The sequence below is a fragment of the Rutilus rutilus genome (genome assembly GCF_951802725.1).
Source record: "Rutilus rutilus genome assembly, chromosome: 8".
NCBI classification, from domain to species: Eukaryota; Metazoa; Chordata; class Actinopteri; order Cypriniformes; family Leuciscidae; genus Rutilus; species Rutilus rutilus.
Window position 1 is genome coordinate 4,204,220 of NC_140222.1, and position 139,748 is coordinate 4,343,967.

The following is a 139,748-nucleotide window of genomic DNA, read 5'->3' on the forward strand; positions in this document are numbered from 1 at the left end:
GTGTTTACTATTTTGATTGAGTAGCTTATTAAATACTTTTTTAATATAACTTTATTACATACCGTCTTATAAACTAACATGTTCAGCTTTATATAGTAACAAACTTTCGGGTGGAATAGCTTATAGAGTAAATAAAATAAGCATGGAAAATAAGTTTATTCAAGTGTTCTATTAGTATACTTCTTTTCAACTAAAAAGAAGAAAGCATACTTTCAGTCTACATTTTATATACTTCTCAAAAATATACTTAATTACACTTAAGTGTACTTGACTTATACTGAGAGAAAAGTCCAAGTATATTTGGCCTATACTTGTACTCAGTCTTTTGATCGAGATATACTTAAAAGTTTAATTATTCAAAGTATACTTGGCTTGTAGTTGTGTTAACTCTTTTGATCGAGTAGCCTATTAAATATACTTTTTTTACATCGGTTTTCATATACAGTCTTATGAAACTTTGTTTGAAAATATTGATTAAAATGTTGATATAAAACAGATATGTTTCTAATTCTGCGTATCTGAATTTTTGTGTAGGCTAGTCCACTGGTAGTGTACATATTTACTTTAATTAAACTTTTCCCCGCCATTGACTGAATTTTCCAGCTATCCATGTTTTCACTGTTATACGATAGAGGGCGCTATGACACATCTTCTAGTACAGAATCTCTGGATCAAAACACAGGAGAAGAAGAAGCTGAAACGTGTGATAGAAGATTGCCCACTCAAATGTAAAATAATGTGATATCAAATATTAAACAGCTTGTAAATCAAAACTGCTTAATGTTTCCAAATGAAATGAAGCGTAGGCCTAACCCATGAAGAGAAAACGACTGTGAAGCTTTGGGGGTGTTGGACAGACTCGATCTACTCCATCTGTGTTTTGATCATCGTTCTGGATCTGATCAAGGCATAGTCTTTGACAAAAATGTGATTTTCTCAACTATTTTCTCAACATTTTAACAAAATGTTGCCTTTCTTTATGAAACTTACTGACATTCGAGTGTTGATAAAAAAGGATGCATGAAGCTAATAAAATGTTTTTAAAATTAAAGTAGAGTTAAAGGTATTTTTCAAGTATAAAAAATAACATTTGAACATAGTAGTATACTGTAGGCCTACTGCAACTGCAAAAATTGTATATAAATAGTAAACTATAAGTATAATGTTAAGTTCACTTAAAGGTGCAGTGTGTGATTTTTAGCGGCATCTAGTGGTGAGATTTGCGAATTGCAACCGGTCTATAATTCGCGGCCTTTCCTTGAAATTTCAAACTCGAATGAGAGGCTACGGTGGCCGACGTAGGAAGCCGCGTCTTTTTCTGCTGCTTCTCATTCAAGTTAGTGATGAAACGCGCTCTGTAGCGCTGTCTGTTCGCTGTCGGCTACGGTAGAAACATGACGTCACGATATGGCGACCTTCATAGAAGGGGTGGCCGCGGTTATGTACATATAAATGACTCATTCTAAGGTAATAAAAACATAACGGTTCATTAAGTAAGGTCTTTATACACCACTGAAAACATAGTTATGGATCTTATATTGCATTTCTGTCAATAGATCCTCAGAAATATCACACATTGCACCTTTAAAGAAAACTTGTAGAATAAAACTACTAAACTATTAGTTTACTGAGAGTACACTAAAAGAGTAAAAATAATATATAAATGGTAAACTATAAGTATGATGTTAAGTTCACTTAAAGAAAACTACTAGTTTAGTAGTTTTATACTGTACTACAAGTTTTCTTTTAATGTACTCTCAGTAAACTACTAGTTTAGTAGTTTTATTCTACAAGTTTTCTTTAAGTGAACTTAACATCATGCTTATAGTTTACCATTTATATATTATTTTTACTCTTTTAGTGTACTCTCGGTAAACTACTAGTTTAGTAGTTTTATACTACAAGTTTAATTTAAGTGAACTTAACATCATACTTATAGTTTACCATTTATATATTATTTTTACTCTTTTAGTGTACTCTCAGTAAACTTGTAGTATAAAACTACTAAACTAGTAGTTTACTGAGAGTACACTAAAAGAGTAAAAATAATATATAAATGGTAAACTATAAGCATGATGTTAAGTTCACTTAAAGAAAACTTGTAGTATAAAACTACTAAACTAGTAGTTTACAGAGAGTACATTAAAAGAAAACTTGTAGTATAAAACTACTAAACTAGTAGTTTACAGAGAGTACATTAAAAGAAAACTTGTAGTATAAAACTACTAAACTAGTAGTTTACTGAGAGTATACTTCAAAGTTGCTACAAGTATTAAAATAGTAAACTACTAGTATACTCATAAGTTCACTTGCAGTACAAATGAGAATCATAATTATGAACTAGTTGTGCACTTAAAGTTTACTACTGTTACACTTATAGTACACTTAAACATATACTTTTATATACTTCAAGTGGGCCAATTTAGTCCCAAGCGGTATTAAAATAGTACACTTACAAGTTTACTACTAGTACATATTGACATTAGTATACTTACTACATAAAGTATACTTAAAAATATACTTGAACATTACTCAAGTATACTTCATAAAATGAACTTGAAGTATACTTTTTTTTCGTAAGGGCAGGGGTGACAGCAGCAATTTTAAGTGCTGCTGGCACAACACCGATGCACAGAGAATTATTGATAATTCTCAAAACAACAGGAGAGAGGGAATCAAAGCATGATTTAAAAAGACAAGATGGTATGGGATCAACTCTGGAAGTTGAGGCTTTCAGTTTTGAAACCATATTACATAGAGACTGGGGGTCATGAATTGCAAAATTAGAGAGAGAGATACCAGAAAATGCAGAAATATTTAAGGAGGAAGCAGCAATAGTATGAGAGGTAACAATGTGGTTACGTATATTATCAATTTTGGTGCTAAAAAACTCCAAAAACATATTACAAAGGTGAGTTGAAGCAGGAACATTAGAGAGGCTGTGATTTTTAAGCAGCTTGTTGATTGAGTGAAACAGTTGTTTAGGGTTTCTCTGATTGCTGACAATTATCTGAGAAAAATAAACAGATCTAGCTGACACAATGTCAGCCTTATACTCAAGTAAGCTGTCTTTCCAGGCCTGGTGATGAACAGTTAAACCTGATATGCGCCATCTACGCTCCATCTTGCGACACAAAGCCTTCATAGCACGCAGATCATCATTGTACCAAGGAGCGGAGCGTGCAAAAGAAACAGATCGTGATTTCAAGGGAGCCAGCGTGTCAAGGCCAGACAACAGCACAGAATTCATAATACATAAACGTTATCATCCAGATCATCAGATAGAGAATCACAACTTAAAAAAGTGTCAATTAAATCTGAAAAGTCAGTGGGCTCAATCGATCTCCAATTGCGATAATTAATGATGCGAGAAGAGGAAGTGTTCATGACAGGTAATTCCATAGTAAAGAAGACAGCCCGGTGATCAGACAGACCCAAATCAGAGGTTGACAATTGAGACACAAATGAACCATTAGTAATCACAAGGTCTAAGGTGTGGCCTTTGTCATGCGTAGGACAGTCCACGAGTTGGTCTAATTCAAAGCACTCCAATATGGACAAAAAGTCTTTTGTTATTGCATTGTCTTTTATATCCATATGGATGTTGAAATCCCCCAGGAGAAGAATTCTTTCAAATCTGAGGCAGAGAAAAGACAACATATCTGATAATTCAGACAGAAAGTCTTTATTTGTCTTAGGAGGCCTGTAGACTGTAGCCACTGCAGTAGAGAGGGGCGCAGAAACACTCAGAACAATACATTCAAATGAGTCAGATTTGGGAACAGCCACGGGACACATGTTGAACTGATGACTATGCAACACAATGATACCCCCACCTCTACCAGAAGAACGCGGGAGATCAAATAATCCATAGCCAGCAGGAGTCAGTTCATTAAAAAGAAGACCGTCAGATTCTTTGTGCCATGTTTCAGTTAAACAGATAAGGTCCAACTTTTGCTCTAAAATAATGTCAGATAAAATAACGGCTTTATTGTTGACAGATCGCGCGTTAAACAGTGCTGATTTCAGCAGACGCGGGGGAGTAGATGAATCCGATGCAACCTCCACACGCCTGAGTGCTGATAAGTTATTAAAATTAACCCCTGGAGGTCTAAACAGCAGTCTATGGGGTTTGCGCAGAAATCTCGGATAAGCGACAGGTTTAGATGTTGAACATAAAAAACTACGCCTTGAAGAGCGATGTAAGTAACGCTTAGGTCGCAGTATTCCAACATGACTGCAGAGAGCACGTATGTCCTTCGCCGTATCTAAATGTCCGTTCAGGTTCAACAACTGGCGTGCAGTGTACCTGAGAGCCATTTGGGGAAAGTCCACACCAACAGCAGCCTCACAGCGGTGTAAGCAGTGTACGTCCTGGGCCAGGCAACAGAAGAGTAAATTCCAGTAAACAGCACTCAGAGATAGAAGCAGTAGTCCAGCATGCGAAGCGTGATTCCACATCACGGTAGAATAACCAAGACAGATAGTCTTCACTGGCTTCACTGGCTCATAGCCAAATAAACTACTAAGAATAAATTAAATAAAAATAAACGGGAGAGAGGAGCGGCAGCCAAAAGCGCCAGCGTGCCCTTTCAAACCGGAAGTGACGACCGGAAGACCTTGCATTTTCCAACATGACAATGCCAGACCACATACTGCATCAATTACAATATCATGGCTGAGTAGAAGAAGGATCCGGGTACTGAAATGGCCAGCCTGCAGTCCAGATCTTTCACCCATAGAAACATTTGGTGCATCATAAAGAGGAAGATTCAACAAAGAAGACCTAAGACAGTTGAGCAACTAGAAGCCTGTATTAGACAAGAATGGGACAACATTCCTATTCCTAAACTTGAGCAACTTGTCTCCTCAGTCCCCAGACGTTTGCAGACTGTTATAAAAAGAAGAGGGGATGCCACACAGTGGTAAACATGGCCTTGTCCCAACTCTTTTGAGATGTGTTGATGCCATGAAATTTAAAATCAACTTATTTTTCCCTTAAAATTATACATTTTCTCAGTTTAAACATTTGATATTTCATCTATGTTGTATTTTGAATAAAATATGTGGCTTTAGCTGCAGTGTATTTCTATATTGCTCCAGTGCCAACTTCAATTTTATTTTCATGAAGATGTGTCATAAAAAAACATTTCTAATAACTTTACAAAACTTTGAAGCTATTTCTAAATATTTGTTTTCATTTTGACAATAATTAATTCTACATTTACAATAAACTGCCATCTGTCAGCTTTCAAATGAGATCATACTTGTGCTTTTAGTACAAAGGTTTCATGAACTGTATCTGTTTCAGTTTGGGTATGCCATTTCTGGGGATTTTTCAAAAGTGGGGTTGCAGTTTAACAGGTTAAAGGAACACTCCACCGTTTTTTTAAATAGGGCTTATTCACTTTCTTTCCTACATTTAGATAGGTGGGCAAATGCATTTTTGTCTCAGTGCATGCATTGTTTTAGTTTGACAGGGTCGGCGCTAGCTTAGCTTAGCATAATGAATGGAATCCTTTGTTGCCAGCTAGCATGTCCTGAGTAAAAGTGATAAAAAAATATAAAAAAACACGTAATTACTTCTTGTGGCCTGCGTATTCACAACGAGTACAAATAGCGATGCAGATTAACACTAGGCGATTTCCTAGGCAGTTTCATAACGCTGTTTATTTCAATAATCTGGATTTAAAAATGTTTCATATAAAATATGATAAACAGAAACAAAATAAGTGAAACTCAATTGTTGCTTTTATTTGTATCTTGCAAATCTGTAAATTAAAATTTTTTATAAGTTTTATTCTTTCATCTTTATTCTGTATATACATTTGGTGTCTGTTAATTGTTATACTCATAATATTTTATAAAATGCTTTGCCAATATGTTAATGAGAGGTAAGATAAATGTAGAAATAAAGTATGTGGTTGACACTTTTCCATTAATTTACTTAAAAGTTACTTCTCTAGATAGATAGATATGTGACCATAAATAATTAAAATGTGTGAATTAGAATAAAAACAAACTCAGTAAGTGATTTCTTCTTGATTTTGTCAGATCTGCTCCTCCTCCAGTGAAGCTCCTCCTCCTTCAGGTAAGCCCCTCCTCCTTCAGTGAAGCTCCTCCCACTGCAATTCACCAATAAATGCTGGAATATTCCCATCAGCTACAAGTGAAGACGAGCATCAAACCATCAGGAAGAGCTGAAATCTGCAAAGACAGAGTTTATTGAAGGACAGTGAGAACATGAGAGATCCAGAACACTGCAGAATGAAACACACTGAAGAACAAAGAGGTTGGTGTTTATTCCTGATTCTTCATTAGTGAGGCTGAAGAACATTAAGGTTATAAAGCAGTTCATCAGATTTAGCTCTGTTATAGTAGGACAAATCTAGTTGTGAATTAGAATTAAAGCAGCAAATAATATGAACCGGGTGCAATTATTTATTTTTTTAAGGATGTTTGTTATCTGTGAGTCAATATTAGTATTATCTGAGCATTGGCAAATTTGTTTCTGTTTATTTTACATCTGGTTCACAATTACTGCAACCATGTTACCAAAAGTATGGATATGTCTTAATACAGTTTTTGCTCATTCCAAAATATTGTTATTATCTTGCTAAAACACCAACATTTAAAAACAATGATCAAATAAATAGACTTTGCTACACGTGGTTTAGTTTGTGTAAAAACAGGAAGTGTTAAAATTATAGCATTATTGCGTATTTTTAAAATGTTAATATTTTAGGTAGTTGCATAGTTTATCAAATATTTAATAGTTCTCACTACAAAAATGTGATTTATTCAGAGCTCCTAAAGGGACATGGTGATGGAAAAACTATATTTCATTGTGTTTGCGTTCTTTAGGGTTGCAAATGAACAAAGACGTTTGCTTTCCTGCTCCAACCCCCTCTTTCTTACCACAAGGGCCATTAGTGATCCGTAAAGAAGTGCTGATAGTGATAAAGGTCTGTCGGCCAAGATGTGTGTGTACATCTGAGGTTTGCTAAATGTCACACCTTCAGTACGATGTGGGAAAGCTGTAATCTGCTGATTGGTCAGTTTAAATGTCTCACATTTGGTTTCAATCACATGTTCAAAAGGATTAAAGAAGATTGTGAGGCTTTGTCTACAGCTGGTGTTAAGATGCGTTTTGGTCAGTTGGATCACAAGTATACAAGGGCCCAATCCGGGCCTATACCGTACGGTTCGGGATGGATACATGTACCGTTGCTCCCCTAAAATATAGTCACAAACTTGCAATGCTCTCCCACATATCTTTTACTATATTTACTGTCCGTGGTTGGTAGCGATGGGTGGTAATAGATGAGAAATATACAGTTTTACACCAGCATGCTGATAATGTTTCTTTATTCGACAATCCTAAAGCCTGAACCACTGCCTGAGGACGCCCTTACATCTCCCTCGCAAAAGCGTTTGCATTCCCACGTGTAATTTTGCTTTTGCTCACAAATATCTCTAATGTTTTTGCGAGTATCAAAAAGTGTCTTGCGGGAACACAAAAGCATTGAAATATTATTCTTTCTCCCATCATAATATCCAATTATTAGGGGCTCTATAGATCTGTGACTCTAATGAATAAATAAAAAATAATGTCTAGTACATTAATGCACTCCTTTCATGGAAAATTCCAGGGACATAATGGATCAAAATCATCATAATCTTGTATAACAGATGTTTGAACAAGAGCATTTTTTTGATTTACTGAGCACTTTTTTAACTTTAATTTCAGGCCCGATGGATGAGAATGAAGAAGTGAATGAAGTGGAGAAACATCAAAGAAGATCTCAGAAATCTTTCACTTGCACTCAGTGTGGAAAGAGTTTCACATACAAACAGAGTCTCAAGGTTCACATGAGGATCCACACTGGAGAGAAACCGTTCACATGCACTCAGTGTGGAAAGAGTTTTACACAACAGGGACACCTTCAGAAACACATGAACATCCACACTGGAGAGAAACTGCATGAATGTGATCAATGTGGTAAAACATTTTTGTGGGCTTCAAACCTGAAGAGACACATGACAGTTCATTCACAGGAGAAACCACATTCATGTTCTTTGTGTGGAAAGAGTTTTTCACGTCTGCAGGATTTACAAGGACATCAGAAAATACACACTGGTGTAAGAAATCACATGTGCTTTGAGTGTGGAAAGACTTTTATCACAGTTTCAGATTTGAAAAAGCACCAGAGAATTCACACTGGAGAGAAACCTTACAAGTGTTCACACTGCGACAAGAGATTCAGTGAGTCAGGAACCCTGAAAAAACACGAGAGGATCCACACTGGAGAGAAACCGTATCACTGCACTGCATGTGGGAAGAGCTTCACTCGTTCATCTGCTCTACACAGTCACACAAAAACTCACATTAAGTAGCTTATCTTCAGTTCCAGCACTTTCGAGTGCGATGCCACCTCTCTTTCCTATTAGTTTGTCTTAACCAGCCTCAACCACGGCTGTAGCCAGTTATGAAGTCACAGAGGTCCAGACTTCAGTATATTTCCGAGGTGTATATAATAAAGGATGTGAAACAGTTGCCTAATATAGTATTAACTCTACTTTAGTGCTGCAAGGATATTGCACAGCTCCAAGATCTTCTCGTCTGAGCTCTGCGGTCTGTCGCCGCTCATCAACATCAGAATATTGAGATGACCAATCAAATTAAAGTAGACAGGCTTTATGTTCACAGAAGCTGCTGAGCGCATATTCCAGCGCTTCAGTTAACGGTCATGAAGTGTGAGATCAAATATAGCTAAACTAAACATTTCATATTTGACAGCTATTTTAGGATAGAAATGTTAAACAACAGACAAAATAATCAGGAAAACTGATGTATATGAATATCAGTTGAGCCTATGTTTACTTTCTTCACTGACACAGACAAAAATAAAAAAAATATCAGAGAAAGCTCAGCCTTAGGAGAGGAAGAGACAGACCATAGTAGAGAGAATGAGAGAAAAAGAAAGAGTGATGGAGATTTTAGCCTTCATATGTCTTGAAATCCACATATGTATTTTTCTCAGGGGAGCATGACCCCGAACCCCCTGAACTACCTCATATCTGGGACACCGGCGATTCTAGAACTCTACAGCCCTGGCCACAACCATCGACAGTATAAAAGAAACATTGTCAACATTTGTCACATTAAATAGTTTATATTTAACTGTGAGATTCACATCAACTCAAAGATAAAGTTCCTTCCCAAAGAGCAATATCGCATATATCATTTTGCTTTATATAATCTATATGTTTAAAAGTACAAGTGTTTTTTATTTTTTTACTAACTGTTCTTGCTCAGGAAGCTGAAGAAGAGGCTGATTGAGATGCAGATCTTTTGGACTATACAGATTTTATACATTCTAAAGCCGTGATTCTTTTCCTAGACTTTTATAAAGCTTTTGACAATTACCCCTGAGCATGAATTTATTTTGCAGACTCTCAAGTTATTTGGTTTTGGTGACATTTTTGTTAATATTATTGAATTTTTTTATAAAGATATTAGCAGCTCTGTCTTAATTAGCTTTAATACTTCTAAGAGATTTTTCATTACCCGCGGTGTCAGACAGGGCTGTCCAATTTCCCCCTTTTTGTTTATTTTAGTTACAGAACTTTTATCATTAAGTATTATCCATGAACAAAGCTTGTACAAAGGTATATCCATCTTTGATAGAGAAATTAAAATCTCCCAGTTGGCTGATGACACAACTCTCTTTTTAAAAGATAAGAGTCAATTAACCAAGGCTATAACTGTAATTGAGCAGTTTTCATGTGCTTCTGGATTGAAACTGAATATGTCCAAGTGTGAGATAATGACGCTCTATAAAAGTGACGATTCTTCAATCAATGGTATCTCTGTAAAAGACACCGTAAAGGTATCTTGGTATTTATTTAACAAAAAATGTAGCAGCTCGACAACAGCTACATTTTTCTGGACGGGTCAAGAAAACCAAAAACATCTTTAATCTTTGGCTCCAAAGAGACCTTTCCCTTTATGGGAGGGTTCTTTTGTCCAAAGCAGAAGGAATATCTCGTTTTGTATATCCTTCTCTTTCTCTTTTTGTCAATGACTCTACTGCTGAAGAAATTAACAACATTTTTCTAGACTTCATATGGAAAAACAAACCTCACAAGCTCAAAAAAACAGTCCTTTCAAATTGTCAAAAAAAAGGGTGGACTTGAAGTGTTAGATTTTAGTGATACAGTGAACACCTTTCGGATAAATTGGATCAAAAAATGCTTAACAAATTCTAATTCTATATGTTTTTTTTTTTATACCGAATCATATCTTTGCCAACATTGGTGGCCTCCCCTTTATATTGAAATGTAACTACTTGCCGAACAGATTGCCAGTTGCACTTTCTAAATTTCATCAGCAGGCCCTTCTTGCTTGGAAGTTATGCTACACCCACAATTTTTCACCTCATAAAACCTTCCTATGGAACAACTCTAATATAAGGATTGGGAATAAATCTGTTTTTCTCTCTACATGGTTTAACAGGAATATAATTGGAATTCTCTCAATTTTTGATAAATCTGGTAATTTTTTATCTTATAAAGAATTTATGTCTGTTCATAATTTCCCTTTACCATTTAAAGAATATAATGCAGTGCTTAAAGCAATTCCTTCCGGTCTAAGTCAACTTGAACTTATAGACTGGAAGGAAGCCTGGTTGTTACCTCATAAGTACTGTATTTCAAATAAGACTAAGGAAGTTCATTTTAAGATCTTACATATACCCAGTGAATGATACTGTTGCAAAATATATGGATGTTGACAGTTCTTGCTCATTCTGTGGGAATAAGGATGAAACTAAAAACTTCTGGAATAGGTTATATCTTCATATTGGCAAGCACCCTGATTATTCCAAATCCTTTAAATTAAAGGATATAATCTGTTACTATAAAGAAGATGAAGCTAGTACTTCAATTCATTACATTGTAAAAAAAAAAAAAAATTGTTTGGAAATTTTTTTATTCACAAGCAAAAATTCTCTAAATCTCAGCCTACTTTTCCGGATTTCTTAAATTGAAATTGATACATTTCTGAAGTCTCTAAGGTTGATTAAAACCAAGAAAAGTGACAGATTCTTGAAATATTATAATGATATTTTTGACAATACCACTGATGCATAATGTTTGCTCTGTGTCTTTTATTTTATTTGTATTGATTTATATATATATATATGTGTGTGTGTGTGTGTGTGTGTGTGTGTGTGTGTGTGTGTGTGTGTGTGTGTGAAGCTTTACATATACTTGATATAATTTAATTCCTGTAGAAGTTCTATTTGTTATATACTTTGTATCTGCTTGTTATCTGATACATATATAAAAAAAAAAAAAAAATACAATTTCGTCTCGCGGTGATGACCTCACCACTTTCACCGTTGCGCGTCTCCTGAGTCTTTTGAGGTAAACAGTTCACACGTTAAATCTCGTAACTGCACTATAAAGTTTACGCAACATATTACGGGGTCTTTTCAGAAAGGTTTTCATCGTTTCTTTTCACATACAAAACGGTAAGATGTTAGCGAACTACTTTGTTGTTATGAAGTTATTAGGGAATCGGATTCATGTGGACAAATTACAAGGGTTGATAATGTCATCAGCGGCTGTCTTTATATTTACATTTATATTACTGTTGTTATATTTTACTGTATCATTCTTGTACTCTACATTCTTGTTGAATGAGTATTGATAGTCTATGGCTCATCACTATTATCAGAGCAGCTGAAAAGCCTCTTTATTTCATGTCAATAGATCCTGTTTTCTCCTCATTCATTATGCTGATGTCTTCAGATCTGTAAATTCACACATTAAGCTCATTTTATTGTCAACAGATTTGAGGAAACGACACGATCAGCTATTGTGACATCTACAAGATATAGGTAAGTTTTATAATGGCTTTTATTTCAATAATCTGTGAAAAACCATGTTTCATATGCAACACAATAAACAAAAACAAGTTGAGTTTAACTGTATTGGTGCGCCATTTCTTTCTTGCAAATCTGTAAATATATTTTTATGTTTTAATCTTTTTTTTTTTATTCTTAATTTTTTTTATAATGTGACCATAAATACTTAAAGGGACAATGTGTTACTTTTTAGGTATTTTATTATCTAAAATGAATATTTTTATTCATAAATATGTCCTCAATGGTGTACAAATACCTCTGCTAATTATCTGACTTATCCTTGTAAACGAAGAATTTATTATCTTTATATACATGGGACGGGTAGGTCCACGGCAGGGGGTCAATCCAGCGCTCGAATTCCGTACCACCCCCGGGAGCCGCCATTGGCTAACAAGCCTGTCAGACAGGCTGCTCACGTCACATCCACGTCGTCAAGCTCAGTTTGAGTCCGCGCAGTACGCTCAGCCATCAGGAAGTGAGTGCTTCTAATTTGCTTCACTTTTCTCCGTTGAAACCTATGGGGTCGCTGTGTCCAGTTTATATACTGTCTATGGTCCACGGAGGCTTCCATGTAGTTCCGCCATCTTGAAAAACTATTATAGCAGAGAGGGACAAAAAGTACTAGGCCAACACGTTTCCACAACGCATTTTCGTTCAGAGCCAGCGTCACGTGACAAATAGACCGTAAAAGGAAACGTGACCGGAGATTACAAAAACAAGGGTTAATGTCGGGATAGCTTTTTCCAGGTGCAAAGAGCTAATGCAGGAGAAAGCTTTCAAAAGAGCCGCTGAAGTTGACTGCTTTCTTCTCTACAGGCAAGTCAATGTTACATTCTTAATTACAAGCTTATTTTCATTGCTTGTTTGTAAAATTCATTCTGTAACATTCGTTTGTTCGTTGTGTCAAGCTGCAGTTTGTTTGAAATAACAAACCTGTTCACCCGAAGGAAAACTCGAAGTGCTATTAGAACATCCTATCATAGCTTTTTGGTACATAACGGCTACCGTAGATGCAACACGCATTTGAAAAAGCGAGGCGCTGGAGAGCACAATTTTTTTTTAATGCAAAATACAATATCACCACTAGATGGGAGAAATGTCCCTTTAAAGTGGGTGGGCTATTTTTTTTTACTCAATAAGTGATTTCTTCTTGATTTTGTCAGATCTGCTCCTCCTCCTCCTTCAGGTAAGCCCCTCCTCCTTCTGTGAAGCTCCTCCCACTGCAATTCACCAATAAATGCTGGAATATTCCCATCAGCTACAAGTGAAGACGAGCATCAAACCATCAGGAAGAGCTGAAATCTGCAAAGACAGAGTTTATTGAAGGACAGTGAGAACATGAGAGATCCAGAACACTGCAGAATGAAACACACTGAAGAACAAAGAGGTTGGTGTTTATTCCTGATTCTTCATTAGTGAGGCTGAAGAACATTAAGGTTATAAAGCAGTTCATCAGATTTAGCTCTGTTATAGTAGGACAAATCTAGTTGTGAATTATAATTAAAGCAGCAAATAATAAGAACCGGGTGCAGTTTTATTTTAAACAAGGATGTTTGTTATCTTTAAGTCAATATTAGTATTATCTGAGCATTTTACATCTGGTTCACAATTACTGCAACCATGTTACCAAAATTATGGATATGTCTTAATACAGTTTTTGCTCATTCCAAAATATTGTTATTATCTTGCTAAAACACCAACATTTAAAAACAATTATCAAATAAATAGACTTTGCTACACATGGTTTAGTTTGTGTAAAAACAGGGAGTGTTAAAATTATAGCATTATTGCGTATTTTAAAAATGGTAATATTTTCGGTAGTTGCATAGTTTATCAAATATTTAATAGTTCTCACTTCAAAAATGTGATTTACTCAGAGCCCCTAAAGGGACATGGTGATGGAAAACCTGTATTTCATTGTGTTTGCGTTCTTTAGGGTTGCAAATGAACAAAGACGTTTGCTTTCCTGCTCCAACCCCCTCTTTCTTACCACAAGGGCCATTAGTGATCCGTAAAGAAGTGCTGATAGTGATAAAGGTCTGTCGGCCAAGATGTGTGTGTACATCTGAGGTTTGCTAAATGTCACACCTTCAGTACGATGTGGGAAAGCTGTAATCTGCTGATTGGTCAGTTTAAATGTCTCACATTTGGTTTCAATCACATGTTCAAAAGGATTAAAGAAGATTGTGAGGCTTTGTCTACAGCTGGTGTTAAGATGCGTTTTGGTCAGTTGGATCACAAGTATACAAGGGCCCAATCCCGTTTACACCTGGTGCTTCAAATCCATCTCTATTGTCCACTTTTGTTCTGTTTCTTTGAGGGGACGGTCTATGGGCAGGTAAATGTACGAGCTTTCAATATAATGGGTGAAATAAGCTCATGCAATTTGCATGTGAGCATGACCAGAGATGGACAGAAAAATAGACGCAGAGTTTTGTTTCTGCTCTTAAAGCTGCAAGTCCACGTCAAACACAGAGTTTTCCTTCTTCAAACCAAACTTGGGTCTTCAGCCAACAAAGTTTAAATGCCGTCTGGCTACAGCGCTTCCCATAATGTTTACGCATTTGTGTCTGTTTGAACACACTCGCCCACATGAGCGTCTACCTCTGGAAGTGGTCAAAAGTGGACAAGCTCAAATTGTTTTAGACCCTGTTTACACCAGTGTTTAGCACGTCCACTTGTGGTCGATTTTTTTTTGTACAACATAATTTTTCTTTTATTGATTTACTGAGCTTTTTTTTTACTTTAATTTCAGGCCCGATGGATGAGAATGAAGAAGTGAATGAAGTGGAGAAACATCAAAGAAGATCTCAGAAATCTTTCACTTGCACTCAGTGTGGAAAGAGTTTTAGACGTCAAGGACACCTTCAGAGACACATGCTCATCCACACTGGAGAGAAACTGCATGAATGTGATCAATGTGGCAAAACATTTTTGAGGGCTTCAAACCTGAAGAGCCACATGTCAGTTCATTCACAGGAGAAACCACATTCATGTTCTTTGTGTGGAAAGAGTTTTTCACGTCCGCAGAATTTAAAAGCACATCAGAAAATACACACTGGTGTAAGAAATCATATGTGCTTTGAGTGTGAGAAGACTTTTACTACAGCTGAAGATTTGAAACGGCACCAGAGAATTCACACTGGAGAGAAACCTTACAAGTGTTCACACTGCGACAAGACATTCAATCATTCAGGAACCCTGAAAACACACGAGAGGATCCACACTGGAGAGAAACCGTATCACTGCACTGCATGTGGGAAGAGCTTCAGCCAATCATCTGCTCTACACAGACATACAAAAACTCACATTAAGTAGCTTATCTTCAGTTCCAGCACTTTCGAGTGTGATGCCGCCTCTCTTTCCTATTAGTTTGTCTAACCAGCCTCAACCACGGCTGTAGCCAGTTATGAAGTCACAGAGGTCCAGACTTCAGTATATTTCCGAGGTGTATATAATAAAGGATGTGAAACAATTGCCTAAAATAGTATTAACTCTACTTTAGTGCTGCAAGGATATTGCACAGCTCCAAGATCTTCTCGTCTGAGCTCTGCGGTCTGTCGCCGCTCATCAACATCAGAATATTGAGATGACCAATCAAATTAAAGTAGACAGGCTTAATGTTCACAGAAGCTGCTGAGCGCATGTTCTAGCGCTTCAGTTAACGGTCATGAAGTGTGAGATCAAATATAGCTAAACTAAACATTCATATTTGACAGCTGTTTTAGGATAGAAATGTTAAACAACTGACAAAAATAATCAGAAAAACTGATGTACTGTAAAACTTCAAATAATAGCCGAGTTCCAAATAGACGCCTGTCTCTTTTACACGCCTGGTGTGGATACAGGTTTGGATAAATAAAGGCCGGTCTCTAATAGAGGCCCGGTCTGTTTTTTAGTTTCGGGTTGTATTTAATCTTCTAAAACCCGTCAGATCGTTGGTTTAAGCCAGTTCTATGGTGCAGATTGCGCACGCAAGAGAGCCCTGCGCATCTGGGCGGGAGCTGTAAGCGCAAGCAAGGCAGGCAGAGAGAGTTAGCGCCGCGTCGCGTCTATGACAACTCGAGGTACACCGGACTAGAAGCGCCGCGTCGCGTCCATGACAACTCGAGGTATCACACACCGGACGAGAAGCGCCGCGTCGTGTCCATGACAACTCGAGGTATCGCACCGGACGAGAAGCGCCGCGTCGTGTCCATGACAACCCGAGGTATCGCACCGGACGAGAAGCGCCGCGTCGCGTCCATGACAACTCGAGGTATCACACACCGGACGAGAAGCGCCGCGTCGTGTCCATGACAACCCGAGGTATCGCACCGGACGAGAAGCGCCGCGTCGTGTCCATGACAACTCGAGGTATCGCACACCGGACGAGAAGCGCTGTGCCGCGCCTCGTCTATGACTATTCGAGGTATCGCACCGGACGAGAAGCGCCGCGTCGTGTCCATGACAACCCGAGGTATCGCACACAAGCGCCGCGTCGCATTCATGACCACTCGAGGTATCGCACACCGGACGCGCACTTTGTCATTTTATGGCCAGCAATATAGTTATGTTTAAGGACATTATGGAATTAAGATCATGTCTGTACTTGATTGTACTGTACAAATACAATCGTTGCTAAGTCTGCAGTCTGAATTCAATTTACCTCAGAGCGTCCGTTTACTGAATGATTTTAGAATATCACCTGAAAATCCGATAACATCAGCAGTTTCCATTCAACCAGCTGATTTCTGTAAATGAATGTAAAACTAAATGTATATTGCAGCACAGGGTGAAGTCTCAACACACACTAAATTAAAGGCCTGTCTCATATAGACGCCTGTCTCAAATACAAGCCGGTGCAGTTCGGCGATTTGGGAACATAAAAGCCCGGGCTATTATTTGAAGTTTTACGGTATATAAATATCAGTTGACCCTATGTTAACTTTCTTCACTGACAAAAGAATATCAGAGAAAGCTCAGCTTCAGGAGGGGAAGAGACAGACCACAGTAGGGAGACTGCGAGAAAAAGAAAGAGTGATGGAGATTTTAGCCTTCATATGTCTTGAAATGCACATATGTATTTTCTCAGGGGAGCATGACCCCGAACCCCCTGAACTACCTCATATCTGGGACACCGGCGATTCTAGAACTCTACAGCCCTGGCCACAACCATCGACAGTATAAAAGAAACATTGTCAACATTTGTCACATTAAATAGTTTATCTTTAAGAACAGCAGTTTTAATTGTGAGATTCACATCAACTCAAAGATGAAGTTTGAGTTCACTTTGAACACTTTCCCAAAGAGCAATATCGCATATATAATTTTGCTTAATATAATCTATATGTTTAAAAATACAAGTGGTTTTTTTTAAACATTTTTTACTAACTGTTCTTGCTCAGGAAGCTGAAGAAGAGGCTGATTGAGATGCTTTATTATCTTGTTAGTCAATAAAGAGAGAGATCTGTCTTATTTGCTTCCAGTTTTACTTTCTTTTTGTATTTTCTGCACCAAGTATTAAACATTTATTGTCCATTTTTATTGTCTGCTTCTTCTTCTTGCATCAAGAATAAATTAATTTTATAATTTTATTTTAGTTACATCTAAAAGTCATGCTGAGTAGAAATACATAATTATGTTTCTCTTGGTCCCTTCAAAATTGCGTTGGATTTTCTCCTTGAAAAGAGGTTTCTCTTTTCGTAAAGGTTAAGAGGCCCATCTATCACTGTTTTCCATGTTTGTAGAGTTAGTTTCAAGAGTAAATATATAGGCTTTAATCTGTGTGTTTACACAGCCATTTTTTTTTAAATGGCGGATGCTGGTGTTTCACGTGCGTTCGGCCAATCAGCGAAGACTAACGCCACGGATAGTTCCTATAGTGCTGGTTTAGACCGGCTTTGTTTACAACTGGTGTTAAGAAGCATTTTGGTCAATTGGATCACAAGTATACCAAGGGCCCATTCACGTTCACTCCTGGTGTTTTAATCTGTCTCTTTTGTCTACTTTCAACCACTTCTGTCCAGATGTCTTCGAGGGAGTGTCTCTGGGCCAGTTAATATATGGGATTTCTCAGTTCTTTTATCTATTGGATGAAATAAGCTCACACAATTTGTATGTGAATGCAACTGGAGAAAAACATACAGATCTGCTCTTAAAGCTGCAAGTCCACGTCAAACACAGAGTTCCCTTTCGTTCAGTCACAGCGAGTTACGTCAGTGAATGACGTGATGGGGGTATCGCTTAGAAACCTATCACCTTCGAGTTCTAGAAAAACGAGCAACTGGCAAGGGAAATGCCATGGGTCTGCGAAATTTGCGTAGCGCAACTCTGCCACTACGAGACAGTCGGCTCTCCAGTGTGTTGGTGCAACAACGCTTTCCAGTAAGACTTCCTAAAGGGGGACCAGAAGACTAAATCCTCCTCGCTCTCCTCTTATACCCTCTTGGGACCTCGCAGTGGTCTTATCAGCCCTGCAGAGAGCTCCCTTTGAGCCATTGCGATCAGTGGAGCTTAAGTTCCTGTCTATGAAGACAGCGCTCTTGGTCGCTTTGGCCTCCATCAAGAGGGTAGGGGACCTGCAGGCATTTTCGGTTGACAAAGCGTGCCTGGAATTCGGCCGGATAACTCTCACGTTATCTTGAGACCCCGGCCTGGATACATGCCTAAGGTTCCTACCACTCTATGGCGTTATTTTTTAGTCAAATGTCATGAGCGTGTAAGACATGCTCACGAGCACATTATGTTATTTCACACGCGCAAAAATGAACCTTCAGCTGGCATGATAAAAGTACTCGCGCACAAATTCAACAACCGAGAGGTGTACAAGTAGCTGCGAGCGAGCGCCTGGCATACTCTCATAGGTTAACTCTGCTTGTACACTGGAATCCTGCTCGCGCGCAGCGGGCTTCTGCTCGCGGAGTGCTGTTTTGCTCGCGCAGTGGATTTCTGCTCGCTCAGCTGATTTCTGCTCGCTCGAGTCTACATGACTTTTGACAATTTGGGGGCGGAAACCCAGGAGGGCACTGACCCTCTTATGATTGGTCACTTTCATCATGGAAAATCTTGGGAAATCCTAACCCCGCCCACCTTCTGACGCAGCGCGCGTCACTCAGCTCGCTCTGCTACTCCGGCTATCTCTGTATATTTTAGACAACGAAATATGTGATAAAACACCATACTAACTCTTTTCGTTTTCATTTAAAGAAATCTTAAACATGATAGCCACACAAATGTGGTTCAGGCAACGCGTATTGATTATATTCACTGCACATTGCCTATTTATAAAAAAAAATATATATATAAAACACAAACCTGCCTCTTTTCGTTTTAAATGTAGTGGGTCAGGTGGTGAGTTTGGGAAGTGTACCTTTAAGGTTTGCTGATTATTGGGATCAGGTGGCGTAAGTGACGTGTCCCTTTAAATGTGGGGAGATATGAACAGGAAAAACATGCGGTGTGAGTTGAAGGGTGAGTCTTATTGTGTATCAGTTGTGCAAACGGGAGGAGCTCGGTCTGACAGCTGCTTTTATGGTGTTCAGTAAATGGAACCAGCAGTGACTATCTTATAGAGACTTGCTTTCACAATAGCAAGTGATTGGACGCAGGTGTTGCAGCAATGTAAGTAACGCAAGTCTTGCTGGAAGTTCATGCCGGTTTGTTGTTGATATTTAATTCATTGAGCCGCTTAACACAGCTCTTTGTTTGTTTTGTAGCTCGGGCTGGTGTCTGCATTTATGGTGTCCAGTAAATGGTACCAGCAGTAGAGCACGTACAGAAACTTGCTGTCATCATAGTAAGGAGTGATCTTACACAGGTGTTGCGCTCAACGTAAGTGGCGCAAGTCTTTGTGGAAGTTCACGCCAGTTCGTTGCGTGATATTAAAGTCATTGAGCCGCTTACCACAGCTCATTGTTTGTTTGTTTTGTAGCTCGGTCTGGGGTCTGTGTTTATGGTGTCCAGTAAATGGTACCAGCAGTAAAGAGCTTACAGAACTAGCGTAGTGATCTTACGCAGGTGTTGCAGCAACGTAAGTAACGCTGACCTTTTTTTTAACTTTTAGATAAAATGTATAATTGTTAGTGCTGATTGTTTCCTGTTTTGTTAATATGTATGAATAGAAGCAACAATAGAGAGTGTGCACAGCTTTCAGTCATCCACATCGTTTAACCCTCTGATGGTTTATGGGGTCTTTTGGGACCCCAAATGACTTTAACTCAAATTAAAAAAAAATTTCCCTTTGTCCAAATGGTATGAAACCTTCTATGGCTCTCAACACTTTCTAGATCTACAAAAAAAAAATTAAATTGGAATGATATCTGTTTTTATGTTAGTGTCACGGTGTGACAAATGAGGGCGGAACTAAAGTTCGCCGCAATTGTGTCCCCTCCGGTACAATAATAAGGAAACACTACCCCCCCGTGTAAGTGTATATCTGTTGCCCTGCCAACCGGGATGAGGAAATTGACACCAGGTGTGAGCAATTAATTTGGAGCCATGACAAAGCCATGTGGGCATTGGGAAGGATATAAAAAGCCAGTGAAGAGAGACTGTAGTGTGGTTCTCTCCCGTGAGAAGTCGTTCTATTTGAGTGTTGCAGAGAGGAATTGCGGGGTGCAAAGGGAAGTGCTGCTGGAGGGGACTTGAGGAGTGTGGAAGAGTTGTGAAAACACACCGTTTGCCTGGAAGGGAGAGAGATAAGTAATCGACCATCGTATCTCGTACCTGCATGTTTCAACACTGAATTTGAGGTGGATTGGAGTGCTTTGATTGTGCTACCTAAACGTCACTGAGTGAATTATACTGATTCATGTTCGATCTCTTGCCCTCTTCCCCCGTGTTGGAACGGTGATGTGAATCCGTCTATGTTTGTGGAGGAAAACCCTGAAACATCTTTTCCCCAACATTGGAGCTCGTTGCTAGTGGCACGGAGACCCCTGGGTGAGTGCTGGCCTTATCTGCACTTATTGAAGTGGATTGCAGTGCTTAAATTGACGTTTCCCCCCTCACGTTGCATGTTTGGAGTGAAATTGCCGTGTGTGTGTGGAAGATTTATTTTCTCTTGCCATGCACTCCCCACGTGCCATGCTGGTCTACTGTCAGTAATTGGAGCTTAATAATTCGATCGGTCCCATCTGTTGAGGACTAGAAGGAATAGCATCTGTGAGTCAAACTAACCTCTCTGTTTTGAAGTAGTGATTCTGACTGTCTTAGAAGAAGCTCTGTCCAGCCTGTTGACTTAAGTTCGCTACTTGCCTGTCAACCCACCTGTATGGTGAGAAGGTTTGCCCCCTTGCAACACACGTGAGACTGCACACTCTATCTGCAATCGTGATTTTGTCTGTCTTAGCAGGAGCTCCGCTCAGCCTGTTGACTTTGAGTCTGCTGCAGCCCTAAGCCCACCTGTACGGTGTGAAGTTATCTGTCCCCTGCAACACACGTGAGAACTGTATACTGCTGTTGAAGTTGATTCTGTCTGTCCTAGAGAAGCTCACCTCAGCCTGCGACTGGAGTCTGCTACAACCCCAAGTCCATTCTGCATGGTGCGAAGTCATCTGTCCCCTGCAACACACGTGAGAATTGTATACTGCTGTTGAAGTTGATTCTGTCTGTTCTAGAGAAGCTCCACTCAGCCCGCGACTTGAACCTGCTACAACCCCAAGTCCATCTGCATGGTGTGAAGTTATCTGTCCCCTGCAACACACGTGAGAACTGTATACTGCTGTTGAAGTTGATTCTGTCTGTCCTAGAGAAGTTCACCTCAGCCTGCGACTTGAGTCTGCTACAACCCCAAGTCCATCTGTATGGTGTGAAGTTATCTGTCCCCTGCAACACACGTGAGAACTGTATACTGCTGTTGAAGTTGATTCTGTCTGTCCTAGAGAAGTTCACCTCAGCCTGCGACTTGAGTCTGCTACAACCCCAAGTCCATTCTGCATGGTGTGAAGTCATCTGTCCCCTGCAACACACGTGAGAATTGTATACTGTGGTGAAGTTGATTTTGTCTGTCTTAGAGCAGCCCTGCTCAGCTGCGACTTTGAGTCTGTTACAATCCCAAGTCCATCTGCATGGTGCGAAGTTAGCGGTCCCCCGCAACACACGTGAGAGTGGTATATTGCTGTTGAAGTTGATTCTGTCTGTCCAGGAGAAGCTCCGCTCGGCCTGCACTTTGAGTCTGCTATAGCCCCCGGCCCATCTGCATGGTGTGGAGCCACCTGTCCCCGGCAACACACGTGAGGCCTATATACTGCTGTTGAAGCTGGCTCTGTCTGTTCTAACTGTCTGCCCTAGAGAAGCTCCGTTCAGCCTGTTGACTCGAGTCTGCTGTAGCCCTAGAGTTCCAACTGTCTACTCACCTGTGGAAACTCACCTGTCTGTCGTCGGTCCCTGTGAACCCTGCATCAGTGTGGGAAGAGGAACAGCCCGACCGTCTACTCACCTGTGGAAACTCACCTGTCTGTCGTCGGTCCCTGTGAACCCTGCATCAGTGTGGGAAGAGGAACAGCCCGACCGTCTACTCACCTGTGGAAACTCACCTGTCTGTCGTCGGTCCCTGTGAACCCTGCATCAGTGTGGGAAGAGGAACAGCCCGACCGTCTACTCACCTGTGGAAACTCACCTGTCTGTCGTCGGTCCCTGTGAACCCTGCATCAGTGTGGGAAGAGGAACAGCCCGACCGTCTACTCACCTGTGGAAACTCACCTGTCTGTCGTCGGTCCCTGTGAACCCTGCATCAGTGTGGGAAGAGGAACAGCCCGACCGTCTACTCACCTGTGGAAACTCACCTGTCTGTCGTCGGTCCCTGTGAACCCTGCATCAGTGTGGGAAGAGGAACAGCCCGACCGTCTGCTCACCTGTGGAAACTCACCTGTCTGTCGTAGGTCCCTGCGGACCCCGCATCAGTGCGGGAAGAGGAACAGCCCCGACCGCATACACACCCGTGGAAATCCATCGATCCATCTCAGGCCATTGCGAACCTTGTATCGGCGTGGGAGTGGGCCCCGGAGACTGCTGCATTGCCTCGATTCCGGGGGAGAAGAGGAAAGGAAGATTTTAGCTTAGGTTATTCAAATTACTTTTAACTTTAATAAAAAGAACTGTGATTCCCTTGAATTCTGTTTCCGTCTCGTCTCTGACACGCTCCTCAGGGTGGTCCTGGTTCAGGGGTGGGCGCAGTCCGGCTTGGCCCATCCCGACCTGTGACATTAGCGTGACAAAAATTGTGACACTCGTGGTCTTTGGGGTCTCTGGAGACCCTGCAATCAAAATAGACAAAATTCATCATCAAAATCAGAAACAACGCAGAACACATCGACAGAAATGGCACAAATTAAGTGGCACACTTCCACCAATGCAAAAAACATCCACAATGCTAAATTATATTGCTCACAACACGTGTGTACACACACACACACACACACACACACATATAGAGGAATACATTTTTGAGACTATAAAAACTGTTCTCTTATCATTTGTAAAATAAAATCATCCAAATTGCAGTACCACCACAAAAATAAATTGGTGACACTGACACATTGAAAATGTGTACACACACACACACACACACACACACACACACACACACACACACACACACACACACATTTGTAAGGCTATAATTTGTCAAATAAAATCATCCAAAATGCAGAACCAACACAAATATAAAGTGGTGACACTGACACCGACAATGTATATACACACACACACACACACACACACACACACACACACACATTTGTAAGGCTATAATTTGTCAAATAAAATTATCCAAAATGCAGTACCACCACAAAAATAAATTGGTGACACTGACACATTGAAAATGTAAACACACACACACAGGAACATTTGTAAGGCTATAATTTGTCAAATAAAATCATCCAGAATGCAGAACCACTACAAATATAAAGTGGTGTGGTGACACTGGCACATCGACAATGTGTACTCACACACTCTCTCTCTCTCTTTATCTCTCAGACACACACACACACACACACACACACACACACACACACAATTGTGTGTGTGTCTAGAATCTAGAATTAGATTAAAAATAAATGATTGAAATAAATGATAAAATCTTAAGACTCCAACATTTCTCTTTGTAACATTTTGTTCAGGTTTGGTTCTAATCATAATGTAACATTATTGAAAAACTGGGTTTTTTTGGTACAAAAAAATGCTAAACTTTGACAAAAATATTTTATTTTTGTTATAATTGTGATTTTATAATATTTAGATATGAATCCAACTGAATCCAACTTGTGAAAAGATATATTTCAGGTAGTCTAATAGCAAATAGCATATACTGGAGCTCTATAGCCATATAGTGGTTAAAATTATTATTTTTATTTTAAAACTGCATTTTCCAAAAAATGGGCAAAAATGTTACATTAAACCATTTAAAATTATCCATGTTATACCCATGAATGAAAGTTAGAAATCTGGGTCTTTTATAAAGTGAATTTTACATCAAATGCTGTTTTTTTGTAAAAAGGCTATTTAAATATTTAAATATTTATTTATTTATCTATTTATAGAAATTTAAAAAATATCATAAATTCTCCAAAAACTGCACAAATGTTGAGTAAAAACATTAACAAACAGAATAAAATTACATTTGTAAAAAAAAAAAAACTATTATCTTGTTACAAAATTAAATGTTATTGTCAGGGGTCTCTAGAGACCCCAAAAACCTCAAGTGTAGACATAAATAAAGACCATCAGAGGGTTAATTAAATTGCTATGGGGCATACGACTTTGATGCAAAGAAAAATGTAAGTTTTATCCAGCTTTTTGCCTTAATTTTCTAATCAGTTATTTTAAATTGTTATAGCATCATAAACCATCTTTACTTGTGATTTATAGGAGGATTGCCCACGTTGGTCACTAGCCACTGTTTTTCCTGAGCTTAATCATTGTTTTATTTTATTTTTTTGTGTGTGCATGTGTGCGTCCTGAGGAGCGGCTACTACCAGTGATGACTTGGATCTAGTTGGGCTTAAGCCATTCTAACATTCGGCCTATGGGCATTGTGCAATATTCCACTTGGAAACAGTATCCATTTTGTAATGTAATGTTCACTAGTGAAGTGTGAAATGCTGTGTTGTGTGTGTCTGTATGGTAGTATTGGTTTGGAGTATTTCTTGCAGTGTTTGAGTGTTTTGGGAGCAGTACTTATTTAGTAGACTTTATGCACTGTAGATTTGATATTGTTAGACTTTATATCTTGTATCCATGCACTATGATGCTTTAACTCACTGTGATCTATTTATTGTAAAGTTGCTTACTGTTACCTGGAGGGAATATTTGTCTATTTTTACTCCCAATTATTATATTGATTGTTTAATAAATTTATAATTGAGTACATCAGTCCCATGTCCTTTCCTTCATTGGATACCACCTTCCTCAATATCTAAGAAGGGAGCGTGGGTTTTTGGGGTTTCTAGTCTACCTTTACAAATTTCGGTGTGAGCAAGAAATCTTAGTAATCTAGGGGTTACATAAATATAATATAAAAACATTAAACATTTTAATATGGTCCAGGCAATATGTGCATTTGTACTAAACAACAGATTTTGCAGTAAACAACATTACAGTTTTTAAATTTTTTACATACAATTATTACAATTTAAAATGACAAAACTCAACCCAGTCTCTTTTTGTTAAATTTCAGTTTTTATCAATATTAGCCATTATAAAAGTATCCACCTTTTTCTGCTCAGTCTAAACAATGCGCGCTGCCATGACGACGATTCCGGTTGCCTACTTCCGGTTCGTAGCTTGACCTGTACTAGCAGCGAGAGAATGAGTTCAAGCTCCTCATGTGCAGTTGTTGGTTGTTTTAACAATTCAAAGAAGATTTCAAACTTTTTAGAAACTGAGTGTTTCGAGCTTGATAAGAAGGAGATAAGAATTTATTTTCTAAAGAGCCGTGAGTCAAAAGAACCGGCTCTTTTCAGTGAGCTGAGTCAAACGAGCCAAAATGTTTTTCACATCTGTCATGTTAACATGGACAAAAGACAATCTCACAACAACATCACATCCTTTTAAAAATAAAAACAGTAGCCTACAGTATACAGTAGTCATAACTTAGAATTTTATTATAATTGTATTTCATATAATATACAATAATGTAATTTTTACTTGTCCATAACAACCCGAAAACTTGCCTGCTTGCCTTGCACATCTAATTAATGGGCAAAGTTTTCCGACTTTTTTTCTTATGCTTCAGTTTTAACGCTAACCACTCTAAACGTTTACTTTATTGAATGTATCTGATACGGAACCGGACATGGGCATTATCTCCTTCTTATCTTATGCTCGAAACACTCAGTTTCTAAAAAGTTTGAAATCTTCTTTGAATTGTTAAAACAACCAACAACTGCACATGAGGAGCTTGAACTCATTCTCTCGCTGCTAGTACAGGTCAAGCGCTACGAACCAGAAGTAGGCAACCGGAGTCGTCGTCATGGCAGCGCGCATTGTTTAGACTGAGCAGAAAAAGGTGGATACTTTTATAATGGCTAATATTGATAAAAACTGAAATTTAACAAAAAGAGACTGGGTTGAGTTTTGTCATTTTAAATTGTAATAATTGTATGTAAAATTTTTAAAAACTGTAATGTTGTTTACTGCAAAATCTGTTGTTTAGTACAAATGCACATATTGCCTGGACCATATTAAAATGTTTAATGTTTTTATATTATATTTAAAACGAAAAGAGGCAGGTTTGTGTTTTATATATATATTTTTTTATATAAATAGGCAATGTGCAGTGAATATAATCAATACGCGTTGCCTGAACCACATTTGTGTGGCTATCATGTTTAAGATTTCTTTAAATGAAAACGAAAATGGTGTTTTATCACATATTTCGTTGTCTAAAATATACACAGAGATAGCCGGAGTAGCAGAGCGAGCTGAGTGACGCGCGCTGCGTCAGAAGGTGGGCGGGGTTAGGATTTCCCAAGATTTTCCATGATGAAAGTGACCAATCATAAGAGGGTCAGTGCCCTCCTTGGTTTCCGCCCCCAAATTGTCAAAAGTCATATAGACTCGAGCGAGCAGAAATCAGCTGAGCGAGCAGAAATCCACTGCGCGAGCAAAACAGCACTCCGCGAGCAGAAGCCCGCTGCGCGCGAGCAGGATTCCACTGTACAAGCAGAGTTAACCTATGAGAGTATGCCAGGCGCTCGCTCGCAGCTACTTGTACACCTCTCGGTTGTTGAATTTGTGCGCGAGTACTTTTATCATGCCAGCTGAAGGTTCATTTTTGCGCGTGTGAAATAACATAATGTGCTCGTGAGCATGTCTTACACGCTCATGACTTTTGACTAAAAAATAACGCCATACCACTCCTTTCAGGGATCAGGTGGTAAACCTGCAAGCGCTGCCCTCGGAGGAGGCAGACCCAGCCTTGGCACTGCTCTGTCCAGTACGGCGTGCCCTCCGTGCTTACGTAGACAGAACGCAGTGTTTCAGGACCTCAGACCAGCTCTTTGTCTGTTATGGTGGGAAACTGAAGGGAAAGGCTCTCTCCAAGCAAAGGTTGTCTCACTGGATAGTGGACGCCATTTTATTGGCTTACCAGACGCAGGGTCGTCCATGCCCCCTAGGGGTTAAGACACACTCCTCTAGGAGTGTGGTTTCCACCTGGACTCTAGCGCATGGCGCCTCGCTAACAGACATCTGCAGAGCTGCAGGCTGAGTGACACCCAACACTTTCGCAAGATTCTATAATCTCCGGGTAGAGCTAGTGTCCTCTCATGCCCGCTCGGTCAGCACTTGTGATTGGCTAGGTGCCTTCATGTGCATGGTTCCCCCGTTGGGCAACCCCCACATGTGTATTTCCACTGTAAGTCTCCACTGAGGACGTGTCTTTCCCGTGACTCGAGGTTGAAACATTCCACCATGCGGGCTGGATACCTCTGAGGTTTCCATATGCATCCCACTCTCGGGTCATATGTGTATTTTAAGTCCTCCCTACGGGTAGGCGCTGTGTTACATCATCCACCTGGGATATGCCACCCAGTGTACCTTGGTTTTCCTGCATTAAGCCTAGCCCTTCATCCGTGCTAGCCTCACGACAGGGAGCTCAGTCTTGCACAGGGCACTGGAAGACAGCCGCCGTGGCGTGATTAAATTGGGACCCCCATTTCTTCATTCACTGAAATACCTTGCAGTGACTGAACAAAAGGGAATGTCTTGGTTACATAGATAATTCTCGTTCCCTGAGGAGGGAACGGAGACCTTACATCCCTCTGCCACAACCGCTGTACCACTGGAACGGCCGAGAGTTCAGTGTCCTTTTATAGCTATGCGGTGGCAAGGCAAGGCAAGGCAAGGCAAATGCAAATTCTGCAGACCCATGGCATTTCCCTTGCCATTGGCTCATTTTGTAGAACTCGAAGGTAATAGGCTTCTAAGCGAAATCTCCGTTTCTTCATTCACTGATGTAACATTGCCGTTTCCCTCCTCAGGGAACGAGGGTTACATACTACGTTTTTTGTCTTCAAATCAAACTTGGGTCTTCAGAAATGTTGTAGAGAGAGAATTAAAAGATTTGCTGCAAGTTATAAATTATTGGTAATGCCTTTTTTTCTTCCTTTAAACTGATCAAGGATGATGTAATATGCTAATAAGACAAATGAGTATGAATATAATTCATACTCCTAATCTGCAGAAATCAACAAAAAAAAAGACGTTTGTTTCCAATTTTACCTTTTGTATTTGCTGCACCAAGTATTAACCCAGCTAACAAAAAAAGGTCCCCAGACCGTCCAGCGGCCATTCGGCACTTTTAGGGGACATACTGTACACTTGAATGAATTATATTCATACTCATTTGTCTTATTAGCATATTACATCATCCTTGATCAGTTTAAAGGAAGAAAAAAAGGCATTACCAATAATTTATAACTTGCAGCAAATCTTTTAATTAAATGCATTCAGCTAGAGCAGGAATGTCTAACAGTAATGCACAAAGCTTGAATGTTCGTGTGTTTAATCTTGTCTGTGTGTTGCTCACTGCACTGTCCAAAATATAAAACAATTTAATGGGGAACATGGATGTAACTGGTGTTATAAGAAGGGAGAAGTTGTTGCCAAGGGGAATGGTTCCACTAAGTGACTTAATTTTAACTGTTTATTGAACTGTTGTATGAAATCAATGTTATATTTTGTTGAATAATGTCGTCATTTTGTTTTTGTTTTTGTGCACAAAAGGTATTCTCATCGCTTCATAATATTAAGATTGCACCACTGTAGTTACATGGATTACATAAACGATGTTTTGACCACCTTTCTGGGCCTTGAAAGTTGCAAAGACATTATTGTCTATGGGTGGTTCAGAAACCTCTCAGATTTCATCAAAAATATCTTCATTTGTGTTCTGAAGATGAACGAAGGTCTTACAGGTTTGGAACGACATGAGGATGAGTAATTAATGACAGAATTTTCACTAATCCTTCAACTGAAAACAACTTGACATATCTTAAAATATGTGACTGCCACTGTTTTGTCTCAAGATGGACACCAGTAATGCTTTTTTATTTTTTATTAGACATTTTTATAAAAGCTGCTTAAATACCCTAATTTTATTAAGGCCTAGACCTGGCTTAAGCTAAGCCCAGTATGGAAACCATGGCCATATTGTTTATACCAGTACCCAGCTTAATAAATACTGTCAAGACAAGTCACAATTCAGTCTAATATTTATATGAATGGCAAATATGCTAATGACTAACCTCTGAACAAACTCAAGGTGCTGCCTCTTCCTGGTACTGCAAGCTGAACTCATAGGAGGAGGCAAACAGCGCTGCCAGGCCAGTGATGAAGAGGCTGTGATCCTTCACACACACCTTGACCTTCCAAACGTAATATCCAGCACTGGTCGCTTAGAGATTGACCTGTTATAAAAAAAAAAAAAAAAAAAATTAATAAATAATATTAATAATTAAAATAACTATTGTGGGTTTCACTGTGTTTCGATGTAGTTGTCTATTCATAGTTCTATGAATAAAATTTTTCACCTAAACATTAAAATTGATTAGGGTTAGAACGCTAAAACGCACTGGCATATTATTTTGCTTGTTTTAAGCATAAACTCACTTAATTTTGACTTATTCTTTCAGAAAACAAGACAATTTTTACTTGTCTATTAAATGCTTCTTCATGTAAGAATTTTAGATATCTGGACTGGAAACAAGAAAAAAACACTAATTAAGAAAAACATATTTTGCAGTGGGGTGAGTAAATGATGGCTTTTCATTTTAGGTTAAAACTACCCAATGTTTACATACCAAGCAATATAAAGTGTGGACTCTCTGGCAAATGTAGATTGCTGGACATCAGCGTTGCAAATTCCTGAAACAATTTTTAAAAAGGACAGCACAACCATGATCAACAGAGCCAAAACATAAAACATATTACAGATTAATGAGATTTGTTGAATAATCTCTACTTACCTGCTTTAAGGATAACACCGTCTAACTTCTCTTTGAATTGTGGGAGTAGTTGTAGGACCATGGCATGGCAATCAGGAATACTACATTTGTGCTAGCAAAATTCTGACAACAATTCAAAAGCAGATCACAGAACTGACAGCATTTTTTATTTATTTTTTTTCACATAGATAGACAATGGGCCCTATCTTGCACCCAGCGCAATTGACTTTGTACACCGACGCATGTTTCATTCCTATTTTGCACCCGCGCAAAGCTCACTTTTCCCTCCACAGAAGCACGTCGCTAAACTAGGGAATGAACTTGCACTCCCTGGGCGGTTCAGCGCAAAAAAGGAGGCATGTTCCGGCGCAAACGTTCCCTGGTGCTATTTTACTGTTCCATAAAACAATTGCGCCACTGGCCAGAAAAAACCTAGTCTAAAGTCAGTGGCGCTGTAACGGTCACCAGCTGGAGTGCCCTTGAGAGCCACCAGAGGGCACTCCACATAAGACTATTATCACTCACAAACTACATTTCCCATAACTCACTGCCCGGACTCATCATCACTGATTACATTCACCTGTACCTCATTCACTGATTGCATTCACCTGTCTCATCATCCTGTTAGTCTGTCTATTTATACCATGTTTATTCACTCACTCACCGCGAAGTCTTGTTGTACTGTTAGTCTGCAATTCTGAGCATTTTCCCTGGTTTCGTGTCTCTTGGTTTTTGGATTTCTTGCCTGTTCCCTGGATTTCTCTTTTGCCTCTGACCCCTGCCTGTTTTGATTGTTTGTTTATTTGTTTGTTTGGACTGCTTACCTGTGTTTCGAACATTGCCTGTTTATTGGATTTCGTCTTTGGATTACCCCTCATTAAAGTTGCATTTGGATCCTCTATTCTTGTGTCTTGGAGCAGTTTCATAACAGAAGACTTCGCCGCACCCAGATCCAGCAGCTATGACCTCCAGAAATCCAGCAGTACGGATCTCGCCTGATCTGCCCAGCATGAGCCGGGAGTTCGCTGGACAGATCGCGGCCTTGGCCCTGGATAGCCTCGATCTGTTCCAGTACACCTGTGGGTTTGTTCCTCTCGCTGCCTCTTGCTCTCTGGGTGATGAAGCAATTAAGTTGTGTTACCGGCTAGGGGCTAAGGAGGTCGACCCGAGGGAGCTCCCCGATCTCTCCGGTCTGGATTGGAGAGAGGCACTCTCCAGATGTCTGGAGAGCTTCCTTCCGTGGCACGCCATGTCACCGTCTGCACTTCACGCCAGTCCAGCTGAGCCTGCACTTCACGCCAGTCCAGCCGAGCCCGCACTTCACGCCAAATCTGCCGATGCCAAGGCAGTATGCGTCATGCCCGCCGCCCCTGAGACTGAGAGCGTCATGCCCGCCGCGCCTGAGACAACAAGCGACATGCCCGCCAAGCTAGAGCCCTCTTCACCGCTGGTCTCGTCCAGCACAGAGCCCTCTTCACCGCTGGTCTCGTCCAGCACAGAGCCCTCTTCACCGCTGGTCCCGTCCAGCACAGAGCCCTCTTCACTGCTGGTCTCGTCCAGCACAGAGCCTTCTTCATTGCCGCTGGTCCTGTCCAGCTCAGAGCCCTCTTCGCCGCTGGTCCTGTCCAGCTCAGAGCCCTCTTCGCCGCTGGTCCTGTCCAGCTCAGAGCCCTCTTCGCCGCTGGTCCTGCCCAGTTCAGAGTCCTCTTCGCCGCTGGTCCCGTCAAGCTCAGAGCGCGCTGATCCTGATCCAGAGACTGAGCTTCACGTCACTTCTGCCGATCCAGAGACTGAGCTTCACGTCACTTCTGCCGATCCAGAGACTGAGCTTCACGTCACTTCTGCCGATCCAGAGACTGAGCTTCACGTCACGTCAGCCGATCCAGAGACTGAGCTTCACGTCACTTCTGCCGATCCAGAGACTGAGCTTCACGTCACGTCAGCCGATCCAGAGACTGAGCTTCACGTCACGTCCGCCCGTCAAGAGTCTCGTCCCGCCGAGACTGAATCTGATCCTGATACTGAATCTGTTCCTCTTTCTGCGCCTGTGTCTTCGGACAAGATGGCCGACTCCACGCCTGTGTCTTCGGACAAGATGGCCGACTCCACGCCTGTGTCTTCGGACAAGATGGCCGACTCCACGCCTGTGTCTTCGGACAAGATGGCCGAAACCACGCCTGTGTCTTCGGACAAGATGGCCACTGCCGAGCCAGTGTCTCCGGACAAGATGGCCTCCGTCGAGCCAGTGTCTCAGGACAAGATGGTCGCCGCTGAGCCAGTGTCTCCGGATAAGATGGTCGCCGAACCAGTGTCTTCGGACAAGATGGTCTCCGCTGAGCCAGTGTCTCCGGACAAGATGGTCGCCGCCGAGCCAGTGTCTCAGGACAAGATGGTCTCCGCCAAGCCAGTGTCTTCGGACAAGATGGCCACCCCTGAGCTGGTGTCTGTTCCTGTCCCTGAGCCGGTGTCTGTTCCTGTCCCTGTGTCTGTTCCTGTTCCTGAGCCGGTGTCTGTTCCTGTGCCCTGGCCGCCTGAAGGGTCGTCTCCTCCCTGGCCGCCTGAAGGGTCGTCTCCTCCCTGGCCGCCTGAAGGGTCGTCTCCACCCTGGCCGCCTGAAGGGTCATCTCCTCCCTGGTTTCCTGCACTGCCTGCTCCGCCCTGGCCGCCTGCACAGCCTGCTCCGCCCTGGCCGCCTGCACAGCCTGCTCCGCCCTGGCCGCCTGCACAGCCTGCTCCGCCCTGGTCGCCTGCACAGCCGGATCCGCCCTGGTCGCCTGCACAGCCGGATCCGCCCTGGTCGCCTGCACAGCCGGATCCGCCCTGGCCTTCCGCCCTGCCGCAGTCTTCAGGTCCTCTTCCGCTGCACGGGCCTGGCCCTCCATCCCGCCCCCGGCTCCACCTCCCTCCTGGACAGTTTTAGGAGCGTCTGGAATCCGCTCCTTAAAGGGGGGGCTATGTAACGGTCACCAGCTGGAGTGCCCTTGAGAGCCACCAGAGGGCACTCCACATAAGACTATTATCACTCACAAACTACATTTCCCATAACTCACTGCCCGGACTCATCATCACTGATTACATTCACCTGTACCTCATTCACTGATTGCATTCACCTGTCTCATCATCCTGTTAGTCTGTCTATTTATACCATGTTTATTCACTCACTCACCGCGAAGTCTTGTTGTACTGTTAGTCTGCAATTCTGAGCATTTTCCCTGGTTTCGTGTCTCTTGGTTTTTGGATTTCTTGCCTGTTCCCTGGATTTCTCTTTTGCCTCTGACCCCTGCCTGTTTTGATTGTTTGTTTATTTGTTTGTTTGGACTGCTTACCTGTGTTTCGAACATTGCCTGTTTATTGGATTTCGTCTTTGGATTACCCCTCATTAAAGTTGCATTTGGATCCTCTATTCTTGTGTCTTGGAGCAGTTTCATAACAGGCGCATTGCGCGTTGTTCATTATGCTATTTTAAGGGCGCATGCTTGACCATAATGTATAGCGTGCACAACGCGCATACACTTTGATTCTCTAATCTACACAGAAGCAGCAGTTTTCATTTTTGCAAATCATATTATTACAAACGATAGATAGATAGATAGATAGATAGATAGGCAATTTATTATAAATATAATAATTTATTATAAAAGCATACATCTAGCTTACACATTTACCCACATTATTATATACCCGTTTAACTGAAGCTAATTTGGGTGTGTTTCTCATCAAGTATTAAACTTTTATTGTCCATTTTTATTGTCTGCTCCTTCTTGCATCAAGAAAAAATAATTAGTTCATTCTAATGTTTTCCTGTTGTTAGTTTGATTGCTTCTATTGCTCTCCTCATTTGTAAGTCATTTTAGATAAAAAGCATCTGCTAAATGATCAAATGGAAATGTATTTAACATATTTTATAAGGAAGCAGATTGATGGAGGTAAAATGTGTGCAATGGTACTCTTGGATCTCCAAAAAGCTTTTGACAGTGAATCATTCAGTACTGTAAGATAAATTAAGTGTCATGTGTTTTTCAAAGTATGCTGATAGTCTGGTTGAACTTTTATTAAACTGGGAGAATTCAAAGTGTAGAAATTGATGGGTTTCTCTCTGAATAAACAATTATTAATAATGGAGTTCCCCAGGGAAGTGTCTTAGGCCCCCTTTTATTCCTCCTATACATAAATGATATGCAAGCAGTTTGTGACTGTAATTTGTTCTCTGCTTTACTGGTTTCAGACAAGGATGTCAGTAAAATACAAGTGATATGAGGAGTTATGTAAAGTAAGAGACTGGCTCTCTGAAAATAAACTCTTATTGCATTTAGGTAAAAAACGGGATCATGTTATGCGAGTCTAAAAGTAAACTGAACAAGGTTCCTAACCTGTCTGTCAAGGTAGGGGATTGTGTAATATCAAACAGAAATAGTGTTAATTATCTTGGCTGTGTCCTTGACAATGATTTAAGTGGTGCAAGTATGGCTATGAAAACTTTAGGTAAGGTTAATGCTAGAACAAAACTTCATGCTAGATATGTTAGTTTTCTGGGTAAACAAAATGTAAAACTACTTGCATCATGTTTAGTGCAATGTCATTTTGAGTAAGCATGCATTTCTTGGATGTCTGATCTGTTTTGTGTATGGTTGGATAAGTTACAGAAATCTCTAAATAAATTGATACGATTTTGGGTTTAAGTAGTTTTTCACATGTTGATGATCCCATTTTAGACATCTAAATAGAAATAGAAAGAACAGCATTTATTAGAAATAGAATATTTTGTAATATTAGAAATGTCTTTACTGTAACTTCTGATCAATTTAATTCATCCTTGAATAAAACTATTGATGCATTTGATTTCTTTCCCCTGCCAAAAAATGAATACAATTTCTTACTGATCCCAAACTTTTGAACGGTAGTGATTAATATTACAAAAGATTTATATTTCTGTTCTTTTGAACTTTCTATCAAAGAAATGAAAGAATGTTTTTTTGAGGATCAAATCATCATATTAGAATGATTTCCGAAGGATCATGTGACACTGAAGACTGGAGTAATGATGCTAAAATTCAGCTTTGGTCACAGGAACAAATTATACTTTACTATATATTCACAAATATAGGCTATATTTTTTTAAACTGTAATAACATTTCACAACATTACTTTTTTTTTAATGCAGTCTTTGTGAGCAGAAGAGACTTTTAAAACCATGCCTGATAAAAGTTGGATAAGGGCCACTGGGAATGGCATCAAATACTACAGCAAACTCTTTAGTAGTTACAGGGATCTTATAATGATTAAGGAATTCACAGTAAAGAGATGTTCATTATTCTTAAATAACTGTCTGACCAAAATTATACCGTTATTGTACCAGTTTCTGTAAAATAAAGATTTATTTTTAAACGTAATACATTTTTTTTTTTTTCAAATCACAGAGTTGAGTGGAGAAAAGTTATGCTTAAAAATTAGTTTTTGATAATCTATCATTTATTTCGTCTCGCGGTGATGACGTCACCACTCTCGCCTTCGCGCGTCTCCTGAGTCTGTTGAGGTAAACAGTTCACACGTTAAATCACGTAACTGCACTATAAAGTTTACACGGTTTACTCAACATTTTCCGGGTCTTTTCAGAAAGCTTTTCATCGTGTGTCTGTTTCGTTTCCCATACAAAACGGTAAGATGTTAGCGAACTACTTTGTTGTTATGAAGTTATTAGGGAATCGGATTCATATGGACAAATTACAAGGGTTGATAATGTCATCAGCGGCTGTCTTTATATTTACATTTATATTACTGTTGTTATATTTTACAGTATCATTCTTGTATTCTCTATTCTTGTTGAATGAGTATTGATAGTCTATGGCTCATCACTATTATCAGAGCAGCTGAAAAGCCTCTGTTATTTCATGTCAATAGATCCTGTTTTCTCCTCATTCATTATGCTGATGTCTTCATATCTGTAAATTGCCACATTAAGCTCATTTTATTGTCAACAGATTTGAGCAAACGACACGATCAGCTATTGTGACATCTGCAAGATATAGGTAAGTTTTATAATGGCTTTTATTTCAATAATCTGTGATGAACCATGTTTCATATGCAACACAATAAACAAAAAAAAGTTGAGTTAACTCAATTGGTGCGCCATTTGTTTCTTGCAAATCTGTAAATATATTTTATGTTTTAATCTTTTTTTTTTGTCTTAATTTTTTTATGATGTGACTGACCATAAATACTTAAAGTGGGTGGACTATTTTTTTTCTTACTCAGTACGTTAAGTGATTTCTTCTTGATTTTGTCAGGTCTGCTCCTCCTCCTTCAGTGAAGCTCCTCCTCATTCCGGTAAGCTCCTCCTTCAGTGAAGCTCCTCCCACTGCAATTCACCAATAAATGCTGGAATATTCCCATCAGCTACAAGTGAAGACGAGCATCAAACCATCAGGAAGAGCTGAAATCTGCAAAGACAGAGTTTATTGAAGGACAGTGAGAACATGAGAGATCCAGAACACTGCAGAATGAAACACACTGAAGAACAAAGAGGTTGGTGTTTATTCCTGATTCTTCATTAGTGAGGATGAGGAACATTAAGGTTATAAAGCACTTCATCAGATTTAGCTCTGTTATAGTAGGACAAATCTAGTTGTGAATTAGAATTAAAGCAGCAAATAATGAACCGGATGCAATTATTATTATTTTTAACAAGGATGTTTGTTATCTGTAAGTCAATATTAGTATTATCTGAGCATTTTTTTCTGTTTATTTTACATCTGGTTCACAATTACTGCAACCATGTTACCAAAATTATGGATATGTCTTAATACAGGTTTTGCGCATTCCAAAATATTGTTATTATTTTGCTAAAACACCAACATTTAAAAACAATGATCAAATAAATAGACTTTGCTACACGTGGTTTAGTTTGTGTAAAAACAGGGAGTGTTAAAATTATAGCATTATTGCGTATTTTTTAAATGTTAATATTTTAGGTAGTTGCATAATTTATCAAATATTTAATAGTTCTCACTACAAAAATGTGATTTATTCAGAGCCCCTAAAGGGACATGGTGATGGGAAAACTATATTTCATTGTTTCTGCGCTCTTTAGGGTTGCAAATGAACAAAGACGTTTGCTTTCCTGCTCCAACCCCCTCTTTTAGGGCCATTAGTGATCCGTAAAGAAGTGCTGATAGTGATAAAGGTCTGTCGGCCAAGATGTGTGTGTACATCTGAGGTTTGCTAAATGTCACACCTTCAGTACGATGTGGGAAAGCTGTAATCTGCTGATTGGTCAGTTTAAATGTCTCACATTTGGTTTCAATCACATGTTCAAAAGGATTAAAGAAGATTGTGAGGCTTTGTCTACAGCTGGTGTTAAGATGCGTTTTGGTCAATTGGATCACAAGTATACAAGGGCCCAATCCGGGCCTATACCGTACGGTTCGGGATAAATACATGTACCGTTGCTCCCCTAAAATATAGTCACAAACTTGCTATGCTCTCCCATATATTTTGTACTATAGTTTTTACTATTTTACTATTTACTATAGCCTGAACCACTGCCTGAGGACGCCCTTACATCTCCCTCGCAAAAGCGTTTGCATTCCCACGTGTAATTTTGCGTTTGCAAATATCTCTAAGGTTTTGCGAGTATCAAAAAGTGTCTTGCGGGAACACAAAAGCATTGAAATATTATTCTTTCTCCCATCATAATATCCCATTATTAGGGGCTCTATAGATTTGTGACTCTAATGAATAAAAAAATAATGTCTAGTACATTAATGCACTCCTTTCATGGAAAATTCCAGGGACATAATGGATCAAAATCAACAAAACCTTGTATATCAATTGTATGAACAAAACTCAATACTTTCTGCTATAACATCTGGGTTTTATATATATATTTTTCACTACATCATTTTTCTTTTATTGATTTATTGAGCATTTTTTTAAACTTTAATTTCAGGCCCGATGGATGAAGAAGTGAATGAAGTGGAGAAACATCAGAGAAGATCTCAGAAATCTTTCACTTGCACTCAGTGTGGAAAGAGTTTCACATACAAACATAATCTCAAGGTTCACATGAGGATCCACACTGGAGAGAAACCGTTCACATGTGATCAGTGTGGGAAGAGATTTACACATAAAGGACACCTTCAGGAACACATGAGGATTCACACTGGAGAGAAACTGCATGAATGTGATCAATGTAGCAAAACATTTTTGAGGGCTTCACACCTGAAGATCCACATGAAAGTTCATTCACAGGAGAAACCACATTCATGTTCTTTGTGTGGAAAGAGTTTTTCACATCTGCAGAATTTACAAGTTCATCAGAAAATACACACTGGTGTAAGAAATCACATGTGCTTTGAGTGTGAGAAGACTTTTATCACAGTTTCAGATTTGAAAAAGCACCAGAGAATTCACACTGGAGAGAAACCTTACATGTGCTCACACTGCGACAAGAGATTCAGTCAGGCAGTAAACCTGAAATCACACGAGAGGATCCACACTGGAGAGAAACCGTATCACTGCACTGCATGTGGGAAGAGCTTCACTCATTCATCTGCTCTACACAGACATACAAAAATTCACATTAAGTAGCTTATCTTCAGTTCCAGCACTTTCAAGTGTGATGCCGCCTCTCTTTCCTATTAGTTTGTCTTAACCAGCCACAACCACAGCTGTAGCCAGTTATGAAGTCACCGAGGTCCAGACTTCAGTATATTTCCGAGGTCTATATAATAAAGGTTGTGAAGTAATTGACCCCGAACCCCCTAGTAGGAAGACTGAGAGAAAAAAGAAAGAGTGATGGAGATTTTAGCCTTCATATGTCTTGAAATGCACACATGTATTTTCTCGGGAAAGCATGACCCCGAACCCCCTGAACTACCTCATATCTGGGACACCTGCGATTCTAGAACTCTACAGCCCTGGCCACAACCATCGACAGTATAAAAGAAACATTGTCAACATTTGTCACATTAAATAGTTTATATTTAACTGTGAGATTCACATCAACTCAAAGATAAAGTTCCTTCCCAAAGAGCAATATCGCATATATACATTTGCTTAATATAATCTATATGTTTAAAAGTACAAGTGGTTTTTTAAACATTTTTTACTAACTGTTCTTGCTCTGGAAGCTGAAGAAGAGGCTGATTGAGATGCTTTATTATCTTGTTAGTCAATAAAGAGAGAGATCTGTCTTATTTGCTTCCAATTTACTTTCTTTTTGTATTTGCTGCACCAAGTATTAAACTTTTATTGTCCATTTCTATTGTCTGCTCCTTCTTCTTGCATCAAGAAAAAATAATTAGTTAATTCTAATGTTTTCCTGTTGTTAGTTTGATTGCTTCTATTGCTCTCCTCATTTGTAAGTCATTTTAGATAAAAGCGTCTGCTAAATGATCAAATGTAAATGTATTGTGTTTAACAGATTTTATAAGGAAGCAGATTGATGGAGGTAAAATGTGTGCAATGGTACTCTTGGATCTCCAAAAAGCTTTTGACAGTGAATCATTCAGTACTGTAAGATAAATTAAGTGTCATGTGTTTTTCAAAGTATGCTGATAGTCTGGTTGAACTTTTATTAAACTGGGAGAATTCAAAGTGTAGAAATTGATGGGTTTCTCTCTGAATAAACAATTATTAATAATGGAGTTCCCCAGGGAAGTGTCTTAGGCCCCCTTTTATTCCTCCTATACATAAATGATATGCAAGCAGTTTGTGACTGTAATTTGTTCTCTGCTTTACTGGTTTCAGACAAGGATGTCAGTAAAATACAAGTGATATGAGGAGTTATGTAAAGTAAGAGACTGGCTCTCTGAAAATAAACTCTTATTGCATTTAGGTAAAAAACGGGATCATGTTATGCGAGTCTAAAAGTAAACTGAACAAGGTTCCTAACCTGTCTGTCAAGGTAGCGGATTGTGTAATATCAAACAGAAATAGTGTTAATTATCTTGGCTGTGTCCTTGACAATGATTTAAGTGGTGCAAGTATGGCTATGAAAACTTCAGGTAAGGCTAATGCTAGAACAAAACTTCATGCTAGATATGTTAGTTTTCTGGGTAAACAAAATGTAAAACTACTTGCATCATGTTTAGTGCAATGTCATTTTGAGTAAGCATGCATTTCTTGGATGTTTGATCTGTTTTGTGTATGGTTGGATAAGTTACAGAAATCTCTAAATAAATTGATACGATTTTGGGTTTAAGTAGTTTTTCACATGTTGATGATCCCATTTTAGACATCTAAATAGAAATAGAAAGAACAGCATTTATTAGAAATAGAATCTTTTGTAATATTAGGAATGTCTTTACTGTAACTTCTGATCAATTTAATTCATCCTTGAATGAAACTATTGATGCATTTGATTTATTTCCCCTGCCAAAAAATGAATACAATTTCTTACTGATCCCAAACTTTTGAACGGTAGTGATTAATATTACAAAAGATTTATATTTCTGTTCTTTTGAACTTTCTATCAAAGAAATGAAAGAATGTTTTTTTGAGCATCAAATCATCATATTAGAGTGATTTCCGAAGGATCATGTGACACTGAAGACTGGAGTAATGATGCTAAAATTCAGCTTTGGTCACAGGAACAAATTATACTTTACTATATATTCACATATATAGGCTATATTTTTTTAAATTGTAATAACATTTCACAACATTACTTTTTTTTTTTTTAATGCAGCCTTTGTGAGCAGAAGAGACTTTTAAAACCATGCCTGATAAAAGTTGGATAAGGCCACTGGGAATGGCATCAAATACTACAGCAAACTCTTTAGTAGTTACAGGGATCTTATAATGATTAAGGAATTCACAGTAAAGAGATGTTCATTATTCTTAAATAACTGTCTGACCAAAATTATACCGTTATTGTACCAGTTTCTGTAAAATAAAGATTTATTTTTAAACGTAATACTTTTTTTTTTGTTCCAAATCACAGAGTTGAGTGGAGAAAAGTTATGCTTAAAAATTCGTTTTTGATAATCTATCATTTATTTCGTCTTGCGGTGATGACGTCACCACTCTCGCCTTCGCGCGTCTCCTGAGTCTGTTGAGGTAAACAGTTCACACGTTAAATCACGTAACTGCACTATAAAGTTTACACGGTTTACTCAACATTTTCCGGGTCTTTTCAGAAAGCTTTTCATCGTGTGTCTGTTTCGTTTCCCATACAAAACGGTAAGATGTTAGCGAACTACTTTGTTGTTATTAAGTTATTAGGGAATCGGATTCATATGGACAAATTACAAGGGTTGATAATGTCATCAGTGGCTGTCTTTATATTTACATTTATATTACTGTTGTTATATTTTACAGTATCATTCTTGTATTCTCTATATTCTTGTTGAATGAGTATTGATAGTCTATGGCTCATCACTATTATCAGAGCAGCTGAAAAGCCTCTTTATTTCATGTCAATAGATCCTGTTTTCTCCTCATTCATTATGCTGATGTCTTCATATCTGTAAATTGACACATTAAGCTCATTTTATTGTCAACAGATTTGAGCAAACGACACGATCAGCTATTGTGACATCTACAAGATATAGGTAAGTTTTATAATGGCTTTTATTTCAATAATCTGTGATGAACCATGTTTCATATGCAACACAATAAACAAAAAAAAGTTGAGTTAACTCAGTTGGTGCGCCATTTGTTTCTTGCAAATCTGTAAATTTATTTTATGTTGTAATCTTTTTTTTTTTGTCTTAATTTTTTTATGATGTGACCATAAATACTTAAAGTGGGAGGACTATTTTTTTTCTTACTCAGGGTTAAGTGATTTCTTCTTGATTTTGTCGGATCTGCTCCTCCTCCTTCAGTGAAGCTCCTCCTCCTCCAGTGAAGCTCCTCCTCATTCTGGGAAGCTCCTCCTTCAGTGAAGCTCCTCCTCATTCCGGTAAGCTCTTCCTTCAGTGAAGCTCCTCCCACTGCAATTCACCAATAAATGCTGGAATATTCCCATCAGCTACAAGTGAAGACGAGCATCAAACCATCAGGAAGAGCTGAAATCTGCAAAGACAGAGTTTATTGAAGGACAGTGAGAACATGAGAGATCCAGAACACTGCAGAATGAAACACACTGAAGAACAAAGAGGTTGGTGTTTATTCCTGATTCTTCATTAGTGAGGCTGAAGAACATTAAGGTTATAAAGCAGTTCATCAGATTTAGCTCTGTTATAGTAGGACAAATCTAGTTGTGAATTATAATTAAAGCAGCAAATAATATGAACCAGGTGCAATTGTTTTATTTTGTTATCTGTGAGTCAATATTAGTAGTATCTGAGCATTTGTTTCTGTTTATTTTACATCTGGTTCACAATTACTGCAACCATGTTACCAAAAGTATGGATATGTCTTAATACAGTTTTTGCGCATTCCAAAATATTGTTATTATCTTGCTAAAACACCAACATTTAAAAACAATGATCAAATAAATAGACTTTGCTACACGTGGTTTAGTTTGTGTAAAAACAGGGAGTGTTAAAATTATAGCATTATTGCGTATTTTTTAAATGTTAAAGGTCCCGTTCTATGCCCCTTTTCACAAGATGTAAAATAAGTCTCTGATGTCCCCAGAGTGTGTATGTGAAGTTTGAGCTCAAAATACCCAACAGATCATTTTTTACAGCATGTTTAAATTGACATTTTTTGGGGCTCAGAAAAACGAGCTGTTTCAGTGTGTCCCCTTTAAATGCAAATGAGGTGCTGCTGGACGACCCAGGGGGCGGAGCTTCATGAGCTCGTGCTCAGTCTGTCAGGAAAAATTCATCTCACGGAATGATGATAATATCAGAAACTCTCTGTAACGGCGTTCATTTCGAGTCGGACAATAATGCCTACAGAGTCAGAGTGCTGTATAGAGATGAAACAGGTATGGTTTAGTAGTTTAATTACGGTTATTATAACTTATTTGTCATCTGCTTGTAGGCTATGTATCCATTATTTATTAATAGCCTACAAGTCTGCTGTCTGAATGATGATCAAACATGTACTGATGAGTTTAATAAAGTTTATTGTACACCACACAAAAGATGAAGCGTCAGTTTTACTTCAGAAAATCACCGTAAGAGCTGAGTAAACACAGTAGGCTAAGTTATAAGAAGTGCGCAAGTAGCCAGTAGAGTTGAGGGAGCATTCCTGTGGGCGGAGGTTAGTCAAGAAACGGTTCTGGTGATGTCACTAATGCAGGATGTAGAGGGGTGTAGTCCAATCGAGCCGTTTTTTGTAGTCAACTTCTGTTAAATAAAATATCTCGCTTGGCATTGAACTTTGAGCTTTATAATTTTACAGATATTATTTATGCTCTAACAGCAACATTACACACTAACTAAAGTTTGAAACATGGAATCGCATGCAACGGGACCTTTAATATTTTAGGTAGTTGCACAGTTTATCAAATATTTAATAGTTCTCACTACAAAAATGTGATTTATTCAGAGCCCCTAAAGGGACATGGTGATGGAAAAACTATATTTCATTGTGTTTGCGTTCTTTAGGGTTGCAAATGAACAAAGACGTTTGCTTTCCTGCTCCAACCCCCTCTTTCTTACCACAAGGGCCATTAGTGATCCGTAAAGAAGTGCTGATAGTGATAAAGGTCTGTCGGCCAAGATGTGTGTGTACATCTGAGGTTTGCTAAATGTCACACCTTCAGTACGATGTGGGAAAGCTGTAATCTGCTGATTGGTCAGTTTAAATGTCTCACATTTGGTTTCAATCACATGTTCAAAAGGATTAAAGAAGATTGTGAGGCTTTGTCTACAGCTGGTGTTAAGATGCGTTTTGGTCAGTTGGATCACAAGTATACAAGGGCCCAATCCGGGCCTATACCGTACGGTTCGGTGTGAATACATGTACCGTTGCTCCCCTAAAATATAGTCACAAACTTGCTATGCTCTCCCATATATTTTGTACTATAGTTTTTACTATTTTACTATTTACTATAGCCTGAACCACTGCCTGAGGACGCCCGTACATCTCCCTCGCAAAAGCGTTTGCATTCCCACGTGTAATTTTGCGTTTGCAAATATCTCTAAGGTTTTGCGAGTATCAAAAAGTGTCTTGCGGGAACACAAAAGCATTGAAATATTATTCTTTCTCCCATCATAATATCCCATTATTAGGGGCTCTATAGATTTGTGACTCTAATGAATAAAAAAATAATGTCTAGTACATTAATGCACTCCTTTCATGGAAAATTCCAGGGACATAATGGATCAAAATCAACAAAACCTTGTATATCAATTGTATGAACAAAACTCAATACTTTCTGCTATAACATCTGGGTTTTATATATATATTTTTCACTACATCATTTTTCTTTTATTGATTTATTGAGCATTTTTTTAAACTTTAATTTCAGGCCCGATGGATGAAGAAGTGAATGAAGTGGAGAAACATCAGAGAAGATCTCAGAAATCTTTCACTTGCACTCAGTGTGGAAAGAGTTTCACATACAAACATAATCTCAAGGTTCACATGAGGATTCACACTGGAGAGAAACCGTTCACATGTGATCAGTGTGGGAAGAGATTTACACATAAAGGACACCTTCAGGAACACATGAGGATTCACACTGGAGAGAAACTGCATGAATGTGATCAATGTAGCAAAACATTTTTGAGGGCTTCACACCTGAAGATCCACATGAAAGTTCATTCACAGGAGAAACCACATTCATGTTCTTTGTGTGGAAAGAGTTTTTCACATCTGCAGAATTTACAAGTTCATCAGAAAATACACACTGGTGTAAGAAATCACATGTGCTTTGAGTGTGAGAAGACTTTTATTACAGCTGATCATTTGAAAAAGCACCAGAGAATTCACACTGGAGAGAAACCTTACATGTGCTCACACTGCGACAAGAGATTCAGTCAGGCAGTAAACCTGAAATCACACGAGAGGATCCACACTGGAGAGAAACCGTATCACTGCACTGCATGTGGGAAGAGCTTCACTCATTCATCTGCTCTACACAGACATACAAAAATTCACATTAAGTAGCTTATCTTCAGTTCCAGCACTTTCAAGTGTGATGCCGCCTCTCTTTCCTATTAGTTTGTCTTAACCAGCCACAACCACAGCTGTAGCCAGTTATAAAGTCACAGAGGTCCAGACTTCAGTATATTTCCGAGGTCTATATAATAAAGGTTGTGAAGTAATTGACCCCGAACCCCCTAGTAGGAAGACTGAGAGAAAAAAGAAAGAGTGATGGAGATTTTAGCCTTCATATGTCTTGAAATGCACACATGTAGTTTCTCAGGGGAGCATGACCCCGAACCCCCTGAACTACCTCATATCTGGGACACCGGCGGTTCTAGAACTCTTCAGCCCTGGCCACAACCATCGACAGTATAAAAGAAACTTTGTCAACATTTGTCACATTAAATAGTTTATATTTAACTGTGAGATTCACATCAACTCAAAGATAAAGTTCCTTCCCAAAGAGCAATATCGCATATATACATTTGCTTAATATAATCTATATGTTTAAAAGAACAAGTGTTTTTTTTTAAACATTTTTTACTAACTGTTCTTGCTCAGGAAGCTGAAGAAGAGGCTGATTGAGATGCTTTATTATCTTGTTAGTCAATAAAGAGAGAGATCTGTCTTATTTGTTTCCAGTTTTACTTTCTTTATTTTTGTATTTTCTGCACCAAGTATTAAACATTTATTGTCCATTTTTATTGTCTGCTTCTTCTTCTTGCATCAAGAAAAAATAATTAGTTAATTCTAATGTTTTCCTGTTGTTAGTTTGATTGCTTCTATTGCTGTCCTCATTTGTAAGTCATTTTAGATAAAAGCGTCTGCTAAATGATAAAATATAAATGTATTTTATTTAACAGATTTTATAAGGAAGCAGACTGATGGAGGTAAAATGTGTGCAATGGTACTCTTGGATCTCCAAAAAGCTTTTGACAGTGAATCATTCAGTACTGTAAGATAAATTAAGTGTCATGTGTTTTTCAAAGTATGCTGATAGCCTGGTTGAACTTTTATTAAACTGGGAGAATTCAAAGTGTAGAAATGGACGGGTTTCTCTCTGAATAAACAATTATTAATAATGGAGTTCCCCAGGGAAGTGTCTTAGGCCCCCTTTTATTCCTCCTATACATAAATGATATGCAAGCAGTTTGTGACTGTAATTTGTTCTCTGCTTTACTGGTTTCAGACGAGGATGTCAGTAAAATACAAGTGATATGAGGAGTTATATAAAGTAAGAGCCTGGCTCTCTGAAAATAAACTCTTATTGCATTTAGGTAAGAAACGGGATCATGTTATGTGAGTCTAAAAGTAAACTGAACAAGGTTCCTAACCTGTCTGTCAAGGTAGGGGATTGTGTAATATCAAACAGAAATAGTGTTAATTATCTTGGCTGTGTCCTTGACAATGATTTAAGTGGTGCAAGTATGGCTATGAAAACTTTAGGTAAGGCTAATGCTAGAACAAAACTTCATGCTAGATATGTTCGTTTTCTGGGTAAACAAAATGTAAAACTACTTGCATCATGTTTAGTGCAATGTCATTTTGAGTAAGCATGCATTTCTTGGATGTTTGATCTGTTTTGTGTATGGTTGGATAAGTTACAGAAATCTCTAAATAAATTGATACGATTTTGGGTTTAAGTAGTTTGTCACATGTTGATGATCCCATTTTAGACATCTAAATAGAAATAGAAAGAACAGCATTTATTAGAAATTGAATATTTTGTAATATTAGAAATGTCTTTACTTTACTGTAACTTCTGATCAATTTAATTCATCCTTGAATAAAACTATTGATGCATTTGATTTATTTCCCCTGCCAAAAAATGAATACAATTTCTTACTGATCCCAAACTTTTGAACGGTAGTGATTAATATTACAAAAGATTTATATTTCTGTTCTTTTGAACTTTCTATCAAAGAAATGAAAGAATGTTTTTTTGAGCATCAAATCATCATATTAGAATGATTTCCGAAGGATCATGTGACACTGAAGACTGGAGTAATGATGCTAAAATTCAGCTTTGGTCACAGGAACAAATTATACTTTACTATATATTCACATATATAGGCTATATTTTTTTTAATTGTAATAACATTTCACAACATTACTTTTTTTTTTTTAATGCAGCCTTTGTGAGCAGAAGAGACTTTTAAAAACGTGCCTGATAAAAGTTGGATAAGGCCACTGGGAATGGCATCAAATACTACAGCAAACCATTTAGTAGTTACAGGGATCTTATAATGATTAAGGAATTCACAGTAAAGAGATGTTCATTATTCTTAAATAACTCTGACCAAAATTACACCGTTATTGTACCAGTTTCTGTAAAATAAAGATTTATTTTTAAACGTAATATATATATTTTTTGTTCCAAATCACAGAGTTGAGTGGAGAAAAGTTATGCTTAAAAATTCGTTTTTGATAATCTATCATTTATTTCGTCTCGCGGTGATGACGTCACCACTCTCGCCTTCGCGCGTCTCCTGAGTCTGAGGTAAACGGTTCACACGTTAAATCACGTAACTGCACTATAAAGTTTACACGGTTTACTCAACATTTTCCGGGTCTTTTCAGAAAGGTTTTCATCGTGTGTCTGTTTCTTTTCCACATACAAAACGGTAAGATGTTAGCGAACTACTTTGCCTATAGGCTACTTGTTGTTATGAAGTTATTAGGGAATCGGATTCATGTGGACAAATTACAAGGGTTGATAATGTCATCAGCGGCTGTCTTTATATTCACATTTATATTACTGTTGTTATATTTTACAGTATCATTCTTGTATTCTCTATATTCTTGTTGAATGAGTATTGATAGTCTATGGCTCATCACTATTATCAGAGCAGCTGAAAAGCCTCTTTATTTCATGTTAATAGATCCTGTTTTCTCCTCATTCATTATGCTGATGTCTTCAGATCTGTAAATTGACACATTAAGCTCATTTTATTGTCAACAGATTTGAGCAAACGACACGATCAGCTATTGTGACATCTACAAGATATAGGTAAGTTTTATAATGGCTTTTATTTCAATAATCTGTGATGAACCATGTTTCATATGCAACACAATAAACTAAAAAAAGTTGAGTTAACTCAATTGGTGCGCCATTTGTTTCTTGCAAATCTGTAAATATATTTTATGTTTTAATCTTTTTTTTTTGTCTTAATTTTTTTATGATGTGACTGACCATAAATACTTAAAGTGGGTGGGTGGACTATTTTTTTTATCTTACTCAGTACGTTAAGTGATTTCTTCTTGATTTTGTCGGATCTGCTCCTCCTCCTCCAGTGAAGCTCCTCCTCATTCTGGTAAGCTCCTCCTTCAGTGAAGCTCCTCCCACTGCAATTCACCAATAAATGCTGGAATATTCCCATCAGCTACAAGTGAAGACGAGCATCAAACCATCAGGAAGAGCTGAAATCTGCAGAGACAGAGTTTATTGAAGGACAGTGAGAACATGAGAGATCCAGAACACTGTAGAATGAAACACACTGAAGAACAAAGAGGTTGGTGTTTATTCCTGATTCTTCATTAGTGAGGCTGAAGAACATTAAAGGGCACCTATTATGTTATTTTGAAATTTACCTTTAATGTATTGTGTAACATAGATCTAAGTGAACAAAAACATCCTGCAAAGTTTTATATATGAAAGTTCACCGTAAAAAAAGTTATTGTCTCTCAAAAGTAGGAGTCGACTCTTGAGTCAATTTAATGAATCGTTTTTCCAATGAGTCATTTTCCTTTTCGTTGTGACGTCAAGACGAAAAATGATCAAATTGGCCGCGCCCACTCATTGCGCGCGCAGACACCTGGGAAAACTTGAAAACATCATGTCGACAACAAGACGCTGTGTTCTGAAGTGCGAATCAAAAGCGACCTTTTTTTCCACTGCTCAGGGACGAGCATGTGAAGAATCAGTGGCTAGAGTTTATATTTACAACTATACCACACAAGTATAGCCCGAACCTTGTGCTGTGTTCGTGTCATTTCAATGACGATTGCTTTACAAACATAAATGCTTTCAAGTGTGGATTCGCGAGCCGGTTGCTACTGAAGGAAGGTTCAGTACCAAGCTTCCTCCTCCGAATCACAGCCTGTAAGTATTATTAATAATTGTTGCTTTTATGTATTCTGTAGCATGCTCAATAAGTATTTGTGTGTTGCAGAGATGGGGGGACTCGAGTCACATGACTTGACTCGAGTCAGACTCGAGTCGCAAATTTAAGGACTTGAGACTTGCTTGACTAAATTAAGAAAATGACTCGACTTGACTTTGACTTGAGATCCAATGACTCGAGACTTGACTTGACTTGAACTGTATGACTCGAGAATGACTTGATATACATTTTTATATAAATCATCGCAACATCAATTGATGAACAAAATGAAAGCAACGGAACCATTGACGCCGGTCATCAGATTCTGCGCGATTGCGTGACGCTGCACAAGCCCAGAAAAAAACTCATCGCGGTGAGCGCGCGCTTAATACAAAAACATCTCAAGGCCAGCATCGTTTCTTTTTGGATATAAAGACTAAAATTGACAATATTCATACAAGAAGATTTGCTGTACGCATAATAACTGGCAAGGGATATCGGACGACCATCACAACCTCGAACAGTCGAACTTCATTCACCACGTCTAAAAGTAAGCTATGGCTTGTTGAACCTGTTTGTTAATTTGACTTTCTTTAAAGCTAAATATTTTAATCTAGAGAGAATATTGGTCAAAACAGCATGCCTCTTTATACACAATTATGTTTTCAAATGTAGCTTAATGTTGTCAATATTCAAATGATAATTAATGATGGCATATGTTTTGTATAACATTTGCCACATTTCTTTCCAATCAGGCTTTAAAGCCAAATATGTCGTTCTTTCCAATGACAAAAAGCAACATAAAAAATGTTAATGTTTTGTCGGGGCAAAATGCCAGCAGAATTAATATGCACCCAAAATTCAAAATGTGGTGGAAAAATTGCCATAGTATGAGTTATTTTTATAATTAGCCTAGGCGGATTTAACTTAATATATATAACTTATATAAAGGGGATGCCAGTTTGAAGAATACCATTTGGTGGCATACTTTTTGTGAATTGTTTTAATACCTTTTAATGATCTTCTGCAATGTTTGAGGCATATTTATTTTTTCATGATTGAATGTGATTGAATGCCTAATTTCAGTTACATTTACATTTTAGGTTTAGTTTGAATTTTTTTTTTATTATAATTTTTTTTTATTTTTTTTATTGTAGTAACCACTCAGCTGTATGTGGAAATGCATATAAAAAAAATAATAAAAAATTTTTTTGCTAATAAAACCATAGTCCACAACTTCTGTAGTTTTAACTTATTTTAATATATAAATTCAGTGAAATCATCAAAGGTTTGTATGACTTGCCAGTGACTTGTGACCCAAGCTACGACTTGACTTGACTTGCTTGACATAAAGCAGTGACTTGACTTGACTTGCTTTTCTCAAAATTGACTTGGACTTGCTTGAGACTTGAAGGTTAAAGACTTGAGACTTGCTTGTGACTTACACATGTGTGACTTACTCCCACCTCTGGTGTGTTGTGTAAGTTACGCTCAGCGCAGCTTCTAGGTCTCCAATGTCAATTTTTTGGAAATATCATATGTGAAATGTCTGTCGTTGTTATTGGAGTTCTCATAAAGAATAGAGCAATACCTTGTAGTACTGCAGTGCTTTATCAATGTGTTTATGCGTTGGGCTAACGCAAACAATAACTGGGTTCATCTGACCAATCACCGCAGATTAGCATGACGCAGAGGAGGGGTTTGGAAAAATTAGTTGTTGAACGAATCATTTTGGAGTCGGTGAGCAAATCAGGTAAAAAATAAATGCATATTATAAGACAACAAAATAGTTTTTTGTCATTGCATGCATGTAAAACTGTTGCTGGGGACTCCCAAAAGGCCCTTTAAGGTTATAAAGCAGTTTATCAAATTTAGATCTGTTAAAGTAGGACAAATCTAGTGTTTAGATATAATTAAAGCAGAAATATGAACCTAGTGCAAATCTTTTTTTTAAACAAGGATGTTTGTCATCTGTAGGGCTGGAACTGAATATTCGTTCGGTGGGTTGGTATTCGATTTGAAAATTTGACATTCGAATATTCTTCTTTTTTTTTTGCACACCTGGGATCCCCCGCGAAACAGTTCTCATTCGTGCTTGAATAAGGCCGGCGACACACTGGCTGCGTGGCGTGAGCGTTTTTATTTCGGCTCCCATGTTAACAGCAGGGTTCCCGCGGGGTCTTAAAAAGTCTTAAATTCTGAACTTTAAATTTAAGGCCTTAAAACGTCTTAAAAACAGCCAGATTTTCATCCGCGGTCTTAAATTTCATTTAGTCAGGTCTTAAAAAAGATTTTACCCTCGTTCATTTCCAGAAACGCTGGCCGCAGAAAGTTATTACAAAGTAGCAAAAAAGTATCGAAGTCGCTCGCCAAGAGGCAGGTCACATATCGCGTCTTTTTCGCGCTCAAGTTCATTCAAATGTAGGCGCGCGGTAAGCATGCTTATAATTGAAGCGACGCGCACGTTTTTTTCCAGGCGCAGCGACATGAAAAAAGACATGAAGGATGCGGGTGCACCCAAACACTACGGGTGTTTTTCTCTTCTCCGTAAATAAATCTTGTAACAGAGCTACAGCAAGGGTTTTTCGGCGGTGGAAATCCATTAGCCACTAAAACTTTTTTGTCATTGTGGAGAGCGCAGTGCACGGTTGCATAGCAACGACAGACGCCACGGGAAAGTCGGACCGAATTTTACTATTAATAATAAAAGATAAGCTAAACTGTATTGTAAATGTCAGTAAATCATTTTTAATAAAAAGAATGAGTCAAAAAAGATAAATTAAAGTCTGAAATATGTGAGGTTTATCTTTTTATAAAAACCTTTTTTGTCAACTTTATTTGAACTTTTGAAATCTGGCTATCATTTTTAATCGTATTATTTTAATGTTTATGTTAGTGTGTATTGATGCTAATTTTATTTGTTATTTGCTGTTTTTCGACATAAAACTTGGTGAATTGATTTCATTGTAGTATTAGTACTTTTTGAACAGGATTCTGTGATAACAGTGGTAATTTTTGGCACTATAATAATTAAATGAAATGTTCATGCCATTTCATCTCTAGTTATGATCAACTAAAATCAACTAATTATGTGTTTTTTACAGTAGGCCTATAATATGCAAAGTACAATTTTCTATAAAAAATATTATATCTGATTCTATTCTTTTCTCTGACACGCGTTGTTGGGTCTGGAAGGTTACTAATGTGATTGCTTTATCTGTAAATTAAGTTAATGCTTTTTCAATTACTGAATTCATTGAAATAAAATGAATTCTTTGATTTGAATATTATTTGGTAATGCGTCGTGTAGGTCTTAAATTTCAATCTTTATGGTCTTAAAATGTCTTAAAAAGGTCTTAAATTTGACTAACTGAAACCTGCAGGAACCCTTTAACAGGTTGGAGTTTGCACACTGCCTGCGTGAGACACGTGACTCAGGCGCGGCTCGAGCCACGCGGAAAACGCGTGCATGCTAGAAATTGAACCGACGCCTAACCCCTCATTTACACTGCGCACGTCTGCGGCGCATTACGGCTGCGACACGGCTAGCGGAGCTGATCGCGCCCATTCTAGTCAATGCTTGTGTTTACACCGGCCGCGCCGCGTTTCAGAAGCTTTCCAGAAGCAGCTCTCCGCGCCGCTTCGCTAAATATAAGCGCCTAGTCTATTTTTTGACGTACGCGCGTCCAAGTCGCACCGAAAAAAAAAAAAAAAAAAAACACGTAAATTTCAAAATAAACACCCTGTGCAGACTCCCAAACGTATTGCACGTATATTGGCAATATATCCTTGGTAGGAGACCAGAAATCTTCATTCTGGAAGTTGAAAAACACACAGTGTTATATGACACCACAAATGACGTGGTCTCACGCATCCTGTCGCTCCGCTTCTGATATGCTCCCGGTGTGAAGCCGCCTTTCCAATGGTAAAATGAATGATTTTAATGAATGTAATGCATGCATGAATATATCCACACAAAACGAATGACCCTCAATACATCTAATATAAAAAACAGTCGATTTTATAGAGCTAATCAATATAAATATTGATTTAATAATGATACAAATATTTTTTCAGCCATAATTATTAATTACGGTCATTTTGCAGGAATAGCGTTTACATTAAAGTATTAAAATTTTGGTAATTCTAGCTTCACGCTCATAGTTTTGATTAGAATACCTCACATCCGGTGGACCGGTCGCATACGGTCTAGCCGCAGAAGTTCAGATATTTCAACGCATCCGAAGCTCAAATCGGAACCGAAATCTCCGCATACGCATATGATCGGAACTCCCCGCAGCTCCCGTACGACTCTCCATTGGAAATGAATGACTTCCGGTCCGACGTTTGTCGTTTGCAGTGGAAAGGCGGCTTGAGTTGGCACCGCGTGGAGGACGGAATAAAACCTTGTCGCAGCCGTAATGCGCCGCAGGCGTGTGCAGTGTAAATGAGGGGTAAGTGTTCCAGCAACGGGAGTGTTCTCTGGCTAGAGCGCAGAACAGCGGAGTGTGTGTGGACCGAAGTGCATGCCTGAGCTTGTGTTTTGGGTTAAGCTGCATTGCTTTGACATTGTGGAAAATAGAATAATAGAAACAAAATGTATTAGCCTTTTTACCTGTTATTGTCAATCTAAATTAATCACGTTTTTCTTTATTTAAATTTAGATTTTCTTTATTTAAATTTCATTTTTTCTTTATTTTAATTTAGTTTTTTCTTTATTTTAATTTAGTTTTTCTTTATTTAATTTTTTTTTTTTTTTTTTTTTAAATCTACCCTTTACTGTGTCAGTCATTTCTAAGTCAGAAAAATATTAGACTACCTTATTAAAAGTATTGCTTAAAGGCACACCATGTAACTTTTCAACCTTCATAATATATTTCCAAGACCCTTGTGATGGTACATCGACTTACAATAGGTTGAATGACACGTCTGCCACAGCCTGACGGGGTCTGTATCGCTTTTACTGGCACTATGTAACTTCGGGGTTCGGGTAGTAACCCGAGCACAAAAAGAACTACAAAGTTCGACTGCTTTACGGCATACGTCACTTCCCCCACCACTTCCTCAAATCTGGACGTGAGAGGCCAACCAGCGTTTGTTTTCGGCTTTCGTGCGTATGTTTCTGTCATGGGGGCTGTTTACACCTGGCCACTTCATGCGTTTTCTCAGATCGGATAGCTATCTGATCGTGAAAAGACCAGGTGTAAATGCCCTCCGAAACGCATTCAAGACGGATTTGAATCCGATCGCTCAAACCACTTCAGGAGGAGATCTGAGACGCATTCCAGACGAAACTGGACAAGTGTAAATGCATCTGGTTGTTGAAACCACATATGTAAATTGTACTCCTCCCAAAAATGCTAAAAAAATTAACGTGTGAGAGCGTGTTATAGGCTATATGTAATGTAATAGCCAGATATGACGACGCTACTGGAACACGCATCACCGCAGATGAGCAACTGAGCATCTATTCAAGCCAACGTGCAAACTATTGCAAATCAAAGTGAAAGTAAGTCGCAGACGCTTAACACACAATCATCATCATTAAAAGTAAAGAAACGAAATGATCTCACCAGGGCTCTTACTGCTCTCTCTTATTGCGGTCTTTGATTTAGAAATTTTAGCTGATGATCAATAAAATGCAGCTCATATCTGTTGCTTTCGGTGACGTGCGCTCCATTAAATCTGCATATAGCGCGAGAATTAAAGATCGGATTTAAATCCGTTTCGCAAAAACACATTTATGTGACCAGGTGTAGATGGAATCGTTTTGATAAATCAGATATCTATCCGATCTGAGAAAACGCATGAAGTGGCCAGTAAATAAATCTCTTATTTGTAAACTTGTTTGCATTCTATGTGGTGTGTTGTTGCGCTTGCTTGTAGTAGCCTATGTCATTTTTTTACGATGCTGTTCATTCATCCATTGCTGATAATTAGACCAGTCCAATAATTTCCACATGTCTAGCTAGCTTTCGATTATCAGAGCTGTTAACAGACTTGCTAACAAACACTCGTTTCTCTTACATGTTTTTTGCGTTATGTTTTATTGCCTAGCTTGCCTCACGAACTAGTTTGCCAGCTGAACTCAGGTGTTGTGAGGTGTATTTATCACATAGTCCTGAGGGATATCAGACTAGAGGTCTGCGCGGGACTGTTTTTTAAGTCCCGCTCCCGCCCGCTCCCGCTGGGGTTATATCACGCACCCACCCGTTCCCGCTATATATACACTATTTGTTCACCCGCTGTCTGCTTAGAATAATTTTCTTCCCGACCCGACCATCCCGCTTAATATAGATCTCGCAGAATTTCACATGTACATTTTCACAGAGAAAATAAAAATGTAGTCTGCACAAACATTGTTTTTATTATTATTTTATTCGCCTTGTCAATATACAAAATTTAACATCTGCAGACAAGTAGGGGAAAAATTGTCGCAGCGAAAAAAAAAAGAAGTGTAGGCTATTATTTTTATTCGTAGCCTACTTGTGACTGCTGAACGGGAACACTTTTAGGCATTTTATCACAATGCGCAAGCCGCAAAGGGTATTTTTTTTTCCCCATCTGCGTCTATGATGCATGAAAAAGACTCCCATACATTAGACTTGCCTGACGTGGGTTTCTTAGCAGTAAACTGACCATTGTCCAGTCCAAGTTGAACGTCCTTCAAGGACAGCGCATTCACTTTGCTCTGCCATTTTTTTCTTTTGAGGGCCGTTTATCACATACAGTCTGCCCTGAGGAGTCGGACCGTTATGCACATGCTGCGCGCGCGCACAGATCCAGCAAATACAATCAATGCATGACAGAAAGAACCGTTACTGGTCCGTGCGTGTAGCGCATGCATAACGGTCCTGAGTGCAGGGCAGACTGTAGCCTATACCGGGTGGTCGATAAGATTAAGATTAGGTAAAGCGAAGATATGCTGTTCTGAAAGAACGTCGGGAACGTGATATTGAATGACCCAGCCTTTCTCAAACTTTTTTCAGTCAGGGCACCTTTCAAAAGTGCATAAAATCTCAAGGCACCCCAGTGTAAAATATAATTTAAAAACACTGCATAACCCAAATGTAAATGCAAATGTTATATATATATATTTATCTAAAATGAATTTACAATTTTATTAATCCGTTCATCTGTTTAACCCTTTCACACGTAAATTTAAAATATTCTGGCTGACCCCCCAGCGTGAGTTTTTCAAGGTGACCGTTATTTAGAATGTGTCACTTTATGGTTTCCATGGTGACGCGTCATTGCTTGTCACGTGACACACCGCAGCAACAACAGAGCTGAATGAATGATGATCTGCTTTTATGTCATTTTTCCTTTTTTATTCAAAATATTCACAAATTTGTTAGATATGGTATGAAATATCTGATATTCCGATTGTCAAATATATGCAAGTGGAAGTGTTTTGTTTTTTGAACACCATTATAACGATCGCGTTAGTCGAGGTGTATGCGCGATGGGCGCCGCCATGTTAGTTTGTGCCGCAGATGCAGTTCAGAGAATCAAATCTGTTGGATTTACAACAAGTGAATTCATCCACTTCTCCCGAAATACATAAAATTAAGTGGCAGGTGAACTGGGAGAAGAATAGAGCAAACTTTAAAGTTACTTACACAATGTGTATCTGATATGAATAAAACTAATTATAATGGAAAGGATTATTATTGCCTCTTCGTTTGACATCGGTGTGTATTTTACAAACTCTAAATGTATTGTTTTTTTAGTACTTATGTCTGAAACCTAAAACAAACATTATGTGGATGAAAACACTGAAAAGTTGTGATATATGACAGCTGAGCGCGCCTCTGGCTCAGCTCCAGCCAACGAGCGAAAGCACATTTGAATTTAGCAGTTGATCACGTCATGCACTGACCGTTCTAATCACACCGGTGCTCCAGGGACCAGCCTAGACTGATCACACCGGTGTGAGCGTACGTGCGAAAGGGTTAAAAAGAAGAAAAATGTATTTATGTAAATTATTGTGTTTTTTTTTATTTTTTTGCCTACGTAATTTTTTGGCGGCACCCCTGACACAGTCAGGGGGCACCCCAGTGTGCCGCGGCACCCACTTTGAGAAAGGCTGGAATGACCGACCGCTCCCGTTCAAATTACACCAGAGTTACCGACCGCTACCGTTTTTTAGTCGGAAATTTAATCCCGCGGCGCAAAATATCTGGTCGGGTCCCGCGGGACAGCTGCGGGAATGCAGACCTCTACATCAGACGACGCTGTTGAAGTTGATTCCTGCGATTATCATGAGAACAGTTTTCAATATCTCACATAATTATCAGGACATAAATAAGCCTAACGTCTTCGGAGTCTATCTGTGCCTGTTCCATGCCCGACGCAGGTACCGGTGTGCAGGTTGGGAGGTTGGGAGGTGGGGGGGTAGGGAGGTATTTACGACAGTGCAAGTATTCCACAGCGACTTTAGGGGTTGCTGTTTGACAAAAACACAATTTCTACACAGTGTGCCTTTAAGTTAACAGACCTGTGTGTGTGTTTTTTATATCAGTAGTGCAGTGTCTGTTCTCGGATCATAAGCCCTGCCCGCTCGCGCTGTTCTGTAGTTTACTAAAAGTTTATTAATTCTGTGTTGCGTCTCGCGTGTCCATCTATATTGCACTAAATGCGACACTGCACTCCCTTGTGAAGTCGATTGGATGAAGGGTTCTCGAAATAATCAAAATGCAAACGGACAACCAGACACATAGAGATTCCTGCCTTTATTAGAGAGAAGAATATGTTCATCCCCCTCTTCCCGAAGCTTCGAATATTCGATGTTCATTATTACCGAAGCTTCGAAGCTCAAAAAATGGTATTCGGACCAGCCCGAACCCGAATTAGTTATCTGTAAGTCAATATATGTATTATCTGAGCATTTGTTTCTGTTTATTTTACATCTGGTTCACAATTACTGCAACCATGTTACCAAAATTATGGATATGTCTTAATACAGTTTTTGCGCATTCAAAAATATTGTTATTATCTTGTTAAAACACCAACATTTAAAAACAATGATCAAATAAATAGACTTTGCTACACGTGGTTTAGTTTGTGAAAAAAACAGGGAGTGTTAAAATTCTAGCATTATTGCATTTTTAAAATTTTAATATTTTAGGTAGTTGCATAATTTATGAAATATTTAATAGTTCTCACTACAAAAATGTGATTTATTCAGAGCCCCTAAAGGGACATGGTGATGGAAAAACTATATTTCATTGTTTCTGCGTTCTTTAGGGTTGCAAATGAACAAAGACGTTTGCTTTCCTGCTCCAACCCCCTCTTTCTTACCACAAGGGCCATTAGTGATCCGTAAAGAAGTGCTGATAGTGATAAAGGTCTGTCGGCCAAGATGTGTGTGTACATCTGAGGTTTGCTAAATGTCACACCTTCAGTACGATGTGGGAAAGCTGTAATCTGCTGATTGGTCAGTTTAAATGTCTCACATTTGGTTTCAATCACATGTTCAAAAGGATTAAAGAAGATTGTGAGGCTTTGTCTACAGCTGGTGTTAAGATGCGTTTTGATTGATTGGATTAGAAGTAGACGAGGGAGACACATTCCCATTTACACCTGGTGTTTTAATCTCTTTTGTCTACTTTCAACCACTTCTGTCCTGAGTTCTTCAAGGGGAGGGACTGTGGGCCGGCAAATATATGGGCTTTCTCAATTCTTTCAATCTAATGGACAAAATAAGATCACACAATTTGCATGTGAACGCAAATGGAGATTAACAGAATACAGCTTTGGTTTCTGCTCTGATATCTGCAAATCCACATCAAGCACAACGTTTTTCATCTTCAAATCAAACTTGGGTCTTCAGCCGTCAGAGTTAAAATCTTGTCTGGCTAGCGCGCTTCTCATAATGTTTAGCCGATCAGTAGATGGAGATTAGACGGTCTTTTGTTGCTGTTTGAACACACCCAACCACATGAGCGTCTACACTACGAAAGCAATCCCGATTAATGCGTTTCCGACTACCTCTGGAAGTGGTCAAAAGTGGACAAGCTCAAAGCGTTTTAGAGGCGTTTACTCCAGTGTTTTGCTATTCTAACTACTAGGGCTGGGACAATAAATTGATGCATCGTGAATCGAGAAATGATTCCTGATCGATTCTGAGATTTTCCGAATGCATCGCGATTCTCTCTCGAATCGATTCTAAGCTTAGTTTTTAACAGCCGATGTCACTGCGTGCTTTAGAAACAGCCGTACTCTGCTTGCTTCCATGGCTCACACACAACGCTTGAACCTTCTATAAAATAATCATTCATAAACTTCGAAAAGGTTGAAGTGAATTACAAGGGTGTTTGCAGTGGGCCGTTTACATTAATCTTGCGTCATAAAAGCATTCTGAGGAGCGAGTACATTCTCAGACTCGCATGATCGCTCTTCTTCGTGAGCATTTAAGCATGCTGTTAAAAACTAGCCTACAGCGCCATCTGCTGTTAAAAACTAGCCTACAGCGCCATCTGCTGTTAAAAACTAGCTCAGAGCCACAGCCCAGACATTGAATCATTGGGCTGATTGGATTAGCACATAAGCGTTTGAATGGTTATGCTGATTGGATTGAGACTGGAAACATGCTGGAGTCGGGCGGGTTCCTTAACCTGTATACTTAATTTGCATGCTTTGTTCAACCTCAATGTAAATCCCTCCCCCTAAATGTCTATAAATTTGCAAGGCAACTGTCTTGAGTTAGACTTGGAAGAACACTACAGACGACACACAGCGAAGATCCCAATAAATAACTTCTGCTTATCCCAACGTCTCCTGGTCTTGCGTTGATGAAAGAAAACTTTCCAACAGGGCTTTATAGATGCATGCCTATAATGAATAAAGAATATATTTTACAACAGTTCTTTCTGGTTCCTCAAATCTGGGAGCCTTTTCCAGCCGTGCAATATTCCCACAGTATCAGCACTGGGACCGTTTCACCGTTTGTATCGCTCTGCTTGCGGCGACAGTCACGGCGGTCGAGCAAATCCACCATTTAAAATTAATCCTGTTATTGTTGTGTCACGAAATTTAATTTTGAGAGTTTTTTTAGATGAGAACGTAGTTACTTAGACCTCAAATATGTGACTCATATATAAACATAGGGCCTATTTTACAATTAGTTCAGATACTTTCGCAGATGCGATCTCCAGGCCGTCAGCGGACGTTCAGCGCTCATGTTCCCGCAGAGAACAGCCACATCATTAAACATGAGAGATTATTCATTTAGGGTTTATCAAACGGGCAATCTTTGAGTTAAGGGGAAAATAAAGTTTCATAACTTTATATTTAGGCTATATTTAACCTAAATCATGTACTTTAGTGCTGCTTTTTTTTATGTTGGACTCAATAGTTTGCTTGCGTTTATTTCCTATTGTCTTTTATTATGGCTATTATATTGTCTACTGTATTATAGTGTATACTGTCCTGTTCATTTAAATATTGTTGTTCAATAAATATTATTTTATAAATAGTATGCCGTATTTGGTATTGAGAAATGGTCCGTTAGTGATTGATATATGGACTTCAGTGAAGTTACAGTATTACACCGTTAGATGGCTTTAAGAGTTAGTCAGAACAAGGAACTTGTTTTAGCGCTGTTGTGGGAAGTCTTTTAAAAAGACAAAGATTGCTCAACTCAATACTTTCTGTTATTAGATGAGGGTTTTATATATTTTTTCTCTACATATTTTTTCTCTTTGATTGATTTACTGAGCACTTTTTTAACTTTAATTTCAGGCTCGATGGATGAGAATGAAGAAGTGAATGAAGTGGAGAAACATCAAAGAAGATCTCAGAAATCTTTCACTTGCACTCAGTGTGGAAAGAGTTTTACACGCAAACTGAATCTGAAGGTTCACATGAGGATCCACGCTGGAGAGAAACCATTCACATGTGATCAGTGTGGAAAGAGTTTTACACACAAACCGAATCTCAAGGTTCACATGAGGATCCACACTGGAGAGAAACCATTCACATGTGATCAGTGTGGGAAGAGTTTTACACAACATGGACACCTTCAGGAACACATGAAGATCCACACTGGAGAGAAACCGTTCTCATGTGATCAGTGCGGGAAGAGTTTTACACAACAAGGATCCCTTCAGGAACACATGAAGATCCACACTGGAGAGAAGCTGCATGAATGTGATCAATGTGGCAAAACATTTTTGAGGGCTTCAGACCTGAAGAAACACATGACAGTTCATTCACAGGAGAAACCACATTCATGTTCTGTGTGTGGAAAGAGTTTTTCACATCTGCAGAGTTTACAAGTTCATCAGAAAATACACACTGGTGTAAGAAATCACATGTGCTTTGAGTGTGAGAAGACTTTTATCACAGCTGTAGTTTTGAAACGGCACCAGAGAATTCACACTGGAGAGAAACCTTACAAGTGTTCACACTGCGACAAGAGATTCAGTCGGTCAGGATCCCTGAAAAAACACGAGAGGATCCACACTGGAGAGAAACCTTACAAGTGTTCACACTGCGACAAGAGATTCAGTCGGTCAGGAAACCTGAAAACACACGAGAGGATCCACACTGGAGAGAAACCGTATCACTGCACTGCATGTGGGAAGAGCTTCACTCGTTCATCTTCTCTACACAGTCATACAAAAACTCACATTAAGTAGCTTATCTTCAGGTTGGGGGGTAAAGGGCTGGAGGGTAAAGGGCTGGAGGGTAAGGGCTGGAGGGTAAAGGGCTGGAGGGTAAAGGGCTGGAGGGTGGAGGGCTGGAGGGCTGGAGGGTAAGGGCTGGAGGGTAAAGGGCTGGAGGGTAAAGGGCTGGAGGGTAAAGGGCTGGAGGGTAAGGGCTGGAGGGTAAGGGCTGGAGGGTAAAGGGCTGGAGGGTAAAGGGCTGGAGGGCTGGAGGGTAAGGGCTGGAGGGTAAAGGGCTGGAGGGTAAAGGGCTGGAGGGTAAGGGCTGGAGGGTAAGGGCTGGAGGGTAAAGGGCTGGAGGGTAAAGGGCTGGAGGGTAAAGGGCTGGAGGATAAAGGGCTGGAGGGCTGGAGGGCTGGAGGGTAAGGGCTGGAGGGTAAAGGGCTGGAGGGTAAAGGGCTGGAGGGTAAAGGGCTGGAGGGTAAGGGCTGGAGGGTAAAGGGCTGGAGGGTAAAGGGCTGGAGGGTAAAGGGCTGGAGGGTAAAGAGCTGGAGGGTAAGGGCTGGAGGGTAAGGGCTGGAGGGTAAGGGCTGGAGGGTAAAGGCTGGAGGGTAAAGGGCTGGAGGGTAAAGGGCTGGAGGGTAAAGGGCTGGAGGGTAGATAAGCTACTTAATTTAAAGAAAACATTACTGATGTGCATCTTGAGACAAAACATGTTTAAGAGATGCTTTCAGTCTCAAACATTCATTTTAGTCTGCATTAGTTTAAGCCTGGTCTGTGAAACCGGGGGAATGTGTCATAAATCAGCTTTAAATGAAGAACTTTTAAACATTGCCTTTCATACTTGAGCTGGAATGATATAATTTCTGTGGACATCTGAAGAAAAACAATAATTTATTTGGTCCAGTTTTCTGTTGTTGAACAACCAATCTCTGATACTTCGCTGCTATCATCAAGCGATGGCGTGTTTACTGGCGTCGACCACATCATAGCTTGATTATTTATGATCTGACTTTTGCAGGTTTACTAAAATGACTGGAACTAGTTTGCTTAGAAACTCAATAAACATGAGCGTCTCCCAGCAACACAATGTCCATCAAAAGCAATGATTCTCAAAAGCTTCATTATTAATGTTATTATTGTTGGCGCAGGAACTTTTCATCTCCGACTCCATTTGAGAAAAGCCGTTTGATAAAGATCTAATACTCCTCAGACGAGGGTTAACGCTGGCTCTGTTTGTTTGTGGAGGAAGACTGGGTTAGGGTTAGGTTAGGCTCTTATGATCTTGAGGAAGAGCGCAGTCTCTGGGGAGAGGAGATGAATCTGGTATTAGAGATGATAGATGTGTGCTGACATTCTGACCTCCAGCTGAAATTGTTTAACTGGATATTGTGGATCTGAGAGCTATTTGCTTAATGATTTCTAAAGGCTGAGCAGTTTAGAGACGCACTTCCAGCCGCGGACACCTGAAGAGTCCATGATCGGACACTGATCGCCGGGAGTGTGAGGAAGTGGCCGAGGATTAATGTGTGTGTAATGAGGTGAAAGATCTGAGTTTAGAGAATGGAGGAATATTTTCACCTCATCAAGACGAGAGACGAAACTGAAGCACGAGGTGCGGATGATGGATGAGCTGCGAGACGTAGAGGGAGGATGAGCGAGACACTGCCAGTACACACACACACACACAGCACTTCACTGATGGAACACACACACGACGTGTCAGTCACAATCATTTTATTTCATTTTGTACAATTCAGGAATGTGTTCTTTAAAAGCGATCATCCATATATCAGTTTACAAACCAGTGATCATTACAAAATATTGACAGATTTAACACCACCTGATTCATGAACAAACAAGTCACTTCAAAATCTAAAGAGAAATAACAATTAAAAGTTTTAACAAGTGTCAGTCAGAGAGAACGAGAGTTTGTTAGACAGTAAAGCTCAGAGTAACAGCCTCTCCTGGGATCATACTCTCCTGTCTGCTCCTCAGATCGACTGTACAGGGAAACTCCTCTAACCGGAGAAATCCCAGAACCCTCGTCATCTTTCTGCTTGACCAACTCAAATCAATGTCTGTGTTTCGTTGAGAAGGACGAGTGTGATGTGTGTGTTCTCTGTAATCTGTTACTGTAAACTTTGAATGAGACTGAAGAGGAAGATATTGCTCATATTAAAGCTCATGTACAGAAAAGGCGTGTGTGAAAGTCAATGTTTACAGAATAAATGTTATTCTGAAGAAAAGATGATGTCAGTGTCAGAGATTCACGTTTGCTCTGGCTGGATCAGGCGCGACGGCAGCAGGACGAGTGGAGAAGCATCATCTCTCAGTCTGAGAGTTCCTGCTGAATGAACTGATGATGTTTGATCTGAATCTTCATCTGCTCTTGATCACCACAAGGTTTTTCATCATGTCGAAGGAGTTTCCATCCGGCTGCAGCGCCACGACCTGATCTCCAGCGGACACCTGCAGGAACCCGCCTCTCTTTCCTATTAGTTTGTCTTAACCAGCCTCAACCACGGCTGTAGCCAGTTATGAAGTCACAGAGGTCCAGACTTCAGTATATTTCCGAGGTGTATATAACAAAGGATGTGAAACAGTTGCCTAATATAGTATTGACTCTACTTTAGTGCTGCAAGGATATTGCACAGCTCCAAGATCTTCTCGTCTGAGCTCTGCGGTCTGTCGCCGCTCATCAACATCAGAATATTGAGATGACCAATCAAATTAAAGTAGACGGGCTTTATGTTCACAGAAGCTGCTGAGCGCATGTTCTAGCGCTTCAGTTAACGGTCATGAAGTGTGAGATCAAAATATAGCTAAACTAAACATTTCATATTTGACAGCTATTTTATTATAGAAATGTTAAACAACCAACAAAAATAATCAGGAAAACTGATGTATATGAATATCAGTTGAGCCTATGTTTATGACCCCGAACCCCCTGAACTACCTCTAGAACTCTTCAGCCCTGGCCACAACCATCAACAGTATAAAAGAAACATTGTCAACATTTGTCACATTAAATAGTTAATCTTTATGAACAGCAATTTTAACTGTGAGATTCACATCAACTCAAGAGCAATATCGCATATATAATTTTGCTTAATATAATCTATATGTTTAAAAGTACAAGTGTTTTTTAAAAACTTTTTTACTAACTGTTCTTGCTCAGGAAGCTGAAGAAGAGGCTGATTGAGATGCTTTGCTATCTTGTTAGTCAATAAAGAGAGAGATCTGTCTTATTTGTTTCCAGTATTACTAACTTTTTGTATTTTCTGCACCAAGTATTAAACTTTTATTGTCCATTTTTATTGTCTGCTCCTCCTTCTTGCATCAAGAATAAATAATTAGTTAATAATGTTTTCCTGCTGTTAGTTTGATTGCTTCTATTGCTCTCCTCATTTATAAGTCACTTTGGATAAAAGCATCTGCTAAATGATCAAATGTAAATGTATTTTATTTAACAGATTTTATAAGGAAGTAATAAATGCAATGGTACTCTTGGATCTCCAAAAAGTTTTTGACAGTGAATCATTTAGTACTTTAATGGCGCTTTTCCAGTACCAGCTCGACTCGCCTCGCCTCGACTCAGCTCGGCTCGCTTTTCGCTCCGTTTCCATTGCAGATAGTACCTCCACAATAGTACCTGGTCGTCATAGCGACACCGCAGGAAACTGCCGTGACTTAATCTTTTACGCGAGACGCGCGAGACACACCCGCTACCTACACACACAGGACAATGGAGGAAATTGAGTGTATGCTGTTTTTGGATGTTTTTGTTTTTGTTTTTGCTGTTTTTTATTCAGGATACTGCGTCTGGCGCGTGCAATGATGACGCAGTGAATAGTGACGATTCTCTCTGACCAATCAGCAGTCTGCCATGATTTCACGTCACATTTTAGTATCGCCTCAGCCCGCTTAGAACCGCGCCGGAGGTGGTACGAAAAAAAGTACCTGGAAGCAGGTACAGGTACAACTTTTACACAGTGGAAAACCAAACAGAGCCGAGTCGAGTCGAGCTGAGCCGAGCCGAGGCGAGCTGGTACTGTGTAGTGGAAAAGCGCCATAAGATAAATTAAGTTACATGTGTTTTTCCAAGTATGCTGATAGCCTGGTTGAACTTTTATTAAACTGGGAGAATTCAAAGTGTAGAAATTGATGGGTTTCTCTCTGAATAAACAATTATTAATAATGGAGTTCCCCAGGGAAGTGTCTTAGGCCCCCTTTTATTCCTCCTATACATAAATGATATGCAAGCAGTTTGTGACTGTAATTTGTTCTCTGCTTTACTGGTTTCAGACAAGGATGTCAGTAAAATACAAGTGATATGAGGAGTTATATAAAGTAAGAGACTGGCTCTCTGAAAATAAACTCTTATTGCATTTAGGTAAAAATAGGGATCATGTTATGTGAGTCTAAAAGTAAACTGAACAAGGTTCCTAACCTGTCTGTCAAGGTAGGGGATTGTGTAATATCAAACAGAAATAGTGTTAATTATCTTGGCTGTGTCCTTGACAATGATTTAAGTGGTGCAAGTATGGCTATCTAGATATGTTAGTTTTCTGGGTAAACAAAATGTAAAACTACTTGCATCATGTTTAGTGCAATGTAATTTTGAGTAAGCATGCATTTCTTGGATGTCTGATCTATTTCGTGTATGGTTGGATAAGTTACAGAAATCTCTAAATAAATTGATATGATTTTGGGTTTAAGTAGTTTTTCACATGTTGATGATCCCATTTTAAGTCAAGTCAAGTATATTTGTATAGCGCTTTTCACAATACAGATTGTATCAAAGCAGCTTCACAGTATTAAATTAAAATAATACAACAAGGTTTGTTTCTAGTGGAATTTATTGATTGATAAAATCAAATTAAATATCCCCAGAATATCCCCAACTGAGCAAGCCAAAGGCAACAGTGGCAAGGAACCGAAAAACTCCATCAAGTGACCTAATGGTGTCCTAAAACTCCATCAGGTGACCCAATGGAGAAAAAATAAAAACCTTGGGAGAACCCAGGCTCAGTCGGGGGCCAGTTCTCCGCTGGCGTTTATTAACTAGAGGCCGGATAGTAATTTGAACTGTAAGAATTAAAAATATTATATGAATGCCTGGCTAAAGAGATGCGACTTTAATCTAGTTTTAAACTGGGAGAGCGAGTCTGAGCAACGAACAGTATTAGGAAGGCTATTCCAGAGTTTTGGAGCTAAATGTGAAAATGCTCTCCCTCCTTTGGTGGATCTGGATATCCTAGGTATGACCAAAAGTCTTGAATTAAGTGATCTTAAAGAGCGCGATGGATTATAGGGCGATAGAAGATCCGTTAAATAGACTGGAGCTAAGCCGTAGACATCTAAATAGAAATAGAAAGAACAGCATTTATTAGAAATAGAATCTTTTGTAATATTAGAAATATCTTTACTGTAACTTTTGATCAATTTAATTCATCCTTGATTAATAAAAGTTTTGATTATATTATTATTAAGTATTAAATTCTTACTGACCCCAAACTTTTGAACGGTATGATTATTATTACAAAATATTTATGGGGGCTTGGTCATATATAGGTCTGGGTCACAAGAGCCAGGGTCCTAAATGGAGAGGACTTGTGCCTGTAAGGCGAGAACCTCTAAGTTATAAAATCTTGCAAATGTGGACCGAGCAGACCAACCGGCCGCCGCACAAATGTCCTCTATGGGGACTCCATTGGACCATGCCCAAGAGGAGGCCATACCTCTTGTGGAGTGGGCTCTTACACCTATGGGGCACGGAAGGCCCGTAGAAGTGTAGGCCAAAGAGATAGCGTCTACTATCCATCTAGATCTGAGTTTCGTGACCGGAGACCCTTTGGTGCAGCCCCCAAAACAGACAAAGAGCTGTTCTGACTGTCTGAATGAGGCAAAACGCTCAAGATAAATTCTCAAAGCCCTAACTGGGCAGAGCATGTATGCGCCACTATCGTTTTCCGATGGGGGAAGAGCCGATAGGGAAATAACCTGGGCTCTGAACGGAGTTGAGAGCACCTTCGGTACATATCCGTGTCTTGGTTTAACCCTCTGAGGTCTAAGGGCATTTTTTCACTTTTTCTCCGATTTTAGATATCTTATTAAATTCACCTTTTAAAAGCCATTACATAACATAATCCCATGTGTTTTATATCAAAATGTGCAGAGAAAACTCAGCTCTCTTACTGATGAGCTCACCACTTGTCCTAGAGCATTGTGTAAAGAGAGAGAGAGGGATAATTTGGCTCTAAAAGGTGAAAAATATAAGTCCGATTTTTGAAATTCTTCAAATCTCTTGTGGAAACATACCATTACTCATGTGGACGAATTATTTTGGTCCTTGATATGGGTTACCCAAAGTCTTAGGGTCACAAAAGTAGTGTAATATATGAATAAAATAGTAGATAATGAATAATAATTGTCTAAAGTGACATTTTGAAAAATCGTTTTTTAGTACAAGTTTTGTCTGTGACTCTACCTTCACCAAATGTTAGAGGGACTGAGATAAAATAGGACTAAAATAACTTTCTACTACATATCAAGCTTTATGGGATGTGTGCAAATGAAAAAGTAGCATTACAACAGGTCTTTCTTTCAAGCAAACCGTTTACTTTGTGAAAAAAACTCACTACTAACAATATTAACAAAATGTACAGATTTTCATGTTTTCTTGTCTAAACATGAAAAAAAAAAAAAAAAAAATTCAAATCAAAGATGAACTATATATTATAAATAGTGCTGGTTGATGCTGGGGGGGTATGGGACCTCTTGGCTGGCTGGGTTGGTGATGATGGTTGCTGTGTAAGGGCTGGTGGTGACCTGGTGACTGGTGGCAGGCACAGGTGAGGCTGCCTGTGTTACACTGGGCCCTGATAGCTGTGCATCCTTCCTAAAAAAAAAAAAAAAAATAGGTTAGGACTTGCATTATCAATTTGGCCAAAACATATCGATTCATCACTACAAGAGATAATGTTATTCAAATTGTGAATTGAGGTGAATAAATATTACATTAGTTATCAAAAGGAGACCACCAAGAACAGCCTACATGCCTACAACGTTACTATTTGTGTACCCCAGTTTTACACAAGAAAATAACTTTTACATGAAGTAAACACTTTGCTAAAGGTGCAGTCAATTTGTCAAAGTTCAGATAGCTGCTACACAAAGCAGCACAGCACAGCTTATTTTAGCCAAGATGGTCACAGTTAGTCTAGCACAAAGTGCACCATGCGAACAATATTTTTACAAAATAAATATGCTTACCCGTCTTCAACTGGATCTCTTCTGTGATCATAATCCTCATCTTCATCAGAAGAAAATCCATCAGGCTCGGAAACTCGCCTTTCATCCTCGTCGCTGCTCTCCAAAACCGCCGCAAGTCCTAGGCTTTCTTTATATATGTTGTTGCCATGTTTTTTTTGCAGACTTTTTCTTTCGCGGATTTTTTTACTCTTTCTCTCTCCATGTCAGCTTGGTATTTTCCTCACCGTGAGGAGATGGGAGGGTACTTAGGGATTTCAACCGCATCTATTGGTTGGTTTCACACAAAATGCAGACAGACAAGCTAGCCCACCAATCACGCAAGGTGAACGGTCATCTTGTCTTCACTCTTGCTCTCTGTATGAGTCACGTACGATCTCGCGAGAATAAGGACGTTGAAGCTGAGAATCTATCGATTACGGCAAAAGCAGAACCATTTATGTGTGCTGCACAATCGCGGAGATATTAATAGAAACATTTAGTAAACATTGAGTTGACGCGCCCGCGTGCCATCCGACCTCAGGGGGTTAAGGACGACTTTGGAGTCATTGGGCCCGAACTCAAGACAGGAAGCGCTCATAGAGAGTGCTTGTAGGTCCCCAACTCTTTTGACTCACGCTAGTGCTAACAGCAGAACGGTTTTAAGAGAGAGGGGCTTTAGGTCAGCCGACTGGAGCAGTTCAAAGGGAGGAGCCAGTCACCGGTGAGTGAAAAGCTGCTATGGCTGCCACGTAACGTACACTTTGAGCGTGGAGGGGGAGCGACCTGCGTCAAAAAGCTCTTGAAGAATTGTAAGTACTGTTGGTACTTCACAGTTACATGGGTCTAGGTTCCGAGCCAGACACCAGCTGGAGAACACTGACCATTTGAGGTGGTAGAGGCATCTAATGGACGGAGCTCTAGCTTCCATTATGGTATTTCGGACTCCCTCTGGGAGGTCCTTGGGTACCCGTTGAACCCCATGCATGGAGGGCCCACAAGTCGGGATGGGGGTGCCAGATTGTCCTGTTTGCCTGCGTGAGGAGATTGCTCCTCAGCAGGATCGGCCACGGAGCTGTCGTGGACAGCTGCATCAGCTCTAAGAACCAAATCCGGGTTCGCCAGAGGGGGGCTACAAGGATGACTGCGCACTTGGTGTCCCTGATCCGTTCGATGATCTGAGGGAGCATAGAGACCGGGGGGAACGCATAAAGGGGAAGGCTGGGCCATTTGTGGGCCAGCGCATCCCTGTCCTTTGAAAAGAAGATTGGGCAGTGAGAGTTGTCTTTTGAGGCAAAGAGGTCAACCTCTGCCTCACCGAAGACTTCCCACAACAAGAGAACTGTCTGGGGGTGGAGAGACCATTCCTCTGGGGGAATGTTGCCCCGAGATAGCATGTCTGCCCCTAGGTTCATCGTGCCCGGCACGTGAGCTGCCCTGAGTGAGTACAGGTTGGCGTGAGCCCATAACAGGAGCTGTTGGGCCATGGTGAACAGGTTGCGAGACCAGAGGCCACCCTGGCGATTTATGTAGGACACCACGGCCATGTTGTCTGTTCGGACCAATACGTGGTGTCCCACCAGGTGTGGAAGGAAGGCTAGAAAAACTGCTCTTAGTTCGAGGCAGTTGATGTGTAGCCGTTTCTACGAGCTTGACCAGAGGCTGGAGGCAGGCCTGTCCTCTTACATGGCTCCCCAACCGAGGTTGGAAGCGTCTGTTGAGATAGACTTTCTTTTCAAAACCAGACCCATGCTCACACCCTGCTGTTACCAGCTGTTGTCTTTCCAGGGGGCCAGGGCTTTGGTACAGCACTGGTTTACCGTGATGCGTAAGAGGCCCGAGCGCCACTCACGTGCTGGAACTTGAGGCTTTAGCCATAGCTGAAGGGGGCACATATGCAGTAGGCCTAGTTGGAGTACTGACGATGCAGAGGCCAAAAGGCTTAGAACCCTTTGAAACGTTCTGAGGGATGTGTGGGAGCCCACTTTGAATGACGCAGCGAGCTGCTGAATTGAGAGAGCTCGGTCTGGCGTGGGCCATGCTCTCATATGTACGGAGTCGAAAACTGTTCCCAGGAATGTGATTCATCGGCTGGGGGACAGTATACACTTGGAAAAGTTAATCCTGAGCCCAAGGCGGTCTAAATGGCCGAGGAGCCAGGCTTTGTGAGTATGGGACTCCGCCTCCGACTGAGTCAGTATGAGTCAGTACGCATTCCCTGCTGTCTCAGGGGGGAGAGAGCCGCATCCATGAATTTACGAGGCGCAAGAGACAGTCCGAATGGTAGGACTGTGTATTTGTATGGTAGCCCCTCGAAGGCGAATCTCAAGAATGGCCTGTGACGGGGGTTCACTTGGATGTGAAAGTAAGCATCTTTCAGATCTATTGAGAAGAACCAGTCTCCCCGGCGAATCTGCGCCAGGATGGGTCTGGTCGTCAGTTTCCTGAATGGCCGTACCATGTTCAGGTGTCTGAGATCTAAAATGGGTCTCAGGCTGCCGTCTTTCTTCGGAATGAGAAAATAACGACTGTAGAAGCCCGACTCGATTTGTGACACGTGAACTTTCTCGATAGCCCCTTTTGCCAGCAGACTCGACACTTCGGAGTGGAGGGCATGAGATACAGTACTCCTTACTGTGGTGTGAATTATAGCACGCAAGCGCAGGGGTCTGCGGGCAAACTGAAGCGAGTAACCCTGCTTTATGATATTCATCACCCAATCTGACACTTCGGGGATGGCTTGCCAAGCCATCGGGGTCCGCAGCCTGACCAATCCTCATCCTCAAATGCCGCCACGGAAACTGCATCATCATTAAACTCCTCCGCTGATCCGCCGAAAGAGACGAGTCCAGCCGCGTCGAGAGAGGAACTATACTAGGACCAGTCACTGGGGGGTGATCGAAACGTTTTGGCTTCACTTTTCAGGGCTTGTGCGGCACGCTTGACTGCAACCAGGGGGCCAATGTTTCAGAAAAAACTGAAGCTTCCCTGGGTGCCGCCATTGATTAGCAGACCATCACCTGCTGTTAGCATCCCATTGACTCCCATTCATTTTGGCGTCACTTTGACAGCGAATAACTTTACATCTGAGGCGTTTAAAGACTCCATTTGTCCATTATTTATTTCTAAAGAAACACGAAAATGTATAAAAGGCTCCATTACCTTGTATCTTACGTTATGGCCCCGTAGAAGCAGTTTTTCTAAAAATAGGCTAACGATTGCGTCATAACCACGCGACTCTTTGTCGCATAGTAGAGAGATTACCGTATGGACAGGAGGAGAAGCTTGCGGGCAATCGGGGGGATGTGGAGACAAAATGACAAAATAATTAATCAGAATACTTAGCAAAAGCTGCTCCTGCTCCTAGCTCATGGACAGCTCCTACTCACACTCTCCGTCTCTGCAAGTTTCGGAAGGGAATGATTCAGATTTCTCTCGGCACAGCTACTAGAAGACAGACGGGCTGCTCACGTCACATCTACGTCGTCAAGCTCAGTGTGAGTCTGCCCAGTACGCTCAGCCATCAGGAAGTGAGTGCTTCTAATTGACTTCACTTTTCTCCATTGAATCCAATGGGGTCGCTGTGTCCATTTCTTTTACTGTCTATGACTGCAACACGCACCGCACGCACTGCACACGGAGTATGTCTGAAACGGGTGTTAGAATGATTTCTGAAGGATCATGTGACACTGAAGACTGGAGTAATAATGCTAAAATTCAGCCTTGGTCACAGAAACAAATTATACTTTACTATATATTCACATAGATTTAAAAAAAAAAATTAAAAAAATTGAATAACATTTCACAATAGTACTGTTTTTTTTAATGCAGTCATTGTGAGCAGAAGAGTCTTTTAAAAAACATGCCTGATAAAAGTTGAATAAGGCCACTGGGAATGCCATCAAATACTACATCAAACTCTTTAGTAGTTACAGGGATCTTATAATAATTAAGGAATTCACAGTAAAGAGATGTTCATTATTCTTATATAACTGTCTGACTGTTATTTGACCAGTTTCTCTAAAATAAAGATTTATTTTTAAACGATATATATTTTTTGTTCCAAATCACAGGGTTGTGTGGAGATAAGTTATGTTTAAAAATTAGTTTTTGAAAATCTATCATTTATTTCGTCTCGCGGTGATGACGTCACCACTCTCACCGTCGCGCGTCTCCTGAGTCTTTTGAGGTAAACAGTTCACACGTTAAATCACGTAACGTTAACTACTAACGTATATAGTTTACACGGTTTACTCGACATATTACGGGGTCTATACAGAAAGGCTTTAATCATGTGTCTCTTTCTTTTCCCATCCAAAACGGTAAGATGTTAGCGAACTACTTTGTTGTTATTAAGTTATTAGGGAATCGGATTCATATGGACAAATTACAAGGGTTGATAATGTCATCAGCGGCTGTCTTTATATTTACATTTATATTACTGTTGTTATATATTTTATATTCTTGTTGAATGAGTATTGATAGTCTATGGCTCATCACTATTATCAGAGCAGCTGAAAAGCCTCTTTATTTCATGTCAATAGATCCTGTTTTCTCCTCATTCATTATGCTGATGTCTTCAGATCTGTAAATTGTCACATTAAGCTAATTTTATTGTCAACAGATTTGAGCAAACGACACGATCAGATATCTGCAAGATATAGGTAAGTTTCATAACAGCATTTATTAGAGGTCGACCTATAGTGGAGTTTTAAATAGTTTACAAAATGGATAGCCTACTGAATGAAAACAAACATGACACATAAAATAGTGCTAAACTTTATTACAAAAATTGTCAAACAGTATACTGAACCATGAAAATGTACTGTACTTTTTACATACAAAAATATAAATATATTAATTATACCTTGATCCTTCATGTTACATACTCCATTCATCAATGTTAATTAATAAATGTTTAAAATGTAGTAGTAAATGTTGACATTAACAAATGATTAAATCCAAACAGTCATGTTTAAAGATTGCCATCTTTATATGTCTACACAAAGGCCATAACAATATGTTTACTCCCACACTTTATTTGTTTCTATTTTCGAACACTTGATGATAGGACAATAATACACTACACTTAATAATACACTAACAATACACTTGTGTCACGATTCGATACAAAACGTGATACAGAACTCACAATACTTACTTTAAGCCAAAATAAAGAGTTAAAAAAAAAAAAACTTTTTATTAAAATAATATTATTGTTATTTTATATTATTATCAGGATACACACATATTCCCCCATTGCATTATTATACATTATATTCAACATTATACAAGTTTTAGAGGAATGGACTTTAAATGGAGGGACAGAAATCTTTAAAGGGTTAGTTCACCCAAAAATTAAAATTCTGTCAGTAATTACTCACCCTCATGTTGTTCCAACCGCGTAAGACCTTCGTTCATCTTCGGAACACAAATTAAGATATTTTTGATGAAATCTGAGCCATGTTTCACTCCTCCATAGGCTTCCAGTGTGACCGAAACTTGCTGGCCCAGAAAAGTTATTAAAGAGATCGTTAATATAGTCCAAGTGACTCCAGTGGCTCAATCTTAAGTATATCAAGCGACGAGAATACTTTTTGTGCGCAAAAACAAACAAAAATAACGACTTTATTCCACTATTCATTTCCTTCTCTCTGGATGTCTAGTTGGTTTGCGTAGTGTTTTTGCGCAGCGCGTCTGTGTTACACATCACCACGTAGGCTCACTATTGGCCGACGCCGGTCATGTGTGTGTTGCGTGATGACGTGCAACACAGACGCGCAGCGCAAACACACTACGAGGCCCAGAGAGAAGGAAATGAAAAGTGGAATAAAGTCGTTATTTTTGTTTGTTTTTGCGCACAAAAAGTATTCTCGTCGCATGATAAACTTAATGTAGTGCCACTGTAGTTACTTGGACTATTTTAACGATGTTTTAATAACTATTCTGGGCCGGTGAGTTTCGGTCACACTGGAAGCCTATGGAGGAGTCAAAATTCTGTCAGATTTCATCAAAAATATCTTAATTTGTGTTCCGAAGATGAACGAAAGACTTACATGGTTGGAACAACATGAGGGTGAGTAATTACTGACAGAATTTTCATTTTTGGGTGAACTAACCCTTTAAGGTTTCATACATTTTTTTTATTTTTTTTTTGGAAGTTAAACAAAAATCTTACAGGTTTGAAACGACATGAGGGTGCGTACATGACAGGATTCACATTTTTAGTTGAAATATACCTTATACAGTAAGCTGAGCCTTGAATAAAACTAATTCTATTTTATGAATCATCTCGTTTACATCAACATATTGTCACATTGTGATATCTCAATATAACGATAATCCCCCTACTTTTATGATGATTATCTAATCAGTATTAACAATCATAACAAACACTGCGGTTCTCCACTTATAGAGCGTAAATCTGATTTACATTTTGGTGGGTTTGTGGCTGGTTATTGTATGATGATTGAAATTGCGAAATGACCTTAAAGAGGTGGTTGATTATGATTTGACTTTTCTAACTTTAGTTAGTGTGTAATGTTGCTGTTTGAGCATAAACAACATCTGCAAAGTTACAACGATCAAAGTTCAAAGCAAAGGGAGATATTTACTTTTAAAGAAATGGCTTTTTAAGGACCACAACAAACGGCTGGTAGGGACTACTATGAGCTACGTCACGGGTTAGTATGTTAGTAACATCACCAACCCTAAAATTTACACAAGTAGGAACTCGTAAGCCGCGCTTGTTGTTGTGACTTTTATTTTGTGATGTACTTTTGAGAACTGGAACTGTGGATCTATTTGCACAATTTAAAACACAGTATTGCATTAAACAATCAGTTGTCAAAATAATAATTAACCCCTGAGTTAAACTGTAAACACTGCGTGTGGGATCAGTCTCTTTTGCAGTTTAATGCACCTTTAATAACTCTTTTTAAAATAAAGGATACCCCGCAGTAGACTGCATTTTACGACAGTCACGTTACATGATTTGACTGATTTAGACGTTAAGTTTGTAAACAGTTCACACGTTAAATCATGTAACTGTGCTATAAAGTTTACACGGTTTACGCAACATTTTACGGGGTCTATTCAGAAAGCTTTTCATCGTGTGTCTGTTTCTTTTCCCATACAAAACGGTAAGATGTTAGCGAACTACTTGTTGTTATGAAGTTATTAGGGAATCGGATTCATATGGACAAATTACAAGGGTTGATAATGTCATCAGCGGCTGTCTTTATATTTACGTTTATATTACTGTTGTTATATTTTACTGTATCATTCTTGTATTCTCTATATTCTTGTTGAATGAGTATTGATAGTCTATGGCTCATCACTATTATCAGAGCAGCTGAAAAGCCTCTTTATATCATGTCAATAGATCCTGTTTTCTCCTCATTCATTATGCTGATGTCTTCAGATCTGTAAATTGACATTTCAAGCTAATTTTATTGTCAACAGATTTGAGCAAACGACACGATCAGCTATTGTGACATCTACAAGATATAGGTAAGTTTTATAATGCTTTTATTTCAATAATCTGTGATGAACCATGTTTCATATGCAACACAATAAACAAAAAAAGTTGAGTTAACTGTATTGGTGCGCCATTTGTTTCTTGCAAATCTGTAAATATATGTTTATGTTTTAATCTTTTTTTTATTCTTAATTTTTTATAATGTGACCATAAATACTTAAAGTGGGTGGACTATTTTTTTTTTAACTCAGTAAGTGATTTCTTCTTGATTTTGTCGGATCTGCTCCTCCTCCTTCAGTGAAGCTCCTCCTCCTTCAGTGAAGCTCCTCCCACTGCAATTCACCAATAAATGCGGGAATATTCCCATCAGCTACAAGTGAAGACGAGCATCAAACCATCAGGAAGAGCTGAAATCTGCAAAGACAGAGTTTATTGAAGGACAGTGAGAACATGAGAGATCCAGAACACTGCAGAATGAAACACACTGAAGAACAAAGAGGTTGGTGTTTATTCCTGATGGATGGGTATTGTTAGGGTTTTAACGGTATTACTACTCTTACCGATAGGCCTACTCCTTAACAATCCGGTACTTTAATGGTATTCTTATCGGTTCTTTTTGTTATATAAAAAAAAAGGGGAAAAAAATTATTTAGAATATAATTAATATTGCTTTATATTTTGAAATGTAAAATAAATATCTATAGCAAAGGAAAAAGCAATGCTTTAACAAAACAAATAAAACATGTATGTTATGCAGAAGGGTGCAGGCTTCTGTGTTTTATATACAGAAGACATAGGACACCAAAAACACACATGGCCAAACCAAAAAAAATTATACAATAAAACAAATATACAAATGTATATACCCAGTGCTTTAATTTCAGTAATGTCTACATTACTGTTCAGGAGTAATATGGGCTAAAAAGACATTAATAAAGTCAGATGTAAAATAACACTTAATCGTTTATCATAGATAGATTAAAGCTCATAAAAGCCAAAATTATTAATTCAAGAGCTGCGACTGATTTTCTCTTTGCCTTTTGTTGTTTGATTCACATTAATGGAGCAATCGTCAGAAGGTTTATTAGACTGCTGCCTCTTTAAGACCAAATGCAGATCTAATCATTATTACGCATCATATTTTCTCCCAACTATTTACGCCCATTTAAGACATAAACTGTATTTAAGTGAATAAACTGTTTAAGTGAATCTCCAAGACGGCCATTTTGACATATTTGTGTGTATATTTGATCGTTTAGATGCGCACACAAAGCCAAAAATATACGTTGCTTGTCACGTTGCGGTGTGTTTCGGAGCGCGCGCCGCATTTGGAACGCATCCCGCAGTTTAGCAACAGTATAGACTACATTTTACAACAATCACCGATCGTGCAGATTCTGACGTTACGTTTGGGTTTTAGGGAGAAATGACAGCGCACCGCTGTGAAGGGAAGGAAGTTGCGCTAGACAGAATACGGCTTTAGTTTTTAATGGTTATACCTCAAATATCTTCTTTTTTATAATCATTGGAAGCCAAAATCTAAATCTAAAATAAAATGAGTTTAATATCAAAGATCTAAAGTGAAACCGTTTGAATGTTTAGTTCTGTCCTCATCGTCACTCATTAAGCAGGGCTGTTGTGTTGTGCGCATGAAAGATTGCTCTCTCTCTCTCTTTCTCACACACACACACACACACACACACACACTCTCTCTCTTTAGCAAAAATGCATCACAGACAAATGGTTCAATATTATTATATATAGAAGTTGCTGGCGAGATTAAATTTGCAAGATAATAATTTCTTAATAGCAATATCGTCCGAGCTTATCGATCCAGCAGTCTTTCATAATTCAGCACCGGGGCCCGTTTAATACCGGGTTTCGGTACCCATCCCTATTCTTCATTAGTGAGGCTGAAGAACATTAAGGTTATAAAGCAGTTCATCAGATTTGGCTCTGTTATAGTAGGAAAAATCTAGTTGTGAATTAGAATTAAAGCAGCAAATAATTAGCCTAGAAATCTAGACGCAGCCTAGCGGCAGCAACATTTATTTTGCTTCCAGGGTAGTCTAGCAACTCTCTGTTGACTTTCGAGCTGGACAAAACAAACTCTGGTCAGGCCAATCACATCGTGTATAGAGTCGGTGGGCGGGCTTAACAGAATGACGACAGTGTGACGGTTCCGTGTGAATTCCCTGCTACTTGAAAACAAAGAATGGCTGAAGACAAACAGCGGTCTTTTGAATCGGCTTTGGCCGCGACTCTGGAGGAATTGGAGTTAAGCTTTTCTTTGAGAAAAGAACAAAGAACGGCACTTAGGTCATTCTTAAAAAAGGAAGATGTGTTCGTAGTTTTGCCGGCCAGATATGGCAAAAGTTGAATCTATCAACTAGCTCCGCTGTTGGGAAAACGCTCTGGTTGGTTGAAGCGCTGTCCTATTGCGTGCAGAGGGTATTTGAAAGACAGTGTTTATCCCGCCCCTCGGATTGAGCCGTGTCTATGGTGACTTGCCAGGCTAGCAAATAATATGAACCAGGTGCAATTTTTTTTTAAACAAGGATGTTTATTATCTGTAAGTCAATATTAGTATTATCTGAGCATTTTCGTTCTGTTTATTTTATATCTGGTTCACAATTACTGCAACGAAATTATGGATATGTCTTAATACAGTTTAGCACATTCCAAAATATTGTTATTATCTTGCATTACAAATAAATAGACTTTGCTACACGTGGTGTAGTTTGTGTAAAAACAAGGAGTGTTAAAATTATAGCATTATTGCGTATTTTTAAAATGTTATTATGGAGGTAAATGTAATGCTACGTGAGATATTATTCTCAAGCTGTTTTATTGATATCTTTCCGCAGTTAAAACACAGGTTGAGAGATGTAAACATATCGATCAATCGTTTCTTCTTCTTCTGCACTTTTTATTGTTAGCAAACAGCATTGCATTAGAGCATGCGCCCCCTTCTGGATTTGAGCCTGGATTGCCTTTGACTTAATGTATTCGTTGTGTGACTGCATGCGCCGAATCATGACATCCGTACCGTACGGTTTGGTGTGAATGCATGTATTGTTGCACCCTTAAAATAAAGGCACAAACTTGCAATGCTCTCCCACATATTTTTTACTATATTAACTGTCCATGGTTGGTAGCGATGGGTGGTAATGGATAAGAAATATACAGTTTTACACCAGCATGCTGATAATGTTTCTTTATTCGACAATCCTAAAGCCTGAACCACTGCCTGAGGACGCCCTTACATCTCCTTCGCAAAAGCGTTTGCGTTCCCACGAGAAATTTTGTGTTTTCTCGCAAATATCGATGACGTTTTGCGAGTATCAAAAAGTTTCTTGCGGGAACACAAAAGCATTGAAATATTTGTTTCCCTCCCATCATAATATCCCATTATTAGGGGCTCTATAGATGTGTGACTCTAATGAATAAATAAAAAATAATGTCTAGTACATTAATGTACCCCTTTCATGGAAAATTCCAGGGACATAATGGATCAAAATCATCATAATCTTGTATATCAGTTCTTTGAACAAAACTCAATACTTTCTGCAATTACATCTGGGTTTTATATATATATTTTTCACTACATCATTTTTTTTACTGATTTACTGAGCACTTTTTTAACTTTAATTTCAGGCTCGATGGATGAGAATGAAGAAGTGAATGAAGTGGAGAAACATCAAAGAAGATCTCAGAAATCTTTCACTTGCACTCAGTGTGGAAAGAGTTTCACATACAAACAGAATCTCAATGTTCACATGATCATCCACACTGGAGAGAAACCGTTCACATGTGATCAGTGTGGGAAGAGTTTTACACAACAAGGACACTTTCAGGTTCACATGAGGATTCACACTGGAGAGAAACCATTCACATGTGATCAGTGTGGGAAGAGTTTTACACAACAAGGACACTTTCAGGTTCACATGAGGATTCACACTGGAGAGAAACCATTCTCATGTGATCAGTGTGGGAAGAGTTTTAGACATCAAGGACACCTTCAGGAACACATGGTCATCCACACTGGAAAGAAACTGCATGATTGTGATCAATGTGGTAAAACATTTTTGAGGGCTTCAAACCTGAAGAAACACATGACAGTTCATTCACAGGAGAAACCACATTCATGTTCTTTGTGTGGAAAGAGTTTTTCACATCTGCAGAGTTTAAAAGTTCATCAGAAAATACACACTGGTGAAAGAAATCATGTGTGCTATGAGTGTGAGAAGACTTTTATCACAGCTGTAGTTTTGAAACGGCACCAGAGAATTCACACTGGAGAGAAACCTTACAAGTGTTCACACTGTGACAAGAGATTCAGTCAGTCAGGACATCTGAAAAGACACGAGAGGATCCACACTGGAGAGAAACCGTATCACTGCACTGCATGTGAGAAGAGCTTCACTCAATTATCTAATCTACACAGTCACACAAAAACTCACATTAAGTAGCTTATCTTCAGTTCCAGCACTTTCAAGTGCGATGCCGCCTCTCTTTCCTATTAGCTTGTCTAACCAGCCACAACCACGGCTGTAGCCAGTTATGACGTCACCGAGCTCCAGACTTCAGTATATTTCTGAGGTGTATATAACAAAGGTTGTGAAATAATTCCCTAATATAGTATTAACTCTACTTTAGTGCTGCAAGGATATTGCACAGCTCTGCGGTCTGTCGCCGCTCATCAACATCAGAATATTGAGATGACCAATCAAATTAAAGTAGACAGGCTTTATGTTCACAGAAGCTGCTGAGTGCATGTTCTAGCGCTTTAGTTAACGGTCATGAAGTGTGAGATCAAATAAAGCTAAACTAAACATTTCATATTTGATAGCTGTTTTAGGATAGAAATGTTAAACAACAGACAAAAATAATCAGGAAAACGTACTTGGTTACTTACGTAACCTCGGTACTGCGTTGCAAACGCTGTGGGAAAACTCCTTTTCTCGAGAATTTTGAAGCCTTCATTTTAAAACGCATTGCAGCTGCACAGGTGAGCGCGCTGATAAGCTGTGCTGCGGCAGCTGCACGAGCCTATGGCGAGTGAGCAGGAGTGCACGATCCAATGAGAACGATTGGCGCCCTGCCAGACTCGAGCACGCCAAATTGGACGCGGCAGGAGAGTATAAATTCGGAGAAAACTCGCCATTTGACAGGTCTATATCGACTGAAGCGAAAACACCTGATATGATCGAAATAGCACGGCAAGGCAACGCAGTACTCGTTCCCTTATCTCTTGAACAGCCCTTCCGCTGAAGGGCTGTTCAACGGCGAGAGAGGCTTCTGAATGTCCTCTCGTACTGTGTTGCAAACGCTGTGGGAACCCAGTTTAAAACGCAGTGCTATTCGCCTGTGACTACTCTGAGAATCCAGGGAGCCACAGACCGGACCACAGATCTGAATATCACAGACCGGAACGTCGGGTCTAAAATTATATACAAATATGTGAATGATATCGAAAGAGCCAGGGACCTAAAATATTATTCCCACATAAAATTGAGAGGTCACACAGTGTGCCTGAGTTATACACTGGCCTGGGTCCTGGGTGGACAGAGCAGACCAGTCGGCCGCCGCACAAATGTCTGCAATAGGAACTCCACTGGACGAAGCCCAAGAGGAAGCCATGCCTCTTGTGGAGTGAGCTCTTACACCTATGGGACACGGGAGGCCAAGTGAGGTGTTTGCCAGAGCAATAGCATCCACTATCCATCTGGATGGCGTGAGTTTCGTGATGGCCAGCCCCTTGGTGCGGCCCCCGAAACAGATAAAGAGCTGTTCAGACTGTCTGAAAGAGGCCGAACGCTCCAAATATATTCTCAGAGCTCTAACGGGGCAGAGCGTGTGAGTATCACTATTTTCTCCCGAAACTGGGAGCGCTGATAGAGAAATAACCTGGTCTCTGAACGGTGTTGAGAGCACCTTTGGTATATATCCGTGTCTTGGCTTAAGGACGACTTTAGAGTCATTAGGTCCAAACTCAAGACAGGAAGCACTCGTGGAGAGCGCTTGTAAGTCCCCCACTCTTTTTACAGACGCCAGTGCCAACAGCAGAGCCATTTTAAGAGAGAGAGGTCTTAGATCAGAAGTGGTCCCTTAGGGGTCCCTTAAGAGCCCGCAGAACCAGAGAAAGGTCCCAAGCTGGCACTGAAGGTGGTCGAGGCAGGTTAAGTCTCCTGGCTCCTTTAAGGAAGCGAACTATGAGGTCGTTTTTACCCAAGGCAGAGCCGGCCACCTGCATGTGGAAGGCTGCAATAGCTGCCAAATACACTTTGAGCGTGGAGGGGAAGCGTCCCGCGTCCAGAAGCTCTTGGAGAAAAGGAAGTACCGTTGGTACTTCACAAGTGTGTGGGTCGAGGTCCCGAGCTAAACACCGGCTGGAGAACACTGACCATTTAAGGTGGTAGAGGCACCTAGTAGGAGCTCTAGCCTCCATAATGGTATTCAGGACGCTCTCTGGGAGGTCCTGGGGCCGTTGAGTGACCATGCATGGAGGGCCCACAAGTCGGGACGAGGGTGCCAGATAGTCCTGTTTGCCTGCGCTAGGAGGTCGCTCCTCAGCGGGATAGGCCATGGAGCTATCACAGACAGTTGCATTAGGTCTGGGAACCAAAACTGGGTTTGCCAGAGGGGGGCTACCAGAAGGACTGTGCATTTCGTGTTCCTGATCCGTTCAATGACCTGAGGGAGCATCGAGACCGGGAGGAACGCATAGAGGGGGAGGCTGGGCCACTTGTGGGCCAGCGTATCCCTGCTCTTTGAAAAGAATATTGGGCAGTGACAGTTGTCTTCTGAGGCGAAGAGGTCTACTTCTGCCTTCTCAAATGACCATTCTTCTGGGGGAACATTGCCCCGAGAAAGCATGTCTGCTCCTATGTTCATCGTGCCCGGCACGTGAGCTGCCCTGAGTGAGCGCAGGTTGGTTTGAGCCAATAACAGTATCTGTGTGGCTATGGCGAACAGGTTGCGGGACCTGAGGCCACCCTGGCGATTTATGTAGGAGACCACTGACATGTTGTCCCTGCGGACCAAGACGTGGTGTCCCACCAGATATGGGAGTAAGGTTTTTAGGGCTATAAAACCGCTCTCATCTCGAGGCAGTTGATGTGTAGGTGTTTCTCCGAGCTCGACCAGAGGCCGGAGGCAGGCCTGCCCTCGTACAGGGCTCCCTAACCGAAGTTGGAAGCGTCTGTTGAAATGACCCTTATCTCTGAGACCAAACCCATGCTCACACTCTGCTGGTACCAGCTGGTGTTTTTCCAGGGGTCCAGAGCTTTGATACAGCGCTGGTCCACCCTGATATTCACGAGGCCCGAGCGCCATGCATGGGGTGGTACTTGAGGTGTTAGCCACAGCTGAAGAGGTTGCATACGCAGTAGGCTTAGTTGGAGTACTGATGATGCCGAAGCCATAAGGCCCAAGATCCTCTGAAACGTTCGGAGGGGTATGCTGGAGCCCTCTTTGAATGACTGAATTGATAGAGCTCGGTCCGGTGTGGGCCATGCTCTCATATGTAAGGAGTCAAGAACTGTTCCCAGAAATGTGATTCATTGGCTGGGGGACAGTATACTCTTGGAAAAGTTTACCCTGAGCCCGAGGCATTCTAGATGGCCGAGGAGCCAGGCTTTGTGAGTATGGGACTCCGCCTCTGACTGAGTCAATATGAGCCAGTCCTCGAGGTAGTTCAGAATGTGCATTCCCCGGGACTCATGCTCACGCCCTGCTGGTACTAGCTGGCGTCCTTCCAGGGGGCCAGGGCTTTGATGCAACGCTGGTTTTCCCTGATGTGTAGGTGGCCCAAACGCCACGCATGAGCCGGAACCTGTGGCTTTAGCCACAGCTGAAGGGGGCGCATTCGCAGTTGGCCTAGTTGGGAGTACTGACGATGCAGAGGCCATAAGGCCCAGAGCCCTTTGAAACGTTCTGAGGGACGCGAGAGAGCCCACTTTGAACGAGACAGCGAGGCGCTGGATTGAGAGAGCCCAGTCTGGTGAGGGGCATGCTCTATGTACCGAGATGAGAACTGTTCCCAGGAACGTGATCCGTTGGCTGGGGGACAGCGTACTCTTGGCAAGGTTCACTCTGAGCCCAAGGCGTTCTAGATGGCCGAGGAGCCAGTCCTTTGTGAGTAAGAGACTCCGCCTCTGACTGAGTCAGTATGAGCCAGTTGTTGAGGCAATTCAGAATGCGCATTCCCCACTGTCTCAGGGGGGAGACAGCCACATCCATGTTTTAGGGACCCGGCCGTCCGGCCAGCTTGTGAGACTGTTGAGTGTATAGTGTGTGAGTGTAGGGGTGCATACATCACAGTAGGCACACGCGCTACGTTTATTAAACTTCCAGCGTGAGCTAGGGGAAAGTTTAAGACTGTGTAAACAGTGGTTATGTGTAGGGGTGCATACATCACAGTAGGCACACGCGCTACGTTATTAAACTTCCGGAGCTGGGAAAAAAATTGAGACTGTGGAAACAGTGTTTGTGTGTAGGGGTGCATACATCACAGTTGGCACACGCGCTACATTTATTAAACTTCCAGCCTGTGTCGGGGGAATATTGAAACTGTGGAAACAGTGCCTATGTGTAGGGGTTCACACTTTTTAGTAGGCATGTAACCTACAGAATAGAGCTCCCTTTTGTGCTTTATTTGTATCACCGTAAAACCATCGCCTGTTTGCAGGCGTGCATGTTATGAATAACAGGCCCATTGACTGCAACATCAACATTTCCAGCCACCTGAGAAGAGGGGACTGGGGAATGCAGTAGATATTGCTGGGATTACATGGGGGGCGGGGTCAATTTGAGCCTGACCAACCCCGTTTTCGGATGTTGCCAAAGAGAGTGAGTCACGCCGGGGCGGGGCCGGCGCGAGCTTGTTCGCTTTGATGAAAAGATTCAGCGCAGCCGAGTTTCAAACTCGGGTCTTCAGTGCAAGAATCTCAAATTCCATCACTGAGCCACAGAAGCGGTGTAAATGAATTTGTTTCTGTAAAATGTGAGTCATGCGGGGCGGGCCCGGCGTGGGCTCATAAATACTCTAGCCCCACCAGTGAATGGGAGGGCGAGAGGGGCAGATTCGCTTTCTGTACGTAAGAAAGCTGACCGCGATCAGCATAAGTTTCATCTGCCGCCAGAGCCGGGATTCGAACACGGGTCTCTGGCGTGAAAAAGCTTAAGATTTCACCACTGAGCCACAGGGAGAAATTACATAAGCCTACCGTTAGAGTGAGCATGCTTTATAACAGGCTCATTTGCTGCAATATTGGCATTTCCAGCCGCCCGCGCTAAGGGGGGGACTGGGAAATGTGTGAGAAATGGAGGTTGGTCCGGCCTCGGCGGGACTAAAACACTCTATTTCCACCTTTCGGCGATGAGTGACGCAGATTTGAAAACTCACTCAGTGTCCGTTCTAGGTCATGCAGAAAGGCCCAGTCGTCGACAGCGCGAGTAATGACGCGGAGAAGCTCGGCGTCAATGTTTGCTCAGGTGTCGATTCGTTCAGATCCTGGTGTGGGGGTGAGGCACGCGGGGAGGGACCCGGTGTGCACGCACTCAGATCACCGCGCTCGTGCATCCTCTGCTCGCGGCGCTTCTTCGTTCGGGGCTCGAGTGGCGCCGAAGACGGAAGGTGGGCGGGCTCGCTCTCTGACGTAGAGAGAGTGAGTCTGAATAGGAGCACTGCAACAGGATACTGTCGCAGGAAAGGCAGCCGCCTTTAGTGATCGATGCCTCGGTGTGTCCGGCCTCGGCGGGACTCCGAGACAGACAGAGCACCGGGTGTGCCTGTAAGACACGGGGGAGCGCATTTGCAACAACGTGCTCTGCTCTTTTAGAAATGGAAGCGTTTATAAAGGATATTCGCCGGATGCCACAGGGAAACGTTCAGCTGGGCGAGGTCTGTCAAGGCACTGAAGCTGTTCCGCTGAAGGGCTGTTCAACGGCGAGAGAGGCTTCTGAATCCGGAGAAGTCAGCGACGAGGTAAGTCTCAGAGCTGAAGGAGATTAAATCTGTCAAATGGTGAGTTTCCTCCGAATTTATACTCTCCTGCCACGTCCAATTTGGCACGCTCGAGTCTGGCAGGGTGCCAAGCGCTTCCATTGGATTGCGCACTCCTGCTCACTCGCCATAGGTTCGTGCAGTTGCCGCAGCACAGCCTATCAGCGTGCTCGCACGAGCTGTGATGCTCTCGCCTGTGCAGCTGCAATGCGTTTTAAAATAAAGGCTCAATATTCTCGAGAAAAGGAGTTTTCCCACAGCGTTTGCAACGCAGTATGAGAGAACGTTCTCGTAAGGGAACTGATGTATATAAATATCAGTTGAGCCTATGTTTACTTCCTTCACTGACAGACAAAAATCAAAAGAATATCAGAGAAAGCTCAGCTTTAGGAGGGGAAGAGACAGACCATAGTAGGGAGACTGAGAGAAAAAGAAAGAGTGATGGAGATTTTAGCCTTCATTTGTCTGGAAATGCACATATGTAGTTTCTCGGGGGAGCATGACCCCGAACCCCCTGAACTACCTCATATCTGGGACACCGGCGATTCTAGAACTCTTCAGCCCTGGCCACAACCATCGACAGTATAAAAGAAACATTATCAACATTTTTCACGTTAAAAAGTTTATATTTAACTGTGAGATTCACGTCAACTCAAAGGTGAAGTTCCTTCCCAAAGAGCAATATCGCATATATAATGTTGCTTAATATAATCTATATGTTTAAAAGAACAAGTGTTTTTTTTTTTACTTTTTTTACTAACTGTTCTTGCTCAGGAAGCTGAAGAAGAGGCTGATTGAGATGCTTTATTATTTTGTTAATCAATAAAGAGAGAGATCTGTCTTTATTTGTTTCCAGTTTTACTTTCTTTATGTATTTGCTGCACCAAGTATTAAACTTTTATTGTCCATTTTTATTGTCTGCTCCTTCTTCTTGCATCAAGAAAAAATTAGTTAATTCTAATGTTTTCCTGTTGTTAGTTCGATTGCTTCTATTGCTGTCCTCATTTGTAAGTCATTTTAGATAAAAGCGTCTGCTAAATGATCAAAAGGAAATGTGTTTAACAGATTTTATAAGGAAGCAGATTGATGGAGGTAAAATGTGTGCAATGGTACTCTTGGATCTCCAAAAAGCTTTTAACAGTGAATCATTCAATACTGTAAGATAAATTAAGTGTCATGTGTTTTTCAAAGTATGCTGATAGTCTGGTTGAACTTTTATTAAACTGGGAGAATTCAAAGTGTAGAAATTGATGGGTTTCTCTCTGAATAAACTATTATTAATAATGGAGTTCCCCAGGGAAGTGTCTTAGGCCCCCTTTTATTCCTCCTATACATAAATGATATGCAAGCAGTTTGTGACTGTAATTTGTTCTCTGCTTTACTGGTTTCAGACAAGGATGTCAGTAAAATACAAGTGATATGAGGAGTTATATAAAGTAAGAGACTGGCTCTCTGAAAATAAACTCTTATTGCATTTAGGTAAAAAACGGGATCATGTTATGTGAGTCTAAAAGTAAACTGAACAAGGTTCCTAACCTGTCTGTCAAGGTAGGGGATCGTGTAATATCAAACAGAAATAGTGTTAATTATCTTGGCTGTGTCCTTGACAATGATTTAAGTGGTGCAAGTATGGCTATGAAAACTTCAGGTAAGGCTAATGCTAGAACAAAACTTCATGCTAGATATGTTAGTTTTCTGGCTAAACAAAATGTAAAACTACTTGCATCATGTTTAGTGCAATGTCATTTTGAGTAAGCATGCATTTCTTGGATGTTACATTTCTTGGTTGTTACATTTATTGGATGCATGCATTTCTTGGATGTTATTTCTTCTAAGTTACAGAAATCTCTAAATAAATTGATACGATTTGGGGTTTAAGTAGTTTTTCACATGTTGATGATCCCATTTTAGACATCTAATAGAAATAGAAAGAACAGCATTTATTAGAAATAGAATCTTTTGTAATATTAGAAATGTCTTTACTGTAACTTTTGATCAATTTAATTCATCCTTGATTAATAAAAGTATTGATTTATTTTATTACTTTCCCCCACCCAAAAATAAATACAATTTCTTACTGACCCCAAACTTTTGAACGGTGTGATTATTATTACAAAAGATTTCTATTTCTGTTCTTTTGAACTTTCTTTTAATCAAAGAATCCTGAAGAAAATAACTGTTTTTTGAGCATCAAATCATCATATTTTGCCCGTTTCACACATAGTCTGTTTGCAGTGCATATGCGGTGCAGGAGCAGCATGTGCTATAGTGCTTTTCACATGCTTTCACATCCATAATAACCAAATGATTATAAGTTTGTTTATGTACCTGTTACCGCAGAGTAATGTGAAAATAATTTATGTTTATGTCTGGAGATGGTGTGGCTGCCAATTGGTTTTGCTTATAAATGTTGACAAGTGGGGTGTGCATGAGTGTGGGTGTGTGTGTGTGTGTGTGTGTGTGTGTGTGTGTGTGTGTGTGGGTGTGTATGTGTGTATGTTGTTTTGGTTGTTTGTATGTTTCTATGTTTGTTTGTCTGTATGCTTTTCTGTTAGACGTTATTTATGGTTGTTGTACAGCTCTACTATTGACAGATGTTCAATCAGATACAACGGTTATGGTAAAAGATAGATTAATTTATAAAGGGTTACGCATAGCACATTTAAATGTCTGTAGTCTGAGAAATAAGATTCAGGATATTTCGGAAACTCTAACAAATAATAATTAGCATATTCTGGCAATATCAGAAACACATTTAGATACAAATATGGACAATTCGTTATTGCATATAAATAGGTACAATCTGTATAGATATGATAGAAATGCATATGGTGGTGGGGTTGCAATTTACGTTCAAAATCAAATACCTGCAAAAATGATTTTGGTTTTGTGGGTGTAGAAGCATTGTGGTTACAAGTACAGTTACCACATCTTCGGCCTGTCCTAATTGGTGTTTGTTATCGACCACCTAATGTACCTATAGTTTATTTAGATAAGATTTGTACTATGTTAGACAAAGTTTGTGATACAAAATATGAAATATATTTTTTAGGAGACCTGAATATTGATTGGCATTTGAACAATTGGTAGTTAAAAAATAAGTTGCTTTCATTAACAGAGATCTGTAATTTATCACAAGTTGTTAAAAAATCAACTAGAGTTTCTTATAGATCTGATGGCACAAAAATAGCTACATGTATTGATCTAATTTTTACAAATGCCGCAGACTTATGTTCAAAGGCAATTTCTATGCCGGTAGGTTTTAGTGATCACAATTTAGTTTCAATTAATAGGAAAACTAAGGTTCCCAAATCAGGGCAGAAAATGATTGTTAAAAGGATATTTAAACATTTTAATGAAAATGAATATTGTGAAGACGTCAGAAATGTTGATTGGTCAAAGATATTAGTTGAGGATGATCCTGATAGAGCCTTAGAGGCTTTTACTAGTTCAATAATGCCAGTCATGGATAAATATGCGCCATTGAGACGAATAACTGTGAGAACCACTGCTGCTCCTTGGGTAGATTTAGAACTTAAGGAGCACATAAAGCTGAGAAATGAATTAAAGGCTGAAGCAATCGCATCAGGCAACAGTATCCAGTGGAATAAGTATTGGAAATTAAGAAATTATGTTACTAAACTAAACAGAACATTTTAAACTAAACTAAACTAAACACAAGATTTGTGAGTAAGAGACTCCGCCTCTGACTGAATCAGTATGAGTCAGTCGTCGAGGTAGTTCAGGATACGCACTCCCTGCTGTCTCAGGGGGGAGAGAGCCACATCCATGCACTTCGTGAATGTACGAGGCGCTAGAGACAGTCCAAATGGTAGGACTGTGCATTGATATGCTTGCCCCTCGAAGGTGAATCTCAAGAATGGCCTGTGACGGGGGTTCACTTGGATGTGAAAGTAAGCATCTTTTCAGATCTACTGAGAAGAACCAGTCTCCCGGGCGAATCTGCGCCAGGATGGGTCTGGTCGTGAGCATCCTGAATGGCTGTACCATGTTCAGGTGTCTGAGATCTAAAATGGGTCTCGGGCCGCCGCCTTTCTTCGGAACGAGAAAATAACGGCTGTAGAAGCCCGACTCGTTTTGTGACACGGGAACTTTCTCGATAGCCCCTTTCGCCAGCAGACTCGACACTTCGGAGTGGAGGGCATGAGATACAGTACTCCTTACTGTGGTGTGAATTATAGCGCGAAAGCGCGGGGGTTTGCGGGCAATATGCATATGTGCATATGTGAAAGCACTATAGCGCGTGCTGCTCCTGCACCGCATACGCACTGCAACCATAGACTGTAAAAAAATATGGACGACGCCCCTTCGCTCTCTTCCATTGGTGAGAACTGAAGCCGCCAGTGTCCCGATATGGCGCTGATATCTTGGGGCTTGAGTCTGCGGAGTAATGATTTCGGGACCAGACCTGCACAGTAGTGAGCAGGAAGTAAAGCTGCGAAATCAAGGCCCCGCCCTCACTCTCTGTGTGAAATAATTAATTATAGAAATTTAGATATTAAATTTAAAGCTCCAATCTCCTCAGTCCTCCGAAGATCCCCAAAAAACGTCTGTTGGTGCTTCAGTGACTACTTCGCTCAGAGAACCTGTCAATCACAGCTGTCAATCATGACGTCGCACCACCATTTTTATAGCATCAAATAACTAACTAAAAACAAACTTATTTTAAATTACCAGCGTGATAAAAACTACAGTAAATGACAGAAACCACCTTCAGAAAAAAGATATTTGAAGTGTAATTCAATTGTTTAGTTTGTCTCAAGTCCCGTTGAATAACACGGGGAGGCGGGGTTTATGACCTATACTAGGACCAGTCACTGGGGGGCGATCGAAACGTTTTGGCTTCACTTTTCAGGGCTTGTGCGGCACGCTTGACTGCAACACGCACCGCATACGCACAGGGCACTGTTTCATAAAATACTGAAGCTTCCCTGGGTGCCGCCATTGATTAGCAGACCATCACCTGCTGTTAGCATTCCATTGACTCCCATTCATTTTGGCGTCACTTTGACAGCGAATAACTTTACATCTGAGGCGTTTAAAGACTCCATTTTGTCCATTATTTATTTCTAAAGAAACACGAAAATGTATTAAAGGCTCCATTACCTTGTATCTTACGTTATGGCCCCGTAGAAGCAGCTTTTCAGCTTTTCAGGCTAACGATTGCGTCATAACCACGCGACTCTCTGTCGCACAGTAGAGAGATTACCGTATGGACAGGAGGAGAAGCTCGCGGGCAATCGGGGGGATGTGGAGACAAAGTGACAAAATAATTCATCAGAATACTTAGCAAAAGTTTCTCCTGCTCCTAGCTCATGGACAGCTCCTACTCACGCTCTCTGTCTCTGCAAGTTTCGGAAGGGAATGATTCAGATTGATCTTGGCACAGCTAGAAGACAGACGGGTTGCTCACGTCACATCTACGTCGTCAAGCTCAGTGTGAGTCTGCGCAGTACAGTCAGCCATCAGGAAGTGAGTGCTTCTAATTGACTTCACTTTTCTCTGTTGAATCCAATGGGGTCGCTGTGTCCAGTTTATATACTGCCTATGCACAGCGGCGGTTTCTTCATTAGGACGATCGGGCGACGCACCACCAAAGTGTGAAAGGGACTTTCAATCACAATCTCATTCAACCACAGAGTTACGCTAGCAGTCACTCACTGTTGTTCTGCCTCTGGATATAGTCCAATCAGCGCCGAGTCACGTTCTGTGGAGTACCGCCTCTTTTTGGGCGATTTCACTCTGGCTGAGAATCGCCCAGAGTCTTCCCATAGACTTACATTCAAAGATTTTTTTTTTCGAACTGCAGGCACTGCAATGCATTCTCTATGGGTTCCGGGAGGGCTCGCACTAACGTGCTTTCGTCATCATACGTAACCTTAACTTGTGCAGCGATTGGTGGAAACAAATGTACCTCTATTAGTATTTAGCCATAAGCTGAAGTGACATCCAATAATTTCCTCAGTGCATAACTTACATTTCACGGACATATTCTCCATCTGTAAATGTTAGAAAGTCCAGTTTGCTGTCATGAGCGGGCGAGCTTTCTGCAAGCTATACTTCCGTGAACGAGCGCCGCCGCGTGCATGCGCGCCGAACAGACGGAGCGCAATAGAATAGGAGCGCAATTATTCTGACTAAAATATACATTAGCACTAAATTATAAATATATTTAGCTAAAACATTTGTTGTTGAATATTTGTTGTTGTTGGTGAACATAAATGTGCTAGAGAATTTCAAACCTACATGTGTATTTTTATGATATTAGCTTTTTTTTTTTTATGGTTTATTAAATTGAACTACTTCTTTAAAAAAACATTATTTTGTTTTTAGATTGTAATGTTGCAATGTTAGAATGTAATGTGATTTGACCCCTTTTTTGGATAGACTGCAGATATACAGCAAGGTTACACTATGTTTGTTTTTATAACCTTCAATATAAACATTGTTTGTAGGACAATATCGATCAGAATATTAAATATATTAAAAAAAATTAAATACAGGGTTTTTTTATTCAAATAGAAAAATAATAATTAAATACTCAGATTATACCATACATCTAGCCTGGCTAACGTCAGACCAAGTCTCATTGAGACTTGGTCTGGGGACTACGTGCGCATTTTCTCGTATTTGAGGCGTGGTTTACGAATGCCCAGAGCCGTTTATTGGGCGCTATGAATGTCTATCATATGCGCCTGTATGTAGCTCATAGCCAATCGCTTCAATTATACCAGATGACGTATGTAGAGTGAGAGAAATTCGACGAGGAAAAAGACGATGGGTCAAAGATTTATTTGTACACGATGGCGTTTAGCGAATATTACCGTTTGTGAAAGATAAACATGAGGGTAGAAGGTAACGTCGAGTCTGATATAAACAAACTGCTTCGGTGTCGTCATCATCTTGCTGCTCCCTCCCCGTTCTGTGATTGGTTCCCTTTTTCAGGGGAAAAATTGTCCCATGGTGTCCAGACTGCCTAGCAGCGTGAATAGAATTGCGCTGCGAGCAAGGCAGTATGGGGAAACCCAGGCTACCATACATCGCCATTTAGCCCAAAAATTCAGATTTATTTGGCAATTGGCTATTTCCCAACCCTACCGGCTGAAGTTTTAGCTAAACTTTAGGCTAACGATAGCTACATTATTATCACTGTTAAATTGTTATTTAACAATAAGCCTACATTCAGTCCTGAATTAAAAATTCAGTTTGTTGTGCCCCCCCAACATTTTTTAGCACCAGCCGCCACTGCCTATGCATACGCACTGCACACAGATTATGTGTGAAACGGGCGTTAGAATGATTTCTGAAGGATCATGTGACACTGAAGACTTAAGTAATGATGCCAAAATTCAGCCTTGGTCACAGGAACAAATTATACTTTACTATATATTCACATAGATTTAAAAAAAATTGAATAAAATTTCACAATATTACTGTTTTTTTTTTAAATGCAGCCTTTGTGAGCAGAAGAGGCTTTTAAAAAGCATGCCTGATAAAAGTTGAATAAGGCCACTGGGAATGGCATCAAATACTACATCAAACTCTTTAGTAGTTACAGGGATCTTATAATGATTAAGGAATTCACAGTAAAGAAATGTTCATTATTCTTAAATAACTGTCTGACTAAAATTATACTGTTATTTTACCAGTTTCTGTAAAATAAAGATTTTTTTAAACGATATATATTTTCCAAATCACAGAGTTGTGTGGAGAAAAGTTATGCTTAAAAATTAGTTTTTGATAATATATCGGTCATTTTGTCTCGCGGTGATGACGTCACCACTTTCGCCGTCGTGCGTCTCCTGAGTCTTTTGAGGTAAACAGTTCACACGTTAAATCACGTAACTACTATACAGTTTACACGGTTTACTCGACATTTTACGGGGTCTTTTCAGAAAGGTTTTCATCGTGTGTCTGTTTCTTTTCCCATACAAAACGGTAAGATGTTAGCGAACTACTTTGTTGTTATGAAGTTATTAGGGAATCGGATTCATATGGACAAATTACAAGGGTTGATAATGTCATCAGTGGCTGTCTTTATATTTACATTTATATTACTGTTGTTATATTTTACTGTATCATTAATGTATTCTCTACATTCTTGTTGAATGAGTATTGATAGTTTATGGCTCATCACTATTATTAGAGCAGCTGAAAAGCCTCTTTATTTCATGTCAATAGATCCTGTTTTCTCCTCATTCATTATGCTGATGTCTTCAGATCTGTAAATTGCCACATTAAGCTCATTTTATTGTCAACAGATTTGAGGAAACGACACGATCAGCTATTGTGACATCTACAAGATATAGGTAAGTTTTATAATGGCTTTTATTTCAATAATCTGTGATGAACCATGTTTCATATGCAACACAATAAACAAAAACAAGTTGAGTTAACTCAATTGGTGCGCCATTTGTTTCTTGCAAATCTGTAAATATATTTTTATGGTTTAATCTTTTTTATAATTATTTTTTTTATATAATGTGACCATAAATACTTAAAGTGGGTGGATTTTTTTTAAACTCAGTAAGTGATTTCTTGATTTAGTCGGATCTGCTCCTCCTCCTTCAGGTAAGCTCCTACTCTTTCAGTGAAGCTCCTCCCACTGCAATTCACCAATAAATGCTGGAATAGGTAAGTTTCATAACAGCGTTTATTAGAGGTCGACCTATAGTGGATTTTTAAATAGTTTCCAAAATGGATACTGAATGAAAACAAACATGATGCATAAAATAGTGCTAAACTTTATTACAAAAATTGTCAAACAGTATACTGAACCATGAAAATGTACTGTACTTTTTACATACAAAAATATAAATATATTAATTGTACCTTGATCCTTCATGTTTCATAGTCCATTCATCAATGTTAATTGATAAATCTTTAAAATGTAATGTAGTAGTAAATGTTAACATTAACAAATGATTAAATCCAAACAGTCATGTTTAAAGATTGCCATCTTTATATGTCTACACAAAGGCCATAACAATGAAATTAGACACATATATTGTATGTATACTCTCACACTTTATTTGTTTCTATTTTCGAACACTTGACGATAGGGGTGTAACTATACACTTGTGTCACGATTCGATACAAAACGTGATACAGAACTCACAATACTTATTTTAAGCCAAAATAAAGAGTTTTTTTTAATTACTTTTTATTAAAATAATATTATTGTTATTTTATATTATTATCAGGATACACACATATTCCCCCATTGCATTATTATACATTATTATTCAACATGACGTAAGCCGCGCTTGTTGTTGTGACTTTTATTTTGACGCCGTTGAGAACGACTTAACTCACACCGCTCACATTCTTAGACCTGTCGTAGACTAATGAAGTTGCACTTTCCTAATACGTCATTAGATAGAACTGTTATGCAAAGAAAGTGAATCGTATATGAAAAAGTATTAGCGTGTGTTTGATGTTGTTGAGCAGAAATACATTACTATGTATTAACCCCTTAGAGTCGCATTGGAATTTCTCCTCAGTGTAAAGGTTAAGAGCTTCATCTATCACTGTTTTCCATGTTCATAGAGTTAGTTTCTGGAGTAAATATATAGGCTATAACAAAGTCCTTTTAGGCAAGTTGTGCCACTCGGCCGCCATCTTGGCAACGCCTCCGGGCAGCTATTTCGGACTAACAAGACCAGACTCCTATCTAAATGAATGGGCAGAGAGTCAGAACTGCACTTTCACTGGTCACCGGGACATAAAAACTGCATGTATAGAAACAGCAGTAAAATATGATAAAAATCGCTGAAAAAGTTTGATGACTTTGCCCCAAAATAAGGTTTAAAACGCCTTTTCCCCCACGCGTTTTTTACTACGCATGCGCAAGGGTTCACGACACCAACTTCATTTACGTCTCTATCCAGAATGCCGGTGTTGTGCCAAGCACTTAAACAAATGCTCAATGTCATTTGTTTTATCCGTGTACAGTACAATATTTTGAATTATTATTTTCTTGTGTCTTGTTCTTCTTGTGTCTCACTTTTTCTTTGCTTTGTCTACCCCTGATATGGACAGAATATTTTGTAATCTCATTGTATAACGTTATGTGTTCTGTAAAATAAAATTATTTTTTAAAAACCCTTGAAGAAATGCTGTGCTTATTGACGTTAGGGATACAGTCAGCATATAACCAGAGACAAATTATATAACGTTACCATCTATATTTACACAACGCACACATACACTGCATATCAAATCTGCCGCCTTTTCAAACAGTAACGTATTTTGGCGGACAAAAATAACGTTAGCATCAAGACAGATTTGTACATTTCTAAAGTTACTCCATAACTTTAAAGTAAAATATAAGTACATATGCCACGTTTATGTGCCTTCTATGGGTGCAATAACAGAGTGGGACGTGGGCGATCCTTTTTCGCCTTCCCAAAGGAGAATAAAAGGTAACGTCTTAAATATTTTAACCATTAACGTTAGACTCCCGGTAACGTTAGCTTGCTTACTATTGTCATTCCATGTGGATTCCATCTGATCTTGCACACACCACAACTCGCTGTCGCCAAATCGCCTCCGCTGTCGCAAAACCTCAACTGTGCGCATGCGTCAGTGGAACCAGACGATAGGCTTAAATGTTTCCCGGCTTGACTGTTAAAAGCAGATGATTGGCTTTCCAGCGGGAGGGGCGGGACATGTGCATACAACCGCCATCTTTGCCGTTATGGGTTTTCCTTATATAGTTGTATTGAGGATTGAGGAAGTGGCATGTCTCTTATGTAAATTGTCTCTGGCTATAATCTGTGTGTTAAAATGGCGGGTGCAGGTGTTTTCGCGTGCGTTCGGCCAATCAGCGAACACTAACGTCACGGATAGTTCCTATAGCGCTGGTTTAGACCGACTCTGAAGTAGGAGTAAATTAGTTTCTCCAAAAGGAGTTCCTAGAACTAAAATCGTTCCTAGTTCCTGCGGTGCGAACACGCCAAAGTCCGGGAACTTCCGCAAAAAGTTTTAGGAACTATGAAAAGATTCCTCTGGTGCAAAAGCCCCTAATCTTGCCTTTTTTGCTCTTTTTTTTTTTTGCAGACGAACATAAACTCAGTAATAGTTTTCTTATTGATTTTGTCAGATCTGCTCCTCCTCCATTCGTGAAGCTCCTCCTCCGTCAGTGAAACTCCTCCTCCTTCAATGAAGCTCCTCCTCCATAAGTGAAGCTCCTCCTCCTTCAGTGAAGCCCCTCCCACTGCAATTCACCAATAAATGCTGGAATATTCCCATCAGCTACAAGTGAAGACGAGCATCAAACCATCAGGAAGAGCTGAAATCTGCAAAGACAGAGTTTATTGAAGGACAGTGAGAACATGAGAGATCCAGAACACTGCAGAATGAAACACACTGAAGAACAAAGAGGTTGGTGTTTATTCCCGATTCTTCATTAGTGAGGATGAGGAACAATACGGATAGAAAGCAGTTTATCAGTTTTAGTGTTTGTAGTAGGAAAAAACATAGTTAAACCAATAAATAATGTAGAAGACACTTTCTATGCGCAGCGTACAAAATAGATACAAATACAAAACATTCTCTAGTTGACAATATTAGAAGATCAAAATAAGTATTATCTGAGCCTTTTTATTTTACATTTATGTTATACCTTGTTCATCATTTTTGTAACTCCCAAAATGTCACAAAAAAATCACACTCACAACAATCAATCTAGGCCTGGGCGAAAAATCGATTGAATGAATTAATTCGAATTTTTTGTTGCGGGCGATTTAAAAAATAAGTAAATCGAGTTTTTGTGTAATGATCATTTTGGTCGCATATGCTCCTGAAATTTAATCTGTGCGACCTAAAAATATATTTGGGAGCATTTGTGCGAGTGCAAATAATGGTTGTGGTGCGACCTGTTTTAATTTCTCTAAAAAAAAACGTTTGCAAATTACTTCACAGTGTGTACTGATATATAAGCACGAGAGAGAGCCCCGGTCGCGCGCGCGCACTCTCACGTCTTCAAACAACACGAGCGTTGTCTTGCTCTCTCTCCCTCGCGCATATTAATCAAAATCAATTGACACGATAGAAAAAGGGCGGAAGACCGAAGTTTCACGTGAAGCGTTCGGAGATTTTTTTTCTCCTGAATTACAGCGGAGTGTGAATTGTGCTAAAAAATAAACTGCCGGGATAATCACACAACTTGGCGGTTGGCAACCGTCATGTCCGATTCGCGAACTAATGACTCATTTGAACCGATTCACTTGAATGAATGGTTAAAACAACTGATCTGTCTAACACTGAACACACGAGACGTCTGAATCGGTGTATAACAAATCGGTAACACTTTACAATAATGTTCCATTTATTAAATTCTAGTTAACTACATTAGTTAACACGTACTATTAATAAACTGTACATTGTTAATTTGTTAACCATTGTTAATGTTAATTTCAACATTTAGGCTAGGCTACTAATAGCCTACATTAGGCTATTGAAGTGTTTTTTTATGTTAACAAATAAAAGAAAAGAAAAAAACACTTCAATAGCCTAATGTAAGCTATTAGTAGCCTAGCCTAAATGTTGAAATTAACATTAACAATGGTTAACAAATTAACAATGTACAGTTTATTAATAGTACATGTGTTTATTGCTTTCCTTAATAAGTAGGGGGGGAAATCGGAAAAAAATCGTAAATCGAATTAAAAAAAAATAAAATCTGAGATTTTATTTTTAGGCCATATCGCCCAGCCCTAAATCAATCACGATCCACATGACGATCTGAATTGCGATCTTCACAATTTTGAGATGTACTTTTGAGAACTGGAACTGTGGATCTATTTGCACAATTTAAAACACAGTATTGCATTAAACAATCAGTTGTCAAAATAATAATTAACCCCTGAGTTAAACTGTAAACACTGCATAGTCTTCAGTGTATGAATAAAATATACATTGATTCTTATTAAAGCTACTAAAGTTATTCAGCTAAGCAGTGATTTTGTCTTTGTCTTTTGACCAAATCGAATGCATAGATCTAATATAATGACACGCATCCGATTTCTCTCCCAACTGTTCATTCACTTCAGACATAACTGACTGTCTTTATGGAAATATCCACCAAGACAGACATTTTGACATATTTCTGTATTTTGTATATTTGACCGTTTAGACGCGACTGAAACTCCAAGTATACTTTGCCCGTCCGTCTTCCACCGTGTCTCGCAGCGAGCACAGAAAGATCAGTCTCTTTTGCAGTGTAATGCACTTTTAAAATCTCTTTTTAAAATAAAGGATACCCCGCAGTAGACTGCATTTTACGACAGTCACGTTACATGATTTGACTGATTTAGACGTTAAGTTTAGGCTTTTAAGGTGGGGTGAAAAAGCACACCCCTTTAAAGGAAAGTAATGTCATGCAGCACAATGATCATTTTATCTTGATTATCACGTTCATAACTGTCCGCCAAACATATGAAAGTCACATGATAGAGACACATGATATAATTTGGCCAGTCTGCAGTATTTTAACATTATTACGAGGACATAAAAGATCACAATCTCTACTAATCGCTTGAAAAGTCATCAAGATCGGATTGGACGTCATCAAGATCGATCACAATATAAAGTCGTCAGATTACCCACCGCTACCCTGTCATCAGAATGTGGGACATGCCTAAATACTCTTTACAACCCTGACACTGATTTTGCTTTGCTTTTTTTTGTTGCTTTTTTTACAATAAACGTTAAACATACTAAAATGAAACAAAATTCAGAATGGATAACAGGGGGGAACATTTAACACGAATTAATAAGCAAAGCTTGTTTTATAGTATTTGATACATTTGTATTTCACAATATATAGTTATTTCTCTTCTAACTTTGGTAACAGGGTTGATGAATGCAGTCAACACTACTTGGATTGAGATTATTTTCCCATCATACTCTAGAAAGGAAAATGTTATAATTTTAAAAAGGATGAAAGGAAAGTGTTGTGATAAAAGTTGGTTTTTAGTTAAAGGGGTGGTTGATTATGATTTGACTTTTCTAATTTTAGTTAGTGTGTAATGTTTCTGTTTGAGCTTAAACAACATCTGCAAAGTTACAACGCTCAAAGTTCAAAGCAAAGGGGGATATTTGCTTTTAAAGAAATCGCTTTTTAAGGACTATAAACGGCTGGTTTCAAAAGAAAGACATTTTAAAGACATAAAAGACATTTCTCCCCGGTTAGTGACATCACTAACCCTAAAATTTACATAAACCCCGCCCCTGGAACATGATTTATAGATTATCAAGAGAGAATATGCTAATCAATGACTAAAAGATAACTACACATAAGCTACATAAATTCATCAACTAACCATTCAGAAATGTCCTGTTGCTTCTACATGTTGTCACTTCTTCTAGAGTCTCTCCATCTTTCTGACTCTGGTTTGAACATAAAAGGCTAAAAGTTTTTGAAATTTTCAGTGCATGTCTGTGTGAGTGCAAGCTCATTAAATACATTTTGACATAAAATAATAATAATAACGAGGCTCAAACATCCATTTCGTAACAGACATGCGTGTTTATTTGAGCACGTCCGTCAATGAAACATCACACTAGGTTATGTAAAGACTTGATTTTGCGCTGCCAGAGAAAGCCAAACTAAAAATCACCCACGCATGTGAAACGTGCTTTACAAATAAACTTAACACGCCTTACCAAGCATAATAACAAGCACAAACTGTGCTAAGAAGAATTTGATGTGCAAGTAAAAAGGTAGGCTATCTGTCCTACAGCATTTTTCTACTTTACGGCAGTAAAGAACGGGAATATAATAGGCCTACTTAAAAGCAAACCAAAGGAAGAAACGTTTATGATCCCCAGCGAAAATGGGTGAGTTGTGAGTGAAGATTTGGGAAAAGAAACGAGAGATTCCATGTCCAATGGAATAACTAATGGAATATTGTAAAATTCACTAATAATCGGGTGACCAGATCAAAAAACAGAATACAAAGCCGACAAAGCTTAAATTAAGGGCTCACGCTCAACTCATTTGTCATGAATCCAAACGTTTCAATGGCTGCGATGTAACATTTAATTGCTAACCTATTATTTATTTTGTAAACAAAGCTTTCTGCGTCACTCCTGTCATAATATTCATGTAAAAGAGCATTCACATAAAAAAAGAAAAGTGTTTTGGTGGTGATGCGGTTGTCAAGTTTACCGGCACAGCCCTACGTAGCGCTGAAACCCGACTGTAATTGTTCAAATTTCCAACGATCAGCATTCTCACCTAAAACTGATCGGTCAGACTAAAACCGTAAGTCATAGAGACTTGAAACTTTGAGGGCTGGTAGTACTCACGCCGTCTATAACGTCACCAATGCTCACCCCGATCGGCCTGACGGGGGCGCTACAGCGGTCAAAACTCCTAAACCGTCAGGCGTAGGCTCAAGTGTCTTATATCGTTGCCTCGGATGCAATCTAAATTCTCGGGTATTTGGGATTTTTTTCGGAAAACCTACTTTGGCAAACTAGTCCTAGGTTTTTGACCCAATCGTAACCAGACCAGTGCAGCAAGATTCTCTGATTGTCAACAATTATCAAAAAAAGATTTACGGTCTCATGCTGCGTTCACACCAAACGCGAATCTGCGTCAAAATTCGCGCCTGCCGCGTCTAGTTATACGCGTGACCACTTTGTGTGCATTCGCGCGTCAGAGCGAAATTGACGCGCGTAAAATCAAAAGTTTGAAGCAAAATTTACGCGCGTCAAAGGCGAATTCCGGGGGCGAGAGTTTCGAAACCTGTTGGCGGCCATCTTTTTTAGATGTTTATCGAGCATTAGCAATAGCATTAATCGAGAGAGTCACCGCTTGTATATGCTCTGGAGAGCAGAAACAGCTGCGTAGGGGACATCGTGGCTGTACTCGGGTCCACCAAACCCTCCGGAGGGTTTCAGGAGTTTCACAATTTGCTTCAGGAGGTAGGTTTGGTGGACCTAACGGTGAGGACGCTGACGAGGACAGCGTAGGCCGTATAAAGCCTCGGCCTCGAGTGGTCTCTGCATGACGAGCCCGCGCTGTACAGCCCGGCGCGAGGTTCACCCTCTCCCGCACCTAATCTGTAATTTATTTTTGTTTTGATAATAAATGGAGCCAGCCTCCAAAAGTGAAACCTGTCCTGTGATTTTTTGAAAAGTTTTTATATTGTGTTTGTTGTCTTTACATTAGATTAATAAAGTTTCATATAATCTAGAATAGATATGAAATAAATAGCATTCATTACAAAATGAGTATCTCTCATTGAAATCGAGTTTTTATGTGAAAGATTATTTGCTTTGTTGTGCATTTTAGTCATATTACAAAATAATTTATTGAGGCCAAACATAAAATAACATTATAAACTGTCAGTTCACCACGTGACAGCAGCAAGCAGGCTCCTGATTGGTTAACGCGGCGCGAATTGACGCAGAAGTTCAGATTTTTCAACTCGGGCGGCAGACGCGAATTCGCGTCAAACGCGTGAATGCACAAATAGCACTAATAAATTTCGCGCGTAACCAAACGCTCAATTCGCGCGAATGAGGCGAATTCGCGTCTACCGCGCCGCGCTAAACGCCTCATTCGCGCCGCAAGACCTCCAGACGCGCGTAAACGCGTCTTACCATTGACTTAACATTGAAATCACTCGCGCCAGACGCATATTCGCGTTTGGTGTGAACGCACCATCAAAGGGCCGCCAAAACGTTCAAAGTGGCTATAACTCGCTAAAATGGCTATAACTCGCGAACGGAATGAGATATTTTCACCAAACTCTGCACGCTTGTGTATGGGCTCATTCTGTAGTTGTGTGAAAAAGCACACAGTCTGATTGACTTGGAAAAAAAAAAACCTCAGTCTGATTTATTTGAAAATTGGCATGCGTTGTCTTCGTTTAAGGTGCTAAGACGGCCTTTGAGGACATTCGCGTATCTAGAAAAACGCGTCCGGTCGCGGCCAATGAAGTTTGAGCAGCTATCAGACAAGGTTAACGGATGTTTGATTCATGATCCTAGAGACCTGTCATAAATTCGAAAATAATTTCACATTTTTCACGTACGTAAAGGATTGTATACCACATGATTTTTGGTACACGCCCACAACATTCATACCCCATGGTTGAACTCCTCATTCTGAGCGACTTTGCCTTTAGGACTGCCGCTGTCAGTCGAATCGTTTGTTAAATATTGAAGAGTATTTCAAAAAACAACTTTCCCGAACCAGCCCTAGATTTTTGGCTCGACCTCGATAAAGCCACTGCGGCACAATTCTCAGGACTCTCTTGGTCAATAATTATCAAAGAAAAATTAACTTTGGCCTTTGGATAGCTAGAGCTGGGCCATTTAGAAAATAGGCATGGACAAGTCCACCCAAAAGCCTATCATTTGGAAACAACTCAAAACTTCATGAAAATAGTTAAGAACATGCAACATGACCTTCAAATTTAACTTTTTTGCTTTCATTTCAGTCGTGATGCTGAAGAATGAGAAGAGTGAAGAGGAGGAGAAACATCATCATGTCAAAACTGAAGAAAAAACTTGCCCGCAGACTGAGAGTATTTCTTTACTGAAAAGAGAAAAGAAATGTTTCACCTGCCATCAGTGTGGAAAGAGTTTCACATTCAAAAAGAGTCTGAAGGTTCACATGAGGATCCACACCGGAGAGAAACCGTTCACATGTGATCAGTGTGGGAACAGTTTTACACAACAAGTCCACCTTAAGGAACACATGAAGATCCACACTGGAGAGAAACCGTACGATTGTGATCAATGCGGCAGAATATTTTCGAGGGCTACAGGCCTGTCGAGCCACATGTTAGTTCATTCACAGGAGAAACCACATTCATGTTCTTTGTGTGAAAAGAGTTTTAAATATAAACAAAGTCTCGAGGTTCACATGAGGATCCACACTGGAGAGAAACCGTTCACATGTGATCAGTGTGGGAAGAGTTTCGCACACCAAAAGAGTCTCAAAATTCACATGAGGATCCACACTGGTGAGAAACCGTTCACATGTGATCAGTGTGGGAAGAGTTTCACACACCAAAAGAATTTCAAGGTTCACATGAGGATCCACACTGGAGAGAAACCGTTCACATGTGATCAGTGTGGGAAGAGTTTTGTAGAAAAGGGAACCCTTAAGACACACATGATCATCCACACTGGAAAGAAACTGCATGAATGTGATCAATGTGGCAAAACATTTCTGAGGACTTCAGCCCTGAAGAGACACATGACAGTTCATTCACAGGAGAAACCACATTCATGTTCTTTGTGTGGAAAGAGTTTTTATGATCTGCAAAATTTTAAGGTTCATCAGAAAATACACACTGGTGAAAAAGATCATGTGTGCTTTGAATGTGGGAAGTGTTTTATTACAACGGCAGATTTGAAACGGCACCAGAGAATTCACACTGGAGAGAAACCTTACAAGTGTTCACACTGCGACAAGAGATTCAATCAGTCAGGACATCTGAAACAACACGAGAGGATCCACACTGGAGAGAAACCGTATCACTGCACTGCATGTGGGAAGAGCTTCAGTCAAGCATTTTCTCTACACAGTCACACAAAAAACAATCACAGCAAGTAGTTCATCTTCAGATCCAGCACTTTCAGGTGTGAAGCTTCATCCTCACCAAATATGACAATAGTACTGTCGAGCAATAAAATCTCTTCAATATGAGGGTACGTTTACACGACAACGATGTACTAAACATGTAAAGATGTATATTTACAGTCCATGGTTTTCACAAATTCTCGTTTTTGTAGTTTACAATAAGATATGCCTAACTGTATTGTTTTAAAGAACTTGAACTTTGAAACCTGTTTTCTAAAGTTTACGTTTTAAGGCACCCAAAACACTGTTGTCATGTAAAATGAACAGCCAAAACGCTTAAAAAGTTTTCAGTTTTTAGTTGAAAACTCTGTTGTGTAAAACAGCCCCAAAATCTGCCCTAACCAGCCACAATAACCAACAGGACGAAGAAACATCATCCAAATTTGTCACAGTGAATGAAGTTCATTTTCAAGACCAGACATTTTTTAACAGTGAGACTCAATCACATCAAAGATGGACAGTATCTAAAAGTTGTATATCTATTTGCTTCATGATATAAATTATATCATTATGCTTTATTATGCATTTCATTTCATGTTCAGTTTTCTTGTACTTTCACTTGTAGTTTGTTTAAACTTTTATATAAAAAAGTAGGGTTAGGGAACTAATTATTCTTCCACTTGAAGTTTATTTAAAAAACACAGATGTAAGATTTAATGTCATGTAGCTTTGCAACTGACCTTCACTTTTATTCTCTTAAGATGCTTTACTATCTTTTTAGTCAATAAAGAGAGAAATTATTTAATTAGTTTTCATTTTTTTTTTTTTTGCTTGAAGCAGCCAATAAATAATTGTATCAAAAACATTCATTCGCCCTTTTTATTGTCTGTTCTTACATCAAGAATAAATCATCTCATAATTGTAGTTACTTCTAAAAGCCATTGAATATTATCATTGTGTTGGAGCTTTCCATGTTTTAATTTCTTGAAAAATACCACACATGACAGAGGGAATAAGACTGTCTGTCTTCATCAGCAACTATTTACCCTGATATTTTGGTTTACATATTGTTTTATTCTACAGATGTTCTGCCGTTTTAAACAGTATTTCGCGCGTTTTTGGTAATCTACCATTGCTCTCGTCTCGCGCTGATGACGACATGACCAGCGCGCGCGCTCCTCCTTCAGTTCAGTCAGTGTGGAGCCAGTCTTCTGAGGTGAGCAGTTCTCGATAGCTCGTTGATAAGATCGTTTGTTAATGCAACATTTACGACTGGTTTTCACCAGAGGGGGTAATCGAGCTCTCGGAATAGCGTACCACCCCCGGGGACCGCCATTGGCTAACAAGCCATCACCTGCTGTTAGCATTCCATTGACTTCCATTCATTTTGGCGTCACTTTGACAGCGAATAACTTTACACATGAGACGTTTAAAGACTCCATTTGTCCATTGTTTATTTCTAAGGAAACACGACGAAGTATAAAAGGCTCCATTACCTTGTATCGTACGTTATGGCCCAGTAGAAGCAGTTTTTGTAAAAGTAGGCTAACGATGGCGTCATAACCACGCGACTCTCTGGAAATTACCGAATGGACAGGAGGAGAAGCTCGCAGTCAATCGGGGGGACGTGGAGGCATAAAGTCAAGGGAGAAGCCCATAGAGATTCATAAAGTTGCTCATGGACAGCTACTCACACTCTCCGTCTCTGCGAGATTCGGAAGGGAATGATTCAGATTTCTCTTGGCACAGCTACTAGAGGACAGACGGGTTGCTCACGTCACATTCACGTCGTCAAGCTCAGTGTGAGTCTGCGCAGTACGCTCGACCATCAGGAAGTGAGTGCTTCTAATGTGCTTATTTGCCCGTTTCTCTTCATATACAAAAAAGGTAAGAAATTAGCAATCTACTTTATGAATGCGGTTTTAGGAACTATATTTAGATTCATATGGACAAGTTAATGGGTCTCATTACGCTGTTGTTGTTTCGTTCAAACATTATGAACCATGGCAAGCAGACTTTGGGATGAAATGAGAACTAAAACAAGCCCACGACTTGAGACGCCACTCTTGCATGCACTTTTAGATAGGTGAGCTAATGTACATAAAACAAATCAATGATATATATATATAGCGTAACATGATGAAATGTTAGAATATGATCAGTATGTTATTCTAATGTTGATCTAGCTCTCATACAGCCCACAAACTATGAAGGTAAAATTATGTCATAAAGAATTGCATGCGCAGGGCAAGATTTGTGAAAGTGTACATAAGATTGCAAGTGTAAATTAAAATTGCATGCGCAAGAGAAGATTTGTAAAGGTGTAAATCGCCTTTCAAGTGTAGGAAAAAAATATTTGCAGCATTTTACTGTTATTCATAAGTGTAATTCATGTACTGTGAAACTGCAACTTCACTAACACAAAATAAATAGGATCTGGATTCTTTTGACTTTTGATTCCATTTTTTCCGCGCTTACACTTTTGGCGATATACATATGTTTCATAACAGCATTTATTTAATTAATCTGTGATAAACCACGTGTCAAATAAAACCAAAACAAGTTAAGTTAAATTCAGTCTGAGCATTCTTTTTTCTTCTAAGTTTGTTCTCTCATTTTTATTTATTTATTCATACATTTATATTTGACATCTGTTAATTGTTGTACCCTCTTTTCTGTCTATAACGTTTATGTTAATGAGAGGTAAAATAAATGTAGGAATAAAGTAGGCTATGTGGATTATATTCTTAGAAATAAAAATTAATAAGTATTATTTATTTAAAGCCTTTTATTTACTTAAAAGTTACTTTACTAGATGGATAGATGAACATAAATACTTTAAAAAATGTAATACTATAGTATAAAAACAAACTGATTTATTCTTGATTTTGCCAGATCTCCTCCTCCTTCATTAAAGCTCCTCCAACTGCAATTCACCAATAAATGCTGGAATATTCCCATCAGCTACAAGTGAAGACGAGCATCAAACCATCAGGAAGAGCTGAAATCTGCAAAGACAGAGTTTATTGAAGGACAGTGAGAACATGAGAGATCCAGAACACTGCAGAATGAAACACACTGAAGAACAAAGAGGTTGGTGTTTATTCCTGATTCTTCATTAGTGAGGCTGAAGAACATTAAGGTTATTAAGCAGTTTATCAGATTAAGTGTATGTAATAGGACAAAACATAGACATTTTCTACAGTCATGTGAAAAAGAAGTTACACCTTTTGAAATCTATGGTTTTACGTATCGGTATTAGGGCTGGGCGATATATCGCATGGCATTGTTAGGCGCATCTCGTCAGTAAAGCCGGTTCCTTGATTAGTAGTAAATCGCCATCACCTGCTTTCAGATGGAGCGGCATTTACAACACAGAACAGTAGTTCACTGACAGGTGATACGTCCGCGATAATTAATGCGATATGGCTCAGCTTGTCAGTTAACTACGGCTCTGTGTTGTAAATGCCGCTCCATCTGAAAGCAGGTGATGGCGATTTACTACTAATCAAGGAACCGGCTTTACCGACGAGATGCGCCTAACAATGTCATGCCCAGCCCTAATCGGTATATAAAAAAAATATAGATTTTTCTGGTCTTAAAATTAGGTAGGTCATTATTTAACAAAAACTAGGCCAACATGGAGAAGCCATGAGTGAAAAACTTAGTACACCCTTACTGCTGTACTATCTCCCAATTCGATACTATCACGATACGTCGGTGCCGATACAATATGTCTTGCAATTTTTTTTTTTTTAACACTAGAATTTTTTTTTAAATCATACACTTAAACAGACTGTATATGATGAGTCATATTTTCAAAAACAATTCATCACATCTTTCTGACTTTTATTTAAGAAGCATCATACAGTACTACATTCTCTTGAATAAATGATTCAATAACAAATACATTTTTTATCAGAGTGGCGAAATGTAATCATTTATCAGTGTAATCGATAAATGCGTTATTTTAAGCTGATTTACTCTATTTTGATCGCTATCGTAGACATCAGTGTTTGGAACAACATTAGAGTGCGTAAATGATGAGATATATATTTTTTTTGGGTGAACTGTCCCTTTAAGGACAAGCGGCAGCGTGTTTATTGCTACTGTCTCTTTAAGAGCTGCGTGCGACGCGTCTAATATCCGCATTTGACAAGCTGATTTTCTCTCAAAGTTTGCTTTCACTTTAGACATAACCGACTTTGTTTATGTACCTTGTGTGTATTTAACAGTATAAGCACAATAAGACTCGAAAGATAACTTAGTCCAGTATCCAGGCGCTGGTAGACAGGCTTTTAGTGCATGTGAGCTTCACATGTACGCGCTGAGAAACGCACACATTAGAACAGCGCATCAGCACGCGAATTAAATGTTTAACCGACAAGGCATTAAAGCACATGCAAATTATGAACTTTTGTGAACTGCAGTGTCCCGTTCCGCTGCGTTAACATTTTATGTGAATATACGTCGCGTTGTTCAGTATGTTGAGACACAGGCGCCAGAACAGATATAATGCACGATTCTACGATATTTCTTCAAAAGCAGATCGTGGAGACATTTTAATCGTCCACGATCAAAAAATCGTCATATCGCACACCCCTATTCTGTAGCCATGCAGAGGTCCCAGTCCCTGAAGTTGGCTGGCAATGAAACTGACTACACGTTCAGGATCGCTATATTGTATTTTACGATAAAGTTGCAGACCTGACAGCCTCCTTCTCAAGTGTCGGACACTAATGTGGAAGTCGTCAATCACTGACAGACATAGAGCTATTTCATTTTGAGCCCGTTATCAAAGTAACAGCAAATGCGATCATCCATGATGCTGCTTTATTCTGCATTTGGTGCTTATGCTGTTTTTGCCGACTAAGCATTAAAAACAAGTTGTGATCACGAGAAAACAACTTTTGTTATCTCGAGATCACAAGAAAATTAAGTCGTTATCACGAGAAAACAACATAGAATTTTTTTTTAATCTATGGCCTCTTAGGGCTTCCGTTCTCTTCCTATTTGAAAGATAGGACTTTTTCAGTCAAGTTTAGGGGATTGTTCTTCTACTGTTGCCCCTCTTGTGTGTGGGGTTCCTCAGGGTTCTATCTTGGGACCGATTTGATTTTTCCTTTATATCCCCCTTCTGTGCATGAATGTTTGAAACATCAACAGATTCAGACCCTTATCATCAGACCCTTATATTCAAAAGCATTTAACGGTCATAAACAATCAAAGAAAAAACATTCTGAGAGAAAAAAGGGAATAAAAACCAAATAAAACCGGTCAAGGAGCAGATGACCAGCTGAGCAGACCTGCACCATCTTTCCTAGCTAACTTCAACATTTAAGTTTAGAAAAATAAATGTAATATCCATCTGAGAGACTGTCAGAGCTGTAGCATTATTGTATAGCTTTTTAATGGTAATATTATGTTAGATAATTGTGGAGTTGATCAAATATTTAATGGTTCTCACTACAGAGACATGGGATTTGTGTTTTAAAAGTAATATAAATAGAAGATCAATATACCTTGTTCCTGGAAACAGATTTATAAAAAATGCATCAAATGATCATAATTTTGTGTAGCTGTTGATGGTTTGTTTAATTAAAGTGTAATTTTTTTAACTTTCGTTTCAGATGTGATACTGAAAAATGAGGAGAGTGAAGAGGAGGAGAAATATCATGTCAAAACAGAAGAAAAAACTTGCCCACAGACTGAGAGTATTCCTTTACTGAAAAGAGACAAGAAATGTTTCACTTGCCGTCAGTGTGGAAAGAGTTACACACACAAACAGAGTCTCAAAGTTCACATGAGGATCCACACTGGAGAGAGACCGTTCACATGTGATCAGTGTGGGAAGAGTTTCACACGCAAACATCATTTCACTGTTCACATGAGGATCCACACTAGAGAGGATCTGTTCACATGTGTTCAGTGTGGAAAGTGTTTCACACGCAAACATAATTTCACGGTTCACATGAGAATCCACACTGGAGAGAAACCGTTCACATGTGATCAGTGTGGGAATAGTTTTGCACTCAAACATCATTTCAAGGTTCACATGAGGATCCACACTGGAGAGAAACCCTTCACATGTGATCAGTGCGGGAAGAGTTTTGCACAACAAGGACACCTTAAGAATCACATGAAGATCCACACTGGAGAGAAACTGCACGACTAGTAGGAATCATAAACAGTAGGGCTGGGACGATACACCTATCTTCCGATTTGATATTACCACGATACTTGGGTGCCGATACAATATGTATTTAGATTTTATTTATTTATTTTTAGAATTGCGATTCTACAAGTATTGCGAATCGATAATGCAAATTATTTTATTTTTTTAAGTCCCTGTAAAGGCAATTCAAAAAAAAAAAATTCTAAAGACATTATAAATGTTAGAAATGTATTGCTAAAACGTATTACAAAGACTGAACTGTGAAGTGCCATTGCTGTGTTCTGGATTTTTTGGGCGGGGCTAAAACAGGATCGATAACGCACTGGAGCCCCTGAGCTCCTGGACACGCCCCTACTTGATAACGCACTGGAGCCCCTGACGCTGGCCCCTCCTCTAACAATATAAATAAAACACATTCACATCAGTTCGCCACTCAATTGCGAGTTACTGTTAGTTACTACAGCTTGCTAGCTAGCTATGCCTTCGTCACGGAAATGCGTACTACCTGGATGCGATCATGTGCAAAACAGTTCGGTGTCCTTATTTAAATTTCCGAACAACGATCACATCAAGAAGAGGTGGATTAATTTTGCGAAGAGCCACCTTGATGGAGAGCTGAGGATCACCGCCAAAACCCGCCTCTGTAGTGATCATTTTACACAGGATATAGTTTTATAAACTTTAGTCGGAGACAACTGGGATTCACTGATAATCCGCTGTTACTGGTGAATGGGGCCGACAACTGGTGCCATCATCGGCAGTGCGTGCCCACCAATGAGTGTAAGTTGCCTTTTGTGATTATGTTATAAATTAATTATAGTAGGTAGTCCAGACTCGAACATGTATGGCTTTGTAAAACCAATTAAGCTGCTAGGAGCATCCATTCCAGCTTTAGCAGTGACAGTTGAGTGTGGCGACGGCAGCTTTCCCGCGAGTGGGCGTGGTTTCAGCGCAGGACACGCCCCCAGCGTTTGAGAGCAGAGACTAATGCTCATTTTTTCAAGATTTTGATAGCTTTTTTTTATCATTCAAATTTGGCTGGGTGGCTAATAAAGCATTTTTCTGTGGTGTGACAAACTCAGAACACATACTTAATTTTGACTTTACAGGGACTTTAAATCATTCACTTATACAGACTGTAGGCTACGTGATGTATAAGAAAAGTCATACTAACAAATTTACAAATGACTTATTTCAGAAGCATCATACAGGTCTACATTCTCTAATTTTTGGTGGAAACCAATTAGAACTTCTGTGATGGTTTGTTTGTTTCAGCTGGGCAGCCACAGCGAGCGACAGGACGAAGAAACATCATCTCAGTTTGTCACGGTGAATAAAGTTCATCTTCAAGACCAGCAGTTTCAACGGTGAGATTCACATCAACTCAAAGATGTACAATATCTAAACGTTTTATTCTTGATCTAAATGATCATTATGCTTTATTATGAGTTTTCTTATACTGCATATGGACTACTTGTTGTTTGTTCACACTTTTATGAAGTTACATTTATGATTACTATTAACATTTATGATAACTTGTTCTTTGTTGTTTTTAAAACAACTAGTTATTCTTACAGTGTAGTTAAAAAACGCAGATGTAAGATATACTGTCTTATATTGTCTACTGTGTGTAAGATGTAATGTAGCTTTATTCCCTTTTATTCAAACTGATAATCGTTTGTTTCACTCTTGTTTTCACAGTTTCCTCTATTAAATCCAGTCCCGCAGAAGCTCTTCGACTCTCAGTCCGGCTGAGGAGAGTGTGTTCCCGCAGCAAAGTGACATCAATGCATAACCTCTATAAAGAGAGAATTTGTCTAATTTGTTTTCATTTTTTTTATTTGCTTCAAGTATTAATAATTTTATCAAAAAAGAAAAAAAACATTCATTGTCCCGTTTTATTGTGTGCTGATTCTTCCTGCATCAAGAATAAATCATTTAATAATTTTCGTCACATCTTAAACCCATGAAATTACGGAAGCCGACAACGTAAAAAAAAAAATTCTAGCATTTCGGGATTAAAGTCGAAATATTATTTGGAGAATAAAGTCGAAATATTATTTGGACTTTATTCTCAAAATAATATTTCGACTTTATTCGAAATATTGAAGTATTTATCTAAATATTTATTCGTTGCAGCCGACAACGTAAAAAAAAAAAATTCTAGCATTTCGGGATTAAAGTCGAAATATTATTTGGAGAATATAAAGTCGAAATATTATTTGGAGATTAAAGTCAAAATTACAAACGCTGCCTCATTGACGTAACGTGAAACACACTACAGCCCTCTGGGTCAAGAACACTCAACAGTAACCCCACTGTTTCCCTCTTCACTGTAAATCCTGTCTGGATACATTTTAAGTGCATCATTCTGTATCCAATCATTTGGCCGGATCCCGTTATTTCCTCAGATAAGTGAAAAGTGTTTTCGCCTGTAAAGTCTATTCCGGCGCAGTATATTTTGTAACATCCTAAGACAAATGGTAATGCCATGTTGGTAGATTAGCACCTGTAGAATTTCCTTTTGTTGAAAGCCCAGATAAAAGTAAAAAGCTACTATTATGTTTAGATCCATGTCAGAAGAGGTTCGACTTCACGAGCGCAGGTCTTTACTAAAAAAAAATTACGACTTTATTCTCGTAATGTTTTGACTTTAATCTCAAAAAGTTTCGACTTTAATCTTAAAATATTTCAACTTTATTCTCTAAACATTTCGACTTTAATTTTGAAATATTTCGACTTTATTCTCTAAACATTTCGACTTTAATTTTGAAATATTTCGACTTTATTCTCTAAACATTTCGACTTTATTCTCTAAACATTTCGACTTTAATTTTGAAATATTTCGACTTTATTCTCTAAACATTTCGACTTTATTCTCTAAATATTTCGACTTTAATCTTGAAATATTTCAACTTTATTCTCTAAACATTTCGACTTTAATTTTGAAATATTTCGACTTTACTCATAGCTTCTTTTTTTTTCACAGATTTTTTTTTTTTTTTTTTGTATTGCGGTTCAGGGCTTCCGTATGAAATATCATTGTGTTTGGGGATTTTCATGGTTTAAATTTATCTATAAATGCCTAACATATTTCACCTCACATTGACAGAGAGAATGAGACGACTGTCTGTCTTCATCAGTAACTGTTTTACCCTTATTTTTGAAAGGTTGTTTTATAGTTGTTTTGCGGTTTTAAACCATAATTGGCTCGTTGGTCTTGTAAAATCCTTCATTCAAAAGTGCCACTCTTTTCGGTTTATTGTCCCCAGTGCAATCTTTAACAAACTGGGGGGAATAAACTTTTTGCGATGTTGTGATTTTGAGTGTATCTTGTTACCAGTTAAACTTCCATCAGCAAGTGCTGCTCTATTGGAAACTAGTGTTCAAACATAACTTCACGCCTCACAACACTCCAGTTTGAGATAATAGATTGGCAGAGAGTCTTTATATTTAGAGGAATGGAAATCTAAAGGGATGTGGGCTAATTTTAGATTAATTTAAGATTAATTTTTAGATTAATAAAGATTACATTAAAAAAATTAGATTGTATTTTACAAATAATGTCATTAGAAATTTTATTTTACAGGCTTATTACCCAAACCCTATTAGATGGGAATATGTGCTTAAAGATTTTAATATGGTTCAAAAATAATAATAATTCTGAAGCTTAGGAGGTGAACTTCAAAATTTTAAATAACATTTATCCTACCAATTAAGTTTTTAAGATTGAAAAACTTGCGTTTTATTGTGAATAAGTCAATTGTGAATAATTGCGTTTTATTGTTAAACAAATGTTGAAATTTTAGAGCTTGTTTTCTTTTGTTGTGCTTTGGTGCAACCCTTTTGGAGAGATGTCCGGAACTGGTAAAGGTCTATGGAGGTTTAACTCACACCCCTCACTGTGAAGGTCATTAGGTTTGGTATTTGTGTGGATAACAAAGTTAGATTTTGTTATGTCTTGGAAAGTTTTTTATTCATAAGTGTAAAACTAAACCCAACTTTAATCAGTAGATGAATGAGGTGAAACTCTTGTGCAAATCTTTACAATCTTCTTTTGGATATATAAATATATACATATATTATTATTAATTTTATTTTGTAGTAGTTTTATTGTGATTTTTCTGTTTTGTAAGTAAATATGCTCAACCTAAGGCTGTACAATTGCTGTTATATTCAGAGATTTGATTATGTACTTCGTTTGTGTTGTGGAAACAATTTCTTTTAATTTATCTCGTCTCGTGGTGATGATGTCATGACGACCGCGCGCTCCTCGTTCAGTCAGTGTGGACTGGAGTCTTGTGAGGTAAGCAAATCACGATATGTCCTAGTGAGACAGTTAAAGCAACATTTAAATGGTCATTTATAAAATGTTTTCTTTGGGTTCGGCGCTTTTTGTTTGTATGCTAACTAAAACGATTTTTTTTTTTTTAAGAAAATTTTATGATTTGCCTATTTTCTCATCACATACCGGTACACATCGGTAAGATGTTAACGTTACCGAACTATACTTTTTTTGTTATGAATGCAGTTATTAGGGAAGCGAACCATCGTTTGAGAAATAATAGTAATATTAGAACACTTTTATAGGCTTTCAGCAGATATTCTGACTCAAACAATCTGTTTCTAGCAGCAAATACTTATAATAAAGTGAGATGATTTGCTGATCCTGAATGGCTTGTTGAATGAGTATTGATAGTCTATGGCTCATCACTATTATCAGAGTAGCTGAAAAGCCTCTTTATTTCATGTCAATAGATCCTGTTTTCTCCTCATTCATTATGCTGATGTCTTCAGATCTGTAAATTCACACATTAAGCTCATTTTATTGTCAACAGATTTGCGCAAACGACACGATCAGCTATTGTGACATCTACAAGATATAGGTAAGTTTCATAACAGCATTTAATGAATCTGAAAAACCATGTCCCATATAAAAACAAGTAGTTTAGTCAAAATCAACTGGTGGGTTATTTGTTTCTTGCAAATTTGTATATTTAATTTTCTATGTCTAGTCTTTTTTTATTTTTACAATATCTGTTAATTGTTGTACTCTCAGTTTATTTTCTATATATTTGCCTATATGTTAATGAGAGGTAAGATAAATGTAGAAATAAAGTTGGATGAAATTCTTAGAAGTAAAAATATGAATAAGTATAAAACACTTTGCAATTAATTTACGTAAAGTTATTTTACTTTAGATAGATTTACATGTAATACTTAAAATGTGTGAATTAGAATAAAAACAAACTCAGTAAGTGATTTTTTTTTCTTGATTTTGTCAGATCTGCTCCTCCTCCTTCAGTGAAGCTCAATAAAATGTTGCATGGAAAATCGCAAATTTGAAAATCGCAGTCATGGAAACATTTGGATTTCTGTTGAATGAGAGAGGTACGTGAGCCCATACATTTAAGCTTTGTACTCTGCTTTGCAATCTGGTCACCCAATTTTCTAAGAATTTAACAAAACTCCATTAGTTATTCCACTGGATTTATTTTCCCAAATCTTCACTCACGTCTCACCCATTTTCGCCATAAATGTTTCTTCCTTTCGTTCGCTCTTAAGGGGTTAGTTCACGTGATGCTCAATTCTATGAACTGGACACTTGATTGAGGCGAAATCAGTCAATCGTGCCCCGCTAAATGCGTCTATCGCGCCGCAGGACCTCCAGACACGTCAATGTGTCTTTACATTGACTTAACATGGAAATCACTCGCCCTAGACGCTCAGGCCCGGGGTGGGTAATCGGGAGAATTCCCGGTGGGAATTCACATTTGAATGGGTGAATGGGTTCACATTTGTCACGTTAGTTACATTAGGCTACACTTGTTCTGCATTCTGACACCGCAGCGCGCAGCCTCTGCATGGGTTGTACCATGTAAGGGAGTTCTCCCCTCCCCTCCCATAGAGTTGGTTGGGTCCATAGCCCGTCATTTCCAAAACGTTTTCTCAGGTAGGCTACCGCGGCACCGCCGGCGCCTACCGATAGCTGGGCCGGCCCTACCGTAACGGTACGCGTCAGGGTGGATGGATGGGAGGAAGAGGCCAGGAGGGGCTGAAAAAGCCAGGTTGAAAAAAAGAAAGGCACTGGAGGAGGATGCTGCCAAATGTGCCAAGCTTACAGATTTATTTTCAAGAGGACAAACACAAATGGCAACAGGTAAAGAGAGATAGGCCTAGTAATGATTGGCATCAGCAACGCTGCAACGTAATTATTCGGCTAGTAGCGCAGTCAACCTATTCACAAGCAAAATATAAAATTTAATTAAAATATTAGCCTTTTTGTATCACCCAATACATGGCGATTCATAGACTTTGCAAATATTATGCAATTTAATATTGATAACAAAATAACACCGTCACCTTTTGTTTAATCCCGGTCAAAAATTAATAAATAAATTTTGGAATAGTGGAATATTTTTTGTTAATTTCTCAGCTTATGTGAATTATTATTTAACCTTTACGTTATTTGTTGAACCATGGTATTAATAAAAAACTAGGCTACACAATAGTAAGAGCTGAACAGTTGCTTCATTTATCCAATTTGGAAAAAGTGCTGATTTGGAATTCCACCATGGAAAAAGTGGGCCAGTTTTGGGCCTGAAACTCCCGGGCTGAAAAGTGGCCCCACTCCGGCCCTGGAGACGCTCAATTCATGTTCGGTGTGAACGCAGTATTAGAGTCCAGACTGGAAATCTATGGGGTTTTCTGCTCAGTCGATAACTCTTTAATCCTTCCTGAAAATATCCAGGAGGATTATTCATCAAAAAGACCGTTAAACCCCAGGACACCTTACTTCTACCCTCCTTGTTACCCTCTGGGTCGATGTACGAGGAGAAAAGTCTGGTTACGCGTAGGGGTGGGCGATATCTCGATGTTTAAAGTATATCGAGATATTTTTTATAGATATGGATTTTGACATATCGTATATATCGATATATTGTTTATATTTAATTCTGATTAGTTTGCCTTCTCTGTGCTGTGTGTGCCCCCGCTCGCCCCCACCTCCTTGCTTTTGTTCCCCTTCCCCTCGCGTGTTGTCTCATTCAACATGGCGGCGCCCGCAACCAGGCCGGAGCCGGCTAGAACTCGTCTTAAAAAAAAGGACAACTGGCTCAATTATATGGAGATTAGGGGTGTAACGATACACATATTCATATTGAACCGTTCGGTACGAGGCTTTCGGTTCGGTTTTCGGTATGCATTTTTCCTGCCAACTAAAATTTCGTTATTTCAAATGCGTGTGGCAAGCGCCCTCATAATGTAAGAGACGCCGGCGCGACCACAACATTGCCCAACATCAAATGGCAAACGTAATGCAAGCGGAACGAAACTGCTCGTTATTGTGTGGTTGAAGGACCGTTTATCAGTTTGGACCAGTGCAGCGCGAGCCGATCGTGATCATGCGACACTGTTACTACACAGCGCTAAGAGATCCAGTAAAGAAAGCATTTGAATTCGCCACTGAAGTAATAACATCGCTGCGAGATCTAGTGAGAAACATTCACATTTCTCCGTTATTAACGGTTCAAACTACGCTGATGTGGAAACCAGGAAGGAACATTGTGCCATGAATGAACTTAAATTAAACAAAATTAAATCAAGGAAATTTCTCTGGCATTTCTTTCTTTTTGCTGTATCGAAACCGTACTGAACCGTGACACAAGTGTATCGTGTCGAACCGAACCGTGAATTTTGTGAACCGTTACACCCCTAATGGAGATACTTCGGTTTTAAGGCGTCGGACGAACAGCAGACAGATGTCTACTGCCGTGAATGCCGAAAGTTGGTGCCAACCAAAGCTTCTAGCAAAAGAGTTACACAAACTTGTTTTTTTGGTTATTTGTTGATGGCTACAAGAGAGTTAATGCAATGATGAGCTTGAGTTGAGTTGTTTTATTTTTGAATGAAAAGGCAATATGTATTATTTCTTTTATTTTACAGTTAAATAAATATAATTTTTAAATGTTGCAGAAGCACTTTGTTCCTACATGAACTGCCTACCACTTTGCACTTCAATAAAAAAGACTTTGTGGTATTTGGCATATCTGTTTTTGCAGTAGTTTTGGGGGGTTATTTTTCCTGTAAAGATAGAGATATATATCGTATATAGAGATATAGCAAAATATATCGAGATATATTTTTTGCTCCATATCGCCCAGCCCTAGTTACGCTCATGATTTATGATGGATTATACAGATAAGTCTATCCAGATAAGAACTTTTGCACTGCTTCTGTTGTGGATGTGACTTTTTCCTTCTATTTTGAAATGCTTCGACTCTGTGAGCGATTTCCTATCATGTATTGCTGGTATTATTTTCCTCATTTATGAATTATACGCACTTTTGCATCTATTTCTTGTCTTACTGAGTATTTACTTACTTGTGGCAATTACTCTGGGTGTGAATACTAGGCGAAGTGTTACACCACTCACCGCTCAAAAATGAGTTTTTGTTTAGTGCTAAATTATGCATGCTGACAAATCCTCTGATAATGACTTTAAATTATCTTTTGGACGTAATTTCTCAGCCAAATTTGATTTTCAATTAATTATATTTAAAAAAATTAACTGCTTGACAGCCCTACAAATTACTTTTGTTTCAGATGTGATTCTGGAGAATGAGGAGAGTGAAGAGGAGGAGAAATATCATCTTGTCAAAACTGAAGAAAAAACTCGCTCACAGACTGAAAGTATTTCTTTACTGAAAAGAAGAGACAAGAAATGTTTCACTTGCCGTCAGTGTGGAAAGAGTTTCACACACAAACAGAGTCTCAAGGTTCACATGAGGATCCACACTGGAGAGAAACCGTTCACATGTGATCAGTGCGGAAATAGTTTTACACAACAAGGAACCCTTCAGGATCACATGAGGATCCACACTGGAGAGAAACCGTTCTCATGTGATCAATGTGGAAAAACATTTTTGAGGGCTTCAGACCTGAAAAGCCACATGTTAGTTCATTCACAGGAGAAACCACATTCATGTTCTTTCTGTGGAAAGAGTTTTTCACATCTGCACAATTTAAAAGTACATCAGAAAATACACACTGGTGAAAAAGTTCATGTGTGCTTTAAGTGTGGGAAGAGTTTTACTACAACTGGATGTTTGAAACGGCACGAGGGGACTCACACTGGAGAGAAACCTTACAAGTGTTCACACTGCGACAAGAGATTCAGTCGGCCAGGACATCTGAAAACACACGAGAGGATCCACACTGGAGAGAAACCGTATCACTGCACTGCATGTGGGAAGAGCTTCACTCATTCATCTGCTCTACACAGGCATACGAAAAACAATCACAGGAAATAGATCATCCTCAGATCCAGCACTTTCAAGTGTGAAACTGCATCCTCATCAAACGTGACACAGTAACACAGCAGAGCAATAAAATATTTTCAATATTGAGGGTACATTTAGAAGACAACAATGCACTAAAATCAGAAATAAAAAATGTGCAAATTTAGCTTTTGTGCATTGAGATGACAATGTTGTCAAAATTATCCCAGTTCACTCGTATCTGTGAAAGCGCCTAAAGACGCTGTATTCTGCTGCCAGGCCAGTAGTGGGCGATGTCACTTTGTAAAGAAACACTACGCGCCTATAGATTGAACAGGTAACACACATTTACGTTTTTGTAGTTTACACTGTGACAATAATGGTATTATTTTCAAAAACTTGCACTTTGAAACCCGTATAAAAAAAATGCAGGCTTTCGCCAGTGGCAATACTTTCCATTTTTAGTTGCAATGGTATCGTCTCTGTAACGACCCCTAAATCTGTCCTAACCAGCCTCAGCGATCGACAGGACAAAGAAACATCATTTAACTTTGTCACAGTGAATAAAGTTAATCTTCATGGGTGCTTTCACACTGGTCTCGTTTGCTGCGGTCCGAACCCGGGCGCGTTTGTTCCCGATTCCCCCGCAGCGTAGGTCTGGTTTCACACGCAACTTGATTCTATCAAACCCTGGTGCGTTTGCGTGCATCTTACGTCATCACAAACGTGCACGGCGCACGATAAAAAACAGAACGCGGGTCAATTAATTCAGTGCTATTATGCGCAGCTGAGTAAACAACGCAGGTGTACTGTGTGTGTGTGTCTCGTATAAGGTGGCTTTCAACTGCTTGCAAACGGACTCTTTTGAAGAGACTCACTCTCGCTCGTATCCAAGGTAAATCATCAACACTATCATCCCTTACATGTGTTTTATTTAACTAAATACTTAATGATCAGCTAAAACGCATGCGCAGGATACTTTACTTCCTGAACACGTGCGTACCCGAGTCCCTGTTGCTTTCACATTCACGCGAACCGCTGCACGGTTCAGGAGCAACCTAACTCAGAGCGCCTCCTCCAGGGAGTCTCGGGTTCGGTACCCCAGTGCGCACCACGGTCCACATGGCAGTTCACATTAGCGATTTTTCATGTGAGCCGCACCCCGTTCCGAACTAAACTGCCAGTGTGAGAGCACCCGATGGGCGTTTTCACACCTGAGAGTCCGCAACAAGGTCCGAACCAAAGTTGATGTTTTGATACATTGTATACATTCGGTTAGTTTTGGTTTGGTTCATAGGCGTAATTTGCGGGTGGGACATGTCCCCACCACTATATTCTAAGGTCGATATTGTCCCCACCACTTTTGAAACATCTCGCGGCACGAATGTACCAATACAAATAAACAAAACATCTCCAGTTAACTAGCAGAGCATTCATTTAGTTCGTTTGTTAAATAAGAGGCGATCTAGCGCTGAAATGTGTTGTTTTTTAAATCAACTGACAGAGTGCTCGTTGCCGCTGCGATCAGTGGCGTGGATACTATGTTTGTGTCTGGCTCGTGCACAGCCTTCACTCGGACGCGCGCTTCAATCTGTTGTGGAGAGACTCTATTCGTTCCGATGAAATTAGAAAACAAAAAGCACACAAAGTGTCCCTGCCTGATATACAACCACTGAAAAACATAATAACTATAATACCCCTTTTCCACCAAGGCAGAGCTGGTGCTGGTTCGGAGCCAGAGCCTAGTTTCAAATCAGTTCTTTGTTTTTCCACCGCCAAAGCACCAGCTCCGAACCAGTAAAACTGGTTCTTAAGGAGCACCAAATCATTGCAGGGTCTTGAACGGAGCCAAGAAAGAACCGCTTGCGTCAGAGGCTGGGGGCGGGGTTACCGTGGCCAACAAGACTGAAGAGAAACTTGTGACCGCCATTTTCAAATAGCAGCTAATCGAGCTAACAGCAGCTAAACACGATGGACTAAAATATAAATCTAAGGCTAAAGTCGGCATCTTATTGTTAAAAATAAATGTTATGTACATACCGTTACTCTTGCTTGTAATCTCCGTCTGTACAAATAATGGCGCGCTGCGCGAACACGTTGGATTCGCCGTGTTTGGATGCCGATGTAGGTCCGCAAAGCCATGAACATCAATAGCAAAGCAACGTCCGCCATTGTTGATGATGTGTTTGTGTTTGGCGCCGCCGCGCTAACGTTGCTGAGAAAGATGAGACGTAGCTGTGACATAATACCTGGCTCTGCACTGGCTCTTTTAGCCTGTGGAAAAGCAAACCGGTTCTTTGGAGGCTCGTCAGTCGAACCGGCACTAGCTCTAGCTCCGAACCAGCACCTGGTTCTTCTTGGTGGAAAAGGGGTATAATGGTGCCTTCACGTGCTATGGAAAAGATGATGTTTTCCACTTGTGAACTGGTATTTACCAGTGTGTTGTGTTCAAGTGCTTTTGTTGTCGTAATGTAGGGAAAAGATGGACTCTCAGATCCAGGCTCCTATTGACTGCTAGCTAGCATCTGCTCTGGGTAGGTAACACCAAGCCATAACGGTATTTTTAAAACTGACGCTGAGTGTTAATGCATTATATTACAATTGTTAATGACACAACATTGTATAGGCTACAAAAACTGTCCGCTAACAGTAGCAAAAAACGTTTAGTTGTGTACAATGCTTATCATTCACGACTCTTGCGATGCTCTCCGCCATTTTGAAAAGGTCAAAGGTTATCTCATCTCGGCAACTCGTGCAACAAAATATTCTACGAGTTGCCCAGTGGAAAATACCACATGAGGGGGTGTTCATGTGCATTTTCCAGGTTGGCTTTTGGTATTTACCATAATTACCATAGCACGTGAAGGCACCATAAGAGTGCGGTTTAGAACCCAGAACCTCGGATATGCTTGGCAAAAGTTCTACTCCCGGACCACTTAAATACACACGTAAATTAGTCGGATCAACATATAATAGGCCTCATTGAACGACCACTTAAACCCAATCAATGTACTATTTAAATCGATTGCTGGACATTGTAATGTTATTGTACATATGTTTTATGATTAAGCATTGTGTTATGTAACGCATTACGTACCGTTTCACAGCTGGAGAACGATCCCGGCTTTAGCGTCATCACTACGTCACAGCATTATTACGGCTTTTGTTCACACAGTGCACTTTCCGGGACTGAACACGCCAATGTTACTAGGTCCACAACCCAGCATCAATCCCGGGTAATGTTTGCGTTCACACACAAGGCGTTCTGGGAATTTCCCGGCAATTTGCCGGGATCATCGCGCTGTGTGAAAGGGGCTTTATGTGGGCTGCATCTTGACACTGGTTTGTAAACAGACGTGCGTCTGACGTCAGCATGTTTAGACCAGGTTGAAATCACAAAAATGTGCCTAAATAAAAATCCTCAGGCATTTTTGAGTAAAAGTTGGCAAATAGAGTATTCTAAGGGTATTTTTTTATGCTGAATCCATTTTTGCTGTTTGCCAAGCTGTATCTCTTACATGAAACTCAGTAGAGTGCAAAATCCAAGATGACTGCCTCATACGCCAAAATGAGCAAATTTCTCAGCACTGGCTCAAAGATAAACTGTTTTTATTGTGCTACAGCATTTATTGAGTAAAGGAAACAAACAGAATAGTCAGAACAAGTTAGTCATTCTGTCTTACAATATTTCTGGTAAACACTGACTTGTAATTTTGTGTATTTGAGTATGTCCATGTAAGAACATCAACATCATGCTGGTGGCAGCAAAAGGCCTATATCTTAAACCATCATCCTATTACATTATGTTAAGAGTGTTTATTACTTTTCAACATTTACATGTCCATGTAAACAAGTTTAAGGACATAAATTTAACCAAACTATATTCTCTTTTGGTTTATTTATGAAAAAGATATTCTCAGAAAGATTGGTTGTAAATATTAAGAATTGAGACAAATTAACAAATTAACAAAACATATCATGGTAATGTGTCACACCACTAACATTAGCTTTGAACAGATAATGGAAATAAACACAGTAAACTTGGCCTAAAATTACCATATAAAGTTGGACATAACATTGGCTGAATAATAACTAAAACATGAACTGCATGGCATATAAAATGTAATGTTATTTAAACAATGGTACAACAAGATTCTCCAATATGATCATAACAACACAGAGCAGTGCTCTTATTCAGTTCAGCAATTGCTACATTCTGCATCACTTGTCTTGCACTTGCATGCAGCAGAGCAACGCAGACGAGACTTTTTATATTTACATCGTGCACTCATACATCTTAAGGCGCAGTTGCAGCTGATCAATTCCAAACAGTAGTCTGACTAACCGAGGTTACGTTAGGTAACCAAGTACGTTCTCTTAGGAGAGGTTCTCTCATATTGCCTAAATTGCTTACGCTACGGGAACCCCTTGTCAACGCTGTGCGCGCCGAGCATCCACTGCATGAGTCCCAGGGAAGCCCAGGGAACACAAAACGTGGGAAACAGGCGGCCAGCAACGCGGGCCAGCACATGTACATAAGCACTTCATAGGGAAATACAGAGCGGCTCCGCCGGTCTATGTATAGAGAATATCGCCCTTAGTACAGCTCAACCAGAAGAGCTAATAGTCACGTGAGAGTAGTCTGCACACGAACAAACTGGGCAGAACATACACACCACTTAGACTGATAAAAGTCTAGCCTGCAAGGCGGGAACTTCCAGGTTATAAAACTTACCAAATGTAGAGGGGGAGTGTCATGAATAGAATCCCGCTGGACCAAGCCCGCGACGAGGCCATGCCTCTAGTGGAATGGGCCCTGATGCCCATAGGGCACTGCAGGTGTTTGGACGCATAAGCTGCTGCGAGAGCGTCCACTATCCATCTGGACAGGCTCTGTTTCAAGGTGGCGAGACCCTTGGTGCGCCCACCAAACGAAACAAAGAGCTGCTCAGAACGCCTGAAGGCGGCGGAGCGTGTGATGTAAACTCTCAGCGCCCTGACGGGGCATAGGAGGTTTTCACCGCCCTCGCTATCGGATGCTGGCAGAGCCGATAGGGAGATGATCTGCACTCTGAAGGGAGTGCCAATCGCTTTGGGGACATAGCCATGTCTCGGTTTGAGGATGACTTTAGAGTCATTTGGTCCAAACTCGAGACACGCGGGGCTAACGGATAGTGAGTGTAGATCCCCCACGCGTTTTACTGATGACAGAGCTATCAGAAAAACGGTCTTGAGCGAAAGGTATTTTAGGTCCACGGATTCTAACGGTTCAAAGGGAAATGCTTTCAGGGCGTCTAGGACCAAAGTAAGATCCCAAATAGGAACCAAAGGGGGTCGCGGGGGGTTCATCCTCCTGGCTCCTCTAAGGAAGCGGATGATGAGCTCGTTCCTTCCTGCCGTGCGTCGACTCTGCAAACGCTGCAATAGCCGCAACGCAAACTTTGAGCGTGGAAGGGGACCTGCCCTTGTCCAACAGCTCTAGAAGGAAGGAGAGCACCCACGAAACCCCACATGTGCGTGGGTCCAGGCTCTTTGTAGCGCACCATTTGGAGAAAACTGACCATTTAGACGCGTAGAGTCTTCTCGTAGAAGGAGCTCTAGACTGCGTGATCGTGTTCACGACCCCTTCTGGCAAAGCAATGGTTATTCGTTGATTATCCACGCATGCAGAGACCAGCGCTCTGGATGGGGATACCGCGAACACATAGCACAAGTGCCAGACCACGTGCTGTTCTGTGTTCTGGACAAGAAGCACTCTGTCAATTGCTTCTCTGTGTTGAGGATCGTGAAGCTTGCCTCTACTTTGTGCAGCTGCTTTTAGTGTCAAAAGGCCCTGTTCTGTCGCATTGTATAGCTTATCTTTCTTGGATTCTTGGCATATAATGCAAGTATCCAATGACATTGACCGGTCAGGCTTCAAACTACACACAGCTTCCATAATTGGTGATCTTATAATCTGACAACTTCATGGGTACAATTCCACAACTGGAAATATTTTGTGTTGGTTCATGTCGCTCTTTGGATATAAAAATTAATTCTGATGAAAAATACGATGTGTGGAAATAACTGCAGAAAGTAATAGAAAGTAGAAAGTAGAATAAAAAACCTCTTGGATAACTCTGAACTCAATTCACACACTTTGATCCAAAGACAATAGTATGCATGTGACTCCAAACAAATGACTCTCGCATTTTAGATATTCTGTTTGTCCATTTGAAATAAGGAGAAAAACAGATATTTTCATGACTACAATGAGAAATAATGCAATTATCATTGTCACATACAAGTATCTTAATTCCCACCTAAATAAACTTTCTCGTTAATTGATGTCGTGCATGATGTAAAGTTTATAAATATAGAATTTCCTGACATTTTAGAGGTCATCTTGAAGTTTGCGCTCTACTGAGTTTCACATAAGAGATACAGCTTGGCAAACAGCAAAAATGGATTCAGCAGAAAAAATACCCTTAGAAAAGTCTGTTTGCCAACTTTTACTAAAAAATGCCCAAGGGTGTCACATTATCTGAAAATCGACCTAGTCTAGTTGTCAATTCGGCGGGTAACTTTTACAGGAATGAATGAACAAAAGCATATCGTTGCCACTATTCTGTTATTATTACGGCATTACTCCCTGCAGCTCCAGCTATACTCAAGGCTAGTTCAAATTCGCCAAATGGACGTCCTCACTGTGCGAACATTTGATCGTCGCCGACAGGAAAGGCGGAGAAGACTGTAAGCAATCCTCCGGGAATCACCGGAACTTCCTGTAAATGGTCTGAAACTCCGAGCCATACAGAAAATGCATTCACACTAGAAACGAACCAAACCTTTATTCAGTTTGATCCAGACCGATACTGACCAAATTCGTCCTAGCTGCTTTATTCCCTGCTGTCGTCTCCGCCAGTTTCAAAACATGTCTCTGTTATATTGTCATTTTCCACTTTGCAACAACACAACCTTGTTTCTGCAGAAATGTTTCCTATAACAACGTCTGACGTCAGACGAAATCACACATTTAAAGTAGCTTGAAATGGATTTGTTAAAATCAAATTTCATGCGTGTTTTTTATTTATTTATTTATTTTGCACACTTAAAAATGATCGGAAATGCACAAAAATCGGATTTGGACTGACAGTCTGAAAGCAGCCTAAATGTTTTATTCTTGTATATCATTTTACATATTTTTGAATAACTGAAACAGAAAGGGAAGAACACAACCCTAAAATGGCGCAGTAAAGTTCAGCATGTGCGACACCAAATAATAACTGCAAATCCACCTTTCTCTGCCTGGATCCAGTTGTTTCTGTGAATTGCAACGACTCATTTGTTTCTCTGTTCTGTAGCTTCCGGCAGTCTGTAAAAAAATACCTCAGATTTCTTCTCAAATCTATTTTGTACAGTCAATCTTACAGCTCTTTCCCATTTTAGATGTGTTTTATGTGTTTTTTTCGTGGCATTCACGCTGAAAATGAATACAATTTGGCTTGGATCCTGATAATTTCTACTTGTCTAAATGAAAATTTCCCAACATAATAAAAAGTTAATGAAAGTAAAATTATTATTATTATTACTTAATACTTTCATTGGTATAATACATATCAAAATTATTTAATTTATTCATAACATTTGTTTTCCTTTCCACATCCACCCCAAAATCTTTGTGTATAGCCTATAGCCTATACAGTATAGGCCTATACAATTACAAAACAAATGGATAATAGATCTTTTTTAGATAATAGATTTTTCTATTGAACAAAAATTACATGAATAATCAATTTCTAAATTAAACCTCTCTAACACACTTTTAGCTGGATATATACTTTGTACAATTTGTATGTAATGTAACCACTTTTATTTTATTATTTAAGCAGTATGCTTCACAAATACACCAAGCCTTATTCCAGTTTATATGTCTAAATGCACTGGACCACAATTTAGCTTTTATGATTCCATCTTATAATCCTAATATGTTTATTAGTACAATTGTATTTCAGAATATCAATGTCTGTCAATGCTGTATTTAACATATATTGCCTGAAAAATCCCTTCCACAAGTTCTTATAAAATGTATGGCATCAAATACAAAAAATACATTCAAATACACTCTCAGTGTAACTGGAAACCCAAATTTATCCAAAAATTCACTATAATATAATCAATTACATTTCAGTTTAAACGTTGTCTAAGTAGGCTATATATATATATATATATATACAAACTTTGAAATAATATAATATCTGCTGCCTGATTTCGCCTTGCGGTGATGACGTCATCAAGCGCGCGCTCCGTCAGTGTCGAGACTTCTGAGGTAAACTGTTAACGCTATTTCACGTAATTGTAAAATGCTCTTTATACAGTTTAAATATCATTTTACGGCGACCTTTCCTGGTGGTTTTCATCGGGTTTGTCGCTATTTGTGTCTGCTGACTAAAACACTCAAAGAAGAAGTTTTTATTATGTTTTTCTCTTCACAGACAAAACGGTAGGATGCTAACGAAGTAAGTGTTATGAACGTTATTAGGATAAAAATATAATTATATTTATATAGACAAATTACAATAGTTGATAAAGATGGGTAAGCTTCATAAGAGCATTTATTTCATTCATCTGTGATTAACCTTTTTTTTTTTTTGTATTTATAGGCTTTTTTATCAGATATTCTGACTCAAACAATCTGTTTCTAGCAGCAATTATAAAGTGAGATGATCTGCTGATCCTGAATGGCTTGTTGAATGAGTATTGATAGTCAATGGCTCATCACTATTATCAGAGCAGCTGAAAAGCCTCTTTATTTCATGTCAATAGATCCTGTTTTCTCCTCATTCATTATGCTGATGTCTTCAGATCTGTAAATTGACACATTAAGCTCATTTTATTGTCAACAGATTTGAGCAAACGACACGATCAGCTATTGTGACATCTGCAGGATATAGGTAAGTTTCATAAGAACATTTATTTCATTCATCTGTGATTTAACCGTGTTTCATATAAAAGTTAAACACAAAAGTAAAGTACATAAACAAAAATAAGTTGTTAAACATTTGGGCTAGTATTTGTTTCTTGGCAATATCTAAAAATGTTTGTAATTTCATTTTTTATTTTTGCATTTTTTATATTTGGTTTTTTTTTTTTATTGTGTTTTTTTCAATACATCTTTGCCTAAATTAGAGGTAGGCAAACCCTAAGATAAAAGTTAAAAGTTTCATTAATAGATAGGTGATAGGTGAACATAAATATAAAATGTGCAAATTAGCATAAAACATAAACTCAGTAAGTGAAGGAGGAGGAGCAGATCCGACAAAATCAAGAAGAAATCAGTGAAGCTCCTCCCACTGCAATTCACCAATAAATGCTGGAATATTCCCATCAGCTACAAGTGAAGACGAGCATCAAACCATCAGGAAGAGCTGAAATCTGCAAAGACAGAGTTTATTGAAGGACAGCGAGAACATGAGAGATCCAGAACACTGCAGAATGAAACACACTGAAGAACAAAGAGGTTGGTGTTTATTCCTGATTCTTCATTAGTGAGGCTGAAGAACATTAAGGTTATAAAGCTTTAAGTAGTTCAGATTTAGTGTTTGTAGTATGGAAATTTCTGATAGCCCTTGAAGGCAGCATTAGCACAGGTGTTGTGTGCACTGTGTGTGAACATTAGGGCTTTGACTTTTGCCCAAAAATCATATTCAAAGTTTGTTTGTTTATTAATATTAATATTTGAATATATTAGAATATTTATTAATAATCAGGGTCCCCGCGGATCCTTAAAAAGTCTTAAGGTCTTAAAGTAGATTTTTTTAAATTTAAGGCCATAAAAAGTCTTAAAAAATAGATTTTTTAAAAAAATGTCTTATTTTTTATTTGTGAAAGGTCTTAAATTTTAGATGACACTTAGACTTATCTAAATGCTTTCGAAATTAAAACTATCTAATTAGCGTAGGCCTAATTATTTTTTTAAATTCTATCTTTGTGGATTTGCTTGTTCACGTGACAATTCGCGTCACTTACGGCAGCATATTAGCCTACGTCTGTCTCCTGCACGCGAGAGGAGAGAAGAAAACGAGTAGCCTAAATGTCAGTTCAGTTGTAAGTTCATTCTTTAAGTGCTTAGGAGTGTGCGATATTGTCTATGAACTATGATGATATTGTAATCATTGTTTTGAGTGCGAGCTGACATCGCGTGTCTCATGCTTGCTTTCACTGCGTGATGTGTCAGTGTCAGTGCAGTTATAGATGTCCCCAAAGGAGTTTTTGTCTTATATGTTGTTATATTAGATTATCACATGAGCAAGAGTGCCGTTTTCCTTTACACAGTTGCAAATGTGCTATTTATTTTATACAACAGTTAAATTAACAATAAAGTTAACATTGTGAGTTACTTATTGGACACAATATTGTCAATTTTCACTTTATATCGCCGATGATAATTTCATAATGAAGCCGATGATTTTTTTGTTTGTTTGTTTGTTTGTTTGTTTGTTTTTACACTGAAATCCGTGTTTTTAACGAACCATTTTAACGATTCAATGAACAATCGCTTGTTTTTTGAATGAATCAGCCGTTTGAACAAATCGGTTGACTCCAAAAACTTCGCTTATTAAGACAGTGACTTGCCGCCACCTACTGGTGGTTTCAGTTTCATATTTAAAGTATCCTTTAATAAAAACGTTAAAATTATAAATCATTTCATATTTAAATATTGAATAGCTTTATTTATGCACTTGTAAATGAGGTGTAAATATAGTAATGCCAGTTTTGATGCCGCTTCTGCACTGCAAGGATGGGTTTTAATTTAATGATTTATTTTGACATTGGTACTGTGTTATTCTAATATAATTTAATTTGAATGTTAGAATTTGACATAAAAGGTGATGCATACCTCTAAATACGTTTAGAAACAATGTCCATATATAGGTGAAAATGCCCCTGGAAATCAATTTAAGGTGGCAAATATTGCCCCTTAATAAAAATGTTAATTTCTGTCACTGCTGTGAACTGACCACTGCATAGAATATAAAAAATATGACTATCTTCGTGAGTCTTCTGTCAACAACAGGCCTAAACCAGCCAGGGTACCAGTACAAAAACACAATCAGTAAAATATCATCTAATTATTATCAACAAAACTTGGAAAATATCTAGACATATTTTTGTCAATATTGCGCACCCCTAATGTACGGTATTCATTTTGATTTCTTCAGGTCTTAAAAAAGATAATATTTTGACCATTAAAATGCCTTCAGTAAGACCTATATTGGTATCAAACGTAAGTTGTATATGTTCTGTCCACCAGAGGGCACTGTATCAGTTAATATCAATAGGCAGGCAATGATGTTTTCAGAAGAAAAACGCAGTCACGACTGTTTGTTTGTTTTTTTTTTATAAAAAAATTGACTTTGTCCTTACTCGTGATATTTCCCTGTTTCTTTGGTAACCTAAAGTAGTGCCAAACGTTGCTTTTCAAATTGTCAGGAGTGTAGATTTCGAACTCCTCGTCAGGCGTGGTTGTTGTAGGCGTTGGCGCGGCCATTGTTTTGGTATACTAAATAGGCGCTAACCAGGATGCTAATGTCACCTACAGGAGCCCAGATGACCAATAATAGCCTTGCTAATGAGCTCGCGATTCACAACTTCTAAAGGCGTGAAAAAGCCTTGGAATCTGAATTGAAAACAACTTTTACAAGCAAACACATTTACAAAAAATAATGCCCATGACAGGTTCGAATATTAAAGGTTGCCTAATATTCGTTCGAATATCATTATTTTTTTAAATATTCGAATTATATTTGAATTACGAAGTTCGGAGTCAAAGCCCTAGTGAACATGATGCTTACATGATGCTTATGCTTATCAACAGTAATACAGTAAAAAAAAAGAACAATAATTAATTGTTACACAAATATACTTTATGTATTAAAGTCGCCCTGTGGTGAAAATCAAGTTTTTAATGTTGTTTATACGTCCATGTGGTGTTTTTAATGTGCTTCCTTCAACACGCATGCAAATTCATGCCAACACCATTGGTTTGTGTAACATTAGCAACACATTATTAGCTGTTTGATAACATAGTCAAGCAAAAGGCTAATCATATTAATTACCGTTATGTGTCCGACGTTGTAAAGAGCGATATTGTTGGCCGAGTGAATCTCTGAGCTAGTGCGAGTGAGTGGAGGCGGGGCTCATTTGCATATTCATAGAACCATGTATACTAAATGAAGCAAGGTTGTAAAGGTGCATTCAAGTTTCTTTAAGGCATGAGTTGTTGTTTTTTCACAGGAAAAAAATTTAAATATGTAATTTTTGTGATCAAAGATGAATTTTAAGGGATACAATCATTGACTACAGGGGGACTTTAAATCTCACTTAATTAACCAATGTATTTGCTACTGACATTCGATGATCCAATTCAGATAAAAATCACATTTGTTTCATTTTATTGTTTTAATTGCTGAAGGGTTAAACTTTCTTTTCCTGTGTCCTATTCTTCTGCTATCCAGAACAGCAGCAGCTGAAAGGTTTGTTTGATGTAGAGATGTGAATTTACATTACATTTTTGGTGTGAAAGATGTTTGACAAAAAAAAAACTTTTTTTGTTTAAAAAAAAAAACAAGTGCAGGTGAGAAAAAGTAACGCAAAAGTAAATAAGTAATGCAATTAGTTACTTTTTTTAGGAAGTAACACAATATTGTAATGCATTACTTTTAAAAGTAACTTTCCCCAACAGTGGATATGAAAAAAATGTACCACCAGATCACCAGCTGATTAGAGCAGCTCAATAACAGTAGCTTTACAAATTAATATTTGTAAAGAATTAATCATTCTAGGCTGATTGGGGTGATTTTGTTGAGGAGTGAATCTGCATAAAAAATAATTAATAAATTAAAGCATAGATAAATACGATAAGAATTGCTTTGTTGTTTTAGGGGAATCTTACTATTCAGGTTTATATATATATACATACATATATATTGAATAATCAAATGTAAAATAACACTGCATAGATTTCACTGTATAAATTTAAAGGGGTGGTTGATTATAATTTTAACTTTTCTGACTTTAGTTAGTGTGTAATGTGTGCATTCGTTTTCTTTCACGATTGTTTACAACACATAACCGGCTGTGTTTACAAGGAGACTCGCCACAACAGGCATTTTGACTTAATTTTGTGTGCACGTTCAATCTGGAAATGAAGAGAAAGAGAACTGAATTTGGTGTTCGCGTGTTGTCTCGCGCGCACAGAAAACACTGCTTGAGTTCCAGTCTTCTTGTGCTTGAAATGAGAAACTTTCTCTCTATGATGGTTGAACTTTGCAGTCATACTTGCAGTCATACAATATACTTGACATCACACATCGTGATATCGATGCCAAAACCATATATCGTGCAGCCCTTCCAGCAGGAACACTTATGACGTCTCCTGACTGCAGATGTCACAATCAGGGCCGTGCACTAGAGATGCGCGGATGGGCTATTATTTCATCCGCAACCGCATCACAAAACTCATCCGTCCGCCATCCATCCGCACCAACGTTTTTGACCAATTTTCAAAACCGCACCCGCCCGCCATCCGCTGATTGTTGTATACATAATATTTTTCATTTGATTGGTTCAACTGCCCGCCACCCGCCCGAATTGAATTAAAATATTCTTTTTCGTCACGTCATCCGCCTGATCCGCAGTTTATCCGTGGAGTCCGCGGCTGTAACTGCCAACCGCGCAATCACAATTCTCTTATTTTTTATGATTAATTAAAATATAACTTTTTTTTTACTGTCTTTCAGACGTGATGCTGGAGAATGAGGAGAGTGAAGAGGAGGAGAAACATCATCATGTCAAAACTGGAGCTAAAACTCACTCACAGACTGAAAGTATTTCTTTACTGAAAAGAAAAGACAAGAAATGTTTCACTTGCCGTCAGTGTGGAAAGAGTTTCACATGCAAACAGAGTCTCGAGGTTCACATGAGGATCCACACTGGAGAGAAACCGTTCACATGTGATCAGTGTGGACAAGATTTTAAACAACAAGGACACATTAAGATGCACATGATGATCCACACTGGAGAGAAACCGTTCACATGTGATCAGTGTGGAAAGAGTTTCACACAAAAAGGTTCCTTTAAGAGACACATGATCATCCACACTGGAGAGAAACTGCACGAATGTGATCAATGTAGCAAAACATTTTTGTGGGCTTCAAGCCTGAAGAGCCACATGACAGTTCATTCACAGGAGAAACCACATTCATGTTCTTTGTGTGGAAAGAGTTTTTCACGTCTGCAGAATTTAAAAGAACATAAGAAAATACACACTGGTGTAAGAAATCACATGTGCTTTGAGTGTGGGAAGACTTTCATTACAGCTGCAGATTTAAAACGGCACCAGAGGATCCACACTGGAGGGAAACCGAATCACTGCACTGCATGTGGGAAGAGCTTCACTCATTCATCTTCTCTACTCAGGCACACAAAAAACAATCACAGCAAGTAGTTAATCTTCAGATCCAGCTCTTTCAAGTGTGAAGCTTCATCCTCACCAAACGTGAAACTATAACGGGTCAAGCTATAAAATCTGTCCTAACCAGCGACAACGATTAACAAGAAAAAGAAACATCATCTGAATTTGTCACAGTGAAAAAAGTTCATCAAGACCAGCAGTTTCAACTGTGAGATTTAGGGCTGGGCGAAAAAACGATAATGATAATTATCGCAATATAATTTTTCTCGATAAAACAATATCAAGAGTTCGATAAATGTTCGATAATGTTTATGCGCCAAAAGCGGAACGAAACTCATTTGAACCGCGCGCCACACGGACCATTTATCAGCTCGGCTCAAAGTCCAAACGGCAGCGCGAGCGCGTTTATACACTGTCTATGCGAGCGCAAGCTCACTATTCACCTTATTCCGGAAGTAGCACTGGGTGGCGCCATCCGCGTAATCTCACTTCCTGGTTTAGCTACTTAGCGCTTTGTTTGCCCTGGTCCAATCTGTTATCTGTCTTGATATAAGTAGATAGACTATAATATTATAGCCAAATGCGTTGGCCTATGGTTATTAACAACTGCTGCAACGTACTAAAGTACATTTCACTTGAAGCTTTTGAAACAATGCCACAATCAAATTATTTAATAGCTGTGTCTTTCTAATAGCTATTACTTAGTTATGAAGATGTGCACAAACACTACTACATGTAAAGTTTGAAACATTATTACACCACAGTTTGTTTGCTTAATCACCAGATACATTTGCAGTGTATAGCCAACAGATGAGAAAAAAATAGCCACGAACTGGTGTAGAAAGAAAGTAGAGCCTCAACTAGATGAACAAGAGGGTAACGTTAGCTTAGCTAACTGCTAGCTGCAATTTCTTATGGTTTGATCTCTAACACAAGTAATGGCTGTAAAATAAATCCAGCGACTGAATTCTAGAGGACCATAGCTTTCAAACAAGGTATAGCATGTGTATGTGTCCTGTAGTGAGACCATTACAACGTTAGATGTTTGTGGCTAATGTAGGCTAAACACTACACATCGGCCGGGCTGCGATCAGACAGGCAGACGGGTCATATAAACACCTAAAAGTCGTTTAAAAATTACCCCGAGAAACAGTGCATTGCTGTGCTGTTGGTACACACGTACATAGCACATTTGGCACAAATTAGCTTATCTTATGTGACATTTTATCAGTGAGACTTCTCTGCAGTTCTCTTCGAAATTGAATGAGGGTCCGCTAAACCGGAAGTTGGTTTACAACGGAAGTACTGGACAGAAGTAAAAGTGGGCGGGGCGGAATAAGGTGAATAGCGAATGCGTTTACTCTGATCGGTCTCAGTCACGAGATCCAGTGAGAAGCGCTTGAATTCAGCGAAGAACACAATGTCTCAGTGATTTAAACCAGTTTAAAGGCAGATGAAACAGCGCTGAGAAACAGGAGAAACACTGTGCGCAAGAAGGCTTTTCCGTATACAAATTCCCATCATTTACCATGGATTTACTGTAACGTTAGCCTAGTAATATTAACTACACCATGAAATGTGGGAAATACATATTGAATTGTATTATATTATTAATGTAGACGATGTATTAAGGACTGATGGAATATAATTACAGTATTTAAAGGAACACTCCACCAATTTGCATTAAGCTTTGCATTGCTAGAAACCCAGTCATACTATTGAATGGTCGTGCAACACTCTCTCATTTTCCCCTGAGACGGGAGAAATCCGTAATTTACCTCTTACACTTCCTCCCACAATGACGCAAAAATCGTCATTTTGCGTCATTGTCGGAGGAAGTGTAAGAGGGGGGGATTTCTGTTGAGACTACAAGCACTAGTTCCCACCCTTTCAAACCCGCCCATCGGGGGTTGGACCTAATGTGCTAACAGACCTATCACAGATCAGTGCCAGTGTGTTTGATTTCACCGGCAGAAACCTGCATGTCCGGTGTTACGGTTTATCTGGTGACCGTGTTAACTGGTGACCAACTTCCTGTTCAGGACTTCCTGTTCATCCGCTGCAGATGTTAGCAGATTCGTCGATTCTGAAAGCACAAACTGACGCGATATTAAGCGGTCTAATAAACGCAGACTAGCTCGTTACATGCCTTTCGTATTCTTGTAAAAATGACAAAGTATTGCTATGATCTAAACAACAACAACAACAAAAAAATCATCTTTCCACTGGATTCGAACGCGCGCAGAAAAGATATCGCTCCGCGAGAACTCCGTGATAAACATGTTGAGCTATCTCACTATATTACCCGTTATTCGCAGAATGTTGGAGTCAATTCACGATTTTATTCTCGGCGTGACTTTATGCAGCTGTCCGAATCAAAACAATGTGCCCGTGTTAACTTGTGACCTCTGTGTGTTTCCTATTACACAACTCACCATGGCGTTATTTTAGAAAATGTATACTACATGGTTTATGATTTCAAAGCACATTACATGTAGTCAGACAATGGTACATAATTGCGGCTACTACAGTTGTATAACAACTGCTATGGTTAAACTGGTTATTAATGAAAACATGGGTCTGTGTCGTCAGATACTACTAGTCTCAGGTGATGAATATAATAACGTTATTTACATGTTGCTTTCGACGTTATTTTATCCTAAAATTAATTTAGAAACCTATGTGACTTCATTTAGGCTACTTTGTCGTTGTAATACTGAATGAAATGTAAACGTCCCATTGTAGTCGAAATTATGCTTAGGCCTATACACATTAACTGGTAACTTGTCACTTAAGTTCAATTGCTCTATAAACAATATAAACTTTGTCCTGTAGTCGATACGTTTCACATACATGCTACTGTGTGAAAGTTTTACCTTGTGACTTACGTTCAGTAGGCGATATATCAATTATATATAAAAATAAAAAATAATATATATATATAATCGATATTTTCTGTTTGGGAATATATTGCACAAAAGCAGTCAATATGTAGCCTAAATGAGGGACCGGTTTGATCATATGAAAATACAATTAGAATACAATTCAACATCTGCTTGATGCGTGATTGGAATTAATTGTACAGTTGCAAATGTTTAACGTGATTCTCCAGCAACAACGTCGCTAATGCTACTTTAGGCTAAATTATGAACACGGTTTGATTATATGATTAGAAAAATCACACTGTCACAAGTAAGGAATCCCATTCACATAGCTAAACACTGGTATTGCATAGCGACGCCCCGTAGCCTATATAACACCATAGACTCGAAAATTATGTTGGCATTAGTGGAAATGAATAAACATGGTTCAAATACTTATTCGTTTGGTAAATTCATTACCAAATTTTTAGCAGTAGGCTAAATGAAGAGGTATCATATCGATCACAAGTTCAGTATGGAGTACCTCAAGGCTCAGTACTAGGACCGTTGTTTTTCACCATGTACATACTACCCTTGGGAGATATCATTAGGAAGCATGGTGTTAATTTTCAGTGTTACGCTGAAGATATTGAGCTCTATATTTCTTCATGCCCTGACGAAACATAATTCACAAAATTAACAGAAAGCATAGTTAATATAAATTTTATCACCAGTAATTTTTTTTTTTTAAACTGAGATTTTAATTATAGGACCAAAAACCTCCGCACACAATAATCTAGAATACCGTCTGACAATTGAGGCAGCAATGTTATGTTTTCATTTAAGTCAAAGCTTCATGTAAAGCTTTTACTACACCGACTCCAGTACCACTTTTCCCATATGCAGAATATGCGGTCTGTGTAGGGCACTAACTAAGGGGGCACCATCAACACCCATATGGGCCCTATCAACACTCCGACATGCCCAAAAAGCAGGTTCGGACTGTACATTCAGGTAATGACTCATTCACTTTTAGATAGTATGTTGTTAGTATGATAACAGTTTAGAGAGGGTTAAAGTAAAGGGGGAAAAGAAAGGGAAAAAAACTAAACTATGGATTTCGTATTGTCTGCAGATAGAAGTGAAACATGACAAATAATGCAGTTTTCATAATGCCATCAATTGTTTTTTATTTCGACACACATTGTGCTTTGATTGAGTAGCCTATATGGTCATGATCAATCGGAAACTTGTGTTTTGACAGACTGATTCCATTTTGAGTCGGGGTTTGCTATATTTTGATAGTTAGCTTATATAATAGTCCCCCCCCCCCCCCCCCCTTTATTTAACAAAATAAATAATTGTTGTTTTGGCTGGAAAAATAAGATTATGCTAACTGTAATGCAGGTGTGTTCGTGTAAAGAAACAAAAGTAGGCTGTTTTACCTAAATGGAGTGTATAAGAAAAGGTACTTTAATAAACGCTTGTTATCAATTGTACAAAACATTTTTATTGTTTACTTACAATAATAACAAGTAGTATTTTGACCTGAGAATAAACTTGACATTCCAAAAACTGCTATAATCACATGACATAGCTGAC

The 139,748-nt window shown here is 39.3% G+C and overlaps 3 protein-coding genes and 1 long non-coding RNA gene across 6 annotated transcripts; all 4 read left to right on the forward strand.

The window, feature by feature from the left end:
• The first annotated feature begins 19,018 nt into the window (after positions 1-19,018).
• On the forward strand, positions 19,019-20,850 carry LOC311295742. Its single transcript, XR_014628372.1, has 3 exons — positions 19,019-19,535; positions 19,631-19,745; positions 19,846-20,850. It is a non-coding gene; the product is annotated as an uncharacterized lncRNA (long non-coding RNA).
• Positions 20,851-48,396: 27,546 nt separating this feature from the next.
• Positions 48,397-81,719, forward strand: LOC311294749 (uncharacterized protein). Its single transcript, XM_084415779.1, has 5 exons — positions 48,397-48,861; positions 61,198-62,092; positions 70,901-71,020; positions 77,220-77,296; positions 80,455-81,719. Exons 1-5 carry the CDS (start codon positions 48,813-48,815, stop codon positions 81,267-81,269), a joined length of 1,956 nt encoding a protein of 651 aa, XP_084271905.1. The 5' UTR covers positions 48,397-48,812; the 3' UTR covers positions 81,270-81,719.
• A 12,877-nt stretch (positions 81,720-94,596) lies between these two features.
• On the forward strand, positions 94,597-106,235 carry LOC311295729 (uncharacterized protein). 3 transcript variants are annotated; one of them, XM_084417232.1, is made up of 5 exons: positions 94,623-94,765; positions 95,089-95,136; positions 95,399-95,461; positions 97,932-98,212; positions 104,287-106,235. In XM_084417232.1, exons 4-5 carry the CDS (start codon positions 98,164-98,166, stop codon positions 105,408-105,410), a joined length of 1,173 nt encoding a protein of 390 aa, XP_084273358.1. In that variant the 5' UTR covers positions 94,623-94,765; positions 95,089-95,136; positions 95,399-95,461; positions 97,932-98,163; the 3' UTR covers positions 105,411-106,235. The 3 variants fall into 3 exon arrangements, with proteins under 3 accessions (XP_084273357.1, XP_084273358.1, XP_084273356.1); XM_084417231.1 differs by lacking the exon at positions 95,399-95,461 and having other exon boundaries at positions 94,597-94,765; XM_084417230.1 differs by having other exon boundaries at positions 94,629-94,765; positions 95,089-98,212; positions 104,287-106,229.
• A 287-nt stretch (positions 106,236-106,522) lies between these two features.
• LOC311295736 (uncharacterized protein) lies at positions 106,523-114,299 on the forward strand. Its single transcript, XM_084417241.1, has 5 exons — positions 106,523-107,264; positions 108,273-108,470; positions 111,008-112,332; positions 112,828-112,919; positions 113,254-114,299. Exons 2-3 carry the CDS (start codon positions 108,422-108,424, stop codon positions 111,550-111,552), a joined length of 594 nt encoding a protein of 197 aa, XP_084273367.1. The 5' UTR covers positions 106,523-107,264; positions 108,273-108,421; the 3' UTR covers positions 111,553-112,332; positions 112,828-112,919; positions 113,254-114,299.
• The last annotated feature ends 25,449 nt before the right edge of the window (positions 114,300-139,748 follow it).

Excerpts from the sequence above, each read along its gene's own strand:
- LOC311294749 (XM_084415779.1), top strand. The coding sequence starts at position 48,813 with ATGAGAGATCCAGAACACTGTAGAATGAAACACACTGAAGAACAAAGA. Across the intron at positions 48,862-61,197 it reads ACACACTGAAGAACAAAGAG|GCTCGATGGATGAGAATGAA; the intron begins GTTGGTGTTTAT and ends CTTTAATTTCAG. Across the intron at positions 71,021-77,219 it reads TACATGGCTCCCCAACCGAG|ACAGAGTTTATTGAAGGACA; the intron begins GTTGGAAGCGTC and ends AAATCTGCAAAG.
- LOC311295729 (XM_084417231.1), top strand. The coding sequence starts at position 98,164 with ATGAGAGATCCAGAACACTGCAGAATGAAACACACTGAAGAACAAAGA. Across the intron at positions 98,213-104,286 it reads ACACACTGAAGAACAAAGAG|TCGTGATGCTGAAGAATGAG; the intron begins GTTGGTGTTTAT and ends CTTTCATTTCAG.
- LOC311295736 (XM_084417241.1), top strand. The coding sequence starts at position 108,422 with ATGAGAGATCCAGAACACTGCAGAATGAAACACACTGAAGAACAAAGA. Across the intron at positions 108,471-111,007 it reads ACACACTGAAGAACAAAGAG|ATGTGATACTGAAAAATGAG; the intron begins GTTGGTGTTTAT and ends CTTTCGTTTCAG.